The 144179-nt window shown below is 37.7% G+C and overlaps 3 protein-coding genes and 4 non-coding genes across 7 annotated transcripts; 4 read left to right on the top strand and 3 right to left on the bottom strand.

The window, feature by feature from the left end:
* Window positions 1-63294: 63294 nt before the first annotated feature.
* Window positions 63295-63401, bottom strand: LOC141682308 (small nucleolar RNA R71). Its single transcript, XR_012559710.1, has one exon. It is a non-coding gene; the product is annotated as a small nucleolar RNA R71 (small nucleolar RNA).
* Window positions 63402-67553: 4152 nt separating this feature from the next.
* LOC141682191 (small nucleolar RNA R71) lies at window positions 67554-67660 on the top strand. Its single transcript, XR_012559593.1, has one exon. It is a non-coding gene; the product is annotated as a small nucleolar RNA R71 (small nucleolar RNA).
* A 7721-nt stretch (window positions 67661-75381) lies between these two features.
* Window positions 75382-75488, bottom strand: LOC141681758 (small nucleolar RNA R71). Its single transcript, XR_012559182.1, has one exon. It is a non-coding gene; the product is annotated as a small nucleolar RNA R71 (small nucleolar RNA).
* A 12361-nt stretch (window positions 75489-87849) lies between these two features.
* On the top strand, window positions 87850-87956 carry LOC141682090 (small nucleolar RNA R71). The gene has a single exon (XR_012559493.1). It is a non-coding gene; the product is annotated as a small nucleolar RNA R71 (small nucleolar RNA).
* Window positions 87957-103661: 15705 nt separating this feature from the next.
* Window positions 103662-110943, top strand: LOC141678638 (uncharacterized). The gene is made up of 3 exons (XM_074484987.1): window positions 103662-103726; window positions 106459-106511; window positions 109061-110943. The coding sequence occupies exon 3, from the start codon at window positions 109098-109100 to the stop codon at window positions 110664-110666; it is 1569 nt and encodes a 522-aa protein (XP_074341088.1). The 5' UTR covers window positions 103662-103726; window positions 106459-106511; window positions 109061-109097; the 3' UTR covers window positions 110667-110943.
* Window positions 110944-111564: 621 nt separating this feature from the next.
* On the top strand, window positions 111565-116414 carry LOC141679851 (uncharacterized). Its single transcript, XM_074486230.1, has 3 exons — window positions 111565-111709; window positions 115655-115824; window positions 115901-116414. Exons 1-3 carry the CDS (start codon window positions 111565-111567, stop codon window positions 116171-116173), a joined length of 588 nt encoding a protein of 195 aa, XP_074342331.1. The 3' UTR covers window positions 116174-116414.
* Window positions 116415-119976: 3562 nt separating this feature from the next.
* Window positions 119977-121602, bottom strand: LOC141679850 (putative disease resistance protein RXW24L). The gene is made up of 2 exons (XM_074486229.1): window positions 120918-121602; window positions 119977-120596 (listed from the first exon to the last, which is right to left on the bottom strand). The coding sequence occupies exons 1-2, from the start codon at window positions 121600-121602 to the stop codon at window positions 119977-119979; spliced, it is 1305 nt and encodes a 434-aa protein (XP_074342330.1).
* Between the last annotated feature and the right edge of the window lie 22577 nt (window positions 121603-144179).

The raw sequence follows: 144179 nt of genomic DNA, 5'->3' as shown, positions 1-144179 counted from the left end.
TAGATACCGCCTGTAGTTCTCATATCTGCAATTTGTTGCAGGGACCAAGGAGAAGTAGGACTCTTGAGGAAGAGGAGGTGATTCTACTGATGGAAATGGAGCAAGAGTTGCTGTTGTAGATGTAGAATCGTTTCATTTACATAGGCCTACGGGCAAGACTATTGTTTGAAATAATTGTTATTTTGTTCCCTCGATTGTGAGGAATATTATTCCCATGTTAGACTTGGGTGGATTTTTCATTTATTATTGAGAATAATGAATGTTCTATTCTTAGAGATAATATTCTTTATGGACGTGGTACTTTAAATAATGGTCTGTATAAATGTGACATAATTTACTTCAGATTGAACAAACTAATAAAAGAAAAGGGATGATGAAAATATCACTTTATAGTGGCACTGCAGTCTCCATTTAGTGGACATGGAGAGAGGGCTGCAGATTTGCTAGGAATGGTACACACATTTGTATGTGGACCAATGTCTACGCAAGCCATGGGTGGATTTTGATACTTCATTACGTTCATAGATGATAGATCTGGATTCGGATATGTGTTTGATGAAACACAAGTCTGAGGCCTTTGAAAAGTTCAAAGAATATAAGTATGAAGTGGAAAAACAACCAAATATAGTATTATAACTCTTCGATCAGATCGAGGTGGTGAATACTTTAATGGAGTGTTTCTAGATTATCTCAAAGTAAATGGTATAGTCTCCCAGTGGACTCCTCCAGATTAGTATCTGAAAGGAGAAATCGAACTTTGTTAGACATAGTTCGGTCCATGATGAGCTATGCAAATCTTCCAGTATTCCTATGGGGTTATGCATTAGAAACCTCAGCATATTTACTGAATAAGGTGCCTTCCAAAATCTGTTCCTCAAACTTCGAATAAGATATGGAAAGAAAGGAAACCGAGTCTTAAACACGTTAAGATTTGGGGATGTCCAGCTTATGTCAAGAAAGTAGACCCAGATAAGCTGGAATATCGATCCGTAAGATGTAGTTTTGTGGGATATCCTAAAGAGACTTTAGGGTATTACATTTACACCGATCATCGGGTGTTTGTCTCCAGACATGCTACCTTCTTGGAAAAGGAGTTTATCCTTGAAGGAAACAGTGAGAGCAAAATTGAACTTGATGAAGTTCAAGAAGCACAAACTACTACGGTTCAAGTGGAAACACCTGTTCTGACTGAACAACCTTTTGTGGAACAACCATTCATAGATCAGGGAGAGTGTCTCGCCAACCTGAGAGGTAATATGGCCTTGTTATTGAGAATGAAAATGAGTTGTCGATCATTGATGATGACGACCCTGTGACCTATAATGAGGCTATGAGTAGTGTTGACTCAGAGAAATGGCATAGTGCCATGAAATCCGAAAAGGAATCTATGTATACAGTATACGAAAGAATGATTGGAGCAGATGGCCAGGTGGATACCTATAAGGCCAGGCTTGTGGCAAAAGGATTCAAACAAAGGCAATGGATTGACTTTGATGAAACCTTTTACCTGTAGCCCTGTTAAAATCAGTTCGGATTTTGCTTGCGATTGCTGCTTACTACGACTATGAGATCTGGCAATAGCCAGATGATTTTCCTTCCAAGGGAAATGAAAACCTAGTGTGTAAGCTACTATGAACCATATGTGGTTTAAAGCAAGCTTCTCGTAGATGGAACATTCGTTTTGATGAGACAATCAAAGAGTTTGATTTTATCAAAAACGTAGATGAACCATGCATCTACAAAAGGGTTAGTGGGAGCGCGGTAACATTTCTTATATTGTATTGAATTAGAGTTGACACACATAACAACATAGCAGACCCACTCACAAAGCTACTTTATGAAAGTCACTTTGATCGTCATAAAGACAAGATGGGTATTAGATATCAGAGTGATTGGCTTTAGTACAAGTGGGAGATTGAAAGGAATATGTCCTAAGTCCAATCATGAATTAGGATTTAGGAACAACTTCCTGTGTAATTTTTTTTGATTTCATTGATATTAATAAAAGATTTGTTTTGTTTTTATTACAGGCTCTATCTATTTAAGTGTTTAAATAAGATATACCATAGTTTAGAGTAAAGCTTTTTATGGATTATGATGAGATCATAATAGTGAGACCTAAGAGGATGATAACTCTAAACTTAAATAGTTCCTGGTCATAGGATTACTAACTGGTAATTACTAATTCACAAAGATCGGTACATACTATGCTTGCTTCATTATGAAGGATGTCTGTTCTCATAGACATTTGTGTGGTGACACTATAGCTAGTATGTAGGTGCTTATTATAGAATAAGTTCACTGAACATGACTCGCACAGCTGAACAACTGATGGAGTTCACTCACGTGTCAGCAGTTGTTCACATAGTGATAGTTGTACAAGTATCCTTAGACTTGAGGTCATCATAGTCATCTTGTGTACACTGAACTATGCTTTAGTTTAGTTCTTAGTCTCCAGGGACAATTATTAATGCTCTTCTGGGTATAGGAATTTGTACACGAAGATAGTGTATGATCAATAAAGGATCTACCCCTTCCAGTGAAGGAAGCGAATGTTCAAGGCTGATCCACTTTTGCTAGTTCAGGAATCTCTGGCCAGAGTGAATGAAATTAGAAATGAGTTTCTAATTTGCATAGAACTACGCATAGTAAATGGTAAGCAAGTGATTAAATTAGATAGGCTTGACACGAGATCCATGCCTTGTATTTAATCGGGACATTGTAGGGTAGAAGGAGTTTATTGTACGGTAACTATTCACTGACAGGTTCTTGGTATTCTAAGTAGTGAATTCATATTATCCGGATAGTCGTGATATGTTGAGAAGCACCACTTACGATGTAGAATAAATGTGATTAATTAATTAATCATATTTAATAAATTAGAGAATTTATATAAATAATGATAAAATAGTTTTATTATTATTTATTTCTACTACCGGCTTAATATTGAACCTACAGGGTCACACCATAAAAGAGAATGATTTTATGGTGGAGGAACTAATTAATAATGGCTAATAATTATTTATTTGTGAAATAAATAATTAATTGGCAAATTTAATAATTGATTAAATAAGATTTAATTGATTATAAATTAATTAAGAAAAGTTCTTAATATTATTAATTAAAGGATTTAATTTTTGGAAATTAAATCAAGAGAGAGAATTATTTCTAAAGTGTTTAGAAAAAGGATTAATGATTAAAAGGTGTTTTAATTATTAATGAGAATAATAAATGGGATAATAATAATAATATTTATGGGAAAATTTCAGCTGAAAATTTTGCCTATAAATACACTATTATAGACCCTAATTTTATTCCAACCAACCCGAAAACCCAAAAAGTTTGGAAAACCCAATTCTCTCCACCTCCTTCCTCCTCCTTAACATCGTTTTCTTGGTGGATACCGGTGGAGTGCTTCACACTTGAGGAGCAACTGCTAAGGGTCTCTGATCGTTGTCTCCGAATTATTTTAAAAGGTTAGATTCGATCCCTCGAATTTTTATTCACGATTTATATGCTTTTATTTGGATTTTGTATGTGTAAAAGTGTTTTCCCATGCCCCCGCTGCGTTAAAAATCCAACAATAACTTTGATCCCAAGGATGTATGCCGCTTCACCTAAGTCCTTCATGTCAAATTGTTTGAACAACCATGCCTTTACTGATGACAACATCTCAACATTGTTTCTAATGAGTAAAATATCATCTACATATAGTACTAGAAAAACCACTGCATTACCTTCACTTCTCTTATACACGCACGATTCGCTTGGACTTTGATCAAATCCATATGACTGGACTGCCTGATCAAAATGAATATTCCAGTCTCTAGAAGCTTGTTTAAGTCCATAAATAGACCTCTTAAGCTTACATACCAGATGCTCTTGGCCTTCCTTAATGAATCCTTTTGGTTGCTGCATATAGATTATTTCTTCAAGACTTCCATTAAGAAAAGCTGTCTTGACATCCATTTGCCAAATCTCATAATCGAGATGAGCTGCTATAGATAAAAGAATACGGATTGACTTAAGCATGACTACCGGTGAAAAGGTTTCCTCATAATCGATACCTTCTTTCTGAGTATACCCTTTCGCAACAAGTCTTGCTTTCCAGGCTTTCACCTTTTTATCTAATCCCCTCTTTTTCTTGTAGATCCACTTACATCCAATAGGTTTTATACCTTTGGGTGGTTCTACGAGCTCCCAGACCTGATTAGAATACATTGATTCTATCTCAGATTCCATCTCCTTTTGCCAAAGATCTGCATCTTTGTCTTGTGCTGCCTCTTTGTATGTACGGGGATCATAATCATGTTCACCAGAGACCAAGTCTGAAGACTCTCCCAAAAACATGAATCTATCAGGCTGTTGAACAACCCTCCCACTACGACAAGGCACTGGTGCGGTATTAGTGACAGGTTATACATTATGTTGTGGTTGTTCTACGTGTACTACAGCTTAATGGGTATTATTTGTCCCTCCCACTAGTTCCTCTAAAACGACACTACTCATGGGTTTGTGATTCAATATATATTCCTCCTCTAAGAATCTTGCATTGGTGCTAACAATGACATCCCGATTCTTCGGACTATAAAATAAATATCCTTTCGTTCCCATGGGGTAGCCTACAAACAACCTTACTTCTGTATGAGATTCTAACTTAGTCGCGTTCTTGTTCAGCACATGTGCTGGACAACCCCATATTCGAATATGTCTTAGACTCGGTGTATCCCCGGTCCACAATTCTAAGGGGGTTTTAGGAACCGACTTAGAAGGTACTAAGTTCGGAAGATAAACTGCTGTCTCTAAGGCATGTCCCCAAAATGACTTGGGTAAATCCGAATAACTCATCATCGATCTAACACTCTCTAAAAGAGTTCGGTTCCTTCTCTCTGCTACACCGTTCTGCTGGGGTGTGCCTGGTGCAGTTAACTAGGATTATATCCCATTTTCTGATAAATATTCCCTAAATTCTCCAAGCAAGTATTCGCCACCACGATCTGATCGTAGTGACTTGATACTTTTATTAAGTCGCTTCTCCGTTTTAGCTTTGTACTCTTTGAACTTATCAAAGCACTCAGACTTACGGTGCAACAAATAAACGTACCCATATCTAGAATAATCATCAATGAAAGTGACAAAATATTCATAACCACCTCTTGCTTGGATATTCATGGGTCCACATAAATCAGAGTGAACCAATTCTAACAATTGTTTGGCTCTATTCCCTTTTGCCTTGAAAGGCCTATTAGTCATTTTACCTTCCAAGCAGGATTCACAAACTGGAAATGGCTCCACTGCCAATGAGCTTAAAGGCCCGTCTACTACCAGTCTTTGAATCCTCCTCAAGTTAATATAACCTAATCTCAAGTGCCAAAGATATGTTTAGTTCAAACTAGAAGGTTCCTTTCTTTTAGTAGAGTTAGAAGATGTGTTGTTCAATTCCCTAAATTGCAGTTGCAGTGCAGGTTGACTAGGATTAATTATATACAAATTGTCTTGCAATGTACCAGAACATATAATTCGTTTATTCATCATAATAGAAACATTACAATCCAAACAAACATTATAACCATCCAAAGCAAGTTTAGAAACCGAAATTAAATTCCTTCTAAAAGAAGGTACATAAAGACAATTGTTCAAAACCAAAATCCTATCAGAACCAAAAGATAAATGAATAACTCCTACTGCAACTACTGCTACTTTCGTAGCATCTCCCATGAACACGTATATCTCACCATCTCTAAGCATTCTGGATAGTTGGAACCCCTGCATAGAATTACAAACATGATCAGTGGCTCCTGTATCTACACACCAAGTGCTCGTAGATATAGCCGCTATAAATGTTTCTGTAACTAGAGAAAGAGACATACCAGTATTGTTTGTCTTCTTAGGAAGAGGACAATCCTGTTTCCAGTGACCTGACTGTTTGCATCTGAAGCACTTTCCCTTAGGCTTTTTCACACCACCCTGAACTCCCACTGCCTTCACATCTTTCTGTGTCTGATCCTTTTTCTTCTTCTTAATACCTTTCGGCTTAGAGGAAGAACCTTTCTCAGCCACATTCACTTGAACACTCTGCCGAAATAATCCTTCAGCTGCCTGAAGTTCTGTCAGCAGTTCCGCGAGACTATACTGCCTCTTGTTCATGTTGTAATTTAAGCAGAACTGCTCAAAACTCTTGGACAAGCTCATAAGGATAATGTCAATCTGGGTTTCCCCGTCAAGTTCAGCACCAAGGATCTCTATCTCATTTAGATGCGACATCATCTTGAGAACATGATCCCTTACAGGTGTGCCTTCAGCCATCTGAGTGTTCATTAAAGCCTTCATGGCTACTTGCCTAGCAGCCCTATTCTGATCTCCAAAAAGTTCCTTGAGATTAAAGAGCATATCTGAAGCAGTGGCCATAGACTGATGTTGATGTTGCAAAACACCCGACATTGCTGGCAGAATGTAATATCGCGACATCTCATCAGCCTTAATCCACCGTTTATAATACTCTTTCTCATCTTCAGGAGCATCAGCAGCAGGCTGTTCAGGCTTGGGTTCATAAGTGCAAAACTTGTACTCCTCAGCAGTCAACACAATGTCCAAATTTTGTTTCCATTCAATATAATTAGGTCCGGTAAGTTTGTTATTTTTAAGTATGGTGAATAGTGGATTAAAACCCATTTTATCCTGAGAATCATGCATAAAAACATCACATAAATAAGGGTGCATTAATTATTAAGATCTATTGATTCCTCTAACAAATATTAAAATTTAATGCACTAACATCTAAACACCATAAGCTTCTGGTACGCCACAATGTGTGACATGTATACCACCTAATTTTGTTTAAACGTTACTTCGGTCCTATTACTAAACAATATGCCACGTTGGGGTGGACTATATTTGATAGGGATAAATAAATTATGATTGTATAATTAAATACTGCATTAATTGTACAAGCTGTGGGCTGCTAGGCCCAATAAAAAGATATATGATATTCAGACCAGAAAGGTTAAGCCTGATGGACCAGATCAGGCCTGGTGGAATAAAAAAGGCCCAAAAGCCCTGATTATTAATTAATTTCGTAATTAATTAATAAGGGAGAAATCAGATGTTGAAAAGAGTCCCGATAAGGATATAAATCCTTAGAGATTAGCCTCAAGGGGACCTAAAAGGATAAGGAATCAGCTTCCTACTTCCTAGGACTCCTAAGTCTATCCTAATTCAGAGGCTTGTCCACCAAGTCTCCTATACCAAGTCCAATTCAAGGACCACCAACATCTATATAAGGGGTCTCACCCCACAGACCAAGAACTACGTTTTTTGACTTGATCCTTGGCAATCAGCAAGGTACGTAGGCATCTTGTTAAGGCAGATTGAGTCACGAAACACAAGAGCAGTCAAATCGAGCCTTGGAGCTCACGTTCCTTAGTATTAAATACAGCAATTATATATAGTAGTTTTAATCCATAACATTTGGCGCCGTCTGTGGGAAAAACGGAACAACAACCATGGCGAGAACACGGAGAACAACCAGCACTCTGGAGGAGGGAACACCATCAGGGACAACCCAGGTGATTTCATCAACCGTGGAGGTTCCTCCCCATTCAACTTATGCATCTACTCAGGGGGAAGCCCAGACAGGGGCAACTCAACCTCAGCCACAAGGGACAACTCCCCCGACTATTCAAGGTACGAATCCTCAAGTTCAACAAGTACATATACCTGTGAATTCTCGACCCGTCGGGTATGAATATTCAACTGTTGTTACTACTAACCCCCCTTATGGGATGCCCCTTCACCCTGAGGTTGGAGGAAGCGGATATGCTGGGCGAAGTGAAGCACGAGGGCGGTCGCCCCCCTATATACGAGGTTTGGATCCTATCCCTGAGGATCGGGAATTTTCTGGTCCATACACTGAGAGAGACTCTGAATCTTCGGATGATGAAGTGGCCCCGAGAAGGAGGCGTCCTGGAAAAGAGCCAATGGCCGATGGAAGGCAACGCCCCCAAAGCACCCCAGGGGCGAATCCCCAAGAAGTGCAGGAAAAGATCAGGGCTCATGAGGCTGAAATCCAAAGGCTGAGGCGTGACTTGGAGGCTCACCAAGCCACCAGAACCCACATACCACCTAGGGGGAGAAATCCTCCTCCTATCATAGACCTGGATGGTCCGGTAAGAAGAAGGGCTGCTGTCCCAAGAACTGATCCAAGCAATCTCCTTCCCCTTGGAGATCCTGATGATCCAACTCCACCCTTCACAGAAGAGATAATGAATGCCCATATCTCAAGGAAATTCAAGATTCCCACTATCAAAGCCTATGATGGCACGGGAGACCCCGCTAATCATGTTAGGACATTCTCTAATGCACTGCTGCTGCAACCCGTGAATGATGCTATAAAATGTCGGGCCTTTCCTCAAACCCTGTCGGGTATGGCTCAAAGATGGTACAGTCGCCTACCCCCAAATTCTATTGGATCATTCAGAGAATTAAGTCAGGCTTTTATTAAGCAATTCATCAGTGGAAGAGTCCATGAGAAAAGTTCAGCATCTCTTATGAGTCTTGTGCAGGGAGCTAAGGAATCCTTAAGAGATTACCTGAATCGTTTTACAAAGGAGGCTTTAAAAGTCCCAGACCTTGATGATAAGGTAGCCATGATAGCACTGCAACAAGGAACTAGGGATGAGTTTTTTAAGATGTCTTTGGCCAAACGACCCCCTGAGAGCATGTTGCAGCTCCAAGAGAGGGCAGGGAAGTATATCAAGGTTGAAGAAAGTATGAGGAAGACCGTAGTAAGTAATGAGCCCACTGGAGGCAAGAAACGAAAAACTGATTTGGAGTATATCGCTAAGGACAAATATCCTAGAACCGAACAAAACCCTGATTCAACCCCCAAGAAGGGAGGACCTGGGCAAAAGTTCACTGAATACGCTAAGCTGAATGCTCCCAGAAGTCAGATTTTGATGGAGATTGAGAAAGATAGAGATATTCGCTGGCCTAAGCCCTTGAAGGCTGATCCCGCCAAGCTAGATAAGGGCAAGTATTGCAGGTTTCACAAAGATGTTGGCCATGACACCGATGAGTGTAGGCAGTTGAAAGAAGAAATTGAGTTTTTGATTCGAAAAGGAAGATTGAACAAGTATACTGGAGATGGAGGAGACAGAAATAATAATGGAAGGAAGAACTTTGAAGATCGTAGGAGGGACCAAGATGATTAGGGGCGGAATCCCCAACCTAGAGGACCAGTTATAAACACCATTTATGGAGGGCCGAGACCTCGAGGGCCTGTGATAAACACGATCTTTGGAGGTCCAAGTGCTGCGGGATTGTCCAAAAATTCCAGAAAGGCATATACTAGAGAGGTTATGCATATTGTTGGAGAAGCCCCGAAGAGGGCCAGGACAGAAGTAACATTGGCTTTTGATGATTCCGACCTAGAGGGTGTGAAGTTTCCCCATGACGACCCGCTGGTCATAACGCCGATAATAGGAAATAGCCCAGTTAAGAGGGTCCTTGTGGATAATGGTGCTTCTGTGGATATCTTGCTCCACGACACCTTTCTAAGGATGGGGTATAACGACTCCCAGTTGACACCAACCGACATGCCGATATATGGATTTGCTGGAGTAGAATGTCCTGTGGAAGGGATAATTAAATTGCCAACCACCATAGGTACGGAGCCAAGGCAAGCGACTCAGATGCTGGATTTCGTGGTGGTAAAGGCTAGTTCAACTTATAATGCTATCATGGGGAGAACAGGGATACATGCCTTCAAGGCAGTCCCCTCTTCCTACCATTCAGTCATGAAGTTTCCCACCCGAAACGGGATTGGAGAAGAGAGAGGAGATCAAAAAATGGCTAGAAGCTGTTATGTGGCCTCTTTGAGGGCAGATGGAGTCGGGGGGCAGGTTCTTCCTATTGAAGATATGGATGTTCGAGAAAATGATGAGAATAGAGGAAGGCCAGCAGAAGAATTGGTTTCGGTTCCTTTAGATCCCAAGAATCCTGAGAGGATGACTTTCATTGGAGCTACATTAGAGGAGCCCCTTAGAGGGAAGTTAGTGAAATTTTTGCAAGAAAATAGTGATGTGTTTGCATGGTCAGCAGCTGATATGCCAGGCATAGACCCGAAGTTAATTACCCACAAGTTAAACGTGGATCCAAGCCGGAAGACAGTGAAACAAAAGAAAAGAAATTTTGCCCCGGAAAGACAAGAGGCTATAAAGCAGGAAGTGGAAAAGCTCTTAGAGGCTGGTTTCATTGAGGAGATTCAATTTCCGGAGTGGTTAGCAAACCCTGTAATGGTGAAGAAGGCTAATGGAAAGTGGAGGATGTGTATAGACTTCACCGATCTGAATGATGCATGCCCCAAAGACTGTTTTCCGCTGCCTAGAATTGATACTTTGATTGATGCCACCGCTGGACATGAGATGCTGAGTTTCATGGATGGGTTTAGCGGATACAACCAGATCAAAATGCATAAGGATGACGTTCCAAAGGTATCATTTATCACTGACTTTGGCGTTTATTGTTATCTTGTTATGGCGTTTGGTCTCAAGAATGCAGGAGCCACCTATCAAAGGTTGGTGAATAAAATTTTTAAGGATCTTATTGGGAAGACTATGGAAGTCTATGTTGATGACATGCTAGTCAAGAGTCTAGTAAAGACTGATCATATAACCCATTTGAGGGAAGCTTTTGAGGTCCTGAGGTACCACAAGATGATGTTGAATCCCACGAAGTGTGCTTTCGGAGTAGGATCTGGAAAATTCTTGGGATTGATGGTCTCAAAGAGGGGAATTGAGGCTAACCCCGATAAAATAAAGGCAATCCTGGACATGGAACCCCCAAAAACTGTCAAGGATGTTCAGAAACTCACAGGAAGGGTTGCTGCGCTAGGACGATTCATCTCCAAGTCAGGAGACAAGTGCTTGTCATTCTTCAAGTCATTAAAGAACATTAAAGACTTTGTATGGAGTGAGGAAAATCAGAAGGCATTTGAAGAGTTAAAGAAGTATATGGGCCAGGCCTCGTTGTTGGCCAAGCCAGTTCTGGGTGAAGTTTTATTCTTGTACTTGGCTGTTTCAGAAAGCGCCTTGAGCGCGGTGTTGGTTAAGGAGGAACTAAAAGTCCAGAAACCCGTATACTATGTCAGCAAAATTTTGCATGGTGCTGAGTTGAATTATTCAGCCATTGAGAAATTCGCTTTAGCCTTGATAATGGCTTCAAGAAAGCTGCGTCCTTATTTTCAAGCTCACCAAATTGAAGTGCTAACAAATCAGCCACTGAGAAATATCATTCACAGTCCCAAGGCAAGTGGGAGACTGATTAAGTGGGCAATAGAATTGGGAGAGTTCGATCTCAAGTATAAGCCACGTATGGCCATAAAAGCCCAGGCACTAGCTGACTTCGTGGTGGAATGTACCATACCCAACCAAGAAGTCGGGGGGCAGGAAGATACCACACCTCAAGACAAGGGAGTCGACAATGGGGACAAGGAGAAAGAATATTGGGTTCTCTATTTTGATGGAGCATCAAAAACAAATTCCAGTGGAGCAGGGTTGGTTTTGCAAAGCCCTGATGGATTCTTAATTGAGTATGCCATGAAGCTAGACTTCCCAACCACAAACAATGAGGCAGAGTATGAAGCCCTGATTGCTGGCCTTGGTCTAGCTGGGACACTTAGAGTCAAAAACTTAAAGGTCCGTGGAGACTCGAAGTTGATCATATCCCAGGTAAAGGGAGAATTTGAAGCAAGGGATGATACGATGGCAAAGTATGTTCGCCTAGTAAGGGCTGTGATGACCCAATTTAATGAATGCCATGTTGAACACATTCCAAGGGAAGAAAATGCTAAAGCAGATGCGCTATCAAAGTTTGCTTCATCCGAGATTGAAGAAAGTTCAGGAAGTGTGTACTTCCGTGTTTTGAAGACACGAAGCATAGATGTTAAGCTTGTGGCTCCCGTAGGCTTGGGGACGTCATGGATTGATCCCATCAAGGCTCACATTCAGACCGGTTGGTTGCCAAGCGATACAATTGAGGCACGGAAGTTAACTGTTCGAGCACTAAGGTACTCTTTGATAGATGGGATTCTATATAAAAGATCTTTCGTGGTTCCTTACTTGAGGTGTCTCAGGCCCGATGAGGCACGCTTAGCTCTTGAGGAAGTGCATGGAGGTATTTGTGGGCAACACTTGGGGGGCAGGGCCTTGGCTCATAAGATAACTCGTTTAGGCTTCTATTGGCCAGAAATGATGGCTGATGCCAAAGAATATGTAAAGAAGTGTGATCGTTGTCAGAAGCATGCACCAGTCGCCAGACAACCCCCCGAGATGCTGACCTGTATCAACTCACCTATTCCCTTTGCCATGTGGGGGATGGATATTCTAGGGCCTTTTCCTATGGCCACGGCACAAAGGAAATTTCTGATTGTAGCCATTGATTATTTCACCAAGTGGATCGAAGCCAAACCTTTGGCCAAAATCACAACTAAGCAGGTTGCACAATTCCTGTGGGAAAACATTATGTGCCGATATGGAATTCCCCGTATCCTCGTCACTGACAATGGAACGCAATTCAACAATGAGGAATTCAAGAAGTATTGTGAAGAAAATGAAATTGAGTTACGATTCACCTCTATGGCTCACCCGCAAGCCAATGGGCAAGCGGAGGTAGCAAATCGGATAATCCTGGATGGATTAAAGAAGAGGATCGAGAAGTCAAGAAATAATTGGGTGGACGAGATACTTCCCATATTATGGGCCTATAGGACTACCTGTAGAGTCACGACGGGAGCAACTCCCTTCTTGTTGGCATATGGGGCAGAAGCAGTAGTTCCCGTGGAGATATCACATTCCTCTCCAAGGATTCAGGCTTTCAACGCAGAGGAAAATGGGGAAGGTCAGAGGTTAGCCCTGGATTTGATCGATGAAGTGCGAGATAAGGCACATGCAAAGATAGTAGAATATCAGAAAAAAGCTTCATTCTACTACAACCTAAGGGTTAAAGAAAGGTTTTTTAAACAAGGCGATCTAGTCTTGAGGAAGATAGAAGCATCTGGTGTTGGACAAAAAGGGAAGCTTGCCCCAAATTGGGAAGGGCCGTACAGAGTCAAGAGCGTTCAAGGTAGAGGAACCTACAAGCTCGAGACTATGGATGGTTTTGAAGTCCCGAGGACCTGGCACGCATAAAACCTGAAGGTTTACTACGTGTAAGATAGGCGAAGTACGATTCTCACTTGTCATTATGACAAGTAGGTTTAAAAGCACCTGGAAGCTTTGCTTGCGTAGGATTTTATATTCCAGTAGAATTTACATTGTCTAGTTATTATTGATTAGGGTCGAACCCATGCTATGTAAGGTTTTGAAAAACCAGACTTCATATTAAAGAGTTTGAAATTACTTCAATCCAAGGATGTTTAAGGCTCAAATGCATATTAAACAGAAAGAGGCAAGAAAAGCAACATATAAAATATAAGCCCCAAAGGGTAATAAGTTTTGAATACAATTAAGTCAATACAATAAGACAAGCCATGCAAGGCTGAAAAAGCTCTAAGGAGCTGAGGTGCCCTCGGCGTCCATATCATCGTCTTCTCCGCTCTCGCTAGATGTCTCCGTCGTCTCGGAGGAGGAAGAGCTGTCATCCTCAGCAGGTCTGGAAGAAGACTCGGGAGGAGGAAGAAGTGGATCCTGAGGAACATGGTCCGAGACAACTACTCGGGTACGAAACCTCTGTAGCAAAGCCTCGTCATCAGGGCAGATGTAGTCCGCCGGGTTAATATCAGGACAAGCCTCGTTCACGGTCCCAAGGGCCGTGTCCCAACCAGTCCTAAAAAACTCGGGGAAGACTGAATCATCCCTAATCCTCATAGATTGGGCAAACTCCTCCGAGTCCAGATAGTTGTCTATAGCCTTATCCTTATCCGCCCGAAGTACCACCAGCTCGGCGTTAGACTCTCCGAGTTCTTCCTCCTTGCGCTTGAGCTTCTTCTCCAGGGTAGCATACTTCTTCTGCTGCCTCCTGAGGGCATTATCGGCCTTATCAGAAGCCCGCTTCCATGATTCGGCTTGCCTCACAGCGCCTTGAAAGTAGGCGTTAGACTGAAATAAAACAATTAACAAAGTATAAGGCAAGAAAGTGCTACAAGAACGAGAAATAAGTTTGAAAAAGAGAAGGCATACCGAAGCCAGAGATTGGGCTCCCATGAGCTTAATCCTCTCAAGGTCAGGGGTGGCCACCACATCAGTAAAGTCCTTTGGAGTCACGCTATGGTAGGACCAATCCCAAGCATGCTTCGTGGAACCAACCACGGTATCCCCTCGGCGGAATCCCCAGAGAGGCTGAAAGGCGCCTGTAGCAGCAGCAGCAGGGGCAGCAGCAGTGATAGGAGCATTATGGCCCTCAGCTCCTTCAGTTGAAGCCTCCCCCATAGGCTCCTTGTGCTTTCTCAAGAAGATAGGCTCTGTCGCCTTTCCTTGGGTGTCTAGGCCTGCTAACCGAGCTTTCTTCATCCTAGCTGTTTCCTCGACCAAGGGGACATTGTCCTCGTTAATCTCCTTAGCAGCTGAAACAAAGCAAAAGACAAAATAAGTGATGTTAATAATGCGTGAAATAAAGAAAAATTGAGAAGGGAAGAGAAATACCCTGTTGAGAAACAGAGGATAGTCCCACATGAATCAGGGAAAACTCTTCTAAAAGAGTCCAGCTGGTGGTGGTGCCATCATCCTGAGTGAGCCCATTGTAAATGATAGTTTCTTCAGGAGTTAAGTGAATGGATTTGAGGCTACCATCACTGACCTTCCCGAAGGAAGATCGAAAGAGCGTGCCCCAGTCGCCATTCTCCCAACGTAACCCAACGAAACTATTCCTCCAATTTGGATTATTATCAGGAATAGAGGCGCTATTAAAGATATGTTTGCTTTTGGGCCTTTGTTTGACGTAAACCCAGCCACAAATATTGGAAGAACTATTGTAACATTGAAAGACTTTCCTAAAAACGGCTACAGAAAGAGGAAAGCCCTCCCTAAGACAACAAACCATAAAACATAGAATATTCCTCCAGGCGTTTGGAGGAAGCTGACACGGGTTGATTTGTAAGTCAGCCAAAAGATGAGGGATAAAAGGATGGAAAGGGAACCTAAGCCCAGCATTAAGGGCGTCGGTGTAGATGAAGAGAGTATCGGGCCTCCAGTGGCAAGTACGGTCACCACCAGAGACTGGAACTAGTCTAAAGGGGGGAGGGACGTTATAACGAGCATTTAGTTTATTGAAATCTATGTTATGCCAAGTATTACAGTGATTAAAGGAGTCGAGATGTGCAGTGGAAGGATATTCATCCCCCCTAGTATTAATCATATCAATTAAAGACATATATGAAGAGCGGATCTCGATATCCTTACCTCGTTTTGAAGCCGAGGCTATCTTGGCCGCCCTCTCGGAACTCTTGTCAGCCATCTAGTAAAGACTGGAAAAGACTTGGGAGGAAAAAGGAGTGGATTTGAGAGAGGAGAAGATTAGAAAGTTTGAGATGAAGAGAAATGAAATAAGAGGTGTGAAGAATCACACTCTCATCCCACCTATATATAGGAGAAATAAATGGATAATGGGCCTTAAAAAGCCCATTTGGGCCCAAAAGTTGGAAGGTTCTGGAAGTTCCTGGAAAATTCAAGAGAATTCTAGTAAAAAATCAAAAGAAAAACTTGAGTTTTTTCAAGATTTTGGAAGAATCCAGAAAGATATTAGAAGAGTTTGGAATTTGGGCTTAGAAATGAGGCCCAATTAAAAAAAAAAAACCTTGAAAAAATAAAGCCCAGCTAAGGGCCCAAGTGTTTAAAAAGCCCAGAAAAGGGCCCAGATATTTAAGGTTAACAGCCCATAACCCAAAATCCAGTCATAATGGGCCAAAAGAATGAAGGCCCAGCTAAGTGAAGGTGGCCCAAAAATAAAGTCCAGGGAGAAATGGATAAAAAGATCAGGAATATGACCCAATTCGACCAGGAATCATGGGGAAATCCTGGTCGAAATACAGGAGGTCGAAATTGCTTCGATCAAGGCACAAAATGGTACTTAAATCGGTCAAAATATTAGTTCCTGACCGAAATGGTCAGAATTCTGATCGAGAATGAATAAAACAGAAGAACCTTCGACCAGAAAGCAAGGCAAGATCCTGGTCGAATGGATCCTGCCCGAAAATCCTTCGACCAAGGCATCAAATGATAGCTAATTCGGTCAAAAAGCAGGACTCCTGACCGAAAGGGACAAAAATCCTGGTCGAAAAATTTCTGATCGAAAATTGTATAAAAAAAAAAAAAAAAAGGAAGGGGTGAAAATCCTGGCCGAAAATCGACCAGGATTCCTGATCGAAACATTCCTGCTCGAAATTCAGTCGACCAGGGCAATATGGGGGTTAATTCGACCAGGATCCTGGCCGAATGGATTCCTGGTCGAAATCTGCATAAAAAAAAAAAAACAAAAAAACAAAAGAGAAAAGAAAAAAAAAGGGAGGGAAAAATCCAGAAATTAGGGAAAAATCCAGAAAAATTAGGATAAATCCCAGAAATTAAGGGAAAAATCCAGAAAATTAGGATAAATCCCAAAAATTAGGGAAAAAATCCAGAAATTAAGGGAAAAATCCAGAAAAATTAGGATAAATCCCATAAATTAAGGGAAAAATCCAGAAAATTAGGATAAATCCCAGAAATTAGGGAAAAAATCCAGAAATTAAGGATAAATCCCAGAAAATTAGGGAAAAATCCCAGAAATTAGGGAAAAAATCCAGAAATTAAGGATAAATCCCAGAAAATTAGGATAAATCCCAGAAATTAGGGAAAAAATCCAGAAATTAAGGGAAAAATCCAGAAAAATTAGGATAAATCCCAGAAATTAAGGGAAAAATCCAGAAAATTAGGATAAATCCCAGAAATTAGGGAAAAATCCAGAAATTAAGGATAAATCCCAGAAAATTAGGGAAAAATCCCAGAAATTAGGGAAAAAATCCAGAAATTAAGGATAAATCCCAGAAAATTAGGGAAAAATCCCAGAAATTAGGGAAAAAATCCAAAAATTAAGGATAAATCCCAGGAAATTAAGGATAAATCCCAGAAATTAAGGGAAAAATCCAGAAATTAAGGGAAAAATCCAGAAATTAAGGATAAATCCCAAAAATTAAGGGAAAAATCCAGAAATTAAGGATAAATCCCAGAAAAATAAGGAAAAATCCCAGAAAAATTAGGGAAAATTCCAGAAATTAGGGAAAAATCCCGGAAATAAGGGAAAAATTCCTGGAAATCAAAATAATTCCTAAATAAAAGGAAAAATTCGTTGTAAACGTGTAGGTCGCTCCACACTTTACGGAAAAACGAAACCCTGTAAGGGAACAAATGGACTTAACTTCTGCGAAACCTATTCAATGTTTCCCAAAAGTTGGGGGGCAAATGATAGGGATAAATAAATTATGATTGTATAATTAAATACTGCATTAATTGTACAAGCTGTGGGCTGCTAGGCCCAATAAAAAGATATATGATATTCAGACCAGAAAGGTTAAGCCTGATGGACCAGATCAGGCCTGGTGGAATAAAAAAGGCCCAAAAGCCCTGATTATTAATTAATTTCGTAATTAATTAATAAGGGAGAAATCAGATGTTGAAAAGAGTCCCGATAAGGATATAAATCCTTAGAGATTAGCCTCAAGGGGACCTAAAAGGATAAGGAATCAGCTTCCTACTTCCTAGGACTCCTAAGTCTATCCTAATTCAGAGGCTTGTCCACCAAGTCTCCTATACCAAGTCCAATTCAAGGACCACCAACATCTATATAAGGGGTCTCACCCCACAGACCAAGAACTACGTTTTTTGACTTGATCCTTGGCAATCAGCAAGGTACGTAGGCATCTTGTTAAGGCAGATTGAGTCACGAAACACAAGAGCAGTCAAATCGAGCCTTGGAGCTCACGTTCCTTAGTATTAAATACAGCAATTATATATAGTAGTTTTAATCCATAACAATATTATTTTTCATAGCTAAGTGTATACCATCATCAAATCTTAAATTATTTGAAATCTATGGAACTTGGTACGCCACGATGGGTGGCGTGTATACCTTCCAATATTCATAATTTTGCCTTGAATAGAATACTTCAATTCAATATTCATCAATGGTTTGATTTCCAGGCAGTGGAGGAGTCACATCGGTCTCGCTTAAAACCCACAGCCTTACAAGTTCGATGAACCCGTTTTTGACAAAATCGCCCCAAATCAGAAATAAAGAAAATCCGTATTTATTCCTTTCAAAATTTATTAATTTAAGAAGTTTGTTCTAGTAATTTCTATAACATTCTAGACACCATAAATTACATGCCACGATGGGTGACGTATATATAATTTATATTCGTCTTTATGTTAAATTACCTACAACCAATAATGGAGACCATGGGATTTAATTTCATATTAATTCTCTCTCCCACTTAGATTTTTTTTTATTAAAATTGAGGAATTTTAAAATTAAATGGGGCCCTATGTTTTTATAATTATGTCTAATCATGCATTCAAAATACACACATAATTTTAGCAACATATAACATTTAATTGAAGCAATAAATAAAATTTATGTCCATGTCGTCCTAATTAAGTTAAACATGCAATTTTAAAAGAATTACACACATAATTAACGACACACATAATCAATAAATTAAAGCAATAATTAAAATTTAATGGAAAAAAATTAAAATAAATTTTCCACTATTATGGCCCTTGAAAAAAAATCCAGCTCTCAAAAAAAATCTGCCCCAAGCGCGCCCCGACGCCCCCAGCAGCCCCAGCAGCCGCAGCGGCCCCAGCAGCCCCAGCTGCCGCAGCGGCCGCTGTAATATCCGGGATATATCGTGTAATTATTTTTGCTAATAAATAATTATTATATGTGTTCAGTATCTATTCTGTGAATTAATTGTTAAGTGTTAAAGGTGTTTGGATGTTTAAAAATAATATTAATTGAGTATTTCAATTTTTATATGTTCCAAATAAAATATAGATAATTATCATATCTTCCTAATTATTTTTATGTTGATTTATGAATTTATAGGAATTATATGAATTTTGTAAAATCTTTTTCCGGGTATTTAAAACCTATTTTATAAAAACGGGAACCAACTGACGTCATCCGTTGTTACATTTTTAGAACCCGAAACTCTTCCGAGAACTCCTTCCTAACCTAATTTCAATATTCCGAGCATTATCCATGTTTCGATTTTTTCGATCCGGCGTACGGTTTGTCCTGTGCGGATCCCGGCGCGATATTTTCGATACAAAATTTGTTTTGGTAAATCGATAAAACCCGTATTTTTGATAAACGGGATCTTTTTATTAAACTATTATAATTATCACCTCGTAATACGTGTAACCAGGCGCTGAGACCAAGACCGCAGTACAAATTGTACAGATTTGGATAATTATCCTGAAAACTGGTACCGTTTGGATCCGTTTTTATTAATAAACGTATTATTTTATATCCAGAATGATCCAACGGGATATTAATTTTCCGTAAGTATAAATAGCCCTTACCGTATTTTATTTCGTACCGAAAATCATTTGCAAACAGTAAAATATATAATAATACAGAGAAATGAACCGTGTTCTTCGCATTCTTCGTGTTCTTAAGAATCAAACGCAAAGTTGGAGGTGATGTGGATCTCGGTTCGTGAAGTTTGAGTAACCAAAACACTCGGATTTTCATGCCCTGCCAAATTATGCAATCGAAACAATCGAAGGATTGGTAAAAATCTCAATCTGATTTTTTAGGGTTTATGCTGAAAATTGGGTTTTGATTTCTGAGGGTTATCAGATGATTTTGATGTTATAATCAGCATTAATATGTCCATTACAATCTATTTGCATAGTTTTTATAGAGGTTATAGTTCAAGAAGTATTAGTTCGAGCTTTTGTTTTTGATCGATTTTGAATTTGATTTTCTGGATTATATATGAAATGATTGTTATTCTTGATTACGTGATCATATTGTATGGACTGTAAACGTTAATTTGAGATGTTAAACGTTATTTTTGGTTGAGTATTCAGTCGAAGTGTTGATTGACCGGAAAGCTTCGAGTTCGTCGGTTTCCATGGCTGTTTTGGCCGGAAACGACGACCTCTGGCTCGTCTGCGATTGTTTTTACTGCGTATGAGCTTCCAGGAAGGTTTAGGATCGATTTGGCATGGAAATTAGGCCAGCCGAATCTGTGTTAGGCTTCGTCGGAGTAGGCAAGGCTGGCGGCGGGTTTGCCGGAATCAGGGAATTCCCCAGAAACCGGTGACTTTCCTGCCGGTTTTTACCCGACCCGGTTAAGATTCTTCCCGACCCGTTTATGTTTAAATCTGACCCCGTTTCGATCTTGTAATCCCCAATTCATTTACCAAATCCTGTTTCTGGGATTTCCTTTTTAAAATAATTCAAAATTGTTATTTTTAAATTCTAAAAATCATTCTAAATTCTAAAAGAAAAATTATTATGTTAATTCTGAAAATTATTTTTAATCCAAAAATAAATCAGAATTTTGTAATTAATTAATTTTAGTTAATAATTGATTATTTAATTAGTCAATTAATTTAAATATTAATGATTAATTATTTTAATTACTTATTAATTAATTTTAATTGATTAGATTTAATTATTTATTGTGATTTAAAAATTTCGAAAAATAGTATCGAGCTTTAAAATATTATTTTAAATTATTTTCAAGGCTCGAAAATTATTATAAAATTATTTTAAGGTCAGATTTGAGTGTTCAAACCCTATTATTTAATTATAAATTGATTCGGAGTCACGTTTTAATTCCGAAAAATGTTCAAAAATTCGTAATAAATACCTGGAAAATCATTTTGACCCTGTATCTTCTTTAAAAAATATTTTAATCGAATATCATGCATGTTATGTGCTACGCGCTATCTGATTAAGGTATTATATGCCTATGTGTTTATTATTTGGGTTGTTTTGGCCATAACTTTTAATCCGTAAATCAGATTTGGGTAAAACGAAGGGTAGATAAAATCTTATGACGTCTATATGACAATTAGATAAGGTAAGATAAATAATGATAAATACTTATGATGCCTAGCAGAGTAAGCAAGGCGTAGGAAAGGGAAGCAGGTGATCAGAAAATGGAATCAACATGTAGAAAATACAGCAAGTGATCAGAAAATAGAATCGAGGCATAGGAAAAGTAGACGAGTGGTTGTTGAAGAGAGTCATTTGACGAGTACAAGTGAAATTGGAATCCATTGTGATAAGGCAAGTACTTCTAAACCTTTTTCGAGATATAATGCAAATATTTCTAAACTTTCTCGTAACATATTGTTAAGTGTTCAAAATAGCCTTGTTTTATGTTGAAAGTACTTTGAATCCTTCAGCCTTGAACCTGAGCCACATCATTTGATCTTTGAACCGTAAGCCTTCTTCTTTGTGAACCATTTCTTGTTGGTTTACCAGATACTAAACCACACCAACACGATGCTGCTCCACAAATATATATATATATATATATATATATACATCATATACCAAACTCTAGAACAGAATTGTTTACACATACAGAAACTTTTATACTCAACCATACCTTGTGACATCAAAGTACTAAAACCTTGTAAAAACATTGTTTATCTAATACCCAATTATCCTACAAGCTGGAGGCCACTTCTTTTATATATACTTTGACATACCCTTTTTGGTACCCATGAATTTTCACCATGCTCTTATACAAATGTTTTATTTTTATTGATTATGATCCAGTTTTATTGAATTATATTGTTTATCATATTGAACTGCTTTAGAATTGGATATTTTTCTTTATGTGGACCAGATTCGTGGTCAGACCATATCGATGGTCAAGTTAGGCCAATGTGTGCCTTGGATCCAGTAGTTAGAGCAGTGTTGTGTGCTTTGCTCGGGGTTAGTGCGTGACTGATCAGCAGCCTAACCTTGGTTTTACAAACTTAAAATGAATATCCAATTCTATTGGTTGTTTAACAAGAAACTTGATTCCTTTGAATCATCTCGTTTATTATTGTTTAATCTTAGTTATTGATAATATGACTTGCTGAGCTAGTTAGCTCACTCTTGCGAATCTTTTTATGTATTCAACAGTTAAGAAAGATACAGTTGGTAGCAAGGTTTCCCAGTTCAATATTCGAGCTAGGATTCCAGATTATGATTGATCGAGTAGCAGGAGCTTATTTCAGTAGTGCGATAGTAAGGTTGTAAGAATAATTTCATATCATTTGTAAATTAAATTAGTTGGGATTTGGTACGTTGTAATAAAATTTAAGGTTGTGGCTTGTTTTCATTCTTTAACCTGTTGCGATCCGTGGTTATGTCAAGCAGGGTCATTGCAAATAATAATTTATATACAGGTTTATATATTGAGTATGTGTTGTGGACCCCAAACTTCTGACCCAGGTTTGGAGGGCGCCACAGGTTGGTATCAGAGCTACAGGTTATAAGTCACTGAAACAAGCCTAGATTGTCGGGATTGGGTAGAGGGTTAGGATTAGGAATAGGAAATAGAAAGATAGGTTATCGTGAGGTTGAGTGCGACTATATAGTAGGTCTCCGGCATGATTTATGTTGCGATTCGGGATTCTTAACTTGCGATGTGATATCCAGGCAATGGCAATGGCAGATCCTGATTTCCCTGCATCAACTGATCGTTTGGAGCTTTCCGTTTAAGGATCGTCATCTTCTTCTAGATTCGATTTGCGCCTTGTTCTTCCATCAGTATTAATGGTATTACCTTCTATTACGACAGTTGCACCTCTTAAAGTTATTTAAAGCTATTCTATCATCTCTTGATATGAGACTACCTATTTAAACACCTTCATTTGCTTATTCTTGTTCCTTTGAACATTCAACTATGAATGTATCTTTTCTTTTTACTATACACCATATTCTATCAATGAAACAATAACATTTGCGAGAAGGGACACGATAGCTACAGTAAATGGTGAGTATTGAGATTAAGGTGAGAAGGAATTTAGAAAGAAGATTCAAGTGTTCCGGAGGATGGCTGTTACCAGGTTATAAGAAGCTATTAGTAATTAGGCCACTTATGATTAGCTTGTGGAATGGAGTAGATAAGTATTGAAGAGAAAGAGTTAGAGGAGATTAGGGATCTGAAGATTTCTTGAAATTAGAAAATGGTGCTGTAATGATGGGATATATATTTTAACAAGATGATGCGACATTAGCTGACTTGTTGACTATTGGATAGTCTGTTCCACTTAATGATTGCAAAGTGGTTAACGGGAGTACTACCAGTATGGGAGCCTTAATGTGAAACTACGAATAAGATAACGTGCAACGACAGCGGATATGTTCATTGATTACGGAAAGAAATAGACCCCAATGAAGGAGAGGAGATAAATAGAAGTGAATGGACCTTTGAGTGATCGTTCTTTAACTTGGTATTGGGTCATTAGAAGGACAACAACCAACTCATATAGTGAGGACAACCAGAGGTGTGATTTTCAAAATTTTCAAAATTTTTAACGAGTTTTCGAAAAAGATTTTTCCTTACAAAATTTCTAAAAGCCTTTTTGAATAAAATAAGTTTTAAACCTTGGTTGTCAAGTTACTGCTTGAGTTCTTGTTTGTTAAAAGACCTGGATTATCTGGAAGGATGTTGTTTCAAACTCAGTATTGTTAATTCGGAGAACGAGGTAACCTGCGATTATGAAGAAATGGGTGCAAGTATTGCCTGATAGGATTAACAACAGAATCAGCGTACGGAGTAACTATTCATCCAATTACTGGGATTATCAGAGTTCAAGGAATTCACTGATTTAACGGAAGCCTGAGCATGACCGAAGAAGATTGGGAAGATTTCTAGACTTTTCTAAAAGAAGAATGTTATTAGATCGCTATGTTGAATAATTCATGGTTATTCCAAATTAAAAGAGGAAACTCAAGGTTATTTGATAAGAACGCCATTATGATCGAATTGTTAAAATATTATACGTGTAGGTGTGACGTTACAGACGCGAGACTTAACAAGTAAGAATCTACCATAATGCTTAGTTGCGAAGGCATTCTAGCATATTTCTAAAGTTGTTATGTGATACAATTGGGAAATGATCGAGCAAGCTCGAAAAGATGAATACAAGTGAAATGTGGATGGTGATCAATGGTGTTATTCTTGTCCTCAACATTACAGCGTATATTCCTTTTTAATTCCTAAAAGTGTATGAACTCCTTTTCTTAATAAATTCTTTCTGATGATATCAAAATGGAGGATTTCGCATTCCTTTTAGATTTAATTGTTCCCCTCAAGTTTTGCTTTCTGATTGGGACAAACAGTGTTATGATAAGACACTTTGTTGGAATGACGAAGAGTCGGGTGGGACACCACCTAATCATGTGCTGTATGCCATACGGTATGAAAGACTGGCCATCTCAAGTACCAATGTGGTTGTCTCATTCATATTCAAATCATTACTTTTTTTTCCTTTCAACTCTAAGTTTATTAAAATTGTGAGTCCTTCTAGTTGTTTCGTTGTACTGTTGCTCTTTGCAAGAGCTTTTCAAACAAGAGTCAACGTACTATACACTCAGCGGGAAAAGTCTCATCTACCTCTCATGCATGGAAAGGAAACAAGGGCATATGGTGAGAATTGCAAATCACTGGCCTTAGCCAGGGATGTATTAAGAGCCAAGGGAATCTACTTCAATAAGGAATACGTCTCCGAAAATGAGAATTTACGAATTTCCTGAGAAATATGTTATTTAGAATATGAATGTGATAATGTGGAAGATTATTACGGATACCTTATGCGTTAAAGTATTAAAAGATGTTGGAGCAATTTGATCGTATATCTCTCAAGGTTTTATTAATCAGATGAATTATCTTGTCGAATCAATAAGTTTATGACTAAAGGACTAGCAAGTCAAGATTGTGTAGTTATTGAATAAGTAAGTACCAATGGCGGAATCGATATTTCTGGCATTAAGTTGTGAAGAATTGATATCATTTGAGATAATAAGATTTGATATTATTCTAAGGAGTGGATTAACTATTCAAGTGTGATGCCCAGGTAAACCGTCGTAACGGAAGATAGTTCTGAAGACGCCAAATGAGAACATGAAGAAGTTTAAAGGACAAAGGAAAGTAAAGAATTTGTTAAGAATGATTTAAGATTACAGTGACCAAAATGTAAGTGCTATGGAGATTATAAATAAGAGTTAGGAGCAAACCGAACTTGAAGATTTTACAGTCTCAAGATATATTTCCAGACGAGTTACTAATATTTCCTTTAGATAAAGAAGATGAATTTATGATTGAGTTAGCACCTGAAGTGAAGCCAATGTCCAAAGCCCCGCACATAATGGCACCAGATAAAATAAAGGAGTTACCAGAACAAACGCAGGAGATAATTAGAAGAAAAAGAAATTGGACCTAGCGTACCCCCTAAAGTGCACCGGCATGACGTGTTAATAAGAAATATGAAAGGGTGAGATTATGTGTTAGCAAAAGCTCAACAAGTTTACTCTCAAGAGCAGATATTTGTTACCTCGAACCAATGATTTATTTAATTAAATGAACGAAGCAAGGTATTTTTATAAGATTGATTTAAGACTGGGTATATTACCAAGTGAAGATTGAACTTATGGACATATCAAAGATAATTTTCAGAACTCAATATTGTTGTTATAAAATCCTAGAAATGTTAGTTGGACGAACTGAGATACCAGTGATATTTAAATTTGATGAGTAGAATCTTGAAGGAGGAATTTGGATAAGATATACTTGTGTTAATTAAGAAGAACCATGCAACCTATATAATGATAGCTGAGGAGTCAAAGAAGAAAGAAGCAGTATAAAAAGTTTACCAGGCAAAAACTTTAATGGAAGTATAATTCTTAGTATAGACAGTCAGTAGGGAAGAGATAAAAAGGGGATTCAGCAAAAAAAAATTTAAAGATAGTATGAATGAAGAAAGACCAGAAGCACCAACAAAAGTAAGAAGTTTTATCGTGGACCAGTTATTATCAGAAATTGTGCAAGATTTCTTGAAAGTTGCAATATTTTGGATAAAGCTAACCAGGAAAAGCGAGAAGGTTATATGAAATGAAGAAGGGTGAAGAAAGTTTTGCGAAGTTAAATGAAATAATGATTACAACACCTATTTTATCACTTTGAAAGTATCAGAGAGATTTGGTAGTTTATAGTGATACTTCTCGTAAGGGAGTAGGATGTGTGTTGACGCAAAGCAATAAAGTTATTGCATATGCATCCAGACAACCGAAACCTTATGAGCAGAAGTACCCTACTCATAACTGGGAAATAAAAGCAACAATAATATTTGTTTTGAAAGATTGGGAAATATTATAAGTATAGAGAAGGATGTGAGATATATACGGACCATAAGAGTTTGAAGTATGAACTCCCGAGGAAAAGCAAATGTAGTGGCAAGAGATGAGTAAGAAGAAGAGAGAATGAACATAGAGATTGTACTAGAAGAATTAGCTATGGGATTCTAGAAGTTGGAATTGGAAGTCAGAGTTCATGATCCAAAAAGGAGTAAGAATATATAAGTATAACTTTTCAATCGGAATTGTTAGAAAAGATAAAGAAGTGTCAGGAAGAGGTAATGAATCAGGATATAAATCATTTAGTAAGTGAAGAATTATGCACACAAAAAGGATGATCAAGGTATTCTTAGGTTTTCTTCTAGAATTTGGATTCCACCAGTGATGGAACTGAAGGATGAAATTTTACAGAAAGCTCATAATTCAAGGTATTCAATCCATTCAGGGAGTACCAAGATGTATAGAGATTTAAAGGAAAATTATTGGTGGCCAGATATGAAGAGGGAAATTGCGGAATGGATTAGCAGATGTTTCATACGTCAAAGAGTTAAAGTAGAGCATCCGAGATCAAGTGGATTGCTTCCGCCATTGGAGGTTCCAGAGGGGAAGTGGGAGCATATAGCCATGGATTTCATAGTTGGGTTACCAAGCACAAAAGCTAATCATGATACCATTTGGATTATAATGGATAGATTTACCAAATCAGCTCATTTTCTATATACAAATGGAAGATTTTCATCGGGCAAGTCAGTTCATATGTACCTAAAAGAAATTGTAGTTCGTCATGAAATTCCTGTGTCCATCGTATCCGATCGAGATCCAAGATTTAATTCAAGATTTTGGGAAAGTTTTCAAGGATGTTTGGGAACGAGACTGAATATGAGTACAGCTTACCAACCGCAGACGGACGGCCAGAGTGAAAGAACGATCCAGATAATCGAGGACATGTTACACGTGTGTACTATTGATGTTAGAGGAAGTTGGGACGAGCATTTACCTCTGGTAGAATTTGCTTACAGCAACAGTTATCACGCCAGTATTGAGATGCCACTCTATGAAGCCCTTTAGGGACGCAAATACAGATCTCCAGTGTATTGGGACGAAGTAAGAGAACGCAAAGTACTTGGACCTAAATTAGTGCAGCAGACAAAGGAAGCTATTAAAGTTATCTAGAAAAGATTGATAGCAACACAAGATCGTCAAAGGAAATATGTAGATTAATCAAGGAAAGATATGGAATTCGAAGAAGGGAATTTGATATTACTAAAAGTATCACCGTGGAAGGGATTAACGAGGTTTGGAAATAAAGGAAAGTTAAGCCTAAGATATGTAGGACCTTTCGAGATTCTAAAGCACGTTGGTAAAGTAATTTACGAGTTATCGTTACCTCCGCACATGGAGCACATTCATAATGTTTTTCACGTATCGATGCTTAAGAAATATAATCCATACTCTAGGCATGTAATAGAATATGAGTCAATAGAGCTTCAGGCAGATTTGTCATGTGTAGAGAGTCCAATAAAGTTTCTAGAGGAAAAAGAGAAGGTAATGAGAAATAAAGTGGTAAAGTTAGTAAGAATGTTATGGAAAAACCCAAAGGTTGAAGAGTCAACCTGGGAGTTAGAAAGTGATATAAGAGAAAAGTACCCTCATTTGTTTTCTTAGGAGATTCTGAGGGCAGAATCCTTTTAAGGGGGGAAGGATGTAATATCCGGGATATATCATGTAATTATTTTTGCTAATAAATAATTATTATATGTGTTCAGTATCTATTCTGTGAATTAATTATTAAGTGTTAAAGGTGTTTGGATGTTTAAAAATAATATTAATTGAGTATTTCAATTTTTATATGTTCCAAATAAAATATAGATAATTGTCATATCTTCCTAATTATTTTTATGTTGATTTATGAATTTATAGGAATTATATGAATTTTGTAAAATCTTTTTCCGGGTATTTAAAACCTATTTTATAAAAACGGGAACCGACCGACGTCATCCGTTGTTACATTTTTAGAACCCGAAACTCTTCCGAGAACTCCTTCCTAACGTAATTGCAATATTCCGAGCATTATCCATGTTTCGATTTTTTCGATCCGGCGTACGGTTTGTCCTGTGCGGGTCCCGGCGCGATATTTTCGATACAAAATTTATTTCGGTAAACCGATAAAACCCGTATTTTTGATAAACGGGATCTTTTTATTAAACTATTATAATTATCACCTCGTAATACGTGTAACCAGGCGCTGAGACCAAGACCGCAGTACAAATTGTACAGATTTGGATAATTATCCTGAAAACTGGTACCGTTTGGATCCGTTTTTATTAATAAACGTACTATTTTATATCCGAAATGATCCAACGGGATACTAATTTTCCGTAAGTATAAATAGCCCTTACCGTATTTTATTTCGTACCGAAAATCAATTGCAAGCAGTAAAATATATAATAATACAGAGAAATGAACCGTGTTCTTCGCGTTCTTCGTGTTCTTAAGAATCAAACGCAAAGTTGGAGGTGATGTGGATCTCGGTTCGTGAAGTTTGAGTAACCAAAACACTCGGATTTTCATGCCCTGCCAGATTATGCAATCGAAACAATCGAAGGATTGGTAAAAATCTCAATCTGATTTTTTAGGGTTTATGCTAAAAATTGGGGTTTTGATTTCTGAGGGTTGTCAGATGATTTTGATGTTATAATCAGCATTAATATGTCCATTACAATCTATTTGCATAGTTTTTATAGAGGTTATAGTTCAAGAAGTATTAGTTCGAGCTTTTGTTTTTGATCGATTTTGAATTCGATTTTCTGGATTATATATGAAATGATTGTTATTCTTGATTACGTGATCATATTGTATGGACTGTAAACGTTATTTTTGGTTGAGTATTCAATCGAAGTGTTGATTGACCGGAAAGCTTCGAGTTCGTCGGTTTCCATGGCTGTTTTGGCCGGAAACGATGACCTCTGGCTCGTCTGGGATTGTTTTTACTGCGTATGAGCTTCCACGAAGGTTTAGGATCGATTTGGCATGGAAATTAGGCCAGCCGAATCTGTGTTAGGCTTCGTCGGAGTAGGCAAGGCTGGCGGCGGGTTTGCCGGAATCTGGGAATTCCCCAGAAACCGGTGACTTTTCGGCCGGTTTTTACCCGACCCGGTTAAGATTCTTCCCGACCCGTTTATGTTTAAATCTGACCCGGTTTCGATCTTGTAATCCCCAATTCATTTACCAAATCCTGTTTCTGGGATTTCCTTTTTAAAATAATTCAAAATTATTATTTTTAAATTCTAAAAATCATTCTAAATTCTAAAAGAAAAATTATTATGTTAATTCTGAAAATTATTTTTAATCCAAAAATAAATCAGAATTTTGTAATTGTTATGGATTAAAACTACTATATATAATTGCTGTATTTAATACTAAGGAACGTGAGCTCCAAGGCTCGATTTGACTGCTCTTGTGTTTCGTGACTCAATCTGCCTTAACAAGATGCCTACGTACCTTGCTGATTGCCAAGGATCAAGTCAAAAAACGTAGTTCTGATTGGTGGGGGTGAGACCCCTTATATAGATGTTGGTGGTCCTTGAATTGGACTTGGTATAGGAGACTTGGTGGACAAGCCTCTGAATTAGGATAGACTTAGGAGTCCTAGGAAGTAGGAAGCTGATTCCTTATCCTTTTAGGTCCCCTTGAGGCTAATCTCTAAGGATTTATATCCTTATCGGGACTCTTTTCAACATCTGATTTCTCCCTTATTAATTAATTACGAAATTAATTAATAATCAGGGCTTTTGGACCTTTTTTATTCCACCAGGCCTGATCTGGTCCATCAGGCTTAACCTTTCTGGTCTGAATATTATACATCTTATTATTGGGCCTAGCAGCCCACAGCTTGTACAATTAATGCAGTATTTAATTATACAATCATAATTTATTTATCCCTATCATTTGCCCCCCAACTTTTGGGAAACATTGAATAGGTTTCGCAGAAGTTAAGTCTATTTGTTCCCTTACAGGGTTTCGTTTTTCCGTAAAGTGTGGACCGACCTACACGTTTACAACGAATTTTTCCTTTTATTTAGGAATTATTTTGATTTCCAGGAATTTTTCCCTTATTTCCGGGATTTTTCCCTAATTTCTGGAATTTTCCCTAATTTTTCTGGGATTTTTCCTTATTTTTCTGGGATTTATCCTTAATTTCTGGATTTTTCCCTTAATTTCTGGGATTTATCCTTAATTTCTGGATTTATTCCTTAATTTCTGGGATTTATCCTTAATTTCTGGATTTTTCCCTTAATTTCTGGATTTTTTCCCTTAATTTCTGGGATTTATCCTTAATTTCCCGGGATTTATCCTTAATTTCTGGATTTTTTCCCTAATTTCTGGGATTTTTCCCTAATTTTCTGGGATTTATCCTTAATTTCTGGATTTTTTCCCTAATTTCTGGGATTTTTCCCTAATTTTCTGGGATTTATCCTTAATTTCTGGATTTTTTCCCTAATTTCTGGGATTTATCCTAATTTTTCTGGATTTTTCCCTTAATTCCGGGATTTATCCTTAATTTTCCGGAATTTTCCCTTAATTTCTTGGTTTTATCCTTAATTTTCTGAAAATATTAACATTTTTCAGAAATTATTTAAGGAATTTCCTTATTTTTCTGGATTTTTTCCCTAATTTCTGGGATTTATCCTTAATTTTCTGGGATTTATCCTTAATTTCTGGATTTTTTCCCTAATTTCTGGGATTTATCCTAATTTTTCTGGATTTTTCCCTTAATTCCGGGATTTATCCTTAATTTTCCGGAATTTTCCCTTAATTTCTGGGTTTTATCCTTAATTTTCTGAAAATATTAACATTTTTCAGAAATTATTTAAGGAATTTCCTTATTTTTCTGGATTTTTTCCCTAATTTCTGGGATTTATCCTTAATTTACTGGATTTATTCCTTATTTCTGAAAATATTAACATTTTTCAGAAATTATTTAAGGAATTTCCTTATTTTTCTGGATTTTTTCCCTAATTTCTGGGATTTATCCTTAATTTTCTGGATTTATTCCTTATTTCTGAAAATATTAACATTTTTCAGAAATTATTTAAGGAATTTCCTTATTTTTTTTTTTGTAATTTTCCAGGATTTTTTTTTTCTCCCCCTTTTTTTTTCTTTTTTTTTTTTTTTTTATACAGTTTTCGACCAGGAATCCATTCGGCCAGGATCCTGGTCGAATTAACCTTCTTTCAGCCCTGGTCGAAGGAAATTCGAGCAGGAATATTCGAGCAGAGGTCCTGGTCGAATTTCGGCCAGGATTTCCCCCCCCCCCCTTTTTTTTTTCCGACTAGGATTTTCGTCCTTTTTCGGTCAGGATCTCCGTTTTTGACCGAATTAACCCTCATTTGTTGCCCAGGTCGATGAAAATTCGGGCAGGGCTCATTCGACCAGGATTTTATTTAGTTTCCTGGTCGACCGGGTCAAAAACGTTCTGCCATTCTGATCGAATGAAACAGCTATTTCCCCTTTTCGACCAGGAAATTTTCGGTCAGGGTTTTGGGTCAGAATTCTTTGTTTAGACCGAATTAGCCGCCTTTCTTGCCTTGGTCGAAGCAATTTCGAGCAGGATTGTTTCGATCAGGTTCCTTACTTACCTCCTGGTCGACAAATTCTCTTGGTGTTAGGATTCTTCGATTTGAATCTTGACTCTTTCGGTCAGGAACTAGGATTTTGACCGAATTAACCCTCTCTCTTAGCCTTGGTCGAAGCCTTTTCGACCTCAACTAATTCGACAAGGATTACAACATGAAACCTGATCGAATTGGGTCAAGAATTTAGGATATATCACTTTTTGTGACTCCATATGTTTGATTTGGGCCCTAAGTCTGGGCTGGATTTTTTCCAATCTCAAATTTGAGCCTAAGATTTGGGCCTGAATTCTTTTATGGGTACCTTATTTTTGACCCTGGGCCTTTTCCAAACCAGGCCTTTACCTTGGGCCTTCCCCTTTTTTGACTGGCTTTTTGTATTAGGCCCCTTACTTTTAACTGGGCTTCTTTGGTCCACCCTAAATTGGTCTTTAATTTAGGGCCATTTAATTTTCTGCTAATTGGGCCCTTTTCTGGGCTTACCTTTTATTGGGTTGATCTTTGCCCTAAACCTGGGCTAGATTTATGAAACCTTGTATTGGGTTTCAACTTGGGCCCTTCTGGGCTTTGATCTTTAATTGGGCACTTAGTATTGACCCTGGGCTTGATTTATTGATCCCTATACTGGTTTTTTTTTTCTAACTCAAGTAGGATTAGGCCTTATTTTTGGGCCTTCATTTATCCAAATCCTTTTTGGATTTGGGACTTATTTCTGGTTTTTGAAGATAATACTCATATATATTTTCTTCCAGTTTTTGGACCCCGGGTGCTGGGCTTTGAATATTTGGGGCCCTTATCTGGGCTTGACATACTTCCAGGCCCAACAAGTTTTAACCTTTTTTTTTGAATTGGGCCTTTTTATAGGGCTTTCATATCATGCATCTAATTTAATTGCCATGCCATAGAGATTCAAACATATTTCGAAAAATTCTCTGAGCTTCAAAAATTGTTTGGGATTCTTCCCTTACACAAGTCTTAATAAACTTCATAATAAGACATATAAATCCTAAGCAAAGCTTCAAGGTGCTTTTCAACCTACTCTCCATCATGACAAGTGAGAATCGTATCCAACTGCCCTACACATAGTAAACCTTCAGGTTTTGTGCATGCCAAGTTCTCGGGACTTCAAAACCATCCATAGTCTCCAGCTTGTAGGTTCCTCTACCCTGAACACTCTTGACTCTGTACGGCCCTTCCCAATTCGGGGCAAGCTTCCCTTTTTGTCCTACACCAGATGCTTCTATCTTCCTCAAGATTAGATCGCCTTGTTTAAAAAACCTTTCTTTAACCCTTAGGTTGTAGTAGAATGAAGCTTTTTTCTGATATTCTACTATCTTTGCATGTGTTTTATCTCGCACTTCATCAATTAAATCCAGGGCTAATCTCTGCCCTTCCTCATTTTCTTTCTCATCGAAAGCCTGAATCCTTGGAGAGGAATGTGATATCTCCACGGGAACTACTGCTTCCGCCCCATATGCCAACATGAAAGGAGTTGCGTCTGTCGTGACGAGGATACGGGGAATTCCATATCGGCACATAATGTTTTCCCACAGGAATTGTGCAACCTGCTTAGTTGTGATTTTGGCCAAAGGTTTGGCTTCGATCCACTTGGTGAAATAATCAATGGCTACAATCAGAAACTTCCTTTGTGCTGTGGCCATAGGAAAAGGCCCTAGAATATCCATCCCCCACATAGCAAAGGGAATAGGTGAGTTGATAGAGGTCAGCATCTCGGGGGGTTGTCTGGCGACTGGTGCATGCTTCTGACAACGATCACACTTCTTTACATATTCTTTGGCATCAGCCATCATTTCTGGCCAATAGAAGCCTAAACGAGTTATCTTATGAGCCAAGGCCCTGCCCCCCAAGTGTTGCCCACAAATACCTCCATGCACTTCCTCAAGAGCTAAGCGTGCCTCATCGGGCCTGAGACACCTCAAGTAAGGAACCACGAAAGATCTTTTATATAGAATCCCATCTATCAAAGAGTACCTTAGTGCTCGAACAGTTAACTTCCGTGCCTCAATTGTATCGCTTGGCAACCAACCGGTCTGAATGTGAGCCTTGATGGGATCAATCCATGACGTCCCCAAGCCTACGGGAGCCACAAGCTTAATATCTATGCTTCGTGTCTTCAAAACACGGAAGTACACACTTCCTGAACTTTCTTCAATCTCAGATGAAGCAAACTTTGATAGCGCATCTGCTTTAGCATTTTCTTCCCTTGGAATGTGTTCAACATGGCATTCATTAAATTGGGTCATCACAGCCCTTACTAGGCGAACATACTTTGCCATCGTATCATCCCTTGCTTCAAATTCTCCCTTTACCTGGGATATGATCAACTTCGAGTCTCCACGGACCTTTAAGTTTTTGACTCTAAGTGTCCCAGCTAGACCAAGGCCAGCAATCAGGGCTTCATACTCTGCCTCATTGTTTGTGGTTGGGAAGTCTAGCTTCATGGCATACTCAATTAAGAATCCATCAGGGCTTTGCAAAACCAACCCTGCTCCACTGGAATTTGTTTTTGATGCTCCATCAAAATAGAGAACCCAATATTCTTTCTCCTTGTCCCCATTGTCGACTCCCTTGTCTTGAGGTGTGGTATCTTCCTGCCCCCCGACTTCTTGGTTGGGTATGGTACATTCCACCACGAAGTCAGCTAGTGCCTGGGCTTTTATGGCCATACGTGGCTTATACTTGAGATCGAACTCTCCCAACTCTATTGCCCACTTAATCAGTCTCCCACTTGCCTTGGGACTGTGAATGATATTTCTCAGTGGCTGATTTGTTAGCACTTCAATTTGGTGAGCTTGAAAATAAGGACGCAGCTTTCTTGAAGCCATTACCAAGGCTAAAGCGAATTTCTCAATGGCTGAATAATTCAACTCAGCACCATGCAAAATTTTGCTGACATAGTATACGGGTTTCTGGACTTTCAGTTCCTCCTTAACCAACACCGCGCTCAAGGCGCTTTCTGAAACAGCCAAGTACAAGAATAAAACTTCACCCAGAACTGGCTTGGCTAACAACGGGGCCTGGCCCATATACTTCTTTAACTCTTCAAATGCCTTCTGATTCTCCTCACTCCATACAAAATCTTTAATGTTCTTTAATGACTTGAAGAATGACAAGCACTTGTCTCCTGACTTGGAGATGAATCGTCCTAGCGCAGCAACCCTTCCTGTGAGTTTCTGAACATCCTTGACAGTTTTTGGGGGTTCCATGTCCAGGATTGCCTTTATTTTATCGGGGTTAGCCTCAATTCCCCTCTTTGAGACCATCAATCCCAAGAATTTTCCAGATCCTACTCCGAAAGCACACTTCGTGGGATTCAACATCATCTTGTGGTACCTCGGGACCTCAAAAGCTTCCCTCAAATGGGTTATATGATCAGTCTTTACTAGACTCTTGACTAGCATGTCATCAACATAGACTTCCATAGTCTTCCCAATAAGATCCTTAAAAATTTTATTCACCAACCTTTGATAGGTGGCTCCTGCATTCTTGAGACCAAACACCATAACAAGATAACAATAAACACCAAAATCAGTGATAAATGATACCTTTGGATTGTCATCCTTATGCATTTTGATCTGGTTGTATCCGCTAAACCCATCCATGAAACTCAGCATCTCATGTCCAGCGGTGGCATCAATCAAGGTATCAATTCTAGGCAGCGGAAAACAGTCTTTGGGGCATGCATCATTCAGATCGGTGAAGTCTATACACATCCTCCACTTTCCATTGGCCTTCTTTACCATTACAGGGTTTGCTAACCACTCCGGAAATTGAACCTCCTCAATGAAACCAGCCTCTAAGAGCTTTTCCACTTCCTGCCTTATAGCCTCTTGTCTTTCCGGGGCAAAATTTCTTTTCTTTTGTTTTACTGTCTTCCGGCTTGGATCCACGTTTAACTTGTGAGTAATTAACTCCGGGTCTATGCCTGGCATATCAGCTGCTGACCATGCAAACACATCACTATTTTCTTGCAAAAATTTCACTAACTTCCCTCTAAGGGGCTCCTCTAATGTGGCTCCAATGAAAGTCATCCTCTCAGGATTCTTGGGATCTAAAGGAACCGAAACCAATTCTTCTGCTGGCCTTCCTCTATTCTCATCATTTTCTCGAACATCCATATCTTCAATAGGAAGAACCTGCCCCCCGACTCCATCTGCCCTCAAAGAGGCCACATAACAGCTTCTAGCCATTTTTTGATCTCCTCTCTCTTCTCCAATCCCGTTTCGGGTGGGAAACTTCATGATTGAATGGTAGGAAGAGGGGACTGCCTTGAAGGCATGTATCCCTGTTCTCCCCATGATAGCATTATAAGTTGAACTAGCCTTTACCACCACAAAATCCAGCATCTGCGTTGCTTGCCTTGGCTCCGTACCTATGGTGGTTGGCAATTTAATTATCCCTTCCACAGGACATTCTACTCCAGCAAATCCATATATCGGCATGTCGGTTGGTGTCAACTGGGAGTCGTTATACCCCATCCTTAGAAAGGTGTCGTGGAGCAAGATATCCACAGAAGCACCATTATCCACAAGGACCCTCTTAACCGGGCTATTTCCTATTATCGGCGTTATGACCAGCGGGTCGTCATGGGGAAACTTCACACCCTCTAGGTCGGAATCATCAAAAGCCAATGTTACTTCTGTCCTGGCCCTTTTCGGGGCTTCTCCAACAATATGCATAACCTCTCTAGTATATGCCTTTCTGGAATTTTTGGACAATCCAGCAGCAGTTGGACCTCCAAAGATCGTGTTTATCACAGGCCCTCGAGGTCTCGGCCCTCCATAAATGGTGTTTATAACTGGTCCTCTAGGTTGGGGGTTTCGCCCCTGATCGTCTTGGTCCCTCCTACGATCTTCAAAGTTCTTCCTTCCATTATTATTTCTGTCCCCTCCATCTCCAGTATACTTGTTCAATCTTCCTTTTCGAATCAAAAACTCAATTTCATCTTTCAATTGCCTACACTCATCGGTGTCATGGCCAACATCTTTGTGAAACCTGCAATACTTGCTCTTATCTAGCTTGGCTGGATCGGCCTTCAAGGGCTTAGGCCAACGAACATCTCGATCTTTCTCGATCTCCATCAAGATCTGGCTTCTGGGAGCATTCAGCTTAGCGTATTCGGTGAACTTTTGCCCAGGTCCTCCCTTCTTGGGGGTTGAATCAGGGTTTTGTTCAGTTTTAGGATACTTATCCTTAGCGATATACTCCAGATCAGTTTTCCGCTTCTTGCCTCCAGTGGGCTCATTACTTACTACGGTCTTCCTCATGTTTTCTTCAACCTTGATATACTTCCCTGCCCTCTCTTGGAGCTGCAACATATTTTCAGGGGGACGTTTGGCCAAGGACATCTTGAAAAACTCATCCCTAGTTCCTTGTTGCAGTGCTATCATAGCTACCTTATCATCAAGGTCTGGGACTTTTAAAGCCTCCTTTGTAAAACGATTCAGGTAATCTCTCAAGGATTCCTTAGCTTCTTGCACAATACTCATAAGAGATGCTGAACTTTTCTCATGGACTTTTCCACTGATGAACTGCTTAATAAAAGCCTGACTTAACTCTCTGAACGATCCAATAGAGTTTGGGGGCAAGCGACTGTACCATCTTTGAGCCATACCTGACAGGGTTTGAGGGAAGGCCCGACACTTTATAGCATCATTCACGGGTTGCAGCAACAGTGCATTAGAGAATGTCCTAACATGATTAGCGGGGTCTCCCGTGCCATCATAGGCTTTGATAGTGGGCATCTTGAATTTCCTTGAGATATGGGCATTCATTATCTCTTCTGTGAAGGGTGGAGTTGGATCATCAGGATCTCCAAGGGGAAGGAGATTGCTTGGATCAGTTCTTGGGATAACAGCCCTTCTTCTTACCGGACCATCCAGGTCTATGACAGGAGGAGGATTTCTCCCCCTAGGAGATATCTCGGGTCTGGTGGCCTGGTGAGCCTCCAAATCATGCCTCAGCCTTTGGATTTCAGCCTCATGAGCCCTGATCCTTTCCTGCACTTCTTGGGGATTCGCCCCTGGGGTGCTTTGGGGGCGTTGCCTTCCATCGGTCATTGGCTCTTTTCCAGGACGCCTCCTTCTCGGGGCCACTTCATCATCCGAAGATTCGGAGTCTCTCTCAGTATAAGGACCAGAAAATTCCCGATCCTCAGGAATAGGACCCAAACCTCGTATATAGGGGGGTGACTGCCCTCGTGCTTCGCCTCGCCTAGCATATCCGCTTCCTCCAACCTCAGGGCGAAGGGGCATCCCATAAGGGGGGTTAGTGGTAACAATAGTTGAATATTCATACCCGACGGGTCGAGAATTCACAGGTATATGTATTTGTTGAAATTGAGGATTCGTACCTTGAATAGTCGGGGGAGTTGTCCCTTGTGGCTGAGGATGAGTTGCCCCTGTCTGGGCTTCCCCCTGAGTAGATGCATAAGTTGAATGGGGAGGAACCTCCATGGTTGATGAAATCACCTGGGTTGTCCCTGATGGTGTTCCCTCCTCCAGAGTGCTGGTTGTTCTCCGTGTTCTCGCCATGGTTGTTGTTCCGTTTGTCCCACAGACGGCGCCAAATGTTATGGATTAAAACTACTATATATAATTGCTGTATTTAATACTAAGGAACGTGAGCTCCAAGGCTCGATTTGACTGCTCTTGTGTTTCGTGACTCAATCTGCCTTAACAAGATGCCTACGTACCTTGCTGATTGCCAAGGATCAAGTCAAAAAACGTAGTTCTGATTGGTGGGGGTGAGACCCCTTATATAGATGTTGGTGGTCCTTGAATTGGACTTGGTATAGGAGACTTGGTGGACAAGCCTCTGAATTAGGATAGACTTAGGAGTCCTAGGAAGTAGGAAGCTGATTCCTTATCCTTTTAGGTCCCCTTGAGGCTAATCTCTAAGGATTTATATCCTTATCGGGACTCTTTTCAACATCTGATTTCTCCCTTATTAGTTAATTACGAAATTAATTAATAATCAGGGCTTTTGGACCTTTTTTATTCCACCAGGCCTGATCTGGTCCATCAGGCTTAACCTTTCTGGTCTGAATATTATACATCTTATTATTGGGCCTAGCAGCCCACAGCTTGTACAATTAATGCAGTATTTAATTATACAATCATAATTTATTTATCCCTATCAGTAATTAATTAATTTTAGTTAATAATTAATTATTTAATTAGTCAATTAATTTAAATATTAATGATTAATTATTTTAATTACTTATTAATTAATTTTAATTGATTAGATTTAATTATTTATTGTGACTTAAAAATTTCGAAAAATAGTATCGAGCTTTAAAATATTATTTTAAATTATTTTCAAGGCTCGAAAATTATTATAAAATTATTTTAAGGTCAGATTTGAGTGTTCAAACCCTATTATTTAATTATAAATTGATTCGGAGTCCCGTTTTAATTCCGAAAAATGTTCAAAAATTCGTAATAAATACCTGGAAAATCATTTTGACCCTGTATCTTCTTTGAAAAATATTTTAATCGAATATCTTGCATGCTATGTGCTACGTTCTATCTGATTAAGGTATTATATGCCTATGTGTTTATTATTTGGGTTGTTTTGGCCATAACTTTTAATACGTAAATCGGATTTGGGTGAAACGAAGGGTAGATAAAATTTTATGACGTCTATAAGACAATTAGATAAGGTAAGATAAATAATGATAAATACTTATGATGCCTGGCAGAGTAAGCAAGGCGTAGGAAAGGGAAGCAGGTGATCAGAAAATGGAATCAACATGTAGAAAATACAGCAAGTGATCAGAAAATAGAATCGAGGCATAGGAAAAGTAGACGAGTGGTTGTTGAAGAGAGTCATTTGACGAGTACAAGTGAAATTGGAATCCATTGTGATAAGGCAAGTACTTCTAAACCTTTTTCGAGATATAATGCAAATATTTCTAAACTTTCTCGTAACATATTGTTAAGTGTTCAGAATAGCCTTGTTTTATGTTGAAAGTACTTTGAATCCTTCAGCCTTGAACTTGAGCCACATCATTTGATTTTTGAGCCGTAAGCCTTCTTCTTTGTGAACCATTTCTTGTTGGTTTACCAGATACTAAACCACACCAACACGATGCTGCTCCATAAATATATATATATCCATCATATACCAAACTCTGGAACAGAATTGTTTACACATACAGAAACTTTTATACTCAACCATACCTTGTGACATCAAAGTACTAAAACCTTGTAAAAACATTGTTTATCTAATACCCGATTATCCTACAAGCTGGAGGCCACTTCTTTTATATATACTTTGACATACCCTTTTTGGTACCCATGAATTTTCACCATGCTCTTATACAAATGTTTTATTTTTATTGATTATGATCCAGTTTTATTGAATTATATTGTTTATCATATTGAACTGCTTTAGAATTGGATATTTTTCTTTATGTGGACCAGATTCGTGGTCAGACCATATCGATGGTCAAGTTAGGCCAATGTGTGCCTTGGATCCAGTAGTTAGAGCAGTGCTGTGTGCTTTGCTCGGGGTTAGTGCGTGACTGATCAGCAGCCTAACCTTGGTTTTACAAACTTAAAATGAATATCCAATTCTATTGGTTGTTTAACAAGAAACTTGATTCCTTTGAATCATCTCGTTTATTATTGTTTAATCTTAGTTATTGATAATATGACTTGCTGAGCTAGTTAGCTCACTCTTGCGAATCTTTTTATGTATTCAACAGTTAAGAAAGATACAGTTGGTAGCAAGGTTTCCCAGTTCAATATTCGAGCTAGGATTCCAGATTATGATTGATCGAGCTAGCAGGAGCTTATTGCAGTAGTGCGATAGTAAGGTTGTAAGAATAATTTCATATCATTTGTAAATTAAATTAGTTGGGATTTGGTACGTTGTAATAAAATTTAAGGTTGTGGCTTGTTTTCATACTTTAACCTGTTGCGATCCGTGGTTATGTCAAGCAGGGTCATTGCAAATAATAATTTATATACAGGTTTATATATTGAGTATGTGTTGTGGACCCCAAACTTCTGACCCAGGTTTGGAGGGCGCCCCAGCCGCAGCGCACGCGCGTCTGTTGCTTTTCTGTGAGTTTTGTTTTGATTTTGTTCGATCCAAACATCAACAGCAGCCCCTTGTAATCGCACAGCGGAACAAAAAACTACCGGAATTGATTTCTGATCGCACATAACTATTATAAAATACCCGGAACAATTACAAAAAAAATAGATCTAATACAAAACTAATTTTGTAAAATCTATTCTAACACGATCAACCCTCGTGTAAATTACAACCACGATTAAACCACGTGGAAACCAAAACAAAAATTAACCACGATTAAACCACGTGGGATCCAAACACATAATTAAAATATACATGGCCATAATAGTGGATTAACAACCTGCATCAAAAACAATACAAGCAAAACACTATATACACGCATATATAATTACGACATGGACATTATATCATAAAACGTAGAACCCATTACCAGGCTCTTGATACCAATTGTTGGGAACCACGGACTTAGGGTGTTACTACGTTTTACGATAAAGATTACGAAAAGAGGATTACCTTGTTAATGGTTGATTCCACGCTCTTCTATTATATTCCCGAATTCCCTTGAGCGAAGTGTGACCTCCGTCTTCTCAAGTTATCCTCTCTTCTTGCTCCTTGGTGGCTATAATATGTTTTCACACAATCCCAAGCAAGAAGAGAATAAGAATATATATAGGCTACAATAGGGACCATGGATAATTAGGTTGGGCCTTCTAATTACATCTTGAGCCTAGCCCAATGTAATTAAATATTAATTCAATCCACTAAAGAATTAATATTTGCACTACCTTTCCTAATACCGTAATTTAATTAATTCGGTTCCAATATTATTTGCTTATTAAATTCCCCATGTTTAAAATATCATATGTCCATTAATTAAATAAATTACTGATAATTTATTTAATTAATATCTTTTATCCTTGATCATCCACTCAACCTTTATTTAATTATGCCAGAATAAATTCCACCTGCAGGGTTTCACATAATTAAATCTTTTTGAGCTTTCAAGGGGACATCATTAACCCAAATATTATCAGGACATGGATTCCTTCAATAAATAATATCCACCATGTATATAATTCCATCATCCAAAATATAATGATATAATTCAAAAGAATTATTTCATATATAAATCAAAGCATGTAAATAATATACACGTATCAATTACTATTTCTGGATTAAGAACCTAAGCATTAATAATAACACAGAATCTTAGTTCTCCTTCTTAATTAGTATTAAGGGAACAATTCTAAATTTGATCCTGTTCAATATACACAAAGTATACTAGTATTATTTATTAGTCAATATAAACTAATCTAAATAATACTACAGCCATACCAGTGGATTGTCCAACACCACCTGTGCTGTGAACCTTATTATATTATATAACCGTATTTAATAATCTAATATTCTGTATCCCATTTGATACTAGATTGTTCACAATATATAATATTAGACAACATGTAAACATTCAAATGATTCTCAAATAAACTGGCCAGAAATAAATGTACATACTTCAAATAAATATTTTCAGTATACACTAACAAAGGGTTTATTGATCCAAAGTATCCAGACCATGTCTACCTACTGGATAAAGCAATCTATGGATTTAAGCAAGCTTCAAGGGCCTGGTATAAAACACTTGCTCTATTTTTGTTAGAAAATGGTTTCACGAGAGGTACAATTGAAAAAACTCTCTTTTATAAAGACCATGGCAAGGACTTGTCATAAGTACAGATATATGTTGATGATATCATTTTTGGATCTACTAATGATAAACTCTGTGAGAGATTTGTAAAGCTAATGTAGTCTATATATCAAATGAGTATGATGGGAGAATTGAGTTATGTTCTGGGGTTACAAGTTAAACAGACTGATGAAGGGATCTTCATAAATCAATTCAAATACACCAGGAATCTGCTCAAAAGATTTGGAATGCAGGACTGCTCAACTACATCAACTCCCATGGTCACTGTAACCAAGTTAGATTTAAATACTGGTTTTTCGGTAGATATAACTAACTACAGAGGTTTGATTGGCTCACTCTATCATATATGCTACCTGTCTCTGTGCAAGGTTCCAAGCTGATCCAAGGGAACCTCATATGTTAGCTGTGAAAAGAATTTTTAAATATCTCAAAGGCACCATGAATCTGGGATTATGGTATCCTAGAGATTCAGATTTTAAGCTAACTGAATATTCAGATGCTGATTTTGTAGGATGCTAAATAGACAGGAAAAGCACTTTTGGAAGCTGCCAATTTCTTGGTGGCAGATTGGTTTCTTGGTATAGCAAGAAACAAAAGTCAATTACCACATCAACTGCATAAGCTGAATATATTGTTATAGGAAGCTGTTGTGCTCATATCTATCGATGAAGAATCAATTACTAGATTGCGGGTTAGACTATTCTGCTATTCCAATATATTATGATAATCAAAGTGCTATTGTAATGACAGGAAATCCAGGGCAACATTCAATGACTAAACACATCAGCATCAGGTACCATTTTATAAGGGAACACGTGGAAGCAGGTTCAGTGGAACTGGTCTTTGTTCCAACAGATCAACAATTAGCAGATATATTCACCAAGCCTCTCTGTGAAGCTACTTTCACAAGACTGGTTAAATGAATTGGGAATGATATCAGGACATTTCTCAAACTCTAATAATTAAGAAATAACTGATGATATTTGAAGCATGGTATCTTATTATGTGTCAGTACTTGTTAGATATTGATTATTGTGTTAAATTCCGATGCCATGATAACATGAAATTAACTTCTATGAATTCTAGTTGATAGCTGCATGTTAAACTACTGATTATGCGTATATGCTCTGATATTAGTTAAACTTGCTTTGACTAATAGATCCTGACAATAGTTGTTCAATTCTGATATTGGTCAAACTAGTATAGACTGATAATCCTAATAGTTGTGGTTAAATACTAATAATGGTCAAATCATGATTGACTATTATGTTTCATTGATTATATTGAATTTATATGAAATAAATGTTTAACCGGTATTTTTAAGTAACAGTAAGTTAGTGGAATATCTTTTAATTTCTTATTTGGGTTAATTATTTTTGTAAGTATCTTTCAACACTTGAGTACTTACATCGGGAATAGGAATTTGAAAAGGGAGATTACTTTTTGTTTATCTAGATACGCGTAGTAGTGTATGTATGTAGTGTTTAATTATTACATAGGTAATCAAAGGTCTTTTCAGTTTCTATCTTCTCTTCTATATATACAAACCCTCTACTTCCAAAACTTTTCACTGCCTTCTCTTTCACAACTTCAAATACAACTCTTTATCTTCTCTAAATCATCACCATGGATCAAAACCAGTTTTTCACTCGCAGTGAGGGTGGAGTTTACTATCTTGCTTTCAATTTGAAAGAGGGTCATATCTACTATGACCCTTGGGGACTTAGAGTCATGATTAATCATTAAATTTATAGTCCTCATGATGTTCCATCGTCAATCTGTGAAGAACTGTCTTTAGATCAACAAATTGATCTCCAGTTCTTTCAGCTGGCAACCATTCTCAAATAGGAATGTCGGGCCAAAAAGGCTCTTGAGCTACAAGAGAATATTATTTCTCTTGCAGGATCTATGTCTAGGATTTATCATCGTCGGGCGATGAGGGCGGAGCAAGATGCAAAGAAGCAGAAGAAGACCGAGTAGTTTAGATTGTTATAGGGTTTTATGTTTAAAATTCTAAAAATCTTGAACTCCTTTTCTTCATAATTACGGAAATATCTTTTGTTTTCTTTGATTCCTTATCTGAATGAATGTTACTTGTCTTGATTGTGTTTAATTCTCGAATAGCTGTTCATATTCTAATTGGTACTGAATGCAAAATTCCAAAAAAATTCAATAATGCATGTGTTCAACTAATCCTTGTTTGAGTTACATGTGTTTACTTCAGTACAGATTAAGCACATCATTACAGGAAGAAACTGTTTTCATAGAAGAAATTAAGAAAACATTTTAATTCTACACTGAGAAGAATTATGATCTTTGAGTGTACTTAACTATCTAAAATGTCTTTTCAGGACATACTTTTGAAACTTTCTTTTTCTCTCCAAGAAAGTTGTCCACACTCAATCTTAAAATCATATATCTTATATCTTAAATTTCTTCTTACAATTGAAACACTTGAATCCATTTCTCAAATATTGCCAAAATCAAGGGACATGGTTCTTGAAATTATGTTCACCACTCAGAAACAACATTAAGTTGGTTAGAGACTAAATGTTGAGGTAGATCTTAATGATACTAACAGAGACACAGGGATTTCATCAGTTTTTACGAAGACCCTGTGACAACTTTTTAATAAACACATTCAAGTGTTAGTTCTTTGCAAGAAGAACAAGGTTTGAGATCATGGTACATGACAGTAACCTGATCAAATCCTCTCCAATTCAAATGGAGGTTCCCATATTTTGTGTACAACAACTGTCATAACGACAGAGTTAACTGTGAGTTTAATTGTGACTTCAGGTTCACAAGGTATAAATATTATTATTACTTTGTCAGCATTTATTCTAAATACTTATTTGGTATTTTCAACATTTATTATGCATATTTAAAATCCGGTTGGTATGATTATTTCTAGACCTTATTTAAGGACTACCTCTAGTTGTATGACCATAGATCACCCTTCTTTAGCCACCTCTTATTTCTGTAGGATAAATTATCTGAGCTTTTTTATGAGTTGTATGAAAAGATTTAGAGAAAAATAGAATTAAAGAGAGGCAGGATCCTTCTTAGCAAAAGGAGAGGTAGATGGGAGATAGGATTTAGTAATCCTTGTGAGGAAACTCTACCTATTAAAAGTCATGAGGTGTGGTGTGAGGAGTAGTGAGACTACCTTAAAAGAATAGAAAGATTAAGTGTTACTTGATATATTTTTGCAGGTGCACAGACTACTAAAGAAACAGATGTTGAACAACAGTCTGTTGACCCTCGAATAAACTCTGATGTACCAAGTGCTGTAAATCTCCCTGCAGGTCTAAGTACTGATACTTTCTTGTAGTCCATTTAATCTACTATTCCACCACATGAAACAATCCATGTTTTTTGCTGAAAAACAGTCCATTCACTTTACAATTCAACCATCTGAAGTAATCCATGTTGTTGCTGAAGATGTAGTAGCACAACAGTCCATTCATAAAGTTTCATCCATTTCAGGGTCACCACAGCACTCTACAAGAACTGAGATTCTAGAAGTCAATTTAGAATCTCCAGTTCATTTATCTACAATTCTTGAAGATGTGCAGTTAATTAATGATATTATTGAAGCTTCTAAAGCTGCTGGATCACATAATGCACCAAATTCTGACTCTATCTTAAATGCTAAAGTTCGTAAGGAAGTTCAACAGATAGTGCAAAATCCAGTTACAAAGGGAGAATCTAATGATGGTGAAGAAGCTACTATTTCTAAAGTTCTTAAAGATCCTGAATATAACGACTCGTGTATTTTTATTTTATTTCTAATAATTGGAAGTGTAATAAAGGTTTAAGTAAATAAATTAAATGTGTGTATTGGTTTTGGCAGCAGTTATGGATTGTTATTTAATTATTTATGATTGTTGTTATATGAGATTGAACTGTGTGATTTATTAATGAGATATATGATTTTATTTTTGCTTATAAAAGTGATTTTGTTATAGTTTTAATTCCATAAATATTTGGATTATCTTTAAAATTGGTTTTCTAATTTTATAATTTCAATAATTACTTTTAGGACTTTATAAAATTGAGAAATCAATATTTTATTAATTATTTACCTTTAAATGATTTTCAGAGTGTGTTTATTTGTAAAATCCATATTTAATTCAGGAATTCTTTAAAAATCATGAAATTTATATTTTATTAAGTTTGTATTATTCGGAGAATTTTAAAATTATTTGGGAATTTTTCGGGAATCGTTTCACCTGCGCGTCGTCTCGTTATTTGTTAAAAAGCGGGTACAAAGAGCACCTTAAAAAGTGTTTTAAAAAATTTCAAAATTCACGTTTTATAAACACCGGGATATTTATGACATTTTGGAATTATTTTTGCAATTTTCTGAAATTATTTTTCGTGCACCTTTACCCATTAATTTTGAATCCCGGGGCAAAGCCGGCCTTAAATCTTTATAATTATCACAAAATCAATGTGTCAGCTTCTCAGTATTTGCACTGCCACGTGTTGTAAGCAGGAGAAAGGAAAAAAAATATATAGCAAAAGGGGGGTTTCCCCTTTTCACTGTGTTGCTCGGCTGTTGTCTCTCTCTCTCAAAATCTCTCTTCTCTCATCTCTCGTTATCTCTCTTCCTCTTTATCTCTCCCTTCCCGTTTCTTTTTCCCCCTTCTTTCTTTATTTCCGACGTTCTTCTCCGGTTTCCCCTGTTACTCCGGTTTCGCCGCTGCCGTGCTTTTGCTCCGATGAGCTTGGTGACTCTGTTGTTCAGTTGGTTTATGCATATATATATATATATATATATATATATATATATATGTGTGTGTGTGCTCTGTGTAATGGTGTGTATGTGTGCGTGATTGTGTTGTGTGTGTGTGTTGTGATGGCCGTAAGGCCCTGTGTGCGGAGGACGGCGGTTATGCAGTGTGTGCAGCTATGTTCTTGGTTCTGTGTTGGGCTTGGTTCTGTGTTGGGCTTAATTATTGGGCCTTCTGTTGGGCCAATTATTGGGCCTGGCAGTTGGGTTTAATAGTGGGCTTTAATTGTGGGCTTGATTATTGTGTAGTTGGTTTAATATGAATTAATGATGTTTCTGCAGGAATTTTGTTGACTGATTTTGTGAAATAAAATACCGTGCAGTAAAAATAATTTTAAAAATCGGTGAAATTTTTGGTCGGAATCCGAATTATCGGGTACACCGGAAAAATTTTGTCGCCTTACCGCGATGACTCGTTACGAGCGGACGGTGGATGGTGATGACGATGTTCTGAGTCCTAAATTTTATAAATAAATAAAATGATTATGTAAAATATTTTTTGGACTTAAATAATTAATTTTGATTGGTGTTGGGATGTACGTTGTATAAATGGGGGAGTAATATTGTGGATTGTTTTGATTGTTGACGTCGATGGTAATCGACGGGTAGTTTTATAAACAAATAAGGTGCTGCCAAAATTTTTCTAAAAAAAAATAAATTGTAAATGTACATAATTATATTCTACGTGTTATCCCAATTTATGTTCGGGATATGTGATTATGGGTTTATGTGTATAATAATAATACGAGTCGGTCTATCGGATTGAGTTGTTAGAATTTGAGGATATCAAGCATGTTGGTGTAACTGATTAGGGTATTCTGTATTTGTAGATTCTGGTCGAGTTCTCCCAGGATTAAAGTCAGCGTGAAAGCTACTTAGGGTTTTGTAAAGCATTGCAAGGAAAGTACCCTGACCATTCTTTTATGGTTCAATGCATATGAATAGCTAAATGTTTTATTCTTGTAGTGGAACAGAAACGTTTTAAGTTACGTATCCCCTGTAGTTATAAATCACTGTTTTTAAATTGTTTTGGGGAAAAGTAACTTCAGATAATACCAATCTCTATATGCGATTAAAACAAAAAGAGGATTTGAATAAGGTGTTGTGACAGAATTGATTTTGAAAAGAGATAGGTAAAAGTGATGATTTTGAAAAACTGGATTAAAACGATCAGATATGGGATACATTGGGGCCAGAGTAGGCCTATTGAGCTGGCGTAAGAGGCTAATTCGGTTGCGCGTACTGTATTACCGATTAGTCCAGCAGGTCAGAGACCTAGCTAGTCTCTGAGTTCCGGAACATGTAAATGAGATGGCAGTTGGAGCCATAAATGAGATGGCAGTTGGAGCCGTCTGGTGTTGATAGCCTGATCAGCTGTCTTCACATATCCATTACATATCTGATTTGGTTTTGTGATTCCCGTAAGGGTACAAATATTTGATATAGTAATTTTATAAGTGTGACTAGCATGCTAAAATTGGACTCTGGTGTTTTTACAGCACACTGCTATGTTGTTTTGATAAGGCATGCTAGTCAGTGATATCCAGTTTTCTCTGATTTTGTTGCATAATGTTGATATCATGATTACAGTTCTGTTCCTATTATTGTTACATTACTGTTTTATTCTGTTATTCATATTTTGGTACTGCTGAGCGATTATGCTCACCCTTACAAACTGTTATGTATATCTCGCAGATGCCTAGAAGATCAGTCAGACCGACCTATGTTTCCTCCCCTACTAGACCCGTCTCCTCTGAGGTAGTTTGTATCAGGCCATGAGGTCTGAGGAGTTGCTGAATAAAGTTAGAGTGTGTTAGATGTTGAATAAAGAGTTTGTAGTATTGAGAACCTGAATTATACTTGAACCTGGATCGGATCTTGGCTCGGGGTCAAGTTAGTATATTTTAATAATAATTCTATTGTTTATATTTTGTTTTGGTAATTGTGTTTAGTGACGTCAACCCCTGACCCTGGGGTTGAGGCCGTCACAGTTGGTATCATAGCCACAGGTTCAAGTCCCTGATTCAGGTTAGGGATTGTGTCGAGTAGGTGATAATGTGAGTCTTTAAGTATGAGTCAGCAACTCTTATAGAGGAGTAAACCTTTAGAGTCAGTCGAGGGTTCCGACGGCGTTACCCTGGCATCTATTAAATGTTTTGATAGAATTGCCTTGACATGGTTGTGTCTTTCCTGTATATTTATTATGTTGGCAGTGGCCTATTGTGATTTCGAGTTCTCCATCTACGGAGAATCCTTATGATTCGGATAGCTCAGATTCTGAGAGACCCCCTGATGATGTTCCTGAGGAGACCCCTATGCCTCCTCCCCCAGTCCCTTCCTTTGTGCCAAGACACATCCCTGGATCTGGTCCTCTTCCCCGTTGGGTACGTAGGTCTGTGTCTGCTATCAGGGATTTCCCTCCCGGCTGCGGTCCCAGTTCTTCCATGATGAGACCTCCGGTACCTCCTGTGGCCCCTAGTGGTACTTCTTCACCGATCCCTTACCATGTCCATAGGGCGGTGAATACTTCCTTTATCAGAGATCAGAGTCCGAAGTTTGCTGCTCAGTTGGACCAGGTACCTATTGACCATTTCAGGGTATTTCTGCCCCTTCCCCTGAGGTGCGAGCCCGTGTGCGAGCATTGACCCAGATGGCTGTAGAGAGGGCTAGATCTGTTGACAGTTTCATTAGTTCAGAGTTCAGAGCGGTGCAGTATCAGGACCTAGTGAACTGGCTAGTGTTTGAGCTAGGTTTCATTGGTGGCAGTGGTAGTGGCTAGACAGAGTTGCAGCAGAGGGATGCAGAGCTCAGAGTTGACCTCTAGGAGTTCTATAGATGTCTATCTTGTATATGTACATTATGTTGTGATAGTTTGTATTAGGCGAGGCTGTTATGACAGCCAATTTTGGTGTGTACTCGTATAGTTTTTTTTCCAGTTGGGTTTTCAGTTGTACTAGTTGGATTCTGTTGGTTATTGTATTTCAGCTGCTTTATCTTGTTGTTCAGTTTTTATATATTATTATTGTTGTTATTATTATTGTTGTTTCTGTTGCTGGCATTTTTAGATTATAATCATTCACTCAGGACGGATCCAATTATAATGGGGATGAGAATATTGTCTTAGTGGCAACGCTCTTCTGATGCATAAATATAAACTGCCGGAGCAATCTATTTTCTTATATATGACTGTTATGTTTCAGGAGATGCCACCAAAGAGAAACTCTCAGCCCAATAAGGGATCTGCGGGGGATCCTTCCGTGAGTGACATGATGAACTTGTTGCGTCAGCAGTCTGTATAGCTGACCCAACAGCAACAACAATTCCAGCAGCAACAGCAACAATTGCAACAACAACAATAACAACAGCAACAGCAGCTCATACAACAACAACAACAAATCCAACAGCAGCAATTACAAATCCAGCAGCAACATGAGATAAGAGGGGCAAATCAGGGTGTTAGTTTTAAGTCTTTTCAAGCGGTGAAGCCCCCAGAGTTAAAAGGAGAGTTAGATCCTGTTGCTGCCGGGATATGGTTAAAAGAGATGGAAAAAGCGTTTGCGCTCACCAAGGTGAGTGAGAATTTAAAGACTGATTACGCTAGTTATTTTCTAAGGAATGATTCGAATTATTGGTGGGAGTCTACGCGAGCCCTAGAACGAGAAGGTCCAGTTCCATGGACCAGATTTACAGAATTGTTTTTGGAGAAATATTTTCCGGACTGTCTCCATAGTCAAATGGAAGTGGAATTTTTGGAACTGAAATAAGGAGATAGGAGTGTCACGGAATATGAAGCAAAGTTTACGGAGCTGGCCCATATAGCACCAGAATATGTGAGTTCAGAAGCTCAACGAGCGAAGCGGTTTCAGCAAGGGTTGAAGCCAGAAATAAGGAGTGGAGTTGTAGCCTTACAACTCAAGACATATACTTCGGTAGTTCAGGTGCCCTAGTGATAGAAAGTGGTCAGAAATTAGCTGCAAAGGAGCAGGGTGAGAAGAAAAGGAAATTTGAAAGTGGACCCGCTAGATCAGAAGCAGGAATCGCGAGTCGGAAGTTCCAGCGTTGATTTGGAAGAAATAAGAATAAGAGGTTCAAGAGGCAGGATTTTCCCCAGGCTAAACCCGGTACTACTTCAGTTAACTCTGCCCCGACGAGAATGAGTAAGCCAGTGGCTGATTGTAGGATGTGTGGGAAAAAGCACAGTGGACAGTGTCGAGAGAATGTTAATTGTTTTAAGTGTGGGAAGAAAGGTCACTATTCCACGGAATGTAAGTCTGAGATTCAAGGAGTTACTTGTTTTAGTTACGGCAAAATGGGACACATAGCTAGGAATTGCAAGTCAGTGACCCAAGGTAATGCGGGAAGGAGTGTGTCTCAAGGACCAGCAACCAGTACTGCGAGAGCTAGAACTTTTAAGATGATCCAGAAGTCTCCAGTTCTTGACTCTGATGTGGTTGCAGGTACGCTTACTCTTAATTCCGTACCTGTTAACGTTTTGTTTGATTCGGGAGCATCCAAATCTTTTATATCTGTGAATTGTGTGAATAAAATGCAATTAATATTAGAAGACTTAGACGAACCTCTAACCATAGAAGTGGCTAATAAAGATAAAGTACTTGTAAAACAATTTTATCCTAGATGTTCCCTTAAGATTTCAGGGTACATATTCCCTGTTGACTTAATACCTTTCGAGTTGGGCGATTTTGATGTTATTTTAGGCATGGATTGGTTATCTTTACATAAGGCGAATATAGACTGTAAGAAAAAGAGAGTTGTTATGTACACCCCAGATAATAAAAGGATCGGTTACCAAGGGCAGAGGCAAGATAGGAAGTTCCTCTCAGTGATGCAAGCAAGAAGATTGTTGAGGTAAGGATGTGAAGCGTACTTGGCTCATGTAGTGGGTACAAAGAAAGAGACCCCTATTTTGGATGAGATCCCTATAGTAAGAGAATTCCCTGACATTTTTCCAGAAGAGTTACCAGGATTGCCACCTGATCGAGAGATAGAGTTTTCCATTGATTTGATACCTGGAGTGGAACCAGTTTCTAAGGCTCCGTATAGGATGGCCCCGATAGAAATGAAAGAATTGGCTAAGCAACTTCAGGAATTATTGGATAAGGGAGTTATTCGACCCAGTGTTTCCCTGTGGGGTGCTCCAGTGTTATTTGTAAAGAAAAAGGATGGAAGTATGAGATTGTGTATTGATTACCGAGAGCTGAATAAGTTGACGGTAAAGAATAAGTATCCTTTGCCATGAATCAATGATTTGTTTGATCAGCTTAAGGGAGCATGTTACATCTCAAAGATTGACTTAAGGTCTGGCTACCACCAACTGAAGATAAAGCCCGAGGATATCCCCAAGACTGCATTCAGAACAAGGTATGGCCATTATGAGTTTCTAGTGATGTCGTTTGGATTGACGAATGCACCAGCGGTTTCATGGATTTGGTGAATAAGGTATACAAGGAGTATCTGGATAAGTTTGTTATTGTATTTATTGACGACATTCTTATATATTCAAAGAACCCAGAAGATCACGCAGTGCATCTACAGATTGCCCTACAGAAGTTAAGAGAAAAGCAATTGTATGCAGAGCTTTCTAAGTGTGAGTTTTGGCTGACGGAAGTACAGTTTCTTGGTCACGTAATAAGTAAGGAAGGTATCAAAGTAGACCCAGTAAAGATCGAAGCCGTATCAAAGTGGGAGCAACCGAAGACACCAATGGAAATAAGGAGTTTTCTTGGATTAGCAGGATATTATCGATGGTTCGTAAAAGACTTCTCGAAGATTGCATCCCCATTAACCAAGTTGACCAGGAAGAATGAGAAGTTCAATTGGACGGAAAAGTGTGAAGAAAGTTTTCAGGAATTAAAACGAAGATTAGTGACGGCTCCAGTATTAGCATTACCATATGTGACAGGGAACTTTGTAATTTATAGTGATGCTTTTTTCAAAGGATTGGGTTGTGTGTTAATGCAGCATGACAAAGTGATTGCTTATGCCTCCAGACAGCTAAAGCCTCACGAGCAAAAATATCCAGTTCATGACCTTGAATTGGCGGCTATAGTATTTTCTTTAAAATTATGGCGTCACTACTTGTATGGAGAGAAATGCGATATTTACACCGATCATAAGAGCCTGAAGTACATATTCACGCAGAAAGATCTGAACATGACACAGAGAAGGTGGTTGGAGTTGATTAAGGATTATGATTGTTCGATTAATTATCACCCAGGTAAAGCCAATGTAGTGGCTGATGCCTTGAGTAGGAAAGAAAGATTGAATCTGGTTAAGGTTGCAGAAGAATTAGCACAAGACTTGGAAAGAATGGAAATTGAAGTTCGAGTTCTTAATGAAAGTCAGGAACAACTATATGAAGTTACTTTCCAGCCGACATTAATGGAAAAGATCAAAAGGTGTCAAGAAGGAGTTATGGAACAGGAATCGGATATGTTGACGGGAGAAGAGTTATGTACTCAAAAAGATAGTCAAGGTTTGTATAGATTTTCATCCAGAATTTGGATTCCTAATGTAACGAAATTGAAGAACGAAGTATTGCAGGAAGCTCATAACTCTAGGTTTTTTATCCACCCTGGTAGTACCAAGATGTACCAGGATTTGAAGAGAAATTTTTGGTGGCCAGGAATGAAGAAGGATATTGCCAATTGGGTAAGTAAGTGTCATGTGTGTCAAACGATGAAAGCAGAGCATCAACGACCGAGTGGATTGTTACAACCTTTGGAGATTCCCCAGTGGAAATGGGAAGAGATTGCTATGGATTTTGTAGTGGGACTGCCAAAGGCGAGAGCGAATCATGATGCTATTTGGGTAATCATTGATAGGTTGACTAAGTTGGCGCATTTCCTTCCGATTAATGAAAGGTATTCGTTGGAAAAGCTAGTTAAGTTATACTTGGATGAGATAGTTACCAAACATGGAGTGTCTGTTTCTATAGTGTCGGATCGAGACCCGAGATTTAATTCCAGGTTCTCGACTAAATTCCAAGAGTGCCTAGGAATGAAATTGAATATGAGCACCGCTTATCATCCTCAGACGGATGGCCAAAGTGAGAGAATGATTCAGACCATAGAGGATATGTTGAGAGTCTGTGTGATAGATTTTAAAGGTAATTGGGATGAGCATCTACCTTTGATTGAATTCTCGTATAATAACAGCTACCATGCCAGTATTGGGATGCCACCTTACGAAGCTTTGTATGAACGAAAGTGTAGGTCACCGTTGTATTGGGATGAGGTAGGAGAAAAGAAAATGTTAGGTCCTGAGTTGGTTCAGCAGACCAAAGATGCCATAGTGTTGATTCGGAAAAGGTTGGAAGCAGCTCAAGATATACAAAGAAAATACGCAGATTTGCATAGGAAAGATATGGACTTTGAGATAGGAGCTCTGGTGTTACTAAAAGTATCACCTTGGAAAGGGTTAGTACGATTTGGTCAGAAGGGTAAACTTAGCCCTAGATTCATAGGACCCTTTGAGGTTTTGAAGAAAGTGGGAAAGGTCGCTTATGAGATAGCGTTACCACCGCAGTGGCAGCACATCTATAATGTGTTCCACATGTCTATGTTAAAGCCCTATGTTCATAATTCAAATCAAGTCATAGAATACAAACCGATTGAGCTTCAACCAGATTTGTCCTATGTGGAACAACCGGTCGAAATCCTAGATCGTAAGGAACGAGTCCTTAGGAATAAGTCGATTCCTATAGTAAAAGTTTTATGGAGAAATCCTCGAGTAGAAGAGTCTACTTGGGAATTAGAGTCAGACATGCTTGATAAATATCCTCATCTGTTTGATTAAGTCAGATTCTGGGGACAGAATCTTTTTAAGGGGGAAAGGATATAACGACTCGTATATTTTTATTTTATTTCTAATAATTGGAAGTGTAATAAAGGTTTAAGTAAATAAATTAAATGTGTGTATTAGTTTTGGCAGCAGTTATGGATTGTTATTTAATTATTTATGATTGTTGTTATATGAGATTGAACTGTGTGATTTATTAATGAGATATATGATTTTATTTTTGCTTATAAAAGTGATTTTGTTATAGTTTTAATTCCATAAATATTTGGATTATCTTTTAAATTGGTTTTCTAATTTTATAATTTCAATAATTACTTTCAGGACTTTATAAAATTGAGAAATCAATATTTTATTAATTATTTACCATTAAATGATTTTCTGAGTGTGTTTATTTGTAAAATCCATATTTAATTCAGGAATTCTTTAAAAATCATGAAACTTATATTTTATTAAGTTTGTATTATTCGCAAAATTTTAAAATTATTTGGGAATTTTTCGGGAATCGTTTCACCTGCGTGTCATCTCGTTATTTGTTAAAAAGCGGGTACGAAGAGCACCTTAAAAAGTGTTTTAAAAAATTTCGAAATTCACGTTTTATAAACTCCGGGATATTTACGACATTTTGGAATTATTTTTGCAATTTTTTGAAATTATTTTTCGTGAACCTTTACCCATTAATTTTGAATCTTGGGGCAAAGCCGGCCTTAAATCTTTATAATTATCACAAAATCAACGTGTCAGCTTCTCAGTATTTGCACTGCCACGTGTTGTAAGCAGGAGAAAGGAAAAAAAATATAGCAAAAGGGGGGTTTCCCCTTTTCACTGTGTTGCTCGGCTGTTGTCTCTCTCTCTCAAAATCTCTCTTCTCTCATCTCTCGTTATCTCTCTCCCTCTTTATCTCTCCCTTCCCGTTTCTTTTTCCCCCTTCTTTCTTTGTTTCCGGCGTTCTTCTCCGGTTTCCTCTGTTACTCCGGTTTCTCCACCGCCGTGCTTTTGCTCCGGTGAGCTTGGTGACTCTGTTGCTCAGTTAGTTTATGCATATATATATGTGTGTGTGCTCTGTATAATGGTGTGTATGTGTGCGTGATTGTGTTGTGTGTGTGTGTTGTGATGGCCGTGAGGCCGTGTGTGCGGAGGACGGCGGTTGTGCAGTGTGTGCAGCTGTGTTCTTGGTTCTATGTTGGGCTTGGTTCTGTGTTGGGCTTAATTATTAGGCCTTCTGTTGGGCCTATTATTGGGCCTGGCAGTTGGGTTTAATAGTGGGCTTTAATTGTGGGCTTGATTATTGTGTAATTGGTTTAATATGAATTAATGATATTTCTGCAGGAATTTTGTTGACTGATTTTGTGAAATAAAATACCGTGCAGTAAAAATAATTTTAAAAATCGGTGAAATTTTTGGTTGGAATCCGAATTATCGGGTACCCAAGAAACTTTTTGCCGCCGTACCGCGATGACTTGTTACGAGCGGACGGTGGACGGTGATGACGATGTTCTGAGTCCTAAATTTTATAAATAAATAAAATGATTATGTAAAATATTTTTTGGACTTAAATAATTAATTTTGATTGGTGTTGGGATGTACGTTGTATAAATGGTGGAGTAATATTGTGGATTGTTTTGATTGTTGACGTCGATCGTAATCGACGGGTAGTTTTATAAACAAATAAGGTGCTGCCAAAATTTCTCTAAAAAAAATAAATTATAAATGTACATAATTATATTCTACGTGTTATCCATATTTATGTTCGGGATATGTGATTACGGGTTTATGTGTATAATAATAATACGAGTTGGTATATCGGATTGAGTTGTTAGAATTTGAGGATATCAAGCATGTCGGTGTAACTGATTAGGGTATTCTATATTTGTAGATTCGGATCGAGTTCTCCCAGGATTAAAGTCAGCGTGAAAGCTACTTAGGGTTTTGTAAAGCATTGCAAGGCAAGTACCCTGACCATTCTTTTATGGTTCAGTGCATATGAATAGCTAAATGTTTTATTCTCATAATGGAACAGAAATGTTTTAAGTTACGTATCCCCTGTAGTTATAAATCACTGTTTTTAAATTGTTTTGGGGAAAAGTAACTTCTGATAATACCTATCTCTAAATGCGATTAAAACAAAAAGAGGATTTGAATAATGTGATGTGACAGAATTGATTTTGAAAAGAGATAGGTAAAAGTGATGATTTTGAAAAACTGGATTAAAACGATCAGATATGGGATACGTTGGGGCCAGAGTAGGCCTATTGAGGTGGCGTAAGAGGCTAATTCGGTTGCGCGCACTGTATAACCGATTACTCCAGCAGGTCAGAGACCTAGCTAGTCTCTGAGTTCCAGAACAGGTAAATGAGATGGCAGTTGGAGCCATAAATGAGATGGCAGTTGGAGCCGTCTGGTGTTCATAGCCTGATCAGCTGTCTTCACATATCCATTACGCATTTGATTTGGTTTTGTGATACCCGTAAGGGTAGAAATAGTTGATATAGTAATTTTATAAGTGTGACTAACATGCTAAAATTGGACTCTGGTGTTTTTATAGCACACTGTTATGTTGTTTTGATGAGGCATGCTAGTCAGTGATATCCAGTTTTCTCTGATTTTGTTGCATAATGTTGATATCATGATTACAGTTCTGTTCCTATTATTGTTACATTACTGTTTTATTCTGTTATCCATATTTTGGTACTGCTGAGCGATTATGCTCACCCTTGCAAACTGTTATGTATATCTCGCAGATGCCTAGAATATCAGTCAGACCGACCTATATTTCCGCCCTTACTGAACCCGGCTCCACTGAGGTAGTTTGTATCAAGCCATGAGGTATGAGGAGTTGCTGAATAAAGTTATAGTGTGTTAGATGTTGAATAAAGAGTTTGTAGTATTGAGAACCTGAATTATACTTGAACCTGGATCGGATCTTGGCTCGGGGTCAAGTTAGTATATTTTAATAATAATTCTATTGTTTATATTTTGTTTTGGTAATTGTGTTTAGTGACGTCAACCCCTGACCCTAGGGTTGAGGTCGTCACACTGAAGCCGGTCTTTTCTTCCTTAAAGATATGTCTACACATGTAAGGCAACAGAAACTGAAAGAGTTAGATGCCAAGAAGAAACAGGATTATCTTGATGCTATATAAAATGCTAAATGGAAAGATGATACATATCCTATTTCTAGAACAAATGTTGTTGAACATCTGGAAACAGCTGAATGGAAAATTCAGAATCCTGACATGCTGACTCATCTAAAAGCATCAACTCTGGTTTTTAGATCCGTACATACATCTCAAGAAACAACTACTTCTCAAATGAATCAGATCAAAGAATCATTGATTGCTTCAAGGCAGACTACACATCAGGAAATTCATAAACAAATTGCACCAATAGTTTCCATACAAACTACAATTGAAGTTAATCAAACTAGATTAGAAGCTAAACAAGTTCAAATGTCTGATCAACTTACAGAGGTACAGAATTCAATGGAGCTAATTCTTTCTCTACTGCTTGGTGATGATGCCAAAAAGGGGGAGCATATTGTTAAATCTAAATGTTGGCAGCTGACATTGATAAATACTGATGATGAAAATCTTGATAGAGCTAATAAGGGGGAACAGAAGGATAGTGAAAGGAGAAGATATAAAGAGCTAGTTGGAATTAATGGTTCATCAAAAGCAATCACTAGATATCAATTTAGACAAGGTGGAGAAAGTGAAAGAAGAAAAAGAAGAGTTAGAGAATTGACTGTGACTACAACATCTCAACAAACTTTATAAGTCTCAACTGCTGATGAAGACCAAGGTATTCTAGAGATAGAAGCCGGTGCAGAAGCAAGTCAATATCTTCAAACTCTGAAACTAAAAGGAAGAAATACAACTCTATTTTACAATGTTCTAAAGATTCAAGCATTTAACTCTGAGGTGAGTAGAAGAATCTTTGAAAGAAAAAATCTTGGAGTTGATCTAGAACAGCTAAGGCAAATGGAGTAAGACTTCAAGAATTCCATGAAGATAGCAAATGCTGATATTGCTATTATTTCTCAAGAACTTTATGAAGATGACCCTTCTAACAGACCAACCAAGGGTATAGTCATAAGGGAGGAAATTCAGGCAGATGCTGAAAGGTGTTTCAGATCTCAAGCTATCTTAAATGCTGACAAGAAGCATAAAGGGAAAGAGAAGATAGGAGAAAAGTCAAAGCTTTCAAAGCCTAAAGCCAAAGTTGTTGCAAAGAAGAAATCAGTATCTAAAGCAATTAAATCACAAATACTGATAGATCCAATCTATACAGTTGCTCAATCTTTTGATACAGAACAAATTACTGGAGAAGAAGAAATCATCCAAGCTCACCAAAGAAGGAAGATTTATGGAGCTAACTAGGCTAATAAATTAAAATTAACCTCTGACATTATGCAAGTTAAAGAAGAAGTTGTTATTCAACCAATCACAACCTCTGATTCTACTCATGTTATTAATTTCTACCCAATTCAAGCTAATTTATCAGATCCTGATTCTGAAGACATAGTATTTGATAAACTTGAACTTACTTTTGAAGAAAAGAAGAAGCTACCATGAAAAAGTAAGAAACCAACACCTAGAAGAGATTATTCTGAAATATTAAAGAAGATCTACAGTGGAAGTTCTCACTAGAAGACCTAGAAGGACTTGGAAGATTAAATGTTGATCCATTTGTAGAAGATGCTTTGATTTTAAGAAAGCATTATAATTTGACCGAAATTGGAGACAATTTGGTGCTTGAAGACTCACAGAAGATCATATCAGTTCAAATTGTTATTGATCTTATTGGAGAGAAAATAATTTATTTTCTGGAGTCTGGGAGAAGCTTAAGGTTGAATCAAAAACAGTTAAGAGACAAACCATGGCATGAATTGGAACTTATTGCTACAATTCTCAAGGTAACTAATTCTGTAACTGTCAGATGGTCTGCATTCATAAAGAACCTGATACAGTTAAAACAAATAGGATTGCCTTACAAATCTAACTACATTCCAAAGTACATTGATCAAACTGAATATGTTGTTGATATGCCTATTGGAGGAGCCAAGATAGAAATGAGTCTAGGGACTAAAGTTTTAACCTTTAATCCTAATGGAAAGAAAATAGGATTTCTGAAGCTAGATGATCTATCTCTTGGAAATTCAAAGTTACATAATCTTATGGCTGCCATCTATCAGAATGATGAATCAACAGATGAACTGAGAGAACATAAATAGAGGATGCAATGATATTTGGATGTAAAAGAAGAAAATCTGCTATGGAAGTTTCTTGAAGATTTTCCAGACTGTGTTAGAGTTCAGAATGAAGAGTAAAGTGTGATATTTACTGAAGTAAGAAAGAATATGCTTACTTGATTTCTGCATTTAGATAGTTTTGACATCATCAATTGTAACTTGTACATATTGCCATAATGCACAAGTTGTGGGAGATTGTTAGATATAATTGATGATATCTGGACAAGAAACTATCAGAAGTTCATATCAAGATTTATATCAGTATTTACTGAAGAGTGACTTCATCAGTACTGATATCAGTACTTGATGATCAGCAAATGATGTCATCAGGATTTGTCACTTCAATAAATATTCAAGGAGGAAAAGGAAAGCAGGGATTCAAGGCCGTGAAGGACTTTATCTCAGAAGCAATCATACATGGATAGGTTTCCTTATTATAACAGAATAGGATTTTTTATTTGATTTTGTAGATATGCTCTATATAAAGCACATATTAGGTTCATTTTATAAGCATTGCGAACATTGTTATATCATTCGCATAACCTAGCAGAAGCACATATTAGGTTCATTTTATAAGCATTGCGAACATTGTTATATCATTCGCATAATCTAGCAGCTCTCAAGAATATTTGTTCATCCTTTCAAGAGAGTATGTTTGTAATCAGTTTTTATCTGTTAATATAAAAACTATTGATTATGTTGAAGCTTTGTCGAATTATTTGCATAAACTATATTCACCCCCCCCCCCTCTACAGTTAATTACAGACCTAACATAGATGATTAACACTACCACACTTGACACAAGTTTTCCTTGGAGCATATTTGTCAGGAGTGTAGTTGATGTGCTTGCTAATCCCTACTTTTCTATTCCCGTTGTTCTTCCTCTTGATCCCCATTGCGGGTTCCAACTTATCCTTCAGTTTCTTGTTAGACAAGTATCATATGTTGCTCTACTCAACTCTTTGATTCTGCTGCCTTCTCTCTTTAAAGAGATCTTGCTCACTGGTTCATCATCATCATTTAACATATCCAGTTTGCATGTACTAATACTATCTTTCAACAAATATTTTTCATCCCTTGATTTCTCTTACTTTAATTGATAATTATTATTTGTTATGGCCAATTATTAGTAGAATTATCTTGTACAAATTTATTTTTCTCCATTTTCCAAGTATCTTCACAGAAAGATTCAACACTTTCAAGACCTGTGAATTTACTTGCTACATCCCTAGATTCCTTCCCTTTGGAAATCATTTTTTACAGCTAGACAATCTTTCTTGGTGTTCTCATAATTAAGCAACCGAGTCTCTAGTAAATTATTTCTCTCAAATAATATGAAATTAGCCTTTTTAATTCTAGCATTTTCCTTTCTAAGAGAATTAAAAGTGACCTGCAAGTTGTATACATCAGAAGACATATCATAGATAGATTCTTGACATTCACTCTTACTTAACTGAGAGGGATCAGTTGTGATAACCTGACTGCTGATGAGTGGATTCATTACAAGCTTAAGTTGGTGTTTTCGACTCAAGTTGTTGGTATTTTTGATGTGTTTTTGTGTTATTACATTTCATGCATCAGTTAAATGAAGAAAGGATCTTTTCAAGGAAATATGTTGAAAAGATCCAATAATATGAAGTCAAGGCCATCCTAAAGTTGTAGATAATCTCGTTAGCTTCACGTGGGTAGTTAAATTGCCTAATTCTGACGAGTAGAACTCAAGATACGGCCAAACGAAGAAACTGCAGAAAAGTCTAGAAGTCGGGCGCAGCCGCCCCCAAAACCAGCGTGTCCGCGCTGACTTTCTGCCAAAACAGCGCGGCCGCCCCGCCCCGATTTTTGCCCCAAAATCCTGATTTTAGTATAAATTGGAGATATTAAGGGTCTTGGTCATCCGGAGCCTATATATATCAATAAAAAGACATTTTTAACAACAAGAAGTGATGGGAGAGCAATAAGAAGACCTAGAGCATGAGAAGGTTACGGAGAAGAAGACTTATGTTTTCTTTAATATAGTTGATACTTGGATGCTTGTTTTCGCTTTATTCTTGAACCTTAGTACTCTTATATTGTTTATTATCATGCTTTTATTGGAACCCATGGTGACGATGAGTTCGGTTATGAACTAATCATTATCGTGGGGTTCTAACGGATTTACATATGGATTTCTATAATTAATTTGTTCCAATATCTTGGTGTGTGGTGATTGATTGATATCCTAGTATTGGTTGTGCTTATTCGTCTTATGTGCGTAGCTAACATAAAGATAGCGTGTTAATCTCTATTAAAGCGAAAGTGAATATAGAGATTTAGAACTTGACATGCTAGCATAGATTCATGTATATTTGTTATGTACGTTCAATCTAGCATTGTCAGGCCAGCTATCACAGCTAATACCTTTAAGATCAAGCCTGGCATAATTCAGATGGTACATAATTCAGTCCAGTTTGGGGGTTCTCCCACGGAAGATCCCAATACGCACATCAAGGATTTCATAGAGATCTGTAACACATTCAGGTTCAATGGTGTGTTTGAGGATGCGGTGAAACTGAGACTATTCCTATTCTTTCTGAAGGACAAGGCTAAGAGCTGGTTACACTCTCTACCAGCTGGTTCGATTACTACTTGGGAGGATCTCGCTCAAAAATTTCTTACTAAATTCTTTCCGATGGCGAAGACAGCTGCAATGAGGAATGCTCTTACTCAATTTGCGCAGCAATCGGGAGAAACTCTATGTGAAGCTTGGGAGCGCTACAAGGAGATCCTTAGGAAGTGTCCTCATCATGGCGTGCCTGATTGGATGATCATTAATTGTTTTTATAATGGGTTGGGAGCACAGTCTAGACCCATGCTTGATGCAGCATCAGGTGGAGCATTATGGGCAAAGAGCTGTGAGGAAGCTTATGATCTAATTGAACTGATGGTTGCTAATGAATATCAGTATCCAACTCAAAGATTACCACAGGGCAAGGTAGCAGGACTTCTTCAAGTGGATACAGCTACGATTATCACTGCTCAACTAAAGGAGTTGTCTATGAAGACCGATTCTCTGGCTAACTATGGTGTTAATTAAATAACCAGTGTTTGTGAGCTATATGCAGGTTAGCATGTGACGGAGCAATGTGCTATATCTAGTGAATCCGCTCATTTTGTGAGCAACAATCAGAATGTGATGCAACAGCCATTACAGCAGTTTGGAGCAAAACAATTCAACCCTCCTGGTTTTCAGCAACAATTTACACCAAGACAACAACTCCAACTTCAACAACAAACTCATGATGCAGGTCAATCTTTGAATAAAAAATTTAAATTGGAGGAGTTGAGGCTTATGTGCAAAAACCAGGCTCTTATATGTCAAATCCATGCTATTTCTATCAAGACTCTAGAGAACCAGATAGGACAAATTGTTAACGCCTTATTGAATCGACTACCAGAAATACTTTCTAGTGGTACAGAAGTTCTAGGAAAGAGGGAAGCAGACGAGCAGGTTAAGGCAATTACATTGAGATTTTGGAAGGTTGCAAGCCCTGAAAAATCTCAAGTTCCAGAATCTGAAGTTTTGGCTGAAGAAGATGTGCAGAAGGAATCAGAAGTGGAATCAAGGAAAAAAACTATGGGACACACTCCTGAGGGTAACAGAGGGGAGAAACATGTCTATCCTCCACCTCCTTTTTCTAAAAGGCTGCAGAAGCAGAAGTTGGATAAGCAATTTGTTAACTTTATGGAGGTGATCAAGAAACTTCATATCAACATACCCTTCGCTGAAGCTCTTGAACAGATGCCTAACTATACGAAGTTTATGAAGGGTATTCTATCTCAGAAAGTGAAGCTCGATGACATAAACATCATTGCTCTAATGGAGGTGTGCAGTGCTGTTCTGCAACAAAAGTTGCCTCCGAAGCTTAAAGATCCTGCATATTCCTTGCACTATAGGAAACTTGTCATTCGACAAATGTTTATGTGATTTGGGAGCTAGCATCAATCTGATGCCTTTGTCTATCTTTGAAAAGTTGGAATTACCTGATCCAAAGCCTACGTATATATCACTGCAACTAGCTGATCGTTCCATCGCTTATCCGTGAGGAATAGTGGAGGATGTCTTGGTTAAGGTGGATAAACTCATCTTCCCTGCTGACTTTGTAATTCTTGATTTCGAGAAAGATAAGAAGATTCCCATCATCTTGGGAAGACCATTCTTGGCTACAGGCTAAACTATGATCAATGTGCCAAAAAGAGAGTTTACGATGAAGGTATATGATCAGAAGGTCACTTTTAAGGTGTTCAAGGCGATAAAGTTACCCACAGCTAAAGAGGAGTTCTTTAAAGTAGAGTGGGTCGACTCTGTAGTAAATTTGGAACTTGAGCAATTGCCAAAGTAAAATACCTTAGAGAGATCCTTAATTGGGAAATCAGTTATTGATGACAAAGAAGGAGCAGAGAAACTGCAGGTTTTGAATGCACCTCTGTGGAAGAGGAAGTTGGATATGCCATTCGATTCTCTTGGGTTAGCAGAGCTGAAAATTTCTCAGAAGCATCTCAAGCCATCTATTGAAGATGCTCCCACACTTCAGCTCAACTCATTACCATATCACTTGAGTTATGCATTCTTAGGTGCACCCCTAGACAAGGGTTGAGATATATTTTTGATGATAAAGAGGGTGGCCAAACGGATCCTCCTGTGCCTATAGAGGTTTTTTCTCCTGTGCAGCGGGCAGTTGATAGGACTGGTGTTGGTGATAAGCAGTACAGGCGATTGACTAGGCATATGGATGTTAGGGTGAAAATACGCGCTAAAATTCACGCAAGTATACGCGTTCGCAAGTAGTATAAGATATAAATCAGATTCGTTCCAACAAAGACTAGTTTAGGTTAAGTTCAATTTATGCACCTATGCAATAATGTATGGTTATCGCTCAATGCTAAGACAAATACCAAATTGGGTTTTTATTAAACTAAGAGATTATACTAAATAACATTAACTAAGAGAATTGAGGTTGAATTACTATATATGAAAAACATGGGATTCTAACTTCATTAAATACTTCATTTAATAGCCTTATTGTTCTTCACCTTAGCATGTAATGGTGATGACACTAATCAGATAACACGAAACTAGTAAACGCCAACTTTCGTTGTACGAATACCCTATTACCAAGCATCCACAAAAGAGATAGAAGTTGAATAGACACCAATTATGCTCAGTCCTTATATGTCTATAAGAATTGAAAATATAACGGTTTAATGCGCAAGTTATCAATCATGATTACATAGGGCAAGTAAGATGGTTAAAATTACCTACGAATCATGCATAACAAATACATGAACCTATGCTAGCATGGCAAGTTCTAAACCTCTATATTCATTGTCGCTTCAATAGAGATTAACACGCTATCTTATATGTTAGCTACACACATAAGACGAATAAGTACAACCAATACTAGGATATCAATCAATCACCACACACCAAGATATCGAAACAAATTAATTATTGAAATCAATAAGTAAATTCGCTAGAATCCCATGATAACGATTAGCCCATAATTGAACTCATCGTCATCATGGGTTCCAATGAAAGCATGGTATAAAATAAGGTCTTAATAAACTGAATAATAATCAAAGTACGAATAAAAAAAGTCTAGGTTCAATAAGAATGAAAACGAGCATCCAAAGTTATAACTATTTTCAAAGAATCACAAGTAGAAAACAAGATCTTCTTTTTTGGATTTGTTTTGTGCTTCAAGGTCTTCTCCTTGATCTCCCAATCTTCCCGGATAATGAAAACCCTTTTTTTAAGTATATATAAGCCCCTAGTGGACCTGTACCCTTAAAATTATCAAATTCCACTCAAAAAGGCTTTTTCAGCGAAATCAGCTAAATCAGCAGCGCATCAGTATGCGGTCGCGTGCGAGTCTGACGCGGCCGCGTGTCGGAATGCGATCGCGTGAACTTCTGAATATCGCTTGCACTTCTGAAGGAGGTGGAGGATAGATCTGTTTCTCCCCTGGATTACCCTCAGGAGGAGTGTGTTCCACAGTAGTCTTCCTTGGTTCCACCTCTGCTTCCTTCTGCACTTCTTCTTCAGCCACAACTGCATTTTCTGAAACTTGAGATTTTTCAGGCTCTTCATCTTGCTGAATTTGGGGGCTTGCGACCTTTCCAGACCTTAAGGTGATGGCGTTAACCTGTTCTTCAACTTCCCTCTTTCCTGGATTTGTTTCTATATCACTAGGAAGCGTTCCTGGTGGTCGATTCAATAAGGCATTAGCAATTTGCCCTATTTGGTTCTCCAGAGTCTTGATAAAAACAGCCTGGCTTTGGCATATAAGATCCTGGTTTTTGCACATAAGCCGCAACTCCTCCAATTCAGATTTGTCATTCGAAGATAGACATGCACCAAGAGTTTGTTGTTTTGGTGTAATTTGTTGCTGAAAACCAGGAGGGTTGAATGGCTTATTTGCAAACTGCTGGAATGGCTGTTGCATCGCATTCTGATTGTTGCTCCAGATGAAGTTAGGATGATTCCATTTGTCAGGATGATAAGTGTCTGGAATTGGTTGTTGCGATCTCTAAAAGTTCCTCACAAACTGAGCTGAGTCACTAGATATAGCACATTGCTCCGTCACATGCGAACCTGCACATAGCTCACAAACACTGGTTATCTTATTAACACCCAAGTTAGCCAGAAAATCGATCTTTATAGACAATTCCTTTAGGTGAGCAGTGATAGCCATAGCTGTATCTACCTCAAAAACTCCTGCTACCTTGCTCGGTGGCAATCTCTGGGCTGGATACTGATATTCATTAGCAGCCATCAGTTCAATTAGATCATAAGCTTCCTCATAGCTCTTCGCCCATAAGGCTTTACCTGATGCTGCATCGAGCATGGGTCTGGACTGTGCTCCCAAACCATTATAAAAATAGTTGATGATCATCCAATCAGGCATTCCATGATGAGGACACTTCATAAGCATCTCCTTGTAGCGATCCCAAGCTTCACATAGAGATTCTTCCGATTGCTACGTAAATTGAGTAATAGCGTTTCTGATTGTATTTGTCTTTGCCATAGGAAAGAATTTTGTGAGAAACTTTTGAGCAAGTTCTTCCCAAGTAGTAATCGAACTAGCTGGTAGAGAGTGTAACCAGCTCTTAGCCTTGTCCCTCAGAGAGAATGGGAATAGTCTCAGCTTCACAACATCTTCAGAAACACCGTTGAACTTGAAGGTATCACAGATTTTAATGAAATCCCTAATGTGCATATTGGGATCTTCCATTGAAGAAGAACCCCCAAACTAGAATGAATTCTGCACCCATTGAATTATTCCAGGCTTGATCTCAAAGGTATTAGCTGTGATAGCTGGCCTGACAATGCTAGATTGAATGTCATTGATCTTGGGTTGAGAAAATCCATGAAGGCTTTCGTTCGTGCTGCTGGATCTCCCATTGTAATGAGTACCTGAAACATAAACAAATAAATCATGAAAGTAAAAGAATCTGAGTCAGTGAACTTTAACGACTACTGATGACAAGCACATAAACTAAAAATTAACACCGAGTCCCCGACAGCGGCACCAAAAACTTGTTAGGGTGAAAACACGAGCTAAAATTCATGCAAGTATACGCGTTCGCAGGTAGTATAAGATATAAATCAGATTCGTTCCCACAGAGACTGGTTTAGGTTAAGTTCAATTTATGCACCTATGCAACAATGTATAGTTATCGTTCAATGCTAAGACAAATAACAAATTGGGTTTTTATTAAACTAAGAGATTATACTACATAACATTAACTAAGAGAATTGAGGTTGAATTACTATATATGACAAACATGGGATTCTAACTTCATTAAATACTTCATTCAATAGCCTTATTGTTCTTAACCTTAGCATGTAATGGTGATGACACTAATCAGATAAGACAGAACTAGTAAACGCCAACTTTCCATGTACGAATACCCTACTACCAAGCATCCATAAAAGGGATAGAAGTTGAATAGACACCAATTATGCTTAGTCCTTATATGTCTATAAGAATTGAAAATATAACGGTTTAATGCGCAAGTTATCTATCGTGATTATATAGGGCAAGTAAGATGGTTAAAATTACATACGAATCATGCACAACAAATACATGAACCTATGCTAGCATGGCAAGTTCTAAACCTCTATATTCACTATCGCTTCAATAGAGATTAATACGCTATCTTATATGTTAGCTACACACATAAGACGAATAAGCATAACAAATACTAGGATATCAATCAATCACCACACACCAAGATATCGAAACAAATTAATTATTGAAATCCATAAGTAAATCCGCTAGAATCCCATGATAACAATTAGCCCATAATTGAACTCATCGTCATCATGGGTTCTAATGAAAGCATGGTATAAAACAAGGTCTTAATAAACTAAATAATAATCAAAGTACGAAAAAAAAGTCTAGGTTCAACAAGAATGAAAACGAGCATCAAAAGTTACAACTATTTTCAAAGAATCACAAGTAGAAAATAAGATCTTCTTTTTCGGAGTTGTTTTGTGCTTCTAGGTCTTCTCCTTGATCTCCCAATCTTCCCGGATGATGAAAACCCTTTTTTTAAGTATATATAAGCCCCTAGTGGACCTGTACCCTTCAAATTATCAAATTCCACTCAAAAAAAGGCATTTTCAGGGAAATTAGCCGCGCATCAGTATGCGGTCGCGTGTGGGTCTGACGCGGCCGCGTGTCGGAATGCAGTCGCGTGCACTTCTGACGCGGCCGCGTAGGTGGCTTCTGGAAAATTCTGATGAATCTTATTTTGGCCATAACTTGAGTTCTACTCGTCAGAATTAGGCGATTCAACTGCCCACGCAAAGCTAACGAGATTCTCTACAACTTGAAAATGGCCTTGGCTTCCAAATATGATCACTTTTCATAATATTTCCTTTAAAAGCTCCTTTCTTCATTTAACTTATACCTGAAATACAATAACATAAAAACACATCAAAATACCAACAACTTGAGTCTAAAACACCAATTTAAGCTTGTAATAAAGCATTCCAAGTGGATATAAAATCTACTTATCACACCCGCAAACTTGAACCGATATTTGTCCTCAAGCATAAACAGACTCAAAACTATAAAACAAACCTAATGCATGAATACAACTACATAAATGTAACTAAACGATAATGCAATCGATCCCCTCAGAATAACCATAACCAAATATATAAGCCAATGCCTCTAAGAATGCAATGACTTAAAACAGAGTTCAAATAAATCCCACAAACCAACTCACAAACCAGAAACGTGTGTGTGTGGAATGTTTAACAGATATCTCTTGATACTAAATTAATAACCATAACTTATCTATCATCGAAACAATCAAAAGTTTATAAACAGAATAGATAATAAATGTATTATGACTCACAACACCTCCTTTATACTAGAGTTATACAAGGATTCACACTATTATTGAACACATAACAAATATGCTTATTTGACCGTGCAATGAATGTAATAACCCCAATTTTTTTTGGAATTTTTGAAACCCTTATGAATACTGATTTTGCTGAGTATGCTGAATAAGAAAACTTTTCATGCCACACTATGTAGGGGTTCTTTTATTGATCTTCTGAGATATTATTAGTACTCTATGTGGTATATAAGTGTATGTAAAGATCGTCAGAATCCAAATCCGAACACTTTGATTTTTCCCAAAAATCCACCAGATACCGAAAGAATTGAGTATAAGGTAACATGATAAAAAAGATTTAAAATTCAAGGATTATAAGAGAGGAACATAAAAGCAATACAATGTATTGAGAAAGGTTAAGGGAACCCAAGTAATAAGATCTCGGGTATGATCCCTCAAACGATAAATGAGAACGAAAGTTAAGCGAACCGTATAACAGATCAGCGGTCATTAGCCAAGTGATTAGGAGTTAATCAAAGAGTTGGTGGAGGGTGATGTCATCTCACCAACAAGAAGAGGACAAGTGTGGGATGATGACATAAGAGGCTGACATGAGCATGATAAAAAGGGAAAGAAGTGTTGGTTGATTCTAAACCACACAAAATTCACCATGGTTAAAAGTAATTAATCAAAACAAAAGGTAGCAACCAAGCCAAGGCAAAACAAATCACAAAACATAAATTAGAAGTTGACTTTTGCTTTCCAAGAACAAAAGCTCTCGGCCAAAACCAGAGCAGCAACTTCAAACTACCATATCTCCTTCAATACTCACTCAAATAGTATTTTTTATAGCTCTTTGGAAAGGTATTGAGATGGCCTACAACTCTTGTTCACAAGTCTCGTCCAAATAATAATGGTAAGACCCTCGTTTTGACAGTTCTTTTAATCTGACTTTTAGAAACTTCAAAACCTAACTTTGTGTTCTTGATTTCTTTGGAAAGATCAAGCTTGTAGGAGGCTCCCTAAGACTTCCTAGCTACTCTAATCACTCCAAGGAAGGTATAACACCTCCAAACTCTAACTTTAATTTGATTATTAAGATGGTTTTGATGGTTATAGTAAATGAGAAGCATGATGCCTGTGTGTTCAGAGTTTGGATTGGATTTGTAGTGATTTGGATGTTGAAATCTTGTTTATAGTTAATGAAACTTAAGTATAGCTAGTAATTCATGTGTGGGGTTGTATAAATTGGAAAATCTTGAGGTTTGGGGACTGATGTAGTAAGTTTTGGATGAGGGTTGGTTGTATTGTTGGTTGTGAGTTAAATGGTGGTTGTTTGGAGTGGTTTAAAACTTGGTAATCGCGTAAACATAGCCGTCGTAATGCCCAATTTCATACAACTGCTTGTTCTTAGTGTTATGGATAGAGAGCTAACTATTGAATCTGTGACTTTTCCATGTTTCGTTAGATTAGGTCGTAAGCTTCGTTTTGATATGTGGTTCGCTTGAATCCGATGTACGATTTAGGAGAAACGACCTTTTAAGTAACGGTGTTTCGCGAACGAACCATTACCCCTCGCCTTACTTTGAAACATTGGTTAAGGACCTTAAGTGACTAATTGGGGTATGCAACAATTATGTAAAGTGGATTAGGCAGTTGGTAGAGTACTCGCGAAAGAATCGCCTTAAAACTCTTAATGGTTAATTTATTAAAAATGGTGGAGCCGAGGGTACTCGAGCGACTTAAGTGAATCATTAAGCGCAAAAGCGAACGTTAGGGTCTAATTGGTTAAAGTATAGATTCTTAAGTGACTTTGGTTTAATTCCAACTTATAAGTTGTTTATAGGTTACCAGACTCGTCCCAAGCCTTTTATCACCCCCAGTCGCTCAGGCAAGTTTTCTACCCATTATACTGTTGTTGTGATGTATATATGCATATGCATTATCTTATGATAAGTACATGATTGTTCTTAGCAAATTTTACGATATATTGGAGCATGCTAATATGGGATATATGCATGTCTGTTTCGTAATCTTAATATCTATCTGTTGATTCCAATACTTATAAGTTGCATAATACCTATGCTAGAGATAAGCAGTAGTTGCGTATACCCTTAGTATTGGGGACCCAAATGTGAACATTTTTCTAAACCGGGAGTCGATGTTCCCTAGTATAATATATATATATATATATATATTGATATAGTTTTCAAAACTATTAATCGAATAAGGTTTATTCGATAAACTTATTTTATTTAATGAATATTATTTTGAATATTCATTCGAGGACTTATGAATCCGCTTACTTTATTCAATGAATATTATTTTCAATATTCATTCGAGGACTTAAGACTCCGTTTATTTTATTTAATGAATATTATTTTGAATATTCATTTGAGGACTTATTACTCCGCTTATTTATTAAATAATATTCTTTATTTTATTAAAGAATAATGTTTCGATAATCAAACTTATTTTCGATTATTCAAATAAAGATTGTACTTTCGTATAAGTATATCTTTGGTTATTTATTATTCATTTCAAGTATAAGTTTTAGAACTTTTACTTGAATTATTTTTATAAGTATTATCCTTATGGGAATATTATTTAAATAATAATATTCAGATATTTTCTAATATATCGGGACTGATTTATTTCATTAAATCAGCATTACTCCAAACATTCTTAAAAATGTTTTCGAGTCTTCAAAATGATTTTAAAAGTTAGAGCGGATCCCAAAACTCGTTTTCAGATTTAAGATCTTCCTTTCGAAGGAGACTTGAATATTCGCTCAAAAATCTTAGGGATCCCGCTCTGTGGTGTATTTTATATTCGCAACGAGGTTGCTGTTTTGAGAAAACAATTTGATTACTTGCCCAACTTTCGGGAAGTAAGTCCATCTAATTGAGTCGGCATAAGCGACAGGCCGGGGTACGGTCTATGAAGGTGTAAGAGGCTGGGTGAGTGTTCATCCACGCGTGAGTGGCCGGGTAACGGTCTAGCGCGAGGTCCTAATGCGGCCAGGGTGATGACCGGTGAGGAATTCATCCATCTACAGTAGAAAAGGTTACTTATTGGTATCTTTGCCTGATCAGCAAGATATCAGGTTTATGCCAAGGTTTTCTCCTTTCCAAATTCATTGGATATTGCAACTCTGTTTATAATTTTCATAACAGAGGTTTTCAAGGAGTGTATGAAATATATATATAGGTGTATATATATATCGGAACTTAATGAAGTATCTCGTAACTTTATTATTTATAATTATATTTCAAACATTGAATCTATTCAAGTCTGATAAGTGGCATTTTATACCACTTAGAACGTCTTAAAATGGCTTAAATTGGTGTCTTGAAATCAAGTATTTTGTGTATTTGATGCGTTTTTCTAGTGTTTATGCATTTCAGGGTATTAGTTGCATTTCGGGGGAGGAATCATCAAGAATAAGTCTTGGCATGTGTTCACAGTTGCGAAAGGAAAGAAACGGGCAGATTACGGCGAAGAAACGGAGCAAAATCAGATTTTTTCCAGTAGAGGTCTGAGCGCCCGCTCAGCTATGCTGAGCGGCCGCGCAGGGTCGGGAAAAAAGATATATTATTTCAGGACTTCTACTTCTGTTTGGTTTCCACTTCTATGTAATCTGAGTTTTATGGGACTATTATATAAGTAGATTAGAGACATTTTTCACAAGGGGGGATTGAAGAAGATCGTGTTTTTACGCAAGGAGCGAAGGAGATAAGGAAGAAGACCGATTTAGCACACTGCAACGAAGAGGAAGCATATCTTCTTGTGATTCTTGTTTCGTTGTAACGTTGGATGCTAGTTTTCTTGCTTTGAACTTATTTACTCTTGTGACGTACTCTATTTTAATATAATTAGTTTAGTTATTATTTTCTTGTGTTTGTTTATCATGATTTCATATGAACCCATGATGACGATAAGTGCTATTATGGGCTAATCGTGATCATGGGGTTGCAACGGATTTATTATGGAATTCTTTAGTTAATTGTTTAATACTTTAGTGTGTGACGATTGTATGATATCTAGTATTGGTTGTGCGTAGTCGTCTTATGTGCGTCGCGAACATATAAGATATGGTGTTAATCTCTTGTGAAGCGACGGTGGATCTTGAGATTTAGAACTTGCCATACTAGCATAGGTTCATGTACGTTGTATATGATTAGTGGGTAACTCTAACAGTTTTATTTGCCCTATGTAATCAAAAGGAATAACTTGTGCTTAAATTGTTGTGTTGTCAATTTCTGTAGACATATAGGAACTCAACATAATTGATGACTATTCAACTTCTATCTTAATTGTCGATGCTTGGTAGAATGGTATTAGGACAATGAAAGTTGGCTTTTATCAGTTTCGTGTTATTCGATTAATATCATCACTGTCACATGCTAAAGGTAACAACAATGGCTATTGAAGGAAGTAATAATGAAGATGTGATCTCATGAGTGTTTTATTGTTGATAAATTGAAGTGTTAGTTAAGTGATTAATTAAGTAGTTAATTGTAGTTAATAATTAATCAACAATTTTAAGTGTTAGTGTCTTAACATTGAGAAGTAATCATACATTGGTAAATGAGTTCAATTAGACAATAATTTAGTCTGAGTCTCTGTGGGAACAAACTAGAAAGTATTCTATATTACTTGCGAACGCGTATACTTGCGTGAATATTAGTGCGTGTTTTCGCCCTAACAAGTTTTTGGCGCCGCTGCCGGGGACTCGGCGTATTTGTTTAGTTTATGTACTTACCATCATTGGTCATTAGGACTCAGTGATTAGGACGTAGTAGTTAATTAAGATTTTCGGTTGTGTTTCAGGTACTTTAGCAAGCGTTTATACAAACTCGTTCTCGTGCTCGCAAGAGGAATTTAGATACAGCTGAGGAGACAGACGAAGTTCTTGATATTCCGGAGAAGTTAGATTTTGAGGATTCGGATTCAGGAACTGAGCAGAAAGAACCAGTAAACATGGGAGATCTTATTGTTCAAGCTGATCCAGCTCTTATGGATTTTTCTCGGCCTAAAATTGATGACATTCAGTCAAGCATCCTTCATCCGGCTATTCAAGCTAACACCTTTAAAATCAAGCCGGGCACTATTCAGATGGTGCAGAATTCTGTTTCTTTTGGAGGAACGGCAACTGAAGACCCCAACATGCACATAAGGAATTTTGTCGAGATCTGCAGCACTTTTAAGTACAATGGCGTGACTGATGAGGCTATCAAGTTGAGGCTTTTCTCATTCTAACTGAGGGACAAGGCTAAAGACTGGTTACATTCTGAACCAGCTGGGTCCATCACTACGTGGCAAGATCTTGCGCAAAAGTTTCTGGTGAAGTTTTTATCCGATGGCAAAGACTGCTGCTATGAGGAGTGCTCTTACTCAGTTTGCGCAGCAACCTACAGAATCTATGTGCGAGGCTTGGGAACGCTACAATGAAATGTTGAGAAAATGTCCACATCATGGAATGCCGGATTGGATGGTGATCACTGGTTTCTATAATGGTTTGGGGGTCCAATCTCGGCCCATGCTTGATGCAGCAGCTGGAGGCGCCTTATGGGCTAAAAGCTATACTGAGGCGTATAATCTTATTGAGACGATGGCTGCAAATGAGCATCAAAACCCAACTCAGAGGATGACGTCAGGCAAGGTAGCAGGTATTCTGGAAGTTGATGCAGCCACCGCTATTGCAGCCCAGCTCCAAGCGCTATCAATGAAGGTTGATTCTCTGGCTACATATGGAGTTAATCAAATAGCTATGGTTTGTGAGCTTTGTGCAGGTTCTCATGCTACGGATCAGTGTTCTCTTGTCAACGAATTTGTTCAGTATGTGAATAACTATCAGCGACAACAGCAGCCTGTGCCAGTAACCTATCATCCTAACAACAGAAATCATCCAAATTTCAGTTGGGGAAATAATCAGAATGCTATTCAGCCACCATATCAGCAAGGAGTGAGTAAATAGTTTAACCCACCTGGATTCCAGCAACCACAGCAGTATGCTACAAGGTAATCATATCCTCAACAGGGAAGTACAGCTGCACCTACTAGTGCTGATTTTGAGGAACTTAAGCTGTTATGCAAAAGTCAGGCGGTTTCTATCAAGACCTTGGAAAATCAAATCGGTCAATTAGCCAATGCAGTGCTCAATCGTTAACCTGGCACCCTTCCCAGTGACACGGAAGTACCAGGCAGGAAGGAAGCTAAAGAGCAAGTCAAGGCTATTACCTTAAGGTCTGGAAAAGTTGCTGATGCTGAAAAGGCAAAAGAAGGAGAAGCTGAAATTAGAGATGAAGAATCTAAGCAAAAGGAGAAAGCGGCGGAGCCAAGGAAGACTACTGTTGAACACACTCTGCCTGAGCCTAATACAGGGGAGAAACAGCTCTATCCTCCACCACCTTTTCCTAAGAGATTGCAGCAACAAAAGCTGGATAGACAGTTCGGGAAGTTTCTGGAGGTGTTCAAGAAACTTCACATCAATATACCTTTCGCTGAGGCTCTGGAGCAAATGCCTAGTTATGCGAAGTTTATGAAGACTATTCTTTCAAGGAAGGTGAAACTGGATGACCTTGAAACCGTTGCTCTCACGGAAGAATGCAGCGCTGTTCTGCAGCAAAAGTTACCACCAAAACTGAAAGATCTTGGAAGCTTCACCATACCTTGCACCATTGACAATCTGACTTTTGACAAGTGCCTTTGTGATTTGGGAGCAAGCATTAATCTGATGCCGTTGTCGATCTTTAAAAAGCTGGATCTGCCTGATCCAAAACCCACATATATGTCGCTACAATTGGCTGATCGTTCCATTACTTACCCAAGGGGCATAGTGGAGGATGTGCTCGTCAAGGTGGATAAGCTCTTCTTTCCTGCAGATTTTGTTATTCTGGATTTTGAGGAAGATAAGAAGATTCCCATAATCTTGGGAAGGCCTTTCTTGGCTACTGGCCGTACCTTGATAGATGTGCAAAAAGGTGAACTTACTATGCCGGTACAAGATCAGGATGTGACCTTCAACGTATTCAAGGCAATGAAATTCCCTAAAGAAGATGAGGAGTGCTTAAAAGTGGATGTGATTGATTCTGCGGTTACTTCGGAACTCGATCGTATGCTAATGTCTGATGCATTGGAAAAGGCCTTAGTGGGGGATTTTGACAGCGATGATGAAGATGGCAACGAGCAATTACAATATTTGAACGCTTCTCCCTGGAAGCGAAAGCTGGACATACCGTTTGAGTCTCTTGGTACTTCTGACCTTAAGAATGCTGAAGGAAAGCTCAAACCATCAATAGAGGAAGCACCTACCTTGGAGCTCAAGCCATTACCTGAACACTTGAGGTATGCTTTTCTAGGTGATTCATCTACGTTACCTGTTATTATTTCATCTGACCTTTCAGGTAGTGAGGAAGACAAGCTCTTAAGGATTTTGAGAGAATTTAAATCGGCTATTGGATGGACCATAGCAGACATCAAGGGGATAAGTCCTTCATATTGTATGCATAAAATTCTGCTAGAGGAAGGTAGTAAGCCAACTGTGGAACAGCAGCGAAGACTGAATCCTATCATGAAGGAGGTGGTGAAGAAAGAAATTCTGAAATGGCTAGATGCAGGCATCATTTACCCTATTTCTGACAGCTCGTGGGTGAGCCCCGTACAATGTGTACCTAAGAAAGGAGGTATCACTGTGGTCGCAAATGAAAAGAATGAGCTCATCCCCACTCGAACAGTTACAGGATGGAGAGTATGCATGGATTATAGAAAATTGAACAAAGCCACAAGGAAGGATCACTTCCCTCTTCCATTTATTGATTAGATGCTTGACAGGTTGGCGGGTCATGAGTATTTTTATCTTATGGATGGTTATTCAGGGTATAATCAGATTTGTATTACACCAGAGGATCAGGAAAAGACTACCTTCACTTGTTCATTTGGCATGTTTGCTTTTCGCAGAGTTTCGTTTGGGTTATGTGGCGCCCCGACCACTTTTCAGAGATGTATGATGGCTATAATCTCTGACATGATTGGAAATAATGTCGAAGTGTTCATGGATGACTTCTCTGTCTTTGGACATTCATATGATGAATGTTTGAATAATCTGCGCGCCGTGCTCAAAAGATGCGTGGAAACTAATTTGGTGCTCAATTGGGAGAAATGTCATTTTATGGTGCGTGAAGGCATTATTCTTGGGCATAAGGTCTCTAACAAGGGTCTGGAGGTGGACAAGGCCAAGGTGGGAGTCATTGAAAATCTTCCCCCACCTAATTCTGTGAAAGGAATCCGTAGTTTTCTTGGTCATGCGGGTTTTTATCGGTGATTCATCAAGGACTTTTCAAAGATATCTAAGCCATTGTGCAATTTGCTAGAGAAAGATGTGCTTTTCAAATTTGATGATGAATGTTTGGCAGCATTCGAGACTCTCAAGAAGAGTTTGATCACTGCACCAGTTATTACAGCACCAGATTGGACAGAACCGTTTGAGATGATGTGTGATGCAAGTGATTATGCGGTAGGTGCAGTTCTGGGACAGCGCAAGAAAATTCTCTTCCATGTGGTCTACTATGCGAGTAAGACTTTAAATGGGGCCCAATTGAACTACACCACTACTGAGAAGGAGCTTTTAGCTATAGTCTTTGGTTTCGAGAAATTTCGATCTTATCTACTTGGTACGAAAGTAACAGTATTCACTGATCATGCGGCTATTCGCTATCTAGTTTCCAAGAAGGATTCGAAGCCGAGACTCATTCGTTGGGTGCTTTTACTTCAGGAATTTGAGTTAGAGATCAAGGATAGGAAAGGTACTGAGAATCAAGTAGCTGACCATCTCTCTAGGTTAGAGAATCACGATTCTACTTCACAAGATAGGACGTTAATCAATGAATCTTTTCCGGATGAACAGTTGTTCGTAGTTCAGGAGGAAGAACCATGGTTTGCAGATATTGTAAACTATCTCGTCAGCAATGTAATGCCTCCTAATTTGACATCCGCTCAAAAGAAGAAGTTTTTGCATGAGGCGAAGTGGTATATGTGGGATGAACCATATTTGTTTAGACAGGGAGCTGACCAGATCATCAGGAGATGTATCCCGTTCTGTGAGACGGAGGGGATATTACGAGACTGCCATTCCACGATTTATGGTGGACACTATGGTGGTGAGAAGACGGCAGCTCGTATTCTGCAAGCAGGTTTTTTTTGGCCTACTTTGTTCAAGGATGCTCATCAGTTTGTTTTAAGGTGTGATCGTTGCCAAAGAGTGGGAAATTTGACAAAGAAGGATGAGATGCCATTAAATGTGATGCTTGAAGTCGAGGTCTTTGATGTTTGGGGAATCAATTTCATGGGGCCTTTTATCTCGTCTTGCAATAATCAATACATCTTGCTGGCAGTCGATTATGTTTCAAAATGGGTAGAAGTTAAAGCTTTACCGACAAATGATGCAAAGGCAGTGCTAAATTTTCTCCATAAGCAAATTTTCACAAGATTTGGAACACCTCGGGTAATCATAAGTGATGAAGGATCGCATTTCTGCAACCGTAAGTTCACTTCTATGATGCAGCGTTATAATGTGAATCATCGAGTAGCTACTGCCTATCATTCGCAAACAAATGGTCAAGCGGAAGTATCTAACAGAGAGATAAAGCGCCTTCTAGAGAAGGTTGTTTGTCCGTCAAGGAAGGATTGGTCTTTAAAGCTCGATGAAGCTGTTTGGGCTTACAGAACAGCATACAAAACTCCACTTGGTATGTCACCGTTTCAGTTGGTGTACGGTAAGGGATGTCATCTACCTGCGGAGCTTGAGCATAAGGCCTATTGGGCATTGAAGAAGTTGAACCTGGATTTAGATGCAGCTGGTAAGAAAAGAATGCTTCAGCTTAATGAACTTGATGAATTTCGACTTCAAGCGTACGAGAATAACAAAATGTATAAGAAAAAGGTGAAGAGGTGGCACGATAGGAAGCTACATCCTAAGTTATTTGTGCCAGGGCAACAAGTTCTCTTATTCAACTCTCGGCTCCGACTTTTTCCTGGGAAGTTGAAATCAAGGTGGTCTGGACCTTTTATTATCAAAACTGTGTTTCCACATGGAGCGGTGGAAATTTTTGAGAACGATCCGGACCAAGCATTCAAGGTTAACGGTCAGCGGTTGAAGCACTACCATGGGGACATGGCAAACCGAGAAGTGGTTAGTGCCATTTTGTTGACTACTTGAGAAGGGTACGAAACGTCAAGCTAATGACAAAAAAGAAGCACTGCGTGGGAGGCAACCCATGATTTGTTGTTACAGGAACCCTTAGAAGTTAATAACCTATCCAAAAACACAAAAAAATCAGAAAATAGGGGCTGAAAAAAAAAATTCCAGTGACCCCCTGAGCGCCCGCTCAGCAAGCTGAGCGCCCGCTCAGCTTTGCTGAGCGACCGCGCAGCAAGCTGAGCACCCGCTCAGCATTGCTGAGCGACCGCTCAGGGGTCAAGTACCAGAATTTTTTTTACAGTTCAGAAAAAAATATATATAAATAGTTGTAGCCCATAAACCCACGATTTGTTCCCACTACCCCATCATTTTAACCCTTAATTCCCAAACCCTAATCTAATCCACACCCTATATATACATACACCTATCCTACATATCTCCCACAAAATTCCTACACTTACTCTCTCCCAAACACCAAAACTCAGTTCTTACACATTTTTTTTCACGAATCAATGGCACCCAAGAGAGCACGCACTATTGACAGCAGCAGCACAGTTCCTACTGCTGATTCATCGAGGGGTACTGCTGCAAGGCCTCGGTTAACTGACAGAGCTGCGGAGGAGGAGTACACTAGGCTTTTGGGGAAGCCGATTCTGAAGGAGAGAGGATTTTTACCATCAGGGAGGGATGGTGAGTTGCTGCCCATAATTGCAGAGAAGGGGTGGATAGCTTTCTGCGAGTCGCCCGAAGCAGTGCCGATGAGTGTGGTTCGCGAGTTCTATGCGAACGCGAAGGCCGAAAAGAATGGGTTTTCTGTGGTTCGAGGGCTGACAGTTGATTATCACCCTGCGGCGATTCGCCGTGTGATTGGACAGCGAGAGAGGAAGCCCGAGGAGGAGAACTGGAATGAAAAGACTGCTGAGGACTTTGACTTGGATTTGATTTGTGCGACTCTCTGTCGACCGGGCACGGTTTGGACCTTCAGGACCGGCACTAATGAGTATCGTCACTTTCCGGCGATCGCCATGAACAGGTATGCCCGTGCATGGAATGCATTTATTTGTGCTAATATTTTGCCTTCTTCGCATGCACACGAGGTCACAGTTGAGAGAGCACAGTTGTTGTGGGGAATTCTGAATGAGGAGTACTATGTGGACCTTGGTGAGTTCATCTACCAAGGAATTCTGAAGTTTTTGAGGGGGGCGAAGCATATGAACATCCCTTATGCATCCACGGTTACGAAGCTATGCCAAGCAGTGGGAGTGAACTGGCCGGCTCATGAGCAGTTGCAGTTGCCGGCAGCTCCGATTGATTCTGGCACTCTGAATGGGATGCAGGAGTGGACCGGTGGTGAGCCTGAGGAGCATGGGCTGGGTTATCGTCTTCCAGGAGGGCGTCCAGCACGAGGTGCTACTATGGCTAGGCCAGGGCGTGATGAGGCTGGTTCTTCGAGAGCTCAGGAGGGTGCTGGGTTGGCTGATGCTCAGTATAGGAGGCTTTCACGGCGGATGGATGCCATGTATGAGACGCAGAGCAGGTTTGCTCAGGAGCTCACCCTTGCGTTAGGGACTGCTTTTCGGGGCCTTGGAGCTGATATCCAGTGGCCAGTTTTTGGTGAGGACTCTGCATACCCGCCTGATACTCCACCTACTGAGGGTGATGATGATGATGACTCCGAGTAGGTATACCCTGTGTTCCTTTCTACTACCTTCACTGAGGACAGTGAAGATTTTAAGTTTGGGGTTGGTAGTGAAGGAATATTGTGTGTGTGTCATATAGCTGCATATTCATGATAGTTTAGTTCATATAGTTGCATTTACCATGATCCCTTTTGCAATGATTTATCGACTGAATTGTGATATTGATGCGAGTGAAGTGATAGCATTAAAGTGATATTAAGTCGTGTAGGTTGATATGCATGTTAGAAACACTTGTAATTCCACTAAGTCTTAGAGAATGCGTAAGGGCTAGATTGTTTTTATGATTTGGTTGTTTTCGAGGTCAATCTACTTATTATGCTTAGAATTCGATAATAGGTTCTTAGTGATAAAGGCATGAAAAAGAAAAAAAAAATTGGAGAAAAAAAATGGAATTTGTTGCTAGTTGTGGCTAGGCGTCAAATGGCTAGTAGCCGGATCGCATATGGTGCGAGTAGTCTAGGGTTGAGCAAGATGGAGCGAAACGCACTTGCTCAGAAGTTATATAAAAAAAAAAGAAAAAAAAAATTAGTTTATGCATAATTGATCTAGAGTGGGCTCTTTGGTATTCGAGTTATTAAGTTCTTAGGGGACTTTGTGCCTAGTGACCTAAGGCTTTTAGAGTCTAGGATCCGCTAACCTAACGCTCGTTACATGGATACCATTGTATAAGTCTTTTATGGACCTCACTCATTGCACGGTCAAATAAGCATTTGAGTTGTGAATAAAAAGCACGATTCCGTAATAAGCTCTAGAGTTCTTGTAGTGTTGTATATCACTTTGTGCCTAGAATTTTTTATTCTTTGTATAATCATTGGATTGCCTTGAGGATAGTCTAGTCATAATAATTGGTCTAGTTCCGAAGCATATCTGTTAAGCATTTGCACACACCACGTTTCTGGCTGTATGTCCGTTTGCATGAGTTTATTGATCTTTTGTTGTCTAACTGCATTCGTTGAGATGTTGTAATTTGGTTGGTTAATCGTAGTAAGGGGGATCGCTACATTTTCATATAGATTGCATTCATGCATGTTTTTTTATTTGTTTTTGAGTCTATGACGCTTGAGGACAAGCATCGATTTAAGTTTGGGGGTGTGATAAGTGGCATTTTATACCACTTAGAACGTCTTAAAATGGCTTAAATTGGTGTCTTGAAATCAAGTATTTTGTGTATTTGATGCATTTTTCTAGTGTTTATGCATTTCAGGGTATGAGTTGCATTTCGGGGGAGGAATCATCAAGAATAAGCCTTGGCATGTGTTCACCATTGCGAAAGGAAAGAAACGGGCAGATTACGGTGAAGAAACGGAGCAAAATCAGATTTTTTCCAGTAGAGGTCTGAGCGCCCGCTCAGCATTGCTGAGTGGCCGCGCAGGGTCGGGAAAAAAGATATATTATTTCAGGACTTCGACTTCTGTTTGGTTTCCACTTCTATGTAATCTGAGTTTTATGGGACTATTATATAAGTAGATTTGAGATGTTTTTCACAAGGGGGGATTGAAGAAGATCGTGTTTTTACGCAAGGAGCGAAGGAGATAAGGAAGAAGACCGATTTAGCACACTGCAACGAAGAGGAAGCATATCTTCTTGTGATTCTTGTTTCGTTGTAATGTTGGATGCTAGTTTTCTTGCTTTGAACTTATTTACTCTTGTGACGTACTCTGTTTTAATATAATTAGTTTAGTTATTATTTTCTTGTGTTTGTTTATCATGATTTCATATGAACCCATGATGACGATAAGTGCTATTATGGGCTAATCGTGATCATGGGGTTGCAACGGATTTATTATGGAATTCTTTAGTTAATTGTTTAATACTTTAGTGTGTGATGATTGTATGATATCTAGTATTGGTTGTGCGTAGTCGTCTTATGTGCATCGCGAACATATAAGATATGGTGTTAATCTCTTGTGAAGCGACGGTGGATCTTGAGATTTAGAACTTGCCATACTAGCATAGGTTCATGTACGTTGTATATGATTAGTGGGTAACTCTAACAGTTTTATTTGCCCTATGTAATCAAAAGGAATAACTTGTGCTTAAATCGTTGTGTTGTCAATTTCTGTAGACATATAGGAACTCAACATAATTGATGACTATTCAACTTATATCTTAATTGTGGATGCTTGGTAGAATGGTATTAGTACAATAAAAGTTGGCTTTTATCAGTTTCGTGTTATTCGATTAATATCATCACTGTCACATGCTAAAGGTAACAACAATGGCTATTGAAGGAAGTAATAATGAAGATGTGATCTCATGAGTGTTTTATTGTTGATAAATTGAAGTGTTAGTTAAGTGATTAATTAAGTAGTTAATTGTAGTTAATATTTAATCAACAATTTTAAGTGTTAGTGTCTTAACATTGAGAAGTAATCATACATTGGTGAGTGAGTTCAATTAGACAATAATTTAGTCTGAGTCTCTGTGGGAACGAACTAGAAAGTACTATATATTACTTGCGAACGCGTATACTTTCGTGAATATTAGTGCGTGTTTTCGCCCTAACAAAGTCTTATCTTGTAGTCTCATCTATGTGATGAACTTTTGAAACTGATTATAACTTAAACGGTGGTAGTTCAAGTAGTATTTGGAAAAGATATAAGTATATTGGGGTATCTTGTAACTACATCTTTTCAACTTATATCTGGTTAATGATTATCTTATGCATGACAAAGATTTTCAGAAAAACGTTGAGACAAGGTTAGATATATAATATCACCTTGTAACGATATTTTTATACAGTTATAAACTGGAACTCTGTGTATATTATACATGGCAGAGGATTTCAAAGATTTTGAAAAGTATATATGTATATACTGAATATTTTACGACTTGGTCGCGTTAAGATATCAACTTGGTTCATTTCTTCTTAACCAAGACTTTCTTGAGTACTATGAGAATGCTCATATATTGTAAATTATTATACATATTATTTCGGTGGGCTTGTTGCTCACCCTTGCTTTCTTCTTTCATCACACAACATCAGATAGACAAGATGAACAGGATCAAGCTCCCAATTCGTGAGCGGATAGGACACGTTCCGCAGTTTCCTGTAGGTGTTGATGCCGTTGTAGCTGAGGTAGGATCTACCAATAGGCTAGGCTTTCAACTTTTGATGTACCAGACTTATGTATATTATGAATTGTAATAATGGCAAAGAAATGTAAATTTATTCAGAACCTTTTTGAGGTGTAATGGCTTTTAATTGTGGAATAAAATGACTTGTGTTATTTTTGGTATTCATCTCTGAGACTATAACTTGTGGTGTGTGTGTATATTGTGGGGTCACAGTACGCAGTAGTTGGCTGACTGTTAAGATTAAGTATTGACAAGGGAAATGGAACTCGTGATAACTCGGATCCCCGACCCCGGATTTGGGGGTGTTACAATATTTATTTCTGGCATGCAAATCAATTAATTAGGACTTAAACATCCCTCTATTCATCATCACCACACTCAAATCAACATCAACTTATCAAATATCATAGTTCATCTTAAGGGATCATGCTAAATATGCATACAAATGTAACTATATGAAATCACATAAAAACAAACAAATATATCCTAAATGAACAATCATGCAAAAATATGAATGAACTAAAACTAAACATGTAATATGAATCTATTAGAATCTATATGGACACACACTACTAATCCTTACATTATCACCCCCAAACTTAAAATTTTCAATGTCCTCATTGAAGGTAATAATAAGGATTTCAGGCATACCTAGTCTTCGGAAAGATCACCCTCCTCGGGTGGAGGATCAGGTGGCCAATCAACCTCGACACCAATGGCTCGGAAAATAGTGCCCAAAGCCTGTGTCAAATATGCAGCAAAATGATGGTGAATGTCATGCATAGCCTCCATACGCCTAATTACTCGCCTGTACTGCTCATCACCAACACCATTCCTATCAACTACCTGCTGCACATGAGAAGAACCCTCTGTAGGCATTGGAGGGTTCGTTCGGCTACCCTCTACATCATCAAAGATATATCCCAAGCCCTTATCATATGGTGTACCTAAGAATGCATAACTCAAGTGATCTAGTAGTGGGTGAAGCTCAAGTGTGGAAACATCTTCAATAGACGGCTCGAGACGCTCTTGAGAAATTTTTAGCTCTGCTAACCCAAGAGAATCGAATGGCATATCCAACTTCCTCTTCCACAGAAGTGCATTCAAAACCTGCAGTTGCTCTACTCCTTCCTTATCATCAATAACTGATTTTCCCATTAAGGATCTCTCTAAGGTCTCTGACTTTGGCAATTGCTCAAGTTCCGAATTCACGACAGAGTCTACTCACTCTACTTTAAAGCACTCCTCTTTAGCTGTGGGTAACTTTATTTCCTTGAACACATTAAAAGTGACCTTCTGATCATGAACCTTCATCGTAAGCTCTCTTTTTTGTACATCAATCATAGTTCGGCCAGTAGCTAAGAATGGTCTCCCCAAGATAATGGGAATCTTCTTATCCTCCTCAAAGTGAAGAATTACAAAGTCAGTAGGGAAGATGAGTTTATCCACCTTGACCAAGACATCCTCCACTATACCTCATGGATAAGCGATTGAACGGTCAGGTAGTTGCAATGACATGTATGTTGGTTTCAGATCAGGCACACCAAGCTTCTTAAAGATAGATAAGGGCCTCAGATTGATACTAGCTCCTAAATCACATAAACACTTGTTGAACGACAAGTTTTCGATGGTGCAAGGAATAGTGAAGCTTCCAGGATCTTTAAGCTTCGGAGGCAACTTTTGTTGCAGCACAGCACTACATTCCTCCGTTAGAGCAACGGTCTCTAAATCATCGAGCTTCACTTTCCGAGAGAGAATACCTTTCATAAACCTTGCATAGCTAGGCATCTGTTCAAGAGCTTCAGCGAAAGGTATGTTGATATGAAGTTTCTTGAACACCTCCAAAAACTTCTCAAACTGCTTTTCCAGCTTTTACTTCTGCAGCCTCTTAGGAAAAGGAGGTGGAGGATAGATCTGTTTCTCCCCTGTATTACCCTCAGGAGGAGTATGTTCCACAGTATTCTTCCTTGGTTCCATATCTTCTTCCTTCTGCACTTCTTCTTCAGCCACAACTGTATTTTCTGAAACTCGAGATTTTTCAGGCTCTTCGTCTTGCTGAATTTGGGGGCTTGCGACCTTTCCAGGCCTTAAGGTGATGGCGTTAACTTGTTTTTCAACTTCCCTCTTGCATGGATTTGTTTCTGTATCACTATGAAGCGTTCCTGGTGGTCGATTCAATAAGGCTTTAGCAATTTGCCCTATTTGGTTCTCCAGAGTCTTGATAGAAACAGCCTGGCTTCGGCATATAAGAGCCTGGTTTTTGCACATATGATGCAACTCCTCCAATTCAGATTTGTCATTCGAATATATACATGCACCAAGAGTTTGTTGTTTTGGTGTAATTTGTTGCTGAAAACCAGGAGGGTTGAATAACTTATTTCCAAACTGCTGGAATGGCTGTTGCATCGCATTCTGATTGTTGCTCCAGCTGAAGTTAGGATGATTCCATTTGTCAGGACGATAAGTGTCTGGAACTGGTTGTTGCGTCCTCTAAAAGTTGCTCACAAACTAAGCTGAGTCACTAGATATAGCGCATTGCTCCGTCATATGTGAACCTGCACATAGCTCACAAACACTGGTTATCTGATTAACACCCAAGTTAGCCAGAAAATCGATCTTCATAGACAATTCCTTTAGTTGAGCAGTGATAGCCATAGTTGTATCCACCTCAAGAACTCCTTCTACCTTGCTCTGTGGCAATCTCTGGGCTGGATACTGATATTCATTAGCAGCCATTAGTTCAATTAGATCATAAGCTTCCTCATAGCTCTTCGCCCATAAGGCTTTACCTGATGCTGCATCGAGCATGGGTCTGGACTGTGCTCCCAAACCATTATAAAAATAGTTGATGATCATCCAATCAGGCATTCCATGATGAGGACACTTCATAAGCATCTCCTTGTAGCGATCCCAAGCTTCACATAGAGATTCTTCCGATTGCTGCGCAAATTGAGTAATAGCGTTTCTGATTGTATCTGTCTTTGCCATAGGAAAGAATTTTATGAGAAACTTTTGAGAAAGATCTTCCCAAGTAGTAATCGAACCAGCTGGTAGAGAGTGTAACCAGCTCTTAGCCTTGTCCCTCAGAGAGAATGGGAATAGTCTCAGCTTCACAGCATCTTCAGAAACACCGTTGAACTTGAAGGTGTCACAGATTTCAATGAAATCCCTAATGTGCATATTGGGATCTTCCGTTGAAGAAGAACCCCCAAACTGGATTCAATTCTGCACCCATTGAATTATGTCAGGCTTGATCTCAAGGTATTAGCTGTGATAGCTGGCCTGACAATACTAGATTGAATGTCATTGATCTTGGGTTGAGAAAAATCCATCAAGGCTTTCGTTCGTACTACTGGATCTCCCATTGTAATGAGTACCTGAAAAATAAATAAATAAATCGTGAAAGTAAAAGAATCCGAGTCAGTGAACTTTAACGACCACTGATGACAAGCACAGAAACTAAAAATTAACACCAAGTCCCCGGCAGCGCCACCAAAAACTTGTTAGGGTGAAAATACGCGCTAAAATTCACGCAAGTATACGCGTTCGCAGGTAGTATAAAATATAAATCAGATTTGTTCCTACAGAGACTGGTTTAGGTTAAGTTCAATTAATGCACCTATGCAACAATGTATGGTTATCGCTCAATACTAAGACAAATAACAAATTGGGTTTTTATTAAACTAAGAGATTATACTAAATAACATTAACTAAAAGAATTGAGGTTGAATTACTAAATATAACAAACATGGGATTCTAACTTCATTAAATACTTCATTCAATAGCCTTATTGTTCTTAACCTTAGCATGTAATGGTGATGACACTAATCAGATAACCAGGAACTAGTAAACGCCAACTTTCATTGTACGAATACCCTACTACCAAGCATCCACAAAAGAGATAGAAGTTGAATAGACACCAATTATGCTTAGTCCTTATATGTCTATAAGAATTGAAAATATAACGGTTTAATGCGCAAGTTATCTATCATGATTATATAGGGCAAGTAAGATGATTAAAATTACCTACGAATCATGCATAACAAATACATGAACCTATGCTAGCATGGCAAGTTTTAAACCTCTGTATTCATTGTCGCTTCAATAGAGATTAATACGCTATCTTATATGTTAGCTACGCACATAAGATGAATAAGCACAACCAATACTAGGATATCAATCAATAACCACACACCAAGATATCGAAACAAATTAATTATTGAAATCCATAAGTAAATCTGCTAGAATCCCATGATAATGATTAGCCCATAATTGAACTCATCGTCATCATGGGTTCCAATGAAAGCATGGTATAAAATAAGGTCTTAATAAACTGAATAATAATCAAAGTACAAATAAAAAAGTCTAGGTTCAACAAGAATGAAAACGAGCATCCAAAGTTACAACTATTTTCAAAGAATCACAAGTAGAAAACAAGATCTTCTTTTTCGGAGTTGTTTTGTGCTTCTAGGTCTTCTCCTTGATCTCCCAATCTTCCTGGATGATGAAAACCCTTTTTTTAAGTATATATAAGCCCCTAGTGGACCTGTACCCTTAAAATTATCAAATTCCACTCAAAAAGGCTTTTTCAGCGAAATCATCGAAATCAGCCGCGCATCAGTAGGCGGTCGCGTGCGGGTCTGATGCGGCCGTGTGTCGGCATGCGATCGCGTGCATTTCTGACGCGGCCGCGTGGGCGGCTTCTGGAAAATTCTGATGAATCTTATTTTGGCCATAGCTTGAGTTCTACTCGACAAAATTAGGCGATTCAACTGCCCACGCGAAGCTAACGAGATTCTCTACAACTTGACAATGGCCTTGGCTTCCAAATATGATCACTTTTTATCATATTTCCTTTGAAAGCTCCTTTCTTCATTTAACTGATAGCTGAAATGCAATAACACGAAAACACATCAAAATACCAACAACTTGAGTCCAAAACAGCAATTTAAGCTTGTAATAAAGCGTTCCAAGTGGATATAAAATCCACTTATCAACGGAGGCCATGCACGACATTCACCGTCATTTTACTGCGGATTTGACACACACTATCGGTACTGTTTCCCGAGACACTGGTGTCGATGTTGTTTGGCCACCTGATCCTCCACCCGAAGAGGGTGATCTTTCTAACGACTAGGTATGTCTGAAATCCTTATTATTGCCTTCAATAAGGAAATTAAAAATTTTAAGTTTGGGGGTGATAATGTAAGGATTAGTTTGTGTGTGTCAATATAGATTAATATAGATTCATATTACATGTTTTGTTGTAGTTCATTCATATTTTTTCATGATTGTTCATTTAGGACATATTTGTTTGCATTTTTGTTCGTGTTATTATGTGAGTCCATGTAGTTGTATTTGCATGCATATAACATGATCCCTTAGGTTGAGTTATTTCTGATTGATTGGTTGATGTTAATTTGAGTGTAGTGATATCGAATAGAGGGATGTTTAAGTCTTAATAAATTTATTTGCATGCCTAGAAAAAAAATTCATAAGTCTTTTATGATTGTTTTTTATCTAGATCATGGTCATACTTGTTTGTTGTTGAGATTTAATCACTTGGTTATATTTAGAATTTTTGTTATTCTCGTAATGACGTAAAAACACTGATTTTTAAACTGGAGAAAAACTTGGATTTCATTGCTTATTGTGAATAAGGCTAGGCGTCAAATGGCTAGTAGCCGGCTCATAATTTATGAGTAGTCTAGGGTTGAATGAGATGGAGCGAAACGCACTCATTCAGAAATTGAAAAAAAAAGAAAAAAAAAAGAGAAAAAAAAGAGAAAAAATTATGTGTTTATGCATAATTGATCAAGAGTGAGCTCTTTGATACTCGAGTTATTAAGTTCTAGGGGACTTTGTGCCTAGTGACCTAAGGCTTTTATAGTCTGGGATCCGCTAACCTAACGCTCGCTACATGAGTATTATTGTATACGTCTTTTGGGACCTCATTCATTGCACGGTCAAATAAGCATGTTGTTATGTGTTCAATAATAGCATGAATCCTTGTATAACTCTAGTAGAAAGGAGGTGTTGTGAGTTATTATACGTTTAACGTTTATTCTAGTTATAAATTGGTGATTGTTTTGATGATAGATAAGTTATGATTATTGATTTAGTATCAAGAGTATCTATATTGAGCATTCGCACACATCACACATTTCTATTTTGTGATTTGGTTTGTGGGATTTATTCGAGCTCTGTTTTGAGTCATTACATTCTTAGAGGCATCGTCTTATTCAATTGGTTATGGTTATTCTAAGGGGATCGACTGCATTATCATTTAGTTGCATTAATGTAGTTGTATTCATGTATTAGATTTGTTTTGTAGTTTAGAGTTTGTTTATTCTTGAGTACAAACATCGATTCAAGTTTGGGGGTTTGATGAGTGGATTTTATATCCACTTGAAACACTTAATTACAAGCTTAAGTTGGTATTTTGGACTCAATTTGTTGGTATTTTTTATGTGTTTTTGCGTTATTGCATTTCAGGAATCAGTTAAATAAAGAAAGGAGATTTTCAAGGAAATATGCTGAAAAGATCCAAGAATATGAAGTCAAGGCCAAAAGTTGTATATAATCTCGTTAGCTTCGTGTGGGTAGTTGATACACCTAATTATGACGAGTAGAACTCAAGATACGGCCAAAAGAAGAAACTGCAGAAAAGTCCAGAAGTTAGGCGCGGCCGCCCCCAAAACCAGCGCGCTAGCGCTAACTTTTTGCCAAAACAGCGCATATCAATAAAAAGATGTTTTTAACAACAAGAAGCGAGGGGAGATCAATAAGACGACCTAGAGAGCACGAGAAGGTTACGGAGAAGAAGGCTTTTATTTTCTTTAATATAGTTGATACTTGGATGCTTGTTTTCGCTTTGTTCTTGAACCTTAGTACTCTTATATTATTTATTATCATGCTTTCATTGGAACCCATAGTGACGATTAGTTCGGTTACGAAATAATCATTATCGTGGGGTTGTAACGGATTTACTTATGGATTTATATAGTTAATTTATTCCAATATTTTGGTGTGTGGTGATTGATTGATATCCTAGTATTGTGCTTATTCGTCTTATGTGCATAGCTAACATATAAGATAGCGTGTTAATCTCTATTGAAGTGAAAGTGAATATAGAGTTTTAGAACTTGCCATGCTAGCATAGGTTCATGTATATTTGTTATGCATGATTCGTAGGTAATTTTAACCATCTTACTTGCCCTTTATGTTGTCAAATTATATATACATATAGGGTCTCAACATAATTGGTGTCTATTTAGCTTCTATCTCTTTTGTGGATGTCTGGTAGTAGGGTATTCGTACAACGACAGTTAGCGTTTACTAGTTTCGATTTATCTGATTAGTTTTCATCACCATCGCATGCTAAGGTTAAGAACAATGACTTTGAATGAAGTATTTAATAAAGTTAGAACCCCATGTTTGTCTCATATAAGTAATTCAACCTCAATTCTCTTAGTTAATGCTATTTAGTATAATCTCTTAGTTAATCAAAACCCAATTTGTTGTTTGTCTTAGAATTGAGCGATAACCATACATTGTTGCATAGGTGCATAAATTGAACTTAAACTAAACAAGTCTCTGTGGGAACGAATCTGATTTATATCTTATACTACTTGCGAACGCGTATACTTGCGTGAATTTTAGCGCGTGTTTTCGCCCTAACAACTGCTTCCTAAGGTTGTCTCTGAATCATCATTTTTATCCATAAGAGATAGATTGAGAAATTCTTTGTTCAATTTTGGAATCTGGGCTTCTGCCTCCTTCTTAACGATGGTTGATTGGATCAGCTTCAGGATCTTTAGACCTCCTGTTTGTTGATGGCGTGCTCTGATACCAATTGTTATCCACTAACAATCAACTTAGGTTAATTTATAAAAGGGGGGTTGAATACAAATTAAAATTTTCACATTAATCTGTACTTAGGAGATAAAATCTGAACACAGAAATTTAAAATTATCAGGTGGTTTATTTTTTGACTTGCCACATGAGGTTTTTTTATTGAAGAAATAATATGTTACGATTACAAAGTAATCTCACAGCTACAGTTTACAGTATTTCACCCACAGAAAGATCTCTCTCTCTCTCTTGCTCTCTGAAAATGTAAAACCTTTTTTCTAAAGTAAAACTTCTGCTTCTACTTAGTTTACAATCATCAAGTTACAATGTTTGCTAGATAATACATGACACAGTCTTCGAGGTCCAGCAAGATTGGTTCTTCATTCTCTTTCCTGTGAGACTTGACAAATGAGGTTAGATTGTATCTTGATATATTTCTTTGAATATCCATCCAATTTGTCATGCATGGAAATGAAATTCTTCTCATTCAAAATCCAAGATCGCATGCAAAGTTTGTCTTACCTTCCATTTTCTTTACTGAGATTCTCATCACCCATGTATTGTGTCAGACTCAGGACTTGACTAATGTCAATTCGCTATCACCGGCTATGTGAATTCTCTTAGTCGTTGACAGTCACTTCATTAACCGTTGGTGGGTTGGTGCAGTTAGCCATTGATGATGTATCTTCATGTAGCAGTTGGTCGCTCACTTTCATTTAATCAGAATTACGTGGCATCGAATATTTATAATTAGCCACGCTATTCTAAATTATCCATTGAGTCAATATGACTTCTGAATGAATAATAGTACTGTTATCTATAACAGATAATCTCATAGAAAAGTGTTATGAAAACCTTATCAGTTGATGGGAAACTCTTTCAATGGCTATCCCTAGAATGGCTAGTCGTTGAAGGCTACAGTTTGTCTTAACATAATTATGCAATGCAATTTGCTTATCGTCGGGATTTACGCTTGATTCCTAACAACATTACCAAATAGTCATCTGATTTTAACAATGGCACTTTTTTCACCAACACTTTTTCTAACATCACAACAATTTTTAACAGCAATTCAAAATAGAGACTGCAAGAGCTAATTCATCCTTATCCCCTTAAGATAAAAATTTTGAAATCCCAATTTAGTGCGAAGATATTGTTGCTCGAGTATATGTACTAGTTTACCTGAGAGATGAACGGTCTTCATTAATATTTTTTATTTACTACTGTTTATCATTTTTAAAAAAATTATTCAAGTAATAAAATATTAAAATTAATTTACGTAAAATTGTAACCTTATTACAAATATTTTAATTTGAATGATCAAATAGAGTAAAATAGTATACGTTTATCAATAAATTTATAAATAATAATATAAATTATTGTTATTGGTGAAATTCGAACTTAAAAGTTTATTTGTATTTACAAATAAAATAATAGTATAAATATTTGTTGTTGGAAGGGTTGTTGGCAAGATTCGAACTTGAGAACTTGGATAATGTATAAATAATAATGTAAATATTTGTTATTGGCAAGATTTGAACCTTGGAATTTGGGTATTGTATTCTTTTAATATTTTGATCTAACGGTCCCTATTATTTGATTAAGAAGATTCAACGGTCATAATTGAAAAGATAACCAAACCACACCAAAAAAGGGCATACCAAATTATATATCATTCTGGTTATTATAGTTTATTATAGATTATAGATATCAGCTTACAGTCTTACGACCGGTCACATGTCTTCATTAATATTTTATGTTTTTACCTTTTTAATAACATTTAATATATGTACATAAATTTTAAAATTAATTAGCATAGAATTATAACCTTATTTTGAAAATTTTGTTTTGAATTATCAAATAGAGTAAAATAGTCTATACTTAATTGTATCTGTATAAATGATAATATAAAAACGTAATTCAAACTTAGGAGATTAATTATAACTTTATAAATATAAATAATAATATAAATGTATATTTTTGGAGGGATCGAAATTGGAACTTGGATAATGTATAAATAAGCCTATATCTCAATCTCTCATGAAAACAGTAATTTCACAACTGACCCTCATAGTAATTATGTGGATAGCTAGTGTAATGTTCAGATGACTCAGTTGCAAAAACTGAGTTTAGAGGTAACAAAGGCCTCATGTGTCAACAAACATTTTTTTATGAGAAGTGAGCACATATGATTTTAATCACCCTCCCAGGCGCATCCCGGCTATCTACATATCGGATGCCGAAATGTTGTTAATGCAGGACATCTAGATCAGAGATCATTTACTCATTTTCAATACATCAAACATAAGTGCACTCGCATAAAGCGATACAACTAATAATATAAACAATAAACTCACATAGAGTGATACGAAAGTCCTAAAAATCAAAGATCTCGGATGTTGGGAGTTGTCCCACATCATCTGAGGGAGGGGCTGATTTCTATTATATAAAGCAACCAGATAACTACACTAAAATGAGGGCTTTTGAGATGTGCCTAAAAATAAATCCGTTGGGCTCGGCCCAGAGCGAACAGTATCATAACAATATGGAGTTAAAGTTTGTTTAACAAGCCTAACAAGTGATATCAGAGTTTCAGGTTATAACAATATATAACAATCTCAAATGAGCTTCTAGAATGGACTTAGGAAGCGGTAGACCTCAGGATGAGTTTAAGCAAGAGGCATACGGGCCTTCCAGTATGGGCCTAAGGGAGGCAGATAACCAGATAAATTTCAAATATAGGTCAAGAGGGAGCCGGATCACACAATCAGCAGCAGATTCGACAGGGGTCAATCCCGATATATGAAGGGGGAGATTGTTGGGAGTTGTCTTACATCATCCATGGGAGGAGAGGGCAGATTTCTAGTATATAAGCAAGCTAGATAATTCCATTAGTATGAGGACTTTTGGGAGTGAATTCAAAAATAAATTTGTGCGGGTTGGACTCAGAGAGGACAATATCATACGAATGTAGAGTTAATGAGGCCTAACATCGAATTTCCGCCATAATTTGATACGACGTTAGACCTCAGATTTTGAGTCCCAAACTCTTTTTATTGAAAAAATCGAGTTCTTAATAGTAGTAGATCTGAAAGCCAAGATGAAGAATATAACTAAATTTTCCAAACTTTTGAAATTAAAATCGATTTTATTGAAGAAGAAATAATAACAAAACTAGGAAGGGGCCCTCCGGCGAGCCACCTCGGAATTAGAGACAACGACGGCGAGATTAAGTATTTAAATAGTTTGAATTTGGCTTAATTAATGACCCTTAATCTCACAATTTAGGAGCAAATGGTCCAAAATATCACAAGGTGGATAGATCACTACACCATAGAATGGCTATGGCAACCACATTTCTAAAAATTTGAGAAATGATGTTGCAATTGGTAGACCATTGTATATATATTGCAAGGACTTTTAAAATTATTGCAATTGAAGTGCAAAAAAAGAAAAAGGTTAACAATTAGCTATCTATTGTAACAAGAGTTGTTAGGCGTTGCAGTACATTAAAAAAATTAGCCAAATAAATGGCGGGCTTCTGAAACATTGTTGGGCGGGATTTTACTAAAAGACTTCCGGGCTTCCCAAAATAAAATAAAAAAAAAAGAAAAACAAAAGAGGCTCGTAGAAGAACAAAACAGTTGGACATTATATTTTCAGACAAAGTAAACACAACTGGAAGAAGAACAAAGCTCATAAACACAGCTCAAAGAGAGGAGAATCTGAGGAGAATCTGAGGAGAAACACAGCTCGTAGAAGTTTGAAGCTCCAAAAAGGTAAAACACAGATCCTTTCTTCAAATCTTTTTCCCTAAATCGATTATAAGTTTGATTACAAAATACCATGTGATTGTTCTTCTTTCAAATCTTAATTGATTATGTTTTCTATGTTCAATCTTGTTTCTTATCCTCAAAATACATTTTAATCGATTGTGCATGTTCTATTTTTTTGTTTTAGTTGTTTTGTTTAATCGGTTGTGTATAATTTTAATTAGGGATTTTGTTTTGTGATTATTGTATGAGTACTGACTATGTTGTCATCGATTATAACTTTGTTTGTTTATTTTTTGATTTAGTTTATAACTATGAGATCTTTCAATATGAATTTTAATTAGGAATGGTTAGGCTTGTATTGATAAAATCTCATTTTATAAATGAGATTTTATAATTATGATTATATAATTTATGATGTATGTCTTTTGTTTCTTTCTTTGTGTAGAAAATAGGTTTGTGAACAATCAATATGACTTGGGTTTCACTTCCAAAGTACAGTGAGGCCTATAGTAATGGGGTGACAGATTTTATACAAAATGCTTTCGATAATTTTGCCACAGGATCTGAACTAAGATGCCCTTGCATTTTTCCGGGGGATATGCGGAAAAGTGTTGGAGCTGGAAGAAGTTCATAGGTTGTAGGAGGAAGTTATTGAAATACTCTGCCAATTAGAAATTAACTTCCCGCCTGCATTTTTTGACATCATGGTTCACCTTCCAGTCCACTTATGTAAGGAAGTGGAATTTGGGGGACCGGTGCATCTAAGATGGATGTTTGGTATTGAGAGATATCTAGGTAAATTGAAGTCATATATCCGAAATAGAAGTAAACCAGAAGGGTCTATAGCAGAAGGGTACCTGGCAGAAGAATGCGTGACATTTTATTCCAGATTTCTAACTAATAGTAGAAAAACAGAGGTTGAGAAGAACATAAATGTTGGATACCCCATTGGTTCGAGGAGAAACAAAGATGGAAAGTCTGTCTACTTTGCGGAACATGTTTGGATAAATGCTCATCGGTACATACTATTCAACAGTGGAAATGTCGAGATTGAGAAGCTTATCGAGTACGTTTTTATTCCCTTTATATGTTCAAGTTAATATAGTAGTTTAAACTAGGAATATAGATGGTAATTTTAATTTCATTTTGGTGTACAAATTGTAGGGAACATCGTATTTTATATGATAATGAAGCAAAGACAAAGAAATACAAAAAAGAAAGAACACATACTCTAGAATTTCATAACTGGTTAAAGGCTAAGGTTGAGAAAAGAACTGAAAATACATTGTAATTATCAAATTTGGCAAGGGGGCCTCAACGAGCAGCGAAAAAATTTAGTGGATATGTCATAAATGGATTCAGATTTCACACCAGGAAAAGGGATACCAACTGTACTACACAAAATAGCGTTGTCATCTTGACAGCTCTAACCACCAGTTTTGCGAGTTCGAAGGATCAAAATCCACAGTTGGGGATGTTATTTACTACGGAGCAATTGAAGAGATTATTGAAGTAGATTATTGGGGTGCATTTACAGTTGTTTTGTTTAGGTGCATTTGGTATCAAAAGGATAAGGACTGCTTTGGGCTCACACGTGTCAATTTCAGTAAATTATGTCAAAAGGATGATCCATTTGTACTAGCTACACAAGTACAACAGGTATTCTACATTCAAGATTGTACCGAAAAGAACTTGTGGTTTGTTGTTAAGAAACTACCGAAAGAGCACAATGGAATAGACGAGGAAACTGATGATATGCTTGAAGATCTTTGCGGACCTACCATGCATGATACTGAACTTGAATACCCATTTCAGAAACAAACTGATGATGTGACTTGGCATAGGGATGACATCCCGAATGAAAATGTGTCATCCGGTGAAGAGGAAGAAGATCATGATGATGATCATGACGAATGAATGGACATGCTGACTTCTTTATTTCTGTTTTTTATGTTCATCTGTTGCTTTTAATTATGAAAAACTTTGTACCACTACTTGTAACTTATTCCTGATTGCTTGTAAAATTTGATGATCAGTTCACTTGTTATTTGCTACTTGTTGTTTGTTGTAACTTATTCCTGATTGTTTGTTATTTAATTTTTATATTTCACTCGTTACTTGATAGTAATTGATTATATCTGTATAATGTGGGGACTAATTAATATTCATGTTCATGTTATTTTCAGGTTATGGAAGAAAACTATTTTTTCCTCAGGTTCCACCATAAGGGCCAGTTTCAAAAAACCAAATACACAAATGGAACAAATACAACAATTAATGCAGCTGCGGATCCTGATAGATTTTCATTCTCGGTACTGATGGAGTATGTTAAAGATGACCTTGGATATACTGAAATTGGAGGAGTTTATGCGAAGAAAGAAGATGGATGGAAACTATTGATGACTGATAAAGATGTAGATGATCTTGTAGCAGGGGTAAAACTTGGTTCTTTCTTGGATATTTACCTTGACAATATGGTGGACACATCTATTGTTCCTGCTACCCAGATACAACCACATTTTGTCATAAGACCAAGGACACAATTTGAAGGTAAAATAATTTTGGCTCCAAATAATTTTTTATATGAATTTGAGTACTGAACTGACAGTTTATATCTTTTTCGTCTGTATATCGTAGGTGCTGATTTACCCTTGAAAAGGAAGTTTTTGATGATTAAAGATCTTAAACAACAGACAACTGATAAGATAAAGTCACGAGCTTTGGTGGAGAATGAAATAGAACATGATAAACAGATCAGTACCAGAAAGCTTAGAAAGTCAGGTGATAAGGTAATTTTTTTATCCCGGTGTAATGCCATTGTATGCTTTATTGTAATCTTATATTTAAGTTTATTAATTGGGTGCTTGGTTTAGAAGAAACTTGTTGATTATGAGCTAAAAAGAAGAAAGAGAATGGAAGCGAATGCGAAAGAAGCTGATAAGTATAAACTGAAGGAGAAGGCATATGAGTTCTTTACTACTGGGAAATCCACCAAGAAAGCAAAGAAAACAGTTACAGATCCTTGGTCAGAAGCTGAATTTGATCGAGCATATGTTTCTGGACAAGATAGTTTAAGCGAAGAAGAAGCAGAACATGTTATTCCTCAGGTTTATTTTTTTACAAATACAACTCCTTTGTTTTTGTGGAACATACAATTTTGTTGACTATTTTTTGTGTATTTAGCCAAAAAAAGAAAGTAAAAACTGTTAAAAAGGTTAACGAAGTCGTCGTCAGACCAAGGACCCGTTCATGTTCAGTAAATCAAACTGAAGGGAGAACAGAGGTATATGAAATTATTTTAATATAATTTATTTTTGTGTATTTCATATGCATCTACATAGTTGATTTTAGTTGTAATTTAATTCTTATTTTAATTTAATTTATTTTTTTGTATTATTCGCAAGGTGATAGAGATATATTACCACCTCCCCCGCCACTACCAGCTCCCCCGCCACTTCCTCTTGATCTTACACAGTTGCAAAGGCCTCCTGCCAATGAAGGGATTGGTACAATGGAGGCATTTGTTGATTTACAAAAACGTAAAAAAGATGCGGAACAACAAATGTGTGTCAATGATGATGAAAATTGTGATGGGAATAACTTCCAAACTGTTGTGGATAGTGTCTTCTAAATAGGTTTGTTTCAAATAGTAGGTAATGGTCTTATTTTTTATATCAGGAATACGCATATTTATTTGTGGTTATTTTTGTAGGTGAATCTAGTACCAAAAGTACAAGGCGTAGAGGACCTACGAAAATGAATCATGTTTTCATAAGGAGACTCGATGAAAGGCCAGTTATTAATTTAAATCGTGACCTCCAGCCCGTGTCAAAGGAAAAAAAGGTCATTACTGAATTCAGTAGTTTTATCGGGACGATAGCAAGGCTGTACATCCCACTTGATTATGTAAATTGGTCTAAAGTTCCTGAAGCAATAAAAGATGGATGGTGGGAATATATCAAGGTAAAAAGCACTTTAATTGTTTTTTACTAAACATGTTCAGTATTTTTTTTCTAAATTAACTTGTTCTGTATTTTAACACAGTATTTTATGTAAATTGTGTTGTCCTTATTATTTATTCTAGTGACGTAAATTGTGCAATAACCTGTTTTTTTTATCATAATGTTTCTTTAATTCTTGATTCATACCATTTCCTTGTTAGACAAAAATACTGGTTTGTTTATCGTAAATAGTTGCTTCTTTCTTGATTCTTATCCGTATTTTTATATACCTTATTAGACAAAGTACATAATTCCTGAGGAAGGCAAGGATTGGGTAATTAAAAGCCTTGCTGATGACTGGAGGGTATATAAATCTCGTGTTAAGAGTGCATGCTATACCAAATTTGATACCGACGCTGAAAGGATGAAAAGCAGGCCTGCAAATATTCCAGTGGAACAGTTCAAGGTGCTTCTCAAGTACTGGAGTGATGAATCAGTCAAGAAAAAAGCTGAAACAAATAAAAAAAATCGAAAGAATGTGACTGATACTCATACTGTTGGGCGCACTAGTTTTGCTCAGATTCGTAATGAAATGGTATGATGTACCCATATTTGTTGTTTACCAGTCCCTTCATTTATTTCTTGTAAGAAAACTGATACATTTTATTTTATTCTAGAAAATTGGTAAAGATGCCCGTGCACAAGAAACAAAGAAGGCAATTTATCCAAAAACCGGCAAAGGCCATAAAATGATGGTAAAAATAGCACTTTTATATTTCTTGACCAATTTTACAAGTATTTTTGCTCATAAATTACATCTTCAGATTTTATGACAAATTTTATAAGTATTTTTGTTAATAATTAGCCCTGCTTTATTTTTTCATAAATTTTACAAGGAGAAATTGTATTTTATTGAAATTAATGTTTGTTGCTCAATTTTATACGTACGAAAGAAAAATGGAAAAACTCCTTAAGAATCAACTGATGAGGATGAGGAGATGGCAGATCTTGATCTTGCAGCTCATGGGCCTAACTGGCTTGTTGGAAGGAGTGGCATAACAAGGAAGACGAAGAAAAAATTGACAAAAGAGGGAAAAGCAGATTCTTCGGAACTGGAAAAAGCAACTGAAAAACTAGCTGCTGGAATGGAGGAGAAAATGCAGAAGAAGCTAAGGAAGATTTTTGGAAAACTTGGTGAACTGAATCCTGGTCTAAATATCAATGTTGAAGAACTATGTGCTCAAAGTTCTGCCGAGATTGATGAAAATGAAGATGATTATGAGGATGCAGAAAAAGTTAGCGACGATAATGGTGATGCAGATGGAGATGAAGATGAAGTTGCAGGGGTCATCTGATGTTTACTTTAATTTATCTTTAAGTTATCTGCAGTTTGCTATAGCTAGCTTCTTTTGTTAAATTCGAACTCGAATTTGGTTTAGTTGTGTGCGACTAAATTCTCTCGCGAATTTGGTTTAGCTAGCTATTGGTATTTTCAAATAGACTTAAATTATGAATGTTTGTAAGGATGATGTTGGGACAGCCTGAGAGCTGCTTTTAATTTGGTCATGGTACTTTTGAATGACAATTGCTTGGTTTTGTGGCATAAAAAATGCCTGGCTAGTATATTTTACAAACAGTTCCTTTCAATTTTTTTTAAAATACTGTTGCAATTATGTCCAAATTCGTTACCGTTTAAAATTACATCAGCCATAAAATATTGCAGTTGGTTCAAATTTTGTTGCAATATTTGTTAAATTTGACCTAAAAATCATTACAATAGGACCAGTTAATGTTGCCTTAAGCTGGTTATTTAGCAGACAAAAACATCTATTACAATGATTTTACTGTGTTGCTGTAAAAAATATTTTGTTGCTAAATATTGTCTACTGCAATGAGGTTGTGTTGTTGCTATACATGGCTCAAAACGTTGTTCTAGGACCCCTATTGCATCACCACCGGATGCAACGCCAAAATTTTTCATATTTGTTGCCATACTTTCTACTGCAACATAAAAAGCCCTTTAGGCAATAAATTTTTGTTGTTGCTATATGCATTCTATGGTGTAGTGGATGACCTTTAGTATCACAAATAAACACAAATAAAACTTGCCTATATCAACTAAACTGAAAAATATTGTTCCTGTTATTGGGTCTCAAGTTGGGCCACTAAAAATTCAAAGCCAAGGCCTTTTTTTCATGTGTTATTAGTTTGGAAACACATGTTTTTATGCGTTTAAACCATAAACGCATTATTTGGATGCATTTTCAAAATTTAATTTTTTAAAACTTTTGTATAAACTTTATTTTATATTTTAAAATTAATATAAACATAAATAAAAAATATATTTTGTAGAAACATAAATAAAAAATATTTTTTCAAGAGATAATGGCCAAAAATACCTTTTTAAAAAAAATTGTAACAAGAATACCACTTTTCAAGTGTATGGTCAAAATACCCATCTAATACGCATTTGTGAAATAGGTTAGTTTAATACGCATTTGAGAAATGGGTTTTAGGTAAAAAAAAAAACATAACACAAGACACATTTCTCAAATACGTATCACCAAAAGTCAAAGGGTGATACGAAATGCGTATCTCCAATATATTTTTTTTTTAAACATTTTTACACATTGCCCGTTTGTTAAATGCGTATTAGTGATACCCAACTTAGAAATACGTATTAGAGAGGTATTTTTGGCCAAAATTTCCAAAAGATGTATTTTTGTCACAAATTCTAAAAAAATAGGTATTTTTGTCATTTTTTCTTTTTCAAGTGATAAAAAAGGCCATTTTACGGATTGTGAAATTTTGGACCATTTCTTATAAAATTATGATAAAAAGGGCCAATACCGCTTAAATTTTTTCCAAATTAGAACTCTAATAATCTATGAAAAAAGCTACCCCGTTTACCTGGTATACATATTCGGTAACTCGTTTCAAAATATATAAAAAAATATATATGAAGTAGGGTATTCGAATTCCGAAGTTGGTAGTCCTATAATTATGTTATAATTTAGAAAATTTGAAATAAAAAAGTATATCACGTAAATATTGGGTTTTCTAACTTGTGATCCTATTTTTCCAAACATAAAAGTACTCTCTCACGAATAATTAGTAACTGAAAGATCAGAAATATTCAGATCTCCTAAAAGTTCCAAGAAAGCGTAAGCATGTAAGTTCTAAAAATCCCGTTTTTTACTGCACCTATTCTTTACTGTACCGTACAATTTTTGTTTGTATTACTGTTTTTACATCTGTTTTTATTGATGTTACATTCTTCGAAAGGTACTCGACTATTCAGTCCCCGTGTAACTATTCCCCATCTGGGTTTGTTTAATTTGAAGGGGCAGTTCTTTTAATATTTAATGTGGTTATTACAGGGCCGGTAATATCGGACACGACCTAAACGCGACTCGATTCCTAATTCGATATAGTGTGAGAAATTCTGAAAATGATTCGAACACGACCTGCTCAACCCGAAAGTGATCGGAAAAGACCCGTTATTAAGATTTTATTTCTTTGCACTTAAATATTTAATTTCATTCAATTTTTTGTAATTTTAAATTGATCCGAGATTCACCCATTTACAGACACGAGCATGATCCATGACTTGAAATCCGAAATTGCCGCCCATGGGTTATTATGTGTAGGAGAGAAAACCCGAAAATGTTGGTACGATTAGGTTTGAAGATAATATTTGATCTAAAACTTAATTCTTGAAAGTAAAAAAATAAATAGGAAGGGGTTTGATTTGTCCTAATTTTATTGATATTATCTAGCAACTATACGGCCTAAATACAGTGATCTTCCACCGTGCACAGCGGGACAGGGCAATGGTTTTCCTTGTATACGATTTTTACCTGGTGTTCCGTCAATAAGGTTTTAAATCAATCAAATGGAAGCGGAAATCAATAACTTTCGGTTTGAGTGATAAAATTATTTATGGAAGACGAGTTTAATGCGAGTAAAAAAAATATAATTGATGACAAATTTGATAGTTATTCCGTGAACATGAAGATTTTATTTAAATTTGTTGCTACATGGAAATTGATGTTTTGTATCTTAAGTGCCAAATTTGAATATTGAATTTTATTTACGGATTAAAATTAAATTCAGATTCATAAATTTGTTCAGAAGTATATATCAGGAAATGAAGCCATGTCATAATCTTTCTATAACTTTTTATAGTTTTTAGCATTTTAAAGCTTTAGCATGAAATTTGTTTTGTAGCACGTTACAGGGGGTAATTATGCTGGCTGCCTAGTAGATGAGATTAGGGAAATATTTATCTTGACCTTTTGTGGGTCAAGATAAATTGAATGATTGCTGTATTGTGGGTGCTTACTACTCTAAAATTAAAAGATGACATTGTCTCCTAATTCCTGAATTTCAATCTTAATATGAGCTTAGAAGAATGATATTTGAAATGCAATAATCTTGAATTCTGATCATCTTGGTAAGTCTTGCACCCCCAATGGACAAGCACTGGGTCCAATACCCCCAAAGGGCAACCTTGCATCCACCACTGTGCATCTGTTAGTTCATGACTAAATTCTTCCTGTCTCGTGTTCCTACGTCAAGCAACTTCACTGATGAGATTTACTATAATGGCGCTACCTTCAAACCTGTACAAGGACTTTCCACTTCTGAGTATTATAAGATTTAGGAATGCGTTTGGGTTATGTACGAAAACTATATCAAAGAATATGGGGTGAAAGTCTGGAAGATTGTATTTACTATTTAATAGACCTTTTGTGGTCATATAGAGCTACCTGATTTCATTTGAGCGATATTAGGAACTGATGGAACACGTCAAAATATCATTTTACTGTTTACTGAGGAAGACGCAGTCAGTGCTCCTGGTCTTTTTTATGCTCATGGTAGGCTAGATGCTCTAGATGACCTGTAGCAGAAAGTTAAGTCGATTTTCTCCGAGCTATGTAAAAATAAAATACTGAACATCTCCCATAATTACAGGCCTTTGCACTCAATGTAGTCTATGTACTCCTTGCTGCTTAATAACTGTGCTATAACACGGTATAAATTTGTCATTACTGATTGTCTCTATCCACGATCCTCTCTGTCTCTCTCTCTTCATATATTTAAATTTGTCATTACTGATACTCAGTTGTTTACATTAGTGAGAAAAGAAATATCATGTATACAGTTATGACTCATATAGATTTTCTGTGCATAATTTTAACCGTGTATGTTTAAAGTATTGAATTTGTAAGCTATGTGGCTACGGTGATTCCTCAAATTTTCAGCCTTTCAGGCATACAATAAATTGTTTGCAGCAGAGGGTGTCTTTCTTGATTTATAGTAAGAAATAACTCCTAGTTCACCATTTGTTAGGTAAATCTATCATATTAGATTATAATATGAGAATTGCAGAAATATATCAAACCATTACATCCTCAAAGTTATGTCATGCAAAACCCTCTGCCTCGGCTCCCAAATCAAGTGTTTTGAGTCCCTACTCCCTAATATTCATACTTCTGCACTGTATTGATGCAACCGTAGTATTTGTTTATTCGTTTGCCTTAAGGAAAGATATCAAGACAAAGTAATGTAAATGTAGTATAAATTTTTACTACAGCAGTGTTACTAAAAATTATTATGACTGATTTTAGTTAAATCTGTGCATATGCAGTGAGGTTAATTTAACTTTGTTTCTGAAGATAAAGATCTTTTCACTTTTTAGAAGAGGTTAGTTAGAATTTCTAATAAACTTTTGAGTTGTAAATCTGTGTTGGTAAATAATTGAGTAGCTTTTATGGGGAAGATCGTTTTTATTTAACTTTTTCTTCAAGGTTCAAGCTATTACTCTAAATAACTCGGTATCTCTAATTTTTTGAACTGAATTTACAGTGCTTCATTGACTAATTTGTCTTTTGCTTCCAGTCTCAGGTATTGCAGAGCTTCGTGTGTAGCAAGAGGAAATATTCTAATGAGATGTATGTAACAACTGTCACTAGTACTTAATTATATATAAAAACTGTCAATAGTACTCGTACACTTCCACTAGTACTCCCAGTTAAAATGCATTGTTATCCTCCATTTTTTGGTCGTCAAGCTTATTCCCCAACTTTTCTACGGTCTTCCTTTTACTTCCTTGTAGAAATGGCGTTGCTGCTTGCTTTTTATTTCTAAATTGCTAACGTCATTCAATAAAGTGCATATTTACCACTTTGGTTCTGTTATTGTGGTTATCAGTACTGCTCTTTCAGACTTTCTTACTGGTCTTTAATTGGTTTCTTATTTCTGCTTTAAATGCTCTCTATACTTGGTGCTATTACTTAGGTTTGACATTTTTGCAGCAAAGTACCTGTTTTGATGGTTTTAATCCATAGACTTGTCTAAATCTGCACTTTCGGCACTCAGGAAAGCACGTGAATGTAGCACACACATGATTAAGCAACTAGTTACGTGTCATCTATGAAATCCCTCCAAAATTTTGTTATCTTTTTGCTAAATTCTATAAAATGAGCCCCTTTATGCCAAATAAGGACAATTTCAAATACATTTGACCTTCATAGTGATGCAGGACAGATTTAGTTAAGACTTAAGGATGAATTTATGAGGGAAACACTAAAAAGATAATGGTTTGATTAATCGCAAAAAATCCAGTACTCCAATGGTTTCCCAACTGCAGAAAGGAGAAATTATTATGGATTGCAGTCCATCATCCATGAACAAAGAGAAGACTCAATATTGATTAAATGCACTAATCAATTAATTTAAACTATTTTGTGAGGTTTAAATGATTTATATAGGGATTAGAAATCCTAGAAACATAACTAATAAACTCCTAACCTCACGCATAGATCATGTGCATAAATACACTATTTCAAGCAAAACTCGATTTGTTTTAACTAATATATTAATTCTCCTTTATGTTTTATTCCGTTCCTCATCTGGCGGCAACCGTTTTCTAATTCTTACTTCTGATTTCTCAATTTCTTTTCCTTTTATGATCTCACACACACCACTTTGCTCTTGAGGAAACTTAAACCCTCAACCACCGGAAGAAAAGGGTGAGGGATACCAAAATTTATCCGAAATTGTAAATCTCTACACAGCATCCATATCCAATATTTCTCCTGCTTCAGCTTGGGAGATACAAGAAGGGTGAGACTTCCAACCACATGCTTGTTGCTCTGGTGTCTAGGGATTCCTCGGGCATGAATAAAATAAAAAAGATTATATATTGATCCTGGTTTGGTTTTTTACAGTGTTATATTAGATGAGGAACCTACAGATTGAACATCATCTGCTCATCTAGAAGTAAGATAGATCCCTGGGAGAACCCTGTCTGGGAATGGTAAACCAAAGGACTAAAGATCTATAATAACCATAGCCCAGTTAATCTTACTCGGGGACCCAAAAAAGTAGGACCTCTCGCACTCAAAGAGAGAATAGACAGAACCGTTTCTTCTGGCCACGCATTATAAGCAGTCTTGTAAAAACAATTTGGCAATCGGGCAAAAAAACTGTGGGTCAATGCATCAATTGAGCATCTTTCTTTTTTGCTTACCGTCGCTTACCAATCATAAATCACCGGTTCTCATTTTAGTTCTCGTTTTAAGGGGTTCTCATTTGAGCGTGACCCTCAATATAAATACTACTTGAAATTTCTAATTAGGGTGTAGGGCTTCCTGAAATTTCCCTTTCAGTCTTAATTCTTAAATTTCGAACATTATGATTGACAATCTCACAGAAAATTGCACATCAATTCTTCACTCTCTAGTCACTAACTATCATCCGTGGCACATCAGAGATAAATCTGCACTGACCATTGTTATTGCTTAGAGATACTACTCCGTGTCGACGAATACCCAATTTGAAATTCGAAATTTTGGATTTTCCGAACCTGAAACTTTGGATTTGGATTTCAATTGTACCAAATCGATACCCGATCCAAAATTCGAAATCCAATCCTAATCAAAACCGATAAATACCATATACATAATTAATATATATTTCTTAAATATTTTAGCGTAATATAATATAGAGTTAATTTCACTTTGCATCCCTTCGGTTTCAGCTTATTGCAGATCGAACTTAAATTATATGCACTATGCATCCATTGACTATCTATACCCTTACATTTTTCGTCAATTTTGACCGTTAAGTAACAGTTGACTAGGGGTAAAATGGAGATTTTACACATTCGATATGTAAATAATATATTAAAGGTGCCTCCCCAAATTTACTTGGTACCCTCCTAAACATAAAGATCTTGATTTACCCCTTTACAGAACTATTGTCATATAAGTTTCTCATATCATATGTTTGTTATTTAATCTATGCGAAACTAGAAATGTGAGATACATTATGAATTTTTTAGAGAGAAGATAAAGGTAAAATACTGTGGTTGTGTGGCCTAAGTATTTAGACATCATGTATATTATTATGAAATTACATCTGATTATTATTACTTCTAATCTACTCGAAGAGTAACGTAACAAACATCTGGAGGAAAATGATTGGTGTTCATGTGCAGAAAAGCAGCTCAAGTGACATTGCGTTCATATCATCAAATGAGTCAACAAAATATGCTGATTGGAACACCGGCTCCAATGAATCTCCCAGTAAAGCGTAAGCGGGGCCGTCCTCGCAAGGATGAAAATCTTGTGAAGAAAGATAATTCACAGCTACATGTAACTCCTGCATCTGATGTCTTTGAGAAAAATCAAGTAGCTGATCTTAATCAGCATAACGATGGTGATAACAACATGGTTGGCAAGGTAGTTTCTGGTGTTATTGAGGCATGTTTTGAGTCTGGATATCTGCTTTCTGTGAAGGTTGGCAACAGCAGCACCCTTCTGCGTGGTGTTGTCTTTCAACCAGGAAAAGTTAGTCCAGTTACACCAATTAATGATATTGCTCCTAATGCCAAGATGTACAAACGACAAGATATTCCTATCCCAGTCGTCAACCCACCAATCCAGGCTAATGGCTCTCTCACTCAATCAATAAACACCGTTGAGAACCAAGTACCTGTTGCTCCTAACCAGGTGTTACCTCCTGTAATGCAGTCAACTGCACCATTTGCATTAGGTAGCTCGTCTTCTGTTGGTTTGCCTCTGAACAATATGCCAAAGAACACTGCAGGTGATTCCTTGCCAGGAAAAACTACAACGGATCAAAATTCAGATTTGCAATTTGTGAATGAATCTTTGTCGGTCACAATGCCGTTCAGTATGTCAACGACTGATGCTGAGATATCCATGGGAGGTGTGAGCGTTATGCCACAACAAATTTCAGATCTTAAATTTGAGAATCAGGCCTCAAATATTGTTCCTTTGCCCAACATACTGAATAATGTATCAAACGCTCCACTGGATGTGGGAAAAGTAGCATTGCAGCAAAGTCCATTGTTCAGATTTGAGAACCAGTCTCCTCACCTGTTAAAGAATCTTAAAATGGTTGAGCAGGATGAAGTGATGCAGGTCTTTGAAGCCCCCGCATCTGAACCAATGGACAGTATCTTCCCTGGCACTAAAACAAGTAACCAGTTGCCTCCAGTCCAAAATCAGGTTGCTGAATCTGAAGCCGAGCTCCACCAGACTTCCTCCGGTGGCGTATCTCAATTTTTGCTTTCGGAACCTCAAACAGATTCTGAACCATGCCCTACTGAGACAATTCATAATGATTTAAATAACTCAAATAATGAGCTCCTTCAAACTACAGTTGTTACTGTGCCCATGGAATCTGAATATGTGGACTCCGGACTCAAGTCAAGTGAGCCCATCCAAGACAAAGCAGCTGACAAAAATTTTAATCTCAACGAAGCCTCTCTAGTTGTTGAACCTCAAACTGTGACCCCTGAACCAATAATTGAACCCATGGATATAGTAAAGGAGACGCCGGTATCACCAACCAAAAATACCTCTCCTGATGAAAAGATGGAGCCAACAGAAAAGGATTTGGGTAAGTACGAGGCATCTCATAATGGCAAGCAGATAAATGACGTTCCTGATAATACTGAAGTAGGTTCACAACCTGCACTAAAGAAAGAAGCAGCTCTTCCAGTTAAACCAGCTGAAGAATCTGACATGGAATTAGCTCTTGTTGACGCCATTCCACCTGCACAATCTCAATGCTAAGCTGGCAATGTTTCTGAACTGCAGAGGCCATAGGAAATTGACCATACCAAATAAATGGAATAGTGATTTGAAGGCAAAGCTAATAAAATCAATTTAATGATTACCAGAGGGAGAATGGTATGTTTTAGAACCTCATATGTATTTTTCTGTTTTAAATTTTCTGTTTTTTTAAAAGTGTTCATTTGGACGATTTCTGGATAGTATGGATGGAGATTTACCCCCATGCATTTGATTTTACTTAACTACTATCAAAATTAATTTAGTTTCGAGCATTTATCGTAAATGACTTGCTATAATGTCTTCGGTGTCGTGTAGCAATACATGTTATAGCGGTATTTCGTCATAGATATTAATACCGAATAAAAGAGGATACCGGAATTATAAAGAAAATTATAGAAAAGGTGTTGTTATGCTTATACTCCCAAAACACAGCAGGTAAATAAAGTATGGTTTTATGCTTGAATGGCCTCATTAATAGTTTCCACTTGGAAATTTTAGCAGGGTGCTACATAATTGCTTCTCAAGTCTTTACTCTCCTTCATAGACCAAAATCCAGGTGGAGTTTTATGCTAATATTAATGGATACATATTATCTTCAATTTATTGCAAATTTCAATAAGAAAATTAGAGAAAGTTTCAAAACAAACCGATCCTTGTGACTGTACTACGAGTCAGTATTCTTATTATTCCTGCCAATTAAAGAACTTGAAGGTATGACAAGTTAGAAATGTTGTACATATCTACACCTTCTGCCTGGTCTATCCCATATATCCTGTCTCTGAATGCACCAGACATATTTCTAATGTTCAGGGATTTCAAGACTGCAATGTATCTCAACCCTTCAGGAAGCATCTCCAACTCTCCACAATCATGAATCCGTAAACTAGAGAGACTTGGCATGGCTCCTTCTTCCACCCTCCATTCTTTTAATCCCTCCAACGAGCAGGGAGATAATATTTCAAGTTTGGGGAAACCTTTCGCTGTACATACCATCTCTGTTCCCAAATATGCATTTTCATCCGAACAAAGATTGCTTAGGTTAGGTAGTTTCTCCAATAATAGCATTGGATCAACAATGCTCCTTTGGCAATCTACATATAGGACCAAATATTCGTAATACATTAATGAAACAACAATCTAACCATGATTCCAAACCCACTCCATCTCCACTACTATCAATATTAAGATCTGAGTGACTCAATTCCCTGGATTTAATAAAATCAAGAATAGATTTGCCTAAATCAACATCATTCTCCACTTAAAACTTTGAGCTTACGTAATCTCATCAACTCATATGTATCACAAAACTCTGAGTCATAGCCATATATTGCTTCTAACTCATCCAACCCTTTGAATCTCAACTTCTGATCTACTTTATAGTTAAGGGACAAGTATTTTAATTGCTTCAGTTTCCACAGAACATTTGCCATCAAATGCACTGAAGTCCCCTGTTATGGATAAAAAGCTAAGGTTATTACTTGCTGTATTTAATACTAAGATTCGGGAGCTCAAGGCCTTTAATGGCTGCTCTCGTACTTCGTAGCTTAATTCTGCCTTTACGAGATGCCTACGTATCTCTGTGAATTAGAGAATCAGGCCAAAAACGTAGTTCTGATTTGTGGGGTGAGGCCCCTTATATAGATGTGGGAGTCCTTGAATTGGACTTGGTATAGGAGACTTGGTGGACAAGCCTCTGAATTAGGATAGACTTAGGAGTCCTAGGAAGTAGGAAGCTGATTCCTTATCCTTTTAGGTCCCCTTGAGGCTAATCTATAAGGATTTATATCCTTATCGGGACTCTTCTCAATAGCTGATTTTTCCCTTATTAATTAATTACGAAATTAATTAATAATTAGGGCTTTCGGGCCTTTTTTATTCCATCAGGCCTGATCTGGTCCATCAGGCTTAACCTTTCTGGTCTGAGTTTCATATATCTTTTTATTGGGCCTAGCAGCCCACAGCTTGTACAATTAATGCAGTATTTAATTATACAATCATAATTTATTTATCCCTATCATTTGCCCCCAACTTTTGGGAAACATTGATTAGGTTTCGCAGAAGTTAAGTCTAATTGTTCCCTTACAGGGTTTCGTTTTTCCGTAAAGTGTGGAGCGACCTACACGTTTACAACGAATTTTTCCTTTTATTTAGGAATTATTTTGATTTCCAGGAATTTTTCCCTTATTTCCGGGATTTTTCCCTAATTTCTGGAATTTTCCCTAATTTTTCTGGGATTTTCCCTAATTTTTCTGGGATTTTTCCTTATTTTTCTGGGATTTATCCTTAATTTCTGGATTTTTCCCTTAATTTCTGGATTTTTCCCTTATTTCCGGGATTTTTCCCTAATTTCTGGAATTTTCCCTAATTTTTCTGGGATTTTCCCTAATTTTTATGGGATTTTTCCTTATTTTTCTGGGATTTATCCTTAATTTCTGGATTTTTCCCTTAATTTCTGGATTTTTCCCTTAATTTCTGGGATTTATCCTTAATTTCTGGAATTTTCCCTTAATTTCTGGGATTTATCCTTAATTTCTGGATTTATTCCTTATTTCTGAAAACATTAACATTTTTCAGAAACTATTTAAGGAATTTCCTTATTTTTTGTAATTTTCCAGGATTTTTTCTTCCCTTTTTCTTCCTTTTTTCTCTTTTTTTTTTTTTTATATAATTTTCGACCAGGAATCCATTCGACCAGGATCCTGGTCGAATTAGCCTTTGTTGTGCCTTGGTCGAAGAGAATTCGAGGAGGATACATTCGATCTCACTTCCTGGTCGAATTTCGACCAGGATTTTTGCTTTGTTTTTTAATATATTTTTTTTTATTTTTTTTATTTTTTTGAGCAGAAATTTTCGACTAGGAATTTTCGTCCCTTTCGGTCAGGATTCCTGTGTTTCTGACCGAATTAACCACCTTTCTTGCCTTGGTCGAGGCTATTTCGAGCAGGATTGGCTCAGCCAGGATTCCTTCGTATTTCTTGGTCGAACGGGTCTAAATCCTGATCGAATTAAGTCTGGTTTTGAGCCTTGATCGAATTCTATTCGACCTTAAGCATTTCGATCAGGAATTCTTATGATTTCTGGTTGAGCTGGGTCAAGAAGCAGGGTTAAAAACTATTCCGGTATTTTCGACCAAGAATTTTGGTCAGAATTTTTTCTTGACCGAATTAGCCCCTTTTTTCAGCCCTGGTCGAAGGAAATTCTACCTCAATTCATTCGACTAGGATTTTAAGGCAAGTCCTGATCGAATTGGGTAAAGGGTACCAACTTTTTATTTCTAACTTTCCTGGGCCTCTATCTTGGGCCATCCCTTTTTCTGATTAGATTTTCTTGGGCCAACCCTTTAGTGGGTTTTAATCCTGGGCCCATTCCCTAATAAATCTGGGTTTTCCCTTTTGGGCCTTTGATTTTCAACTAAATGGGCCCTTTTCTGGGCTAGTTTTATTGGGCTAATCTTTGGGCCCTCTGTTTTTAACTGGGCTTTTCTTTCACCCCTCTTAAAAAGGTATTTGGGCCTCAAACATGGCTTTTATACCTGGGCCTTAGTTCTGGGCCTTTATCTTTAAGCCCAAATTCCAGGTTCTTCTAAGGTTTTTCTGGATTCTTCTATAATCTTTTAAAAATTAAAATTTTTCACTTGGTTTTTCCAGGAACTTTTTGGATAGTTCCAGAACCTTCTAAGCTTTGGGCCCAAATGGGCTTTTTAAGGCCCATTATCCCCCTTCCTTGGCTATATAAAGGTGGGGTGAGAGTTTGATTTCTCCACACCTCTCATTTCACCTCTCTACTCATTCTACAACTTCTCCTCATCCTTCCTCCAACTTTCTAACCTTTCCTCTCTCAAATCCCCTCCTTTAGTTTTCCAACCTCTCCTTCCTAGCTTTACTAATGGCTGACAAGAGTTCTGAGAGGGCGGTCAAGATAGCCTCGGCTTCAAAACGAGGTAAGGATATCGAGATCCGTTCTTCATATATGTCTTTAATCGATATGATTAACACTAGGGGGGATGAATATCCCTCCACTGCACATCTCGACTCTTTTAATCATTGTAATACTTGGCACAACATAGATTTCAATAAACTAAATGCTCGTTATAACGTCCTTCCTCCCCTTAGATTAGTTCCAGTCTCTGGTGGTGATCGTACTTGCCACTGGAGACCCGATACTCTCTTCATTTACACAGATGCCCTTAATGCTGGGCTTAGGTTTCCTTTTCACCCCTTTATTCCTCATCTTTTGGCTGATTTACAAATCAACCCGTGTCAGCTTCCTCCAAACGCCTGGAGGAACATTCTATGTTTTATGGTCTGCTGTCTTAGGGAGGGCTTTCCTCTTTCTGTAGCTGTTTTTAGGAAAGTCTTTCAGTGTTACAATAGTTCTTCCAGCATCTGCGGCTGGGTCTATGTCAAGCAAAGGCCCAAAAGCAAACATATTTTTAACAGTGCCTCTATTCCTGATAATAATCAAAATTGGAGGAATAGTTTCGTCGGGTTACGTTGGGAGAATGGTGACTGGGGCACACTTTTTCGATCTTCCTTTGGGAAGGTCAGTGATGGTAGCCTCAAATCCATTCACTTAACTCCTGAAGAAACTATTATTTATAATGGGCTTACTCAGGATGATGGCACGACCACCAGCTGGACTCTCTTAGAGGAGTTTTCCCTGATTCATGTGGGACTATCCTCTGTTTCTCAACAGGGTATTTTTCTTCCCTTCTCAATTTTACTTCATTTCATGCATTATTAACTTCACTTATTTTGTCCTTTGCTTTGTTTCAGCTGCTAAGGAGATTAACGAGGACAATGTTCCTTTGGTTGAGGAAACAGCTAGGATGAAGAAAGCTCGGCTCGCAGGCCTAGACACCCGGGGAAAGGCCACGGAGCCTATCTTTTTGAAGAAGCACAAAGAGCCTATAGGGGAGGCCTCAACTGAAGGAGCTGGAGGCCATGGTACTCCTATCACTGTTGCTGCCCCTACTGCTGCTGCCACAGGCGCCTTTCAGCCTCTCTGGGGATTCCGCCGAGGGGACACCGTAGTTGGTTCCACGAAACATGCTTGGGATTGGTCTTACCATAGCGTGACCCCCAAGGATTTTACTGATGTGGTGGCCACCCCTGATCTTGAGAGGATCAAGCTCATGGGAGCTCAGTCTCTGGCTTCGGTATGCCTTCTCTTTTTTGAACTTATTTTTCGTTCTTGTAGCATTGCCTTATACTTTGTTAATTGCTTTGTTTCAGTCTAACGCCTATTTTCAAGGCGCTGTGAGGCAAGCCGAATCATGGAAGCGGGCTTCTGATAAGGCCGATAATGCCCTCAGGAGGCAACAGAAGAAGTATGCTACCCTGGAGAAGAAGCTCAAGCGCAAGGAGGAAGAACTCGGAGAGTCTAACGCCGAGCTGGTGGTACTTCGGGCGGAGAAGGATAAAGCTATAGACAACTATCTGGACTCGGAGGAGTTTGCCCAATCCATGAGGATTAGGGATGATTCAGTCTTTCCCGAGTTTTTTTAGGACTGGTTGGGACACGGCCCTTGGGACCGTGAACGAGGCTTGTCCTGATATTAACCCGGCGGACTACATCTGCCCTGATGACGAGGCTTTGCTACAGAGGTTTCGTACCCGAGTAGTTGTCTCGGACCATGTTCCTCAGGATCCACTCCTTCCTCCTCCCGAGTCTTCTTCCAGACCTGCTGAGGACGACAACTCTTCCTCCTCCTCCGAGACGACAGAGACATCCAGCGAGAGTGGAGAGGACGATGATATGGATGCCGAGGGTACTTCAGCTCCTTAGAGCTTTTTCAGCCCTGCGTGGCTTTTTTTTTTATTTTCGAGACTTTATTTATCAAACTTTTGTAACATCTATCAGATCTATTTCATTTATCACCTTTTATGCTTGCATCCATGCATTTGATTTTTATTTGTTAGGCCACAAACATACTTTGAAGAACTTATGAATTTCATAAAATTGTCTGGGATTCGTCCCTTACACAAGTCTTAATAAATTTCATAATAAAACTAAAACATATAAATCCTAAGCAAGCAAAGCTTCAAGGTGCTTTTCAACCTACTCGCCATCCTGACGAGTGAGAATCGTACTTCGACCATCTCACACGTAGTAAACCTTCAGGTTTTGTGCGTGCCAGGTTCTCGGGACTTCAAAACCATCCATAGTCTCCAGCTTGTAGGTTCCTCTACCCTGAACGCTCTTGACTCTATACGGCCCTTCCCAATTTGGGGCAAGCTTTCCTTTCTGTCCGACACCAGAAGCCTCTATTTTTCTCAAGACTAGGTCACCTTGTTTGAAAAACCTCTCTTTAACCCTTAGGTTGTAGTAGAATGAAGCCTTTTTCTGATATTCTACTATCTTTGCGTGTGCTTTATCTCGCACTTCATCGATTAAATCCAGGGCTAACTTCTGCCCTTCCTCATTTTCTTTTTCATCAAAAGCCTGAATCCTTGGAGAGGAATGTGATATCTCCACGGGAACTACTGCTTCTGCCCCATATGCCAACATGAAAGGAGTTGCATTTGTCGTGACTCTACAGGTAGTCCTATAGGCCCATAATATGGGAAGTATCTCATCCACCCAATTATTTCTTGACTTTTCGATCCTCTTCTTTAGTCCATCCAGGATTATCCGATTTGCTACCTCCGCTTGCCCATTGTCTTGCGGGTGAGCCACAGAGGTGAACCGTAACTCAATTTCATTTTCTTCGCAATACTTCTTGAATTCCTCGTTGTTGAATTGTGTTCCATTGTCAGTGACGAGGATACGGGGAATTCCATATCGGCACATAATGTTTTCCCACAGGAATTGTGCAACCTGCTTAGTTGTGATTTTGGCCAAAGGTTTGGCTTCGATCCACTTGGTGAAATAATCAATGGCTACAATCAGAAACTTCCTTTGTGCTGTGGCCATAGGAAAAGGCCCTAGAATATCCATCCCCCACATAGCAAAGGGAATAGGTGAGTTGATAGAGGTCAGCATCTCGGGGGGTTGTCTGGCGACTGGTGCATGCTTCTGACAACGATCACACTTCTTTACATATTCTTTGGCATCAGCCATCATTTCTGGCCAATAGAAGCCTAAACGAGTTATCTTATGAGCCAAGGCCCTGCCCCCCAAGTGTTGCCCACAAATACCTCCATGCACTTCCTCAAGAGCTAAGCGTGCCTCATCGGGCCTGAGACACCTCAAGTAAGGAACCACGAAAGATCTTTTATATAGAATCCCATCTATCAAAGAGTACCTTAGTGCTCGAACAGTTAACTTTCGTGCCTCAATTGCATCGCTTGGCAACCAACCGGTCTGAATGTGAGCCTTGATGGGATCAATCCATGACGTCCCCAAGCCTACGGGAGCCACAAGCTTAACATCTATGCTTCGTGTCTTCAAAACACGGAAGTACACACTTCCTGAACTTTCTTCAATCTCAGATGAAGCAAACTTTGATAGCGCATCTGCTTTAGCATTTTCTTCCCTTGGAATGTGTTCAACATGGCATTCATTAAATTGGGTCATCACAACCCTTACTAGGCGAACATACTTAGCCATCGTATCATCCCTTGCTTCAAATTCTCCCTTTACCTGGGATATGATCAACTTCGAGTCTCCACGGACCTTTAAGTTTTTGACTCTAAGTGTCCCAGCTAGACCAAGGCCAGCAATCAGGGCTTCATACTCTGCCTCATTGTTTGTGGTTGGGAAGTCTAGCTTCATGGCATACTCAATTAAGAATCCATCAGGGCTTTACAAAACCAACCCTGCTCCACTGGAATTTGTTTTTGATGCTCCATCAAAATAGAGAACCCAATATTCTTTCTCCTTGTCCCCATTGTCGACTCCCTTGTCTTGAGGTATGGTATCTTCCTGCCCCCCGACTTCTTGGTTGGGTATGGTACATTCCACCACGAAGTCAGCTAGTGCCTGGGCTTTTATGGCCATACGTGGCTTATACTTGAGATCGAACTCTCCCAACTCTATTGCCCACTTAATTAGTCTCCCACTTGCCTTGGGACTGTGAATGATATTTCTCAGTGGCTGATTTGTTAGCACTTCAATTTGGTGAGCTTGAAAATAAGGACGCAGCTTTCTTGAAGCCATTACCAAGGCTAAAGCGAATTTCTCAATGGCTGAATAATTCAACTCAGCACCATGCAAAATTTTGCTGACATAGTATACGGGTTTCTGGACTTTCAGTTCCTCCTTAACCAACACCGCGCTCAAGGCGCTTTCTGAAACAGCCAAGTACAAGAATAAAACTTCACCCAGAACTGGCTTGGCCAACAACGGGGCCTGGCCCATATACTTCTTTAACTCTTCAAATGCCTTCTGATTTTCCTCACTCCATACAAAGTCTTTAATGTTCTTTAATGACTTGAAGAATGACAAGCACTTGTCTCCTGACTTGGAGATGAATCGTCCTAGCGCAGCAACCCTTCCTGTGAGTTTCTGAACATCCTTGACAGTTTTTGGGGGTTCCATGTCCAGGATTGCCTTTATTTTATCGGGGTTAGCCTCAATTCCCCTCTTTGAGACCATCAATCCCAAGAATTTTCCAGATCCTACTCCGAAAGCACACTTCGTGGGATTCAACATCATCTTGTGGTACCTCAGGACCTCAAAAGCTTCCCTCAAATGGGTTATATGATCAGTCTTTACTAGACTCTTGACTAGCATGTCATCAACATAGACTTCCATAGTCTTCCCAATAAGATCCTTAAAAATTTTATTCACCAACCTTTGATAGGTGGCTCCTGCATTCTTGAGACCAAACGCCATAACAAGATAACAATAAACACCAAAGTCAGTGATAAATGATACCTTTGGAATGTCATCCTTATGCATTTTGATCTGGTTGTATCCGCTAAACCCATCCATGAAACTCAGCATCTCATGTCCAGCGGTGGCATCAATCAAAGTATCAATTCTAGGCAGCGGAAAACAGTCTTTGGGGCATGCATCATTCAGATCGGTGAAGTCTATACACATCCTCCACTTTCCATTAGCCTTCTTCACCATTACAGGGTTTGCTAACCACTCCGGAAATTGAATCTCCTCAATGAAACCAGCCTCTAAGAGCTTTTCCACTTCCTGCTTTATAGCCTCTTGTCTTTCCGGGGCAAAATTTCTTTTCTTTTGTTTCACTGTCTTCCGGCTTGGATTCACGTTTAACTTGTGAGTAATTAACTCCGGGTCTATGCCTGGCATATCAGCTGCTGATCATGCAAACACATCACTATTTTCTTGCAAAAATTTCACTAACTTCCCTCTAAGGGGCTCCTCTAATGTGGCTCCAATGAAAGTCATCCTCTCAGGATTCAAATATATCTGACTTGTTTCTAACAAAAAGAGACCTAACATGTGCAGTCATATCTTTAGCATAAGGTTTTAACATATATTCATTATATGGACTAATGCACAACCTCCGTGCTATGCTTGCACTAGATTCATTCTCAGATTCAGATTGTAAATGAATAACCTTGATAAATTTTTCCTCCTTAGCCTTAGCCAAGCACAAGTCCCGAATAAGATCATGAACACTGCACGTTTCGTATTTTGACCATGAAAATTCTTTATTTTCACTTTTTTTACCTTGAACAAGGCTGCGATGTGCTAGTTCATCCAAATAGCTTTCAGCTACATCTAATGATATCTTTCCTTCTGCTATATGTTCTACTGATACCAAACCTTCTGCTGTCCAAAGGATGTAAAGTTCCTCGGTGTCGATTGCTTCATCCTCCTTAAAGTTAGCGAAACAAAGAAAACAATGCCTCAAACGAGGAGATAAGTTGTCGTAACTCAAACCTAAAACTTGTCTCACAGTGTAGTATTCATCATCCATGGTTCCTCCTTCGTCCTCTCCCAAGTAATAAGAAATATCTTTGTTAATCATCTCCCACTCTCTTAACGATTTGCCATTAAGAATTCCTCCTATGGATGAAATAGCTAGTGGTAAATGTTTGCGTTTTTCAACAATGTTTCTTTCCTATTATTTCCATTTGAGAGGCCACTATAGGGTCTGCATACATACACAAGTAGGATAATTAATTAAACCACCCACTTAATTAATTGAATTACAAAAATTGGAACCTCGCGTAATAATGTATTGTATCTTGCTTTTTAATTTAATTGTATATACATATTTTGTATCAATTGTATCACTAAAATTTAACAAAATATATAGGTTTGTCAATAAAAGCACCTACTGAGAAACTACACTTGAAACTTAAAAAAGAGTTCTCAGAAACTAACCTGATCTGTCATGTATTATTGCCTTCCTAGAAAGAAGTTGCCAGCCCTCTTCTGTTGTCAGACACTCGATTTTATGAATATGACCTATTTCAGCCACTGTTTGATTTCGAGTTGTGAGTAAAATTTTGCTATCACTTGTTGTCTCTCCATCCGGGAATGCATCCTTGAGTAGTCTCCAAGAATCATATGTCCAGATGTCATCAAGAACAACCAGACAATTATTTTCTTTTTGAACATTGTAAAGTTCTCTCACCAATCCTCCATCGTCCATATTGGTAACTTCATTCTTTCTTGTATCATCGATAAGTTGTTTCAAGACTTCCTTTAGAATTTTTTCCCGGTCAAATTGTTGAGTAATACAAACCCATGCAAATTTTTTGAAATAAGCTTGAACTTGAGCATGATTATAAAGTTTTTGAGCAAGGGTAGTTTTTCCTTGTCCGCCCATTCCGCAAATTGAAACAATTTCACAACCCTTGTCTTCCTTGTTCAAACTAGAGATCAATTGCTTTAATTCATTCTCCATTCCCACAAAATACTTTTCAAAAGTATGAGAATAGGATACCCTCTTACTTTTTACGTTGATGGATGAACTTGAGGTTTCTCCTTCTGGTAAACCTTTTGTAACACCATAAGTTTGTAGACTTGTTGTGATACTAGTGATCTCGTCTTTTAAAGCATTCATCTCGAAGGAAATGTTGTGGCGCTTACTCCTTCGCTCAGCATGCAAGCAAATCTCCGTAACATGTTCTTCATGCCTGATTTTTGGTTCTTTGTTAGAACTTTCAATGCAAAAGTCTCCATAACATCTTCAATTCTAAAAGCAAGATCCCTGATTTCTGCTACCCATTGCTTTACTCTTTTTTCTTGATTTTGTTTCTTATCAGCTTCTTCTAAGAAAAATTGCATTCGTTTCAGCTCAAGTTGAATCATCTTTACTTTGTCTCTCACTCCATGTAATGTAAATGTTTGATTTCGGAAATTAACAACTCCCCGAGTTTTTCCACAGCGAAAGAGACGACCGTCTCGGCCATTTCTTAAATAGAAGAAGATAGACAAAGAGAGTCAAAGAAATGAAAAATTGTAAGGACATATATATATAATTGACGAGTAGGTAACTTGTTATGGGGGGATGTTTTCAATGTACAGGTTTCTCTTGTTATATATAGTCGTCTGGGGAGAGAGAACTTCAGTATTTTTGGGGAAGAAGGTGGTATGCATGATCACATATTCACATGAGGTCTTGAATATAGGAACATGCTTTGGTTCCACAGCCATGTGAAAAGGACACGCCTGAACCAGCTATGAGCTGACTACTTCACGTACCTATGGTTCGATGATTTATTTCGAACGAAAATCACAATTTGGCCTGGGTTCGACTTTACGAGGACCAAATATTTTACTTTAATGCAGTGACCTCAGAATAAGGGTTAGTTGATTTTATCATAAATTTAAATTAGTCTCTCAGCGAGGTTATTACGGCGCCGATAACCTTGCGCCAAGTCGAGTCTCGGCGCCCAGGAATTAAAGACTAGTCGACAAATTGCCAACTAGTCGAATAAAGTCGACAAGTCGTGATATATGGTATATTTCATATATATATTCAAATACAAAATTTAGCATCCCTAATTAAATAAAAACCTAATAGATGGGTGAATAGACTAATCACTAATCAAACATAGTCATCCATCTCAAAGTCATGTCCATCTCCTTGTGTATTCTTGTTTGATGGATCCGGATGAACACCATAATCATTAGCGGTATTGTCTTCATCTTCTCCCCATTCATCGTCATCATCATCATCTTGTTGCGTAACTTGTGTCGAACTAGTGACACGTCGAGTATAGATAAGTACATCGTCACTTTTGGAATCACCTTTAGCTTTCCTTAAAAGTTTGCGTCCTTAAAGTGATTCCGAGACACCCGAAACTATGTCTACCGCACTCCAAAATCTATCTTCGACATCATCAATCCACTCGTTAATCCATTCCAAATCATCAAATATAAGTGGATTAAATTTACTTCCAAGTTCATGCATCTTTTTAAATCTTGAATCTATATCCCAATTGTATTGAACATACACCAAATTATTCAAATGATCATGTTCCAACCCTATTCCTCTTCTTTGTATGTATTTAAATTAATCAAATAAATAGACTAGATTAGTCCTCAAGTATAAAGTATAAGTTATTGCAATTTGACAATAAATGATAGATAAAGAGGAGGCACAAATGAATTCAAATGTACTCCAATTACGCTCACAGCCGGAAGATGAACAACATAAACCAATAATACGCTTTGCAAGTAATTGAAGCTCAATTGCACGACCTCCCTATGCATCCCACCAATCAACTAATATAAAATTAACACAAATAACAATACCTAATCATATAAAAGTAAGACTACACCAACAAGAATCAACTAATGTTACCAATTTTTAAACAAACTAACGGGGACTTTTTTCCTTTTGGTTCTCAATCGCCATCTCTCTTGCAAAACCTCCCCTTGTATTTTTGTAGTCATCGGCGCCTAAACTAATTGCCAGGGAATCCTCTAATCCGCGAAATCTCTTTCAGTAGAGCGTATGATGTCGATGGCCCGAGGTAGAGCACTCAATGGGGCCCATAGGCGCGAGATGTTAGTCCGATCCTTGATCATCTTCTCAAAGACATCACTAAAGTCCTCCCTTATCCAGGCGGTACATGAATGATTCTTTTCAACGATGTCAAAATACTTTCTGGGGTTAAAAAACAAGGCTTCCCCTTACAATGGTTTGCCCATTTGTGAACTCCAACGATCCTCAAGTATTGTCAATACTCTCTTCCGAAGCGGTATTTTGGACCAACAAATACCTTTGTAAGTTGGACTCTTGCATAGTCCATAGTAGCTGCAACCTCTGCCAAGGCAGATCTTTCATCACCATCTGCAATGCGTAAAACTTGAAGAAATGGTCGTGACGTCTTCAAACAGTCCTTTAAACTTTCCCAAAGGCTCTTGAGAAAGTAGTGTCATAAACTTTCTTCCCATTTTTCAGTTTTTTCTAGCTTTGACATACTCCAATCACCCGACCCAAATAATGAGCGCAAAGCCGCCCTATGCTTAAGAAGGCTTTGTAATGTAAGAAAAGCAGTGGCAAACCTTGCTGCTCCGTTCTGCACTAAATCCGTCTCATTAGTTCTCTCCCTCTATGCATGAAGGATACGCTCATTGTGACGGCCTCAACCCCGGGGTCAGGGGCTGACGTCACCAAAAAGATGATAAACTACAACATAACTTACTAAACAAACTTTATTATAACACACGACCCCAAACCAGGAGCCGATGCAGGTTCAAGTATTATTTAGGTTACAAAGAAACACTAATTTATTCAAATTCAGACATCCTCACTTATTACAGCAACTCATCAGACCTCAGGGTCTGATACAAACTACCTCAGAGGAGCCGGGACCGGAGGAGGCTGACACTCTACGCCGACCTGGTTTTCTAGACATCTGAAATAAATAAATACAAAACAAGCTGCAAGGGTGAGCAATCCATTGCTCAACAGTACCTCTATATGAATAACCAGTAAACAGGATGTATAAAAACAGTATAGGAACAGATATCAAACTAGTTTACGAAGAATCCGTAAAACAGGTATAAACTGGATATCAAAACTAGCATGCTCTGCAAATTAATATCATCTGTAGTGTGCTGTGTCAAAATACCGGAGTTCAATTTTAGCATGCGATTTCCTTTCCAAAACCATTGTCCATTGCTGGACCCATAAATCATCTATCCCGTTACGGGGACCATAAACTATTTGTTCCGTTACGGGAACCACTAAACCAAAGTCAGATATAAACGTGGATGAATTCTAGGGACAGCTGATCAGTCTATCCCACCATAAATTTGTTCCGGAACTCAGAGACTAGCTAGGTCTCTGTCATGCTGGACTAAGCGGCCTACCAGTGCGCGCATCCGACTTAGCCTCTTACGCAACCATGCTGGGCCGTTACCTAATAACGGGCCTCTTACGCCACTAACCATCCAATATCTGATTCGTGTTTATCCAGTTTTCAAAATCAAATTCACCCATCTCTTTTTTTAAACGATTACAGCACACATTCCAAAAATCCTTTTAAATTTTAATCACAATCTAGAGATAGGCATTTTCAGAAGTTACTTTTTCCCCAAAACATGATCATAAAACATATTTAAATACGGGGAATACGTAACTTAAAACGTTCTGTTCCAGTACATAATTTAAATCAATAACTATTCATATATACCGAACTGTAAAAGATTAGTTCAGGGGTACTTGCCTTGCGAAGCTTTGTACTAACACTGGCTTGACTCTAATTGACTTCCACTGCTGGGTCCTTCGACTCGAACCTACGAAATCGAAACAATCTAGGTTAAACGACCGATTATGCTTAACTTTTCCTCACTAACTAATTACCCAAGGATATAATTCCCGACTCGTATGCATATTAATAATAATAATATATATGCAATAATAGTGCACATAACAATCAGGGGTCAATTTGTATTAAACGAGATGTATACACTCGATTCGTAATTTAAGGTAATTTTTAGAAAAATTTGGACAGCGACCCCTCTGTTTATGGGCCTACCCGTCGAAACATCAATCGACGCCAATTCCCAACAAAACCAATTTGAATCATCACACAACTAAATTTTTATTCTCGAAAATAATTTATACAAGGTGTTTTATATTTTAAAATATTTAGGACTCAGAACAGAGTCATCATCGTCCACCGTGCGCTCGTAAAATAATTCATCGCGCGCGGCGGCAAAATTCATTGGTGCCCGAAAATATAAGGGTGTCCAAATAAATTTCACCGATTAAAATTATCACTCACTGAAATAATAATTTAATATCACAGATTTTAGTCAATAATTCCCTGCAGAAAAGAAAAAGGGAATTTAAATTAAAAACTTTTATAACCAAGTCCAACTGCACGAACAAGGCCGAAACCAAGGCCCAACACAAACCCAACAGCCAAGCCCAAAATACAGGCCCAACTGTAACAGAACCAACCCAAACCAACAACCGGCGAGACAGCAGCAGAAACACGGCACCACACGGCCACGAGCGGCAGTCGCCGCCGCAAACACACACACAGAGCACAACTCACACACCCACACACACTATACACACATGCACACACAGACACACACATATACACCTGTATGTATAGATATCAGTATATATATATATATATCAAACACAACCACACCGCCGTCCCCACGCCGGAAACCGGCGGTAACGGTGGCGAATCAAGAAAGAGACAACAGCGAAACAGGAGAATGAAGTGGCAAGGCAATTACCAAGAATTAAATGAATAAATCGATAAGAACTGAGAGATTTGAGTGAAAGAGGGAGAGAGGAGAGACGAGAGAGATTCGAAAGGAGAGAGACAGAACAGGGCTCGTTTGGGAAGGGAAATACAGGGAAAGAAAGAAAAGAATAAGGCCTGGACACGTGTGGTGTATATGCCACATGTCCCGATTGTTTTTTATTTATTTTCCTAATGCTTTTATCATTTACTGTTAAAATTACGTATCGGGTGCGCACTAAAGTTTATCGGAAAAATTCCAAAATAATCTCAAAAAATCACAAATAATCTGAAGTTACTAAAATAAAATTTTTATAAATTTTAAAGCATTTTACAAACACAACTTATACCCGCATTAATCGAATAACCTAAACAAAACGCGAGTAAGATTACTCCCGAAAATTACCAAATAATTTTAAAATTCTCAGAATATTGCAAGCGTAATAAAATATGAGTTTCATAATTTTTAAAGAATCCTAGAATTAAATATGGATTTTACAGTTAAATGAATTCAGAAAATCATTTAAAAATAAATAATTAACAGAATATTGATTTGTAAATTTTATAAAATCCCAAAAATAATTAGTAAGATTATAAAATCATAAAAACAATTTTATAGACAACCCAAATAATTTTGAAAATAGGATTGTCATAAAATCACTTTTTAAAAGTGAAACAAAAATAACATTGTGCAACAGTTAATCATACAAACACACCACGCAATCCAACAATCACATATAAACAATAATAAATAAACACAGAGACCATAAGTAATACAAACTCCTTTATTAATTATCTACGCAATAATTACATATTTAAATATTACAGAAATATACGAGTCGTTATATCCTTCCCCTCTTAAAAAGATTATGTCCTCAGAATCTTAACTAATTAAATAAGTGAGGATATTTGTCAAGCATATCTGATTCTAATTCCTAGGTAGACTCTTCTACCCGAGGGTTTCTCCAAAGTACTTTAACTATAGGGGATAGATTTATTCCTAAGTACACGCTCCTTACGATCTAATATCTGGATTGGCTGCTCCACATAGGATAAATCTGATTGAAGCTTGATCGGTTCATATTCAATTACTTGATTCGAGGCAGGGATGTACAGCTTCAACATGGATACATGTAATACATTATGAATATGCTGCCACTGCGGGGGTAGAGCTATCTCGTATACAACTTTTTCTATTTGTTTCAAAACTTCGAATGGTCCTATATATCTCAGACTCAGTTTACCTTTCTGACCGAAACGAACCAATCCCTTCCATGGCGAAACTTTTAGTAATACCAATGATCCTATTTCAAAACTTATGTCCCTTCGATGTAAATCTGCATTCTTTTTCTGTCTATCCTGAGCGGCTTCCAATCTTTTTCGAATTAACACCACAACTTCTTTTGTCTGCTGTACTAATTCAGGTCCTAACACCTTCTTTTCTCCTACCTCATCCCAATACAGAGGTGATCTACACTTTCGTCCATATAAGGCTTCGTAGGGTGGCATTTCAATGTGGGCATGGTAGCTGTTATTATAAGAAAATTCTATTAACGGTAAATGATCATCCCAATTTACCTTGAAATCCAAAGCACATACTCTTAACATATCTTCGATCGTCTGAATCGTTCTCTCACTTTGGCCATCAATTTGAGGATGATAAGCAGTGCTCATATTTAACTTAGTTCCTAAACACTCTTGAAACTTTATCCAAAACCTTGAGTTAAATCTTGGATCTCGATCCGATACTATAGACACAGGTACCCCATGCTTGGTAACTATCTCATCTAAATATATTTTAACTAGCTTTTCCAGAGAATACCTTTCATTAATCGGAAGGAAATGTGCTGATTTGGTCAATCTATCGATGATCACCCGAATGGCATCGTGATTCGATCTTGTCTTCGGCAAACCCACCATAAAATCCATTGCAATCTCTTCCCATTTCCATTGTGGAATCTCTAGAGGCTGCAACAATCCACTGGGCCTTTGATGCTCGGCTTTTACCATCTGACACACGTGACACTTACTAACCCAATCCGCAATCTCCTTTTTCATTCCTGGCCACCAGAAGTGCTTCTTTAAATCTTGGTACATCTTCGTGCTACCAGGGTGAATAGAAAACCTAGAATTGTGCGCTTCGTGCAATATTTCATTCTTCAGTTCTGCTACATTAGGAATCCAAATGCGAGAGGAAAACCTAAATAAATTGTGGTTATCCTTTTGAGTACATAATTCTTCTCCTGTCAGATCTTCCAATTCTTGTTCCATAACTCCTTCTTGACACCTTTTAATCTTTTCCATTAACGCTGGCTGGAAAGTAATCTCGTATAGTTGCTCCTGACCTTCACTTGATACTCGAACTTCAATTTCCATCTTTTCTAAATCTCGGGCTAACTCATCCGCGATACGGGCCATATTTAATTTCTCTTTTCTACTTAAGGCATCAGCCACCACATTGGCCTTACCTGGGTGATAATTAATCGAACAGTCATAGTCCTTAATCAATTCTAACCATCTCCTTTATCTCATGTTTAAATCCTTTTGGGTGAATATATACTTTAAGCTTTTATGATCCGTATAGATATCATATTTCTCTCCGTACAAGTAATGACGCCATAACTTCAAAGCAAACATTATAGCTGCCAACTCAAGATCATGAACTGGATATTTCTGCTCATGAGGCATTAACTGCCTAGATGCATACGCAATAACCTTATCATGTTGCATTAACATACAGCCTAATCCTTTGAGAGAAGCATCACTGTAAATTACGAAATTCCCTGTTTCATCTGGTAATATTAACACTGGTGTTGTCACTAGTCTTTTCTTTAGCTCTTGGAAGCTTTCTTCACATTTCTCCGTCCAAACAAATCTCTCATTCTTCCGGGTCAGCTTGGTCAACGGGGTTGCAATCTTGGCAAAGTCTTTCACAAATCTTCAGTAATAGCCTGCTAATCCAAGAAAGCTTCTAATTTCTGTTGGGGTCTTCGGTTGCTCCCATCTGGATACCGCTTCAATCTTCACAGGGTCTACGTTAATACCATCCTTACCAACTATATGACCTAAAAACTGGACTTCCTCCAACCAAAATTCACATTTTGAGAACTTAGCGTATAATTGTTTTTCTCTCAACCTTTGTAATGCAATCCTTAGATGTTCGGCATAGTCGTCTTTGGTCTTTGAGTAGATGAGGATGTCATCAATAAATACAATAACAAACTTATCCAGATACTTCTTATACACCCGGTTCATTAAATCCATAAAATCTGTTGGCGCATTAGTCAATCCAAATGACATCACTAGAAACTCGTAATGGCCATACCTGGTTTGAAAGGCAGTCTTCGGTATATCTTCAGGCTATTCTTCAACTGATGATAGCCCGATCTTAAGTCAATCTTGGAAAAACAACATGCTCCCCTCAATTGATCAAACAAATCATCAATCCTAGGTAAGGGATACTTATTCTTGATGGTTAACTTATTCAATTCTCGATAGTCAATACACAATCTCATGCTTCTATCCTTCTTTTTCATAAACAACACTGGCGCGCCCCACGGGGATACACTTGGTCTAATTACCCCTTTATCCAAAAGTTCCTGAAGTTGTTTAGCTAGCTCTTTCATTTCTACTGGGCCATACGGTAAGGTGCCTTTAAAACTGGTACTACTCCCGGAATTAAATCAATGGAAAACTCAATCTCCCGATCTGGTGGTAATCCTGGTAACTCGTCTAGAAACACATCTGAAAATTCACTAACTACTGGAATTTCCTCCAATTCGGGTACCTTCTTCTCAGTGTCCACAACATGGGCTAAATACGCTTCACATCCTTATCTCAATAACCTCTTTGCTTCCAATATAGAAAGAAATTTCTTGTCCTTCTTCAGTCAATGATAAACTATCCTTTTATTGTCTTCTGAATATAACAAAACTTTCTTTTTCTTACAATCAATATTTTCCTTATGCTGAGACAACTAATCCATTCCTAGAATTACATCAAACTCTCCTAACTGAAAGGGTATTAAATCCACTGAAAAGAAATGCCCACAAATTTCTATTTGACATCTAGGACAAAACTGGTTTACTGAAACTTTATCCTGATTAGCTACCTGTATAGACAAGGGCTCATTTAGATCCTTCAACATCAAATCCATTTTACTTACACATTCTTTAGATATGAAAGACTTAGACGCTCCCGAATCAAATAAAATTTTAACAGGCACGGAATTTAGAAAAAGCGTACCTGCAACCACATCTGAATCTTGAGCATTAGATCTCTTGGTCATTTTAAAGGTTCTGGCTCTTGCTGTGCTAGTTGCTGGTCCTTGAGATTCATTCCCTCCTACACTGCCTTGAGTAGCCGTCTTGCAGTTTCTGGAGATGTGCCCAACCTTACCACACTTAAAGCAGGTGACTCCGATGTTTCCTGTGTTACACTCTGATGCATAACGACCCTTTTTATCACATTTAAAACACTGGACATCCTTCCGGCACTGACCACTATGCTTTTTACCACATAACTTACAATCCACAACTGGCCTGGTTGACTGGACTGGGGCAGAGGCAACTAAGGTGACACCGGAACTCGTCTGAGCCATGCCTTGCCTTCTAAATCTCTTATTCCTATTCCAGCCAAACTTCCTTGGGAACTTCTGACTAGACTCTTCCTGGTCTGCATTACCTATACCACCTTCAAACTTTCTCTTCCGATCACTCCTTTCCTTGGAGGCCAACTTCTGATCACTCTCAATCACCAGGGCAGCTTGAACTACAGAGGTATACGTCTTAAGCTGTAGGGCCACCACTCCACTATGAACTTCCGGCTTTAGTCCTTGCTGAAATCTCCTAGCTTTCTGAATCTCAGTGTTCACATATCCAGGGGCTAGTCGGGCCAACTTCGTAAACTTGGCCTCATACTCAGCCACCCTTTTTTCTCCTTGCTTCAATTCCAAAAACTCTACTTCCAACTAACTCTGTAAACAATCCGGAAAATACTTCTCTGGAAACAACTCCGTAAATCTGGCCTATGGAACAGGGCCTTCTCCTTCCAAGGCACGCGCAGATTCACACCAAAAACTTGCTTCACCTTTAAGAAAGTAACTGGCATAATCCGACTTATAATCATCACTGACCTGAATAAGGGTGAAGGCTTCCTCCATTTTTTTAAGCCAAATTCTAGCAGCAACCAGATCTACCTCGCCCTTAAACTCTGGGGGTTTAACTGACTGGAAAGACTTGAAGCTAACAGTCTGGTTCAACTCTCTTGGTGGGGGTTGTTGTTGGAGCTGCAGCTGTTGTTGGATATTCTGGTGTTGTTGTATAAATTGCTGATGTTGTTGCTGCTGTTGCAGGAATTATTCTTGCTGCTGAGCCATCTGATTAGACTGTTGGTGCAGCAAATCTAGTAATCCATTCATGACTGGGCCCCCTTCAGAGTTCCTGTTGGAGGAATTGGACGGGAAATTTTTCTTGGGAGGCATTCTCCTGAAACATGACAAAAAGGTTTTATATGAAAATTGTGCCCCCTGGTAGCAACAGCTTTATGCATCAGGAGAATGCGGTCACAATTAAATATTCCATTCCTTGTTTATTTGGGGTCCACCCATGATGCATAACTAAATTCAACAAATCAAGCAACAAATACAACAATAACAGTAACAGCAATAACAAAAGTACAATAAAATAAAACCAACAACAGTAATGTCATAAAAATAATAGTACAACAACAGTACAAATCCATCCAATAACTACAGTATAACACTCATAATATACTAAGTACACAACAAAATTGGTTGTCATAGCAGCCCCGCCTAATACAAGCTATAGCACATAATAAACATACATAGGAAAAGCATCCACAGAACTCCTATAACTAACTCCGAGCTCTGTATCTCACTGTAGCAACTCTGATCTAGCCACTGCCACTACCACCAATGGATCCTAACTCAAATACCAACCAGTTCATGAGATCCTGGTACTGAACAGCTCTAAACTCGGAGCTAATGAAACGATCAATGGTCCGGGCTCTCTCTACAGCAGCCTGAGTCAAGGATCGCACTCTCTCCTGCACATCTGGTAAAGGGGCAAGGATGCCCTGGAAAGGCCCGACCGGAATCTGGTCAAGCTGAGCTGCTAACCCTGGGCTCTGCTCTCTGATCAAAGACTGGTTCACCGCTCGGTGAACATGGTAAGGGATCGGGAAGGATGCACCTGAAAGAACAGATGAAGGAACGGGTGGTCTAAAGGTGGAGGAACTGGGACCATATCCTGGAGGGAAATCCCTAACAGCCGAAACTGACCTTTGTACCCAACGAGGACGGGCACTAGGTCCTAACACACCTCCTGGTGCAACTGGAGGAATGGGTGGAGGAGGCATGGGAGTCTCCTCAGCTACAACAACCAAATTCCGCTCAGAGTCTGAATCATCTGAATCTGATGGATTCCCCCGAGAAGGAGAACTGGAGATCACTATGGGCCACTGTCAACCATATCAATATACAAGGAAGACATAACAAGGTTAAGGCAAGTCTATTAAAATATTAATAGATGCCAGGGTAACGCCATCGGAACCCTCGACTGACACTTAAAGTTGCTCCTCGACATGAGTTGTTGACTCACACTATAGGACATACTTCCTACACCTTACTGACTTAACTCTTAATCTAAGTTAGGGACTTGAACCTGTGGCTCTGATACCAACTGTGACGGCCTCAACCCCGGGGTCAGGGGCTGACGTCACCAAAAAGATGATAAACTACAACATAACTTACTAAACAAACTTTATTATAACACACGACCCCAAACCAGGAGCCGATGCAGTTCAAGTATTATTTAGGTTACAAACCAACACTAATTTATTCAAATTCAGACATCCTCACTTATTACAGCAACTCATCAGACCTCAGGGTCTGATACAAACTACCTCAGAGGAGCCGGGACCGTAGGGGGCTGACACTCTACGTTGACTGGTCTTCTAGACATCTGCAATAAATAAATATAAAACAAGCTGCAAGGGTGAGCAATCCATTGCTCAACAGTACCTCTATATGAATAATCAGTAAACAGGATGTATAAAAACAGTATAGGAACAGATATCAAACTAGTTTACGAAAAATCCATAAAATAGGTATAAACTGGATATCAAAACTAGCATGCTCTGCAAAATAATATCATCTGTAGTGTGCTGTGTCAAAATACCAGAGTTCAATTTTAGCATACGATTTCCTTTCCAAAACCATTGTCCATTGTCGGACCCATAAATCATCTGTCCCGTTACGGGGACCATAAACTATTTGTTTCGTTACGGGAACCACTAAACCAAAGTCAGATATAAACGTGGATGAATTCTAGGGACAGCTGATCAGTCTATCCCACCACAAATTTGTTCCGGAACTCAGAGACTAGCTAGGTCTCTGTCATGCTGGACTAAGCGGCCTACCAGTGCACGCATCCGACTTAGCCTCTTACGCAACCATGCTGGGCCGTTACCTAATAACGGGCCTCTTACGCCACTGACCATCTAATATTTGATTCGTGTTTATCCATTTTCAAAATCAAATTCACCCATCTCTTTTTTTAAACGATTACAACACACATTCCAAGAATCCTTTTAAATTTTAATCACAATCTAGAGATAGGCATTTTCAGAAGTTACTTTTTCCCCAAAACATCAGTTAATAAAACATATTTAACTACGGGGAATACATAACTTAAAACATTCTGTTCCAGTACATACTTTAAATCAATAACAATTCATATATACCGAACTGTAAAAGTTTAGTTCAGGGGTACTTGCCTTGCGAAGCTTTGTACTAATATTGGCTTGACTCTAATTGACTTCCACTACTGGGTCCTTCGATTGGAACCTACGAAATCGAAACAACCTAGGTTAAACGACCGATTATGCTTGACTTTTCCTCACTAACTAATTACCCAACGATATAATTCCCGACTCGTATACATATTAATAATAATAATATATACGCAATAATAGTGCACATAACAATCATGGGTCAATTTGTATTAAACGAGATATATACACTCAATTCGTAATTTAAGGTAATTTTTAGAAAAATTTGGACAGCGACCCCTCTGTTTATAGACCTACCCGTCGAAACATCAATCGACGCCAATTCCCAACAAAACCAATTTGAATCATCACACAACTAAATTTTTAGTCTCGAAAATAATTTATTCAAGGTGTTTTATATTTTAAAATATTTAGGACTCAGAACAGAGTCATCACTGTCCACCGTGCGCTCGTAAAACAATTCATCGCGCGCAGCGGCAAAATTCATTGGTGCCCGAAAACATAAGGGTGTCCGAATAAATTTCACCGATTAAAATTATCACTCACTGAAATAATAATTTAATATCACATATTTTAGTCAATAATTCCCTGCAGAAAAGAAAAAGGGAATTTAAATTAAAAACTGTTATAACCAAGTCCAACTGCACGAACAAGGCCCAAACCAAGGCACAACACAAACCCAACAGCCAAGCCCAAAATACAGGCCCAGCTTTAACAGAACCAACCCAAACCAACAACCGGCGAGACAGCAGCAGTAACACGGCGCCACACGGCCACACGCGACCATCACCGCCGCAAACACACACACACGGAGCACAACTCATACACCCACACACACTAAACACACATGCACACACAGACACACATATATACACCTATATGTATACATATCTGTATATATATATATATCAAACACAACCACACCGCCGTCACCACGCCGGACACCGGCGGTAACGGTGGCGAATTAATAAAGAAACAGCAGCGAAACAGGAGAATGAAGTGGCAAGGAAATTACCAAGAATTAAACGAGAATAAATCGAAAAGAACCGAGAGATTTGAGTGAAAGTGGGAGAGAGGAGAGACGAGAGAGATTCAAAAGGAGAGAGACAGAACAGTGCTCGTTTGGGAAGGGAAATATAGGGAAAGAAAGAAAAGAATAAGGCCTGGACACGTGTGGTGTATATGCCACGTGTCCCGGTTTTTTTTATTTATTTGCCTAATACTTTTATCATTTCCTGTTAAAATTACGTATCGGCTGCGCACTAAAGTTTATCGGAAAAATTCCAAAATAATCTCAAAATATCACAAATAATCTGAAGTTACTAAAATAAAATTTTCATAATTTTTAAAGCATTTTACAAACACAACTTATACCCGCATTAATCGAATAACCGAAACAACGCGCGTGTAAGATTACTCCCGAAAATTACCAAATAATTTTAAAATTCTTAAAATATTGTAAACGTAATAAAATATGAGTTTTATAATTTTTGAAGAATCCTAGAATTAAATATGGATTTTAAAGTTAAATGAATTCAGATTATCATTTAAAAATAAATAATTAACAGAATATTAATTTATAAATTTTATAAAATCCCAAAAATAATTAGTAAGATTATAAAATCATAAAAACAATTTTAGAGATAACCCAAATAATTTTGAAAATAGGATTGTCATAAAATCACTTTTTAAAAGTGAAACAAAAATAACATTGTGCAACAGTTAATCATACAAACACACCACGCAATCCAACAATCACATATAAACATTAATAAATAAACACAGAGACCATAAGTAATACAAACTCCTTTATTAATTATCTACACAATAATTACGTATATAAATATTATAGAAATATACGAGTCGTTATACTCATCCCTATAGATGAATGTTGTGCACCTTCTTGCGTGATTGATTACTTATTTTCATGCTTGAAATCTTGTCAATATCCTCTAGCATTAAATCAAGATAGTGTTAGAAATATGTTGTGTACTTGATGATAAGCTAAACAAAATACCTTAGTACATTTAACTTAGTGAATTTTGTAGAACTCGACGGATGATCAAATACAGTCTCGACGGATGATTCAATATAGTCCCGACGGATGATGATTTGATATCCATCGAGTGAGTAGCTTATGTAAGAATAAGTATAGTAGCACATTTCTGTAAATAACTTTGTGTAGATTTTGTAGTAGCATATGAGTCATATTGACTTCTAGTAGATATGCAGAATAGGTTGATTAATTGTAAATATAAGATGTCTTGTAATTCTGCATAAATGAAATAGAGTCAAGTGTCAAATAGCTACCCGACGGATGATCAACAAAGCTACCAGATGGATGATCAACAAAGCTACCCGACGGATGAGCAATAAAGCTACCCGACGGATGATCAATTCAAATATCTGTTGACAGTGACAACACAGTCACATGCGTTGGGTGTTTGTAAAAGGAATGTTGCAGCCTGTTTAGCTGGAAAATAAGAACAGAGAAACATTACCATTTACATGCTATTATGAAGATATTCAAATATGCCGGAATATAGTAGTAAAGCAGCATGGAGTTAGACTTGATAGGTTTTGTTTTATTATCCTGTCTTATTACCATGTAAACTTGGTGATATATAAACCAAGTGTAGCTAGTAGAACAAATAACTAAGCAAACACATTTTAGAAGAGAAATAGAAAAAGCTGTAACAGTTAAGAATTTCTCTGTAGTTTGTTTGTTCACTTGTAAAAGCAGCTGTGAGCTATTCAAGCTTCACAGGATTCAGATATATGTATATATATATGTATATATATGGTGGATACATTCAAATCCACCAGAAAGTTTTAAAGACTTGTGTTTTTATTACTTGTGTTTTGATTTATATAATTCTTTCATTCCGCACTTTGCAAATCAAACACTTATATATTATAGAGTTAGAACAGTTTTAAAAATCTCAAAAAGAAGCCAGAATTACATTCAACCCCCCTTCTGTAATTCTTGTTATATTGTTAGGGAATAACAATTGGTATTAGAGCAAGCTCTTGAAGTACAAAGAGTTTAAAGATCACAACAAACAGCAAGATGAACAACAAGGATGTTGGAGTTAAGATTCCATTTCTGGACAAAGATAATTATCACCACTGGAAGGTGAAAATGTACCTACATCTTCTTTCTCAAGATGAGGCCTATGTGGATTGCATAGAGAGAGGTCCTCATGTACCAAAGAGAGCTGCAACAGGGAATGAACCATCTATTCCCAAGCCTAGGCATGAATGGTCAGATCCTGATATTGAGCAAGTCAGGAAAGACAAGAAGGCCATAAATATATTGTTCAATGGAGTTGATGGTGATATGTTTGACAACATCATTAACTGCAAAACAGCCAAGGAGGTTTGGGACACAATTTAGATTATCTGTGATGGTACTGAGCAAGTAAGGGAGAATAAGATACAGCTGCAAATTCAGCAATATGAGCACTTTCATTGTGAAGATAGTGAGTCTCTCACTGACATTTTTAGTAGATTTCAAAAACTACTAAATGCTCTGAAGTTGCATGGAAGAGTTTATCAGAAAAAAGACTCCAATCTCAAGTTCCTTAGAACTCTTCCAAAGGAATGGAAACCAATGACAGTCTCATTGAGAAATTCTCAAGACTACAAGGAGTTTACCTTGGAGAGACTGTATGGCATCCTAAAAACTTATGAGCTTGAAATAGAGCAAGATGAGAGGATGGAGAAAGGAAGGAAGAAAGGAGGGTCCATAGCACTGGTTGCTGAGTTAGAGAAAAAGAAAGAGATGAAGGTAGAAGCTGTTGAGTCTACTTCAAAGGCCTGTGAGAACAAGGGAAAAGAGCTGGTAGCTGAAAATGAAGATCATTTGAGCCAAGATGACATGGATGACATTGATGAGCATTTAGCATTCCTTTCCAGAAGACTTGCCAAGCTCAAGTTCAAAAAGAATTTTGGAGCAGCCAAGCCAAATAGAAACATGGTGGATAAATCTAAGTTCAAATGTTTCAAATGTGGCTTGGCAGGGCACTTTGCCAGTGAGTATAGAAAGTCAGATTCCAACAAAAAGAAGTTTGATCCTGTTGATTATAAATAGAAGTATTTTGAGTTGCTCAAGCAAAATGAAAGGGCTTTCATTACACAAGAAAATGATTGGGCAGCTGATGGTTTGGATGAAGATGAAGATGTGAGTTATGTCAATCTAGCCCTGATGGCCAAGTCTAATGAAACATAAACAAGTTCTTCAAGTAATCAGGTAATCACCACTAACCTAGCACATTTATCTAAAGCTGAGTGTAATGATGCCATAAATTATATGTCCACAGAATTATATCATTTGCGTGTTACACTTAAGTCTCTCACCAAAGAAAATGCTAAAATCAAAGAAAATGCTAAAATCAAAGAAAATAATTTGTTTTTAAGTGAAAGGAATAATGTGCTAGAATCTCAGTTTATTGAATTTGAGAAATTAAGAATAGAATATAAGATTGCTAAGGATGAATTAACTGAGTCCTTGAAGAAAGAAGAGATCTTGAAGAAGCAACTTGAATGAGAACAGGAAGTGATTAAGGCATGGAAATCATCCAGAGATGTTCATGCTCAAATCACTTAAGTTCAAGGTATTGAGTCATTTTGTGATGCAGCCTGGAAAAAGAGTAAGGAGGAGCTGGAATCCAATTTGGTTGAAGGATTGCTAACAGATGTGGACCCGACGGATGATGAGAGTCATCCGTCGGAAAATCAAAAGGATTATCCGTCGAGTGACACAAATCATCATCCATCGGCTGTAATCAAACATGTGAGTAAAGCCAAACTTGCCAAGCTGAATGAGAAATATGGATCAGTTTCCAAAAATTTTGTTCCAGGAGAATCAAGCCAAGTGAAGAAGGAGAAGAAAGTTAATGTTGGTCATATATCTATCAAGCAATTGAATGACAGATTGGAGACGATTGAGATTAAAACAGAAGCTAAAAGGAAAAATAATAAAAATGGGAAAGTAGGGATTAACAAACATAACAACTACACACCTGATAAATATGTTCTAAGAAAAATTTGTGTTAAGTGTGGTAGTCTAATCACTTGTCTGTTAATTACAAAATTGTCATGCCTACTTCTATATATGTACCCTCTTCTTTTCCCAACGTGACTGCCATGCCTTCTATGCCTATGAATGCTATGTCTTCTCAGAATATGAATGCACAATTTGCTAATATGCCATTTGCACCTAATCCCTATTATGATGCATTTAGTATGCCTCAAATGCCATTTAGCATGCCTTACTGGAATAAATATTTGCAAATAGCATGCATTGCCATGTTAATCAAAGTGTGCATGATAATTTTGTTTTAATGACTGATTTCAAAGGTCCAACTCAAATAACTAAGGATGAATCAGAAACTCCCAAGTCAAATGAGATCAAACCTAAGAAACCAAAGAAGAAAGCTAACAAGGCAGGACCCAAGGAAACTTGGGTACGAAAATCAACTTGATTTGATTTTGATGTGTGTAGGGAAACAGAAAGAATCTTTGGTACCTAGATAGTGGTTTTTCAAGGCACATGACTGGAGTATCTACCCTGCTCACAGAATTCAAGGAGAGAGCTGGCCCAAGTATTACCTTTGGAGATGACATCAAGGGTTATACTGTGGGATATGGCTTTATTTCAAAAGACAATGTCATCATTGAGGAGGTTGCCCTTGTGGATGGTCTCAAGCATAATTTGTTGAGTATCATCCAGCTTTGTGATAAGGGCAATTCAGTAATCTTCAACTCAGAAGCCTGTGTTGTGAAAAAAAGAAGCAACACAGTGGTTCTCACTAGTGTGAGAAGAGGAAATGTGTATCTAGCTGACTTTAACTCATCTAATATTGAATCTGTCACTTGTCTTCTCAGTAAAGCAAGTCAAGATGAAAGTTGGCTATGGCACAAGAAGCTATCCCATCTAAAATTCAAGACCATGAATGAGCTTGTCAAGAAAGAACTGGTTAGAGGAATTTCTCAAGTGGAGTTTTCTAAGGATGGATTGTGTGTTGCCTGCCAAAAGGGAAAGCAGATTAAAGCATCATTCAGAAAGAAGCTTGATTCAACAATTGAAGAACCTTTGCAATTTGCTACACATGGATTTGTTTGGACAAGTCAGTGTATTTTCCATCTCAAGGAAAAGATTTTGCCTAGTAATTGTAGATGACTTCTCAAAGTTCTCTTGGATATATTTCCTAAAGTCTAAAGATGAGGCTAGTGAAATCATCATCAATCACATAAGGCAAGTCAACAATCATCCTGATTTTAAAGTAAGAAGAATCAGGAGTGACAATGGAACTAAGTTCAAGAATTCTGTGATAAGATCATTTTGTGAAGAGAATGGGATAATGCATGAGTTTTCTGCAGCAAGAACTCTACAACAAAATGGAGCAGTGGAAAGGAAGAACAGATCTCTTATTGAAGTTGCAAGGACAATGCTTGAAGAATCAAAGTTACCAACATATTTCTGGGTTGAATTTGTGAACACTGCCTGCTACACTCAAAATATTTCTTTAGTGAATCAAGAAAAGTGCATGACACCATATCAATTGTTCAAGAACAAGAAACCAACTCTAAACTTTCTTCATGTCTTTGGCTGCAAATGTTATATCTAGAGAAATTAAATTGATCAACATGGGAAAGTTTGATGCTAAAGCAGATGAAGGAATTTTTGTTGGATATGCTATGGGAAAAGCATATAGAGTCTACAATCTGAGAACCAACATTGTTATGGAATTAATACATGTTATGTTTGATGATAAAAATATTGAAGGACTGTAAGATGAAGATTCTCATGAAAGTCTCAGGTTTGATAATGTGGAGATGGTTAGTGATGACAGTGATGATGAAAGTGATCAAGAAACAGTGAATAAGGATAATGCAGAAATATCTACAAATGAAGCACAAAATTCAACATCTATCGAGTTGCAAAATGCTTCATTCGTCGGGAGATAATCTGCTTTATCCGTCGGGTGACAATCAGCCTCATCCGTCGGGACACAAAATGCACCATCCGTCGGGTCATTAAGAGTTGCTAAAAGTCAGAATAGATCACTAACAGAAAATTCCCCTTTCTCAAGTCAAAGATTCACAAACTCAGGGGGAGTTTCTAATAATCAAAACTTAGTCACACATCAAGACAACAATGAGGCCTCTTCATCTAGAGCTAATCTACCTCAACAAATAATATGGACAAAAGATCATCCCTTTGAGCTCATCATTGGTGATGTGTCTTCTAGAGTTCAAACAAGGAGAGCAACTCAAGAAGAATGTCTATATAGCAGCTTTCTATCTAAGGAAGAACCAAAGAAGGTAGAAGAAGCTTTGTTGGATCCTGATTGGATTTTAGCTATGCAGGAGGAGCTAAACCAATTTGAAAAGAATAAAGTATGGAAGCTGGTACTCAAGCCTAAAGGAAAGAATCCAATTGACACCAAATGGGTATTCAGAAACAAGATGGATGAAAATGGCATAGTAGTAAGGAACAAAGTTAGATTGGTTGCTAAGGGCTATTGTAAATAATAAGGAATAGATTTTGATGAAACCTTTGCTCCTGTTGCAAGACTTGAAGCCATCATAATTTTCTTGGCCTATGCAGCTCAAACCAATTTCAAGGTCTATCAAATGGATGTCAAAAGTGCTTTTCTGAATGGAAATTTGGAGGAGGAAGTCTATGTTAGTCAGCCTTCTGGTTTTGAAGATCCAAATTTCCCAAATCATGTCTACTATATTTTGAAAGCACTTTATGGACTGAAGCAAGCACCTAGAGCCTGGTATGACACTTTATCAAAGTTTTTTTTTGGAAAATCACTTCACAAGAGGTACTGTTGATAAAACTTTATTCTTTAGAAATGTTAATGGCTCTAGTATACTTGTTCAAATTTATGTAGATGACATTATATTTGGCTCCACGGATGAAAAAATTTGCAAAAAGTTTGCCAAATTAATGCAAAGTAAGTATGAAATGAGCATGATGGGAGAACTAACTTACTTTCTTGGTTTACAAGTTAAGCAAGTTAGTGATGGAATATTCATTAGTCAAACTAAATACATTCATGATCTTTTAAAGAAGTTTGAACCAATGGATTGCACATCTGTAAAAACTCCCATGGCCACTGCAACTAAGCTTGAATTAAACACTACTGAAAAGTCTGTGGACATTTCAAGCTATAGGGGCATGGTTAGCTCGCTTCTGTACTTAACAACTAGTAGGTCATATATAATGTTTGCTACTTGTCTTTGTGCTAGAATTCAGGTTGATCCTAGAGAATCTCATTTAGTAGCTATTAAGAGAATTTTCAGATATCTCAAAGGAACACCAAATCTTGGCATTTGGTACCCTAGAGATTCTGGTTTTGATCTAACTGGTTATTCAGATGCAGATTATGCAGGTTGTAAAATAGACAGAAAAAGTACAACAGGAACCTGTCAATTTCTAGGGAACAAGCTTGTGTCCTGGTTCAGTAAATAGCAAAATTCAGTTTCTACTTCTACAACTGAAGCTGAATATATTGTTGCTGGTAGTTACTGTGCACAGATTTTGTGGATGAATAACCAATTGTTGGATTATGGTCTACAAGTGGATAGGATTCCTATTTTCTGTGATAACACAAATGCAATTGCCATCACTGAAAATCCAGTACAGCATTCAATAACAAAGCACATAGACATCAAGTACCACTTCATAAGGGAACATGTGACGAATGGTACTGTAGAACTGCATTTTGTTCCAAGTGAAAAGCATCTTGCAGATATATTTACCAAGCCACTTGATGAATCCACCTTTTCAAGGTTGGTAAGTGAGTTAGGTATGCTTAATTTTTCTTGAATCATTTAAGATATTTTTGCAAGTTGCAATGTAGCCAGGAATTTAATTGATTTTTCTGTTTTGGATGAAATTTTGGCTAAGTCAAAATTTACATCCCGGCGGATGATCATTTTCCATCGAGTTTGATCATCCGTCGGAATACTATTTGTCAATAAAAATCAATTATTTTTCTGGAATATTTTATAACTCGATGGATAATTGTTTTATCTTCATCCGTCGAATTGTTTCAATCCTAGCCGTTAATTCTCTGAACATTATCCATCGAGTATACTTACAGTATGTAAGCATGACACGACGGATAAGTGACGGAATTTTTACAGTTTATTCATTTTTTAAACAGCTATTTTGGGCAATTTTTATTGGTCCTTTATTTTACTTTATTATTTTTGTCAGTTTATCTCTGAGATAGTATAAAGCTAAATTCATTTTCAATCTTTTCTTTTATCATTCTCAAGATTCAATTGCTCTAATTTCTTTCTTCTCAAAAGCAAACTCTCTCTCTGCAAACTTTTAAACCTTTAGGAATGGCACCTGTAGTGAAAATCATGTCTCAAACCGGTTATATCTATGAGAAAAACAACTTCTCAGCCTTAGTAAACAAGGAGATTCAACAGTCTGGTGACTATCACAAAATGATGGATTTTGTGAAGAACTGCAAACTTAACTATACCATGTTGGAATCATCCACTATTTACTGTGAGGTTGTAGAAGAGATATGGACAACTGCAGTTTATAACTCAACAGACAAGACCATCACATTCACCCTAAAAGGTAAGCAGTTCTGCATAAATAGTGATATTGTCAAAGCATGCTTTAGGATTCCTGATAATACTGTAACTGATTCACACACAGACACTGACATTGTTAACATGCTTAACTCTATGGGCTATGCACTCACTACCTCTAAGTTAAGGGAAATTAGAAGGATGGGTCTTAGGAAAGAATGGAGTTATCTGTGTGATGTGGTAACTAAAGTGTTTTCTGGTAAGGTTAGCAATTTTGACTCCATCAATATATCCATGCTTAACATGCTAGTTACTGATAAGTATTTAAATTTCAGTAACTTGGTTTTGTTTGAGTTAGGCTTTAAGTTAGGAGAACTTAATAAGAGAGATAAAAATGTCTATTATGCTAGATTCTTTATGATGCTTGCTAACCATCTTATTGAGAATATTGTGATTGAGAACCCAACCAACAAGCTGAATTGTTGGGTTCAAGAAAGAAGAATAATTGCAGATCTTAATAGAGCAAATCATCACAAGG

The sequence above is a fragment of the Apium graveolens genome, chromosome 8 (genome assembly GCF_009905375.1).
Source record: "Apium graveolens cultivar Ventura chromosome 8, ASM990537v1, whole genome shotgun sequence".
NCBI lineage: Eukaryota > Viridiplantae > Streptophyta > Magnoliopsida > Apiales > Apiaceae > Apium > Apium graveolens.
The sequence above is the reverse complement of the archived record's forward strand: the minus strand, read 5'-3'. Positions and strand labels throughout refer to the sequence as shown.

What these genes read in the sequence shown, in the direction of transcription:
- LOC141678638 (XM_074484987.1), top strand. Translation starts at nt 109,098, where the DNA reads ATGAGTCAACAAAATATGCTGATTGGAACACCGGCTCCAATGAATCTC.
- LOC141679851 (XM_074486230.1), top strand. Translation starts at nt 111,565, where the DNA reads ATGGCTCCTTCTTCCACCCTCCATTCTTTTAATCCCTCCAACGAGCAG. An exon ending in ACAAAGATTGCTTAGGTTAG is followed by an intron (nt 111,710 to 115,654) that starts GTAGTTTCTCCA and finishes CTGCTGCCACAG; the next exon opens with GCGCCTTTCAGCCTCTCTGG. An exon ending in GAGCTCAGTCTCTGGCTTCG is followed by an intron (nt 115,825 to 115,900) that starts GTATGCCTTCTC and finishes GCTTTGTTTCAG; the next exon opens with TCTAACGCCTATTTTCAAGG.
- LOC141679850 (XM_074486229.1), bottom strand. Translation starts at nt 121,602, where the DNA reads ATGAATGCTTTAAAAGACGAGATCACTAGTATCACAACAAGTCTACAA. An exon ending in AATAATACATGACAGATCAG is followed by an intron (nt 120,597 to 120,917) that starts GTTAGTTTCTGA and finishes TTTCATCCATAG; the next exon opens with GAGGAATTCTTAATGGCAAA.